The sequence below is a fragment of the Petromyzon marinus genome, chromosome 44 (genome assembly GCF_048934315.1).
Source record: "Petromyzon marinus isolate PM22_M1 ecotype Great Lakes invasive population chromosome 44, UKy_Petmar_22M1.pri1.0, whole genome shotgun sequence".
Taxonomy (NCBI): Eukaryota; Metazoa; Chordata; class Hyperoartia; order Petromyzontiformes; family Petromyzontidae; genus Petromyzon; species Petromyzon marinus.
The window spans coordinates 10970889-11092784 of NC_133710.1; the positions used below are offsets into that span (position 1 = coordinate 10970889).

A 121896-nucleotide genomic window follows, 5' to 3' on the forward strand; every position below is an offset into this window, starting at 1 on the left:
CTCTGATTGATGACAATCTTATTAACATCTAACTTTTTCACTTGTGGGTCTGGTGTCTTTTTTGACAAGAGGTTGAATTTAGCAATCAAGTTAGCTTTGCACCCCCCCCCCCACCTTTACTCTCAACGTGTCCGCAGCGCTCGTCCTCCCTCCCCCCATTCGCCCCATCCCTTTTCCACCCCCCCCCCCTCTCTGAGTTATTTAACTGACCTAACTCTAGCTTCTCTCCCACTTCAGTAAAACATATGTCTTGCTGTGGTTGTCACACCTGATAATGATTGCTTGTGTTGCAATCGAAGCGTCGTGATTTAATATATTTATTATTATTTTTCACCTACGTGACTTTACCGAAAGAACCAAAGAATATGGATCCTTGCAGTCACGAAAATTTCAAATCTAGAAAGGTCTTATTAGTTATTTTGGTAAAGTCACGTAGAAGGGAAATAATAAAATAATAAAAATAAACATAATAAAATTAAATAAAATTCTCACGACGTTTCGGCCACAACACAAGTAGCCTTCCTCAGGTGAAGAAACAGAACTGTCAGAAAGACAGCGCTCCAATGAACACTGCTAAGCTTGGCAGCGTATTTTAAGCTGGGTGGGAGGAGCAGAGCGCCTTGACACAGGGGTTTACATATCAACAGAAGAATTTAGCATTGAAGTAGCTGTGTTAATGTGAGAGATTAGCATGATGTTAAAGTCAGAAATTAGCATGTAACTGGGAGATTAGCATGATGTTAGTGTGAGGAATTAGCATGTAACTGATCACGGAAGTAGCTATGTTAAAGTCAGAGTTTACATATCAACAGAAGCATTTAGTATATTGACGCTAAAGAACTGTAACTACCCAACTATCATACAATAAACCGATGCGAAAGAACTAAATATAAACTACATCAACATAATCAATGTACTCAATATATTCTCCAATAAGCTGAGCTATTAACATAAAGTAATTGGGTATACACTACACTATATAATGAATACCATATAGTAAACTGATAAAAAAAAGCTAAAATATAAACTACATCAATATTATCAATAAACTCAATATACTCTCCAATCAGCTGAGCTACTAAGAATAAGTCATTATACATTACAATTCTATGTCAAAAAAGTGGCGGTTTCTTTTTTCCTTTTTCTCAACGTTAGCACCACGGAAAGCGACGAGCTTTGTTCAGACGGACGAGCCCATCTATGAACGGAACGGAGGAGGGGGGAGAGAGAGAGAAACAGCCACGATGCGCTGCTCTGTCCTGTGTTGCGTTACAACTATGCTATAAACTAGACTACTATACAATACAATATTATACCTTACAATCTAAACTACATTGTATAATATCGTATACACAGCCCAATGTAAGCTCTAACATTATGCATTATATTATATTGAGGCTATCCACATATACGAGCACAGAGACAATTTCAACCGAGAAGATGGATTCTGGCTTAGCAATCATTGGAAGGATTTGATAAACCATTTCAGGTCTTAATTGATTGTTCATGCTTACGGTGGCTTTCAGACAGCATACATTAATTTTTCGTCTCCTCCCTCCTCTTTTCAGAACATAGATGGACTCGTCCTTCTAAACAAACTGCAAAATCGCTGCCCATGGTGCTAACGTTTTAAAAAAAATAAACACAAACACCGTTTAAAAATAAATAAATGCAAACCGCCACTTCTTTCAAATGTTTCATGCCGTTGGTTTTTCACACCTGATGATGACCGTTTGTGTTATGGTCAAAATTTTGTGAGAATTTTTATTGTTTTATATATTTTATTATTTTATTGTTTCCCTTCAACGTGACTTTACCGAAAGAGCTAAGAATATGAATTACTGCAGTTACGAAAGCTTTAAATCAAAATTTATATTGAGTTTATTGATAATATTGATGTAGTTTATATTTTAGTTTTTTATCAGTTTACTATATGGTATTCATTATATAGTGTAGTGTATACCCAATTACTTTATGTTAATAGCTCAGCTTATTGGAGAATATATTGAGTACATTGATTATATTGATGTATATTCTTGCTTCTTTCGGTAAAGACACGTAGAAGGGAAACAATAAAATAATAAAAATATAAAACAATAAAATTCTCACGACGTTTCGACTGCAACACAAGCAATCATCATCAGGTGTGAAAACCACAGCAAGAAAATTTGAAAAAAGTGGCGTTTTTTAACGTTAGCACCACGGAGAGCGATTTGGCAGTTATTCAGATGGACGAGTCCATCTATGTTCGGAAAAGAGGAGGGGGGAGACGAAAATAATGGATGCGGTCTGAAAGCCACCATAAGCGTGAACAATCAATTAAGACCCAAAATGGTTTATCAAATCCTTCCAATGATTGCTAAGCAAGAATCCATCTTCTCGGTTGAAATTGTCTCTGTGTTTGTATATGTGGATAGCCTCATGAACGCATCTCTCATGGTAGCCAGATGGCTTGCAGATAACCTCTGTCTTGGAGAAGTCAATGTCATGTGAGCCTACTGAATTATAACAGTGATCTGCCACGGCCGAGGTGTTGGTCCTACCGTGTTTTAGGTCTTCTTTGTGTTCACGGATGCGGTCCGAGACATGTCGTTTGGTTTCTCCAATGTAACTACTGCCACAGAGGCAACTTAGTTTGTAGACGCCAGGGAACTGTATGTCCGGAATCACATATTTTACAGACGGAACCAGATCACGGATGTTATGTAATGTGTTGAAACGGACCTGGATCTTGTGTTTATTCAAGATTTTGGAGATCTTTTTTGTGATCCCCGCAATGTAGGGTAAAGTGATGCTTTTGAAAGGCTCCTCAAGAGGGTCCTTCTTCATGGTTTGAGTGATAGCTTTGCGGATTGTATAGTCGGAGTAACCATTAGCCTTAAGAGCTTGGTGTACGTGCTTGAGTTCACTGCCTATGTGTTCCTGGTCGGATATGCATTGGGCTCTATGGTAGAAAGTCTTGATGAGATAATTCTTCTGTGATGGATGGTGGTGGGAATCCGGTTTCAGATAAGCATCCGTATGGGTAGCTTTCCTGTAGACAGAGTGGCTCATTGAACCATCAGGTCTCTTTTTTATTAGGACATCCAAAAAAGGTAGCTTGCCATCTTTTTCGACTTCCATGGTAAATCTGATGGCTGGGTGTATGTAATTGATGTGGTCGAAGAATTGGTCTAGAGCAGGCCGGCCATGTGGCCAAATGACAAAAGTGTCATCCACGTACCTTTTCCATAAGGTTGGGCGCAGAGTGGCAGTCTGGATGGCATCTGTCTCAAATTTCTCCATGAAAATTTTAGCTATAACCGGAGATAGGGGGGAGCCCATTGGGGTGCCCTCAGTTTGTTTGTATAAAGTTCCATTCCAAGTGAAGTATGTATTGGTTAAGCAGTGTCTCACCAGGGGGGTACCTCAGTGTTTAGTCCTTGATGAACCAAGTCTTCAATGATTGCAATGGTGTCAGGTACAGGAACTTTGGTGAATAAGGAAACTACATCAAAACTGACAAGCAGGTCGTCTGGGGACAGGGAAATACCCTTGATTGTCGATACCAGGTGAGTAGAATTTTGTACCGTAGAGGTGGTTTTTCCAGTGAAAGGACGCAGGATTTCAGACAAAAAACGAGCCAGTTTTTAGGTGGGGGAGTTGATAGTAGAGACGATGGGATGAAGGGGTGTATCTACTTTATGTATTTTTGGTAAGCTGTATAATCTTCGTGGCCTGGCAGCAGAAGGTTTCAATGAGAACTGTTTGGTTTGATCAATTAATGCGGTTGAATCAGAAATGATTTTGTTGGTTTGTATGACGAGGTTGTTGGTGGGATCTCTTTTTATTTTTGTATAGCTGCCATCGTTGAGTAATTCTTGAATTTTGTTGTTATATTCTATTTTATCCATGATGACAGTGGCATTGCCCTTGTCGGCTGAGAGGATGACAATGTCATCCCTCTTTTTTAATTTATATAATTCAAAATGCTCATCTTTTCTGAAGTTGCTAGCTGGCATCTTAGCGTTTTTGAGGGTTGCAGCGATTTCAGATCTTGCTACGTCTGCAGCGATGTGACCCAGGCCCTTGAGAGCCACGTCTACTTGGGCAATGATATCATTAACTGGTATGTGTTTAGGTGTGACTGCAAAGTTTAACCCTTTAGCTAAAACGGATTTCAGACTATCGGAAATAGAACTGTTCCTGCGATCAATTACGAGTTTGTTAACATCTAGCTTTTTGGTGTTTGGGTCCGGTCTTTTGTTGGAGAGGAGGTTAAATTTGGAAATCAGGTTGTCCTTACATTTGGTCGACATAGTGGCAGCTGAAGAGGCAGTCATATTGTCTACATGTTCCCAATCCGATGTGGACATTGATGCCATCAATGATAAGTGTGATTTGTAGAGTGTCTTGTCTAACTGATCTAGTTCGGTGCGTATAAGTCTGATTTTCTCTGAGATAAGAGCTAAGCTAGTTCTGGAAAGAATTTGTTTCGCATTAGAAGAAGTTACAGCAGCAGAGGTCAGTGTAAATGCGATTGGTATTACCCCAGTCACTTTTTAAAATGTTCTTGCTGTGGTTATCACACCTAATGATTGCTTGTGTTGCAGTCGAAACGTCGTGAGAATTTTATTGTTTTATATTTTTATTATTTTATTGTTTCCCTTCTACGTGACTTTACCGAAAGAACCAAGAATATGAATCCCTGCAGTCACGAAAGCTTTAAATCAAAATTTATATTGATGTAGTTTATATTTAGTTCTTTCACATCGGTTTATTGTATGATATTTGAGTAGTTACAGTTCTTTAGCGTCAAAATACTAAATGCTTCTGTTGATATGTAAACTCTGACTTTAACATAGCTACTTCCGTGACCAGTTACATGCTAATCCCTCACACTAACATCATGCTAATCTCCCAGTTACATGCTAATTTCTGACTTTAACATCCTGCTAATCTCTCACATTAACACAGCTACTTCAATGCTAAATTATTCTGTTGATATGTAAACTCCTTTGTCAAGGCGCTCTGCTCCTCCCACCTAGCTTAAAATACGCTGCCAAGCTTATTAGTCTTCATTGGAGCGCTGTCCGACAGTTCTGTTTCTTCACCTGAGGAAGGCTACTTGTGTTGTGGCTGAAACGTCGTGAGAATTTTATATTATTTTATTATGTTTTATTTTTATTATTTTATTATTTCCCTTCTACGTGACTTTACCGAAAGAACCAATGTTGTATATATAGGCCTTTTTTCCATTTTTTATATTAAGAATGATTTTGCCAATTTTTTTTCATATAATCACTCGCGGGGTCGCTGGGAGCACAAACAAACGGAACTCCCCCCCCCCCCCTTCTCGAGCAGCTGCCTTGTCACTCTCGCAAAGATAATGACACCCTTCCCTCCCACCAACGGAAAGGGGTCAGTCATAAAGAAAAAGAAAACACACGCCCTCCCCCCCCCGTTTGGTTAATTTTCATGTTTCTTCTAACAAACGGTAAAAATTCCAAAACTTAGCGACCAAAGATGAAGCTAACATTATCGATCCTCACACTCACTCCAATTAAAAACCAGGCTACAATCTACATCAGTGGATCATTACTCATTCATTAATTAAATACTAATGTTATTTTCAACTTGAATAATTTTCTACACGACCTGACCGAAGCATCAAGAAGAATTCTGGCAATCAGGGTTATTCCTAAGCCAAAACGAATTCTCTAACCTCGGGATATCAGATAACAACAATAACTCGAGAACAAACAGCACAAACCCAGGATACAGACGGGGGGACGAAATTAATAAACCCTAAGAAATACGTGGTGATGATAATGTTAAATCACAAATCTTGGGAAACATAAACCAAATAATAATTATGCAGTATTAAACCGAGGGTTATCCAGAAGAGATGAGGCGAAATAGGTCAAACTTACACAACCAAGATAAACTGTATCCCATAGGAAAAGAGCCTCTCAACCATCTTTGTCTTCCCGCAGCACGGGATAGCAAAGAATGTAACGCCCAGAGTGAGGGAAATGACTCCCACAGAGAGCTTTTATTGCAGGTGGGGCATCTGTGTTCCACGGATGAAAAGATGGCTTGAGGAGGGCGACAGTAATCAAGCCAGGGAGAGACACAGATGGCTTAATAAATAAGAACACACACACGGACACACGTACAACCCCCCCCCCCCCCCACAACACAGAGCGAGATCAAAGGAAGTTCTGGTCCTTTGTGAGAAGGCGAGCAGAGGAAGCAATTTTGGCATAAAAAGAGAGACACGGCACGGGCCATACATTGCATCACAGCTACCAGCGGCAGAAGACGGCGACCATCAGCTCGGCAAGGGACAGCTCGACAAGAAGACACACAGTAGCTCGGAAGAGGACAGCAAGCCAGCTCCGGGGTATGGCCTCGAGATCAATAATGCGTGTGGTGCATCACAGAGAAGAGGGGCGAGGTGATGCTCTGTGCTGAGTTCAGCATGGACCGACAGAGTATCGCTGAAAGTTATTCCCAGCGTCAAGCAATCAACCTCGAGAAAGGGCGGAGAGGGCCAAGCATCAACCAAGCCAGCATTGCAGAAAACCAGCTGCACGCGCAATCGGCACCGCCAGAGAGACGGAGCAAGAGAGAGTGCGCAGCAGCGCCACCAGCGCCACCAAGCAAGGGTGCCAGTTGCCAGCGGACAAGCGTTGTGCCGACTCGGCTCATCCAGCAGGGGAAAGAGCCTGACCAACTGCCCGTGAGCAAGAGTGTCAGCGCCAGCGAGCGCGCCGTGGGTTCGACCCACACGCACACCGACCAGCACCAGCTGGGAACCAAGACAAGAGTGAGGAACTGCAGCCAGCGGATGAGCTGTGGGCGCTATCTGACGACGGATCATCGCGCACCGACGGCGAGCGTCGTGCCGATTCTTCCACCCAGTGGTGGACAGAACTGTGGCCGCCCGTGTGAAAGAAGGAGTGTCAAGCTGTCCGTATGATACACACACACTCACTCCCTCACCGCTCCGCAGGGAACAAACATTTTTGATACAAGGGATGCCCAACCTCAGCGTCTGCTTTACGCAAAGAATTGAACAAGTGGCAAAGAAGACACACAAACACGCATATCGGGACAAATAAGATTGTTCCAAAAAGTTATCTTTGTGTTTCAAGAAGGGTTGCCATTCCAAGGTGGTGCGTTAAATATCAGCTGATCGTGAAAAGCATTGCTGCCCGTCAAGTTAGATTAATACGATTGTTTAGAAGTATTTTACTCATCCGTTTTTGCTCATTGCATAATCTTGCCAATGAATTAATTGATAAATACTCTTGCCTTCGGGACATGTTTCTTTATTGCCTTCGTATGAATATCGTTGCATGAATTTTTAAGGACTTTTTGTTCCTATCACCGTGTATGCTCGCGTACTCTGAGGAATAATCAATTGTTCTGTTATGCAGTTAACAAACGTGATCATTGCAGGTTAAATGTATGGATCAATGAGGCGAACATCTCCAGGAGTACTGTGTTGACAATTCCAAGCATAAGAGTTCGCATATTAGAGTGTTAAGATTTTGTTTAGAAATTAAAATTGCTTAACACAAGAAGTGTCTGCGTGGTGCCTTCCTAAGTTAATGCATAATAATCTTAATTATAAGAACTGTATCCTGCGGTGAGATTTGAATTTGGAGACCTGACATAAAAACACTAAGACATAATCAGTAAATGTTAAGCGAGAATAATTATATTATACCGATTGATAATACGAACCTAGACAACGAAGCCGAGCTTAATCTAGCATACTTACAGCACACCTGCATAACTTCATACAATTAATTCTATGATCCCGATTGATGATACGACCCTGGGCAACGAAGCTAAGCCTAATGATCATAACTGCCCACATTAGCATAATCACATACATTCGCATCAATGTATACGATTATCTCTCTAATTAGCATAATTTATGTTCATAATCATATCAATTAACATAATTTCGGGTAATTAGACATTTTTACAAAATTTCATTAAATTTTTATTCTTTTCATTAAATTTTCAATACCCGGCATATACAACACCAAGAAGACGAATCCCGGCAGTCACGAAAGCTTTAAATCAAAATCTAGAAAGGTGTTAAGATGTTCAAACATCAAATAAAAATATTTTCCAAGGAATCATGTCTGAATCAACCACACGTACTTGTGGTGAACATACAAACAAAAACGTGCTCTGATAATATAAGCATTGCCTTTGAAACTGATTGGTCTACACCAGAGACGGCCCAGTCTCACCAGTGTCAGACCAGAGAATGCCAAAAAGACAGAAAGGTTAAAACCTATTATTTGATCATACTTTGATTCTAGCAAAAAGGTCCCATTTTGACGTAATATGTTCGCACTCGCCTGTTACTCTTGGAAACCCACATTGTTTATAATCAGTTTGATAGCGTCCTCGGTTACCATATCGATTTAAATTGCACCCTACTTATTTTGTATTGGTAGATCCATGCGCGCTTATTCTCCAATGACTCTCACCGTCTAACCTATGTTATTTTTGTCTATCTGTGTCTCTGTGTGCGGACGAAACTTGCGAAGGATTTTACTCACAAACCGTGGGGTTTACGTTTAAAAAATTAGCCAAGTACCAGGCCATAAGCCCCGTGGTGAGCCAGCGCTATTCCACTAATTTAGTGATATTTTTATTTATTTACTTACTTACGCCGCTCTGCGAGCGCCAAAGCACGCATTCACACATGCGCGACAAAGCTGACCGGGGGTTGCCCCTAGCAACACACACGCGCGATCCGTGGAGGGGGAATTCTCATTTGCGTTAAAAATGCTATAAAAATACACACAACGCTGAGGTTAATTCTTCACAGTGTGCTGTCCTGTTCCCCCCCCCCCCACCCAAATGCTCAATGTGTGCAGTTACTACTATAGACTCGATAGATGCTACTACTATAGGCCGTAGATACTACTGCAGAGCGTGCGGGGGATCATGGGTGGGGGGGGGGGCTAGCAGTCCAGCCCCAGCTTGCCAAGGTGTCACCTCGGCTGGCTGGGCAATCTAGATGAGGCCGGGGACTCTGCACGGGACTAGGCCTCACCACAGCACTGTTAAGTAACCACTATTTTCCTGCTTCTTTCGCTAAGCTCACATAGATATAAAACTTATATTTAGAAATTCAGTTCGGAAATATTAAAATGTGTGTGTAGACAACTAATATTTCAATATTTAGTTAGTAAATCTTAAAATAAAAATGTGTCTAAGTCCATGTGTGCGTGTGAGTCGATGTGCGTGTCTGTGTCAATTGGTGTGTACGTCCGTGTGTGTGTGTATAAGTCGATGTGTGTGTGCAAGTCGGTGTGAGTCGATATGTGTGTGTGCGTCGATGTTTGTGTGTGTGTATGTCCGTGTGTGTGTATAAGTCGATGTGTGTGTTAGTCAATATGTGTGCGTGGTGTGTGTAGACAAGTAATATTAAAAAAATAAGTATTTTTTACAATGTGTGTCTAAGTCCATGTGTGCATGTGAGTCGATGTGTGTGTCTGCGTCGATGTGTGTGTGTAGTCGATGTGTGTTGGTGTGTGAGTCGATGTGTGTGTGTGACTTGATGTGTGTGTGAGAGTCGATGTGTGAGTCGATGTGTGTGTACGTCCATGTGTGTGTGTATAAGTCGATGTGTGTGTGGGTCGATGTGTGTGAGTGGATGTATGTGTGTGTGAGTCGATGTAAGTCCATGTGTGTGCAAGTCGATGTGTGTGTGAGTCCATTAGTGTGTGTGTATCGATGTGTGTGTCGATGTGTGTGGTGGGGAGCGATAGTGTAGCGCAGGGGTCGGGAACCTATGGCTCGCGAGCCAGATGTGGCTCTTTTGATGATTGCATATGGCTCGCAGATAAAACAAAATATTCTCACTTGTTTTAATCCATCCATCGATTTTTCACTGCGCATGTCCTGTTCAGGGCTGCAGGAGCAATTGTCCATTATTTTAATTGGATGATACTGGCCTACGTTTGCCGTTGCTGGGTAAAACAGGTAAACTCCCCCTTTTGAATCAGTCTGAGACTGCGTCTGCTCGGTCATTAGCTCAAAGCTAACCCTTCGACGAAGAAGATGGCAAAAATAAAAAAAGACGACGAGTATCGTACATTTCAGGACGAATGGACCGAAGAATTCGCCTTTGTGGAGAGAGCGGGTTCTGCGGTGTGTCTAATTTGCAATGACAAAATTACATCGTTGAAACGGTCGAATGTAAAGCGGCACTTCGACACGCGCCATGCTACCTTTGCATCAAAATACCCTGCGGGAGACAGCAGAAAGAAAGCGTGCCAAGAGCTTCTGAGCAGGGTGCAAGCTAGCCAGCAGCAACTCCGCGTATGGACCCGGCAAGGTGACTATAATTCGGCTAGCTTTGCTGGTTCTTTAGCAATAGTGAGGAACGGAAAACCATTCACAGATGGCGAGTATGCTAAAACGTTCATGCTGGATGTAGCCAATTAACTTTTTGATGATCTTCCGAACAAAGACAAGATAATCAAACGGATACAAGACATGCCTCTGTCGGCAAGAACTGTTCATGATCGTACCATCGTGATGGCAAACAAAGTGGAGGAAACGCAAGTGAAGGACATAAATGCAGCGCCGTTCTTTTCTCTGGCTTTGGATGAGTCAACAGACGTGAGCCATTTGTCGCAGTTCAGCGTGATTGCAAGATATGCTGTTGGTGACACACTGCGCGAAGAAAGTCTTGCTGTTCTGCCATTAAAAGGGTCCACAAGAGGTGAGGATTTATTCAAGTCTTTCATGGAGTTTGCTCAAGAAAAGAGTCTACCTATGGATAAACTTCTCTCAGTGTGTACTGATGGTGCTCCGTGTATGGTGGGGAAAAACAAAGGATTTGTGGCGCTTCTCCGTGAACATGAAAATAGACCCATCCTAAGTTTCCATTGCATTATACACCAGGAGGCACTTTGTGCTCAGATGTGTGACAGGCAGTTTGGCGAAGTGATGTCGCTGGTCATTCGTGTGATCAACTTTATTGTTGCCCGAGCCTTAAATGATCGCCAGTTTAAAACACTGCTGGATGAAGTTGTAAATAACTATCCTGGTCTGCTTTTGCACAGCAATGTGCGTTGGTTGTCAAGAGGGAAGGTGCTTAGCCGTTTTGCGGCTTGCCTGAACGAAATCCGGACTTTCCTTGAAATGAAAGGCGTCGGGCATCCTGAGCTAGCCGACACCGAGTGGCTCCTCAAGTTTTACTATCTCGTAGATCTGACTGAACATCTGAACCAGCTCAACGTGAAAATGCAAGGCATTGGAAATACAGTGTTATCCCTTCAACAAGCTGTATTTGCTTTTGAAAACAAGCTGGAGCTTTTCATCACGGATCTTGAAACAGGTCGTTTACTACATTTTGAAAAACTGAGCCAATTTAAAGATGCATGCACAGCAAGTGAGACCATTCAAAACCTTGATCTCCACCAGCTAGCTGGCTGCACATCCAGTCTCCTACAGTCCTTCAAAGCACGCTTTGGAGAATTTCGTGAGCACACTCGTCTTTTTAAGTTCATCACCCATCCAAACGAGTGTTCACTGAACACAGCCGACCTGAATTACATCCCTGGTGTCTCCGTCAGAGATTTTGAAGCAGAAGTGGCTGACCTGAAGGCCTCAGACATGTGGGTGAATAAGTTCAAGTCACTGAATGAAGATTTGGAAAGAATCACACGACAGAAAGCGGAGTTGGCGAGCAAGCACATGTGGACAGAAATGAAAAAACTCCAACCCGAAGACCAGCTGATTCTCAAAACTTGGAACGCGCTTCCTGTCACATACCACACACTGCAGCGTGTGAGTATTGCTGTATTGACCATGTTTGGATCTACGTATGCATGTGAGCAGTCATTCTCACATCTTAAAAACATCAAGTCCAACCTACGATCACGTTTAACGGATGAAAGCCTCAACGCTTGCATGAAGCTTAACCTCACCAAGTACCAACCCGACTACAAAGACATCAGCAAATCCATGCAGCACCAGAAGTCGCATTAATGGTGAGTGTTATAACAACATTATTTAAAAGAATAAATTCAGAGGCTTATTATACTGACATTTAGTTGAATTCACTTTTAAAATATATTATATGGCTCTCACTGAAATAAATTTCCAAATTTTTTGCTTTCATGGCTCTCTTAGTCAAAAAGGTTCCCGACCCCTGGTGTAGCGGTTAGCGCGCTGCGCTATGAACCTGGCGACCCGGGTTCGATTCCCGCTCACGGCCAACACCAGTGACGATTATCTGAACCGGTCCCGGGCCTCCCCTAGGTCGACTCAGCCTCAAATGAGTACCTGGTGCGGTGTGTAAACATTGCCACTAGGGAGACAAAGGCGGTCGGGCGTGGTGCTGGCCACCCACCCCCTCGTGTACCGTTCCGGCCTTCATAGGTGCTCGCTAACAGCACTTGCCCCTACAGTCTGTTAAGGCTATATGGGGGATCTATGTCTATGTATATGTAGGTCGATGTGTGTGTCGCTGTGTGTGTGTGCAAATCGATGTTTGTGGGTCGATGTATGTGTAAGTCCATGTGTGTGTAAGTCGATGTGTGTATGTCGATGTGTAAGTCCATGTGTGTAAGTCCATGTGTGTCAGTGTTGTCGATGTGTGTGTGAGTCCATGTGTGTGCGTTAGTTCATGTGTGTGTAAGTCCATATGTGTGTGTTTCTATGTGTGAGTCGATGTATGTGTGTAAGTCCATGTGTGTGTGGGTCCATGTGTGTAAGTCCATGTGTGTGTGTAGGTCGATGTGTGTGTCTATGTGTGTGACTGGTACCAGCGGTGTCAAGATCGGCCTCTGTGGAGGAGGCTCGTGAAGGATGCTACTGGGCAGTTGGAGGCAGTCGCCCTCCAACAACAACGGAGGGCGGAGGAGCGACGCTCAGAACAACGAGCGGAGCGCCGGGTGGCTAAAGCACAGCAGGTTGGCACAGTAGGGGGCACAGGTGGTGCATCAGCCAGTCATCTCAGTCAGTCGACCCGTGGCACCTGGGTCTGCCCCGTGACCTCCTGCCAGCGGGCGTTCGACACTTCACGTGGCCTCAGGGTGCACATAGCCTGGCACAAGCGTCGTGGTGACGTCACCGCCACTTAGTGGCGAATGGCGGTTGTTGTTGAATAGATGTGTGTAAGTCTATGTGTGTGTGTGTGAGTCGACGTGTTTGTATGAGTGTGGGTCGACGTCTGTGTGTGTGTAAGTCGATGTGTGGGTCTCTTTTTCGGGCAATGCCGGATACTTCCCGCGAGTACGATATAATTTCACACATTTATAAATCACCTCACGTACCCCCTGGGGTGCGCGTACTACCGGTTGAGAACCACTTCTGTATTGAATTAAGGCAATTCTATAATGATGATGCAAATTTTTCTATTAATTGCGCACATCGCGTTGCTACTACGGTGGAAATAAACAAAAGCCCGTAAAGCTTTTGCCGCGCGAACCTGTCAACCGCACCAGAACCTTGCCCATCGCGGGTTTTACCCCTCGCGGATTTGACCCTTCGAGGACTTGACCCTTCGAGGACTTGACCCTTCGAGGACTTGACCCTTCGAGGACTTGACCCCAACGCGGACCTGACCCCTCGCGGAATTGACCCCTCGCCGTTTTTATCCCTCGCGGATTTGACCATTCGCGCCAAATGCATTGAGGTTCCACGGAGCTGGCCGACGGCGCCACCCCCCCTCCCACCGTGGTTTCGACCCCTCGCGAGCCGCCGTTGTTGCGGCGGGGGCTTCTGAAAGTGAACGCTTCCCCAGGCAAGATGGCCGCCACGTAGCCACGGTCGCCCCGCGTCGCGTGAGGCGTGAACCCAGAGCCCGGTCCTAACAGCGCCAAAGGTGTCCAACTTACTGCGGCGATTAAATGGCTGATAAAAAAATATACAAGAGTGAGATTTAAAATCACACACGCGCAATACGTATTCAAGGAAATTACGGTATTGAATTTGATGTTTGACGGGGAAGGTGAATTTCTTACATGTCGGTTTTAAAGCCACATTTACAACAACAAAAATGAACGTGTCAATGTTGACGTGGAAATTGTGTGGTGCGTGCGGGGACCCTCCTGGTGCCCCGCGAGGTGCCTGCTGGACTGCGCGCTACAGTCCGCCGCCGCTCTCTATTCACAACTATCGTACTCTTAACTATTGTATTCCCAACTAGAGTGCTCTCTGCGGTAGCTCTTGTCACTCCCTACGATAACTCTTGTACTATCTACTATAAAGCGAGGGTGTTCGCTCCTATAACTCGAGTACTCTTTACTAAAGCCATCGCCTCTACGCGAGCCTCTCCGATACCCGGGACGAGCTCCGGGCTCCGCGTGAAGGAGGCGCCCCGCCCGCTCGCTCCGTCTCTCTGTCGCAGGAAGGGACGCGGCTGGGGGAGATGTCTCTGGACAAGGCGGAGCTGTGCGAAAGTCTCCTGAGCTGGGTGCGTGTTGCGAAACGACGGCCGGGAATTTACGCAGCTTCTACGCGCACTGTACTTGTATGTGTACGTCCTCGGGGGGGGGGGGGGCAGTGGTGGAGCGGTTCAGCGACCCGAGTTCGAATCCCGTCCACGGCCAACACCGGTGACGCTGATCTCAACCGGTCACTGGGCCTCTCCTAGTTCGACTCGGCCTCAAACGAGTACCTGGTGCGATACGTAAACATCGCCACTGGGGAGACAAAGGCAGCCGGGCGTGGTGCTGGTTACCAACCCCCTCGTGTGCCGTGCTGGCCTTTATAGGTGCTCGCTCACAGCACTTTCCCCAACAGTCTGTTAAAGGCTATACGGGAGATCTTTGTCTCCTTGTGTGTCAATGTGTACTCTGTGTGTTTGTGAATCTGCACACTTGTGTGAGTATTGGGGAGCAGCGACCCGAGTTCAATTCCCGTCAACACCTCCCCTAGGTCGACTAAGCCTCAAATAAGTAGAGCACCTGGTGCAGTGTATAAACATGGCCACTATGGAGACAAAGGCGTTCGGGTGGGAATGTGTGCTCTGCTTGAATGTGTACTCGCATGTGTATTTTGTGTGGTTGTGTTCTATGTGTGTATGTGTCCTCTGACTACATTGTGAATGTGTATTATCTCTGTGTGAATGTGTACCAAATTCATGTGTACTTTCTGTGAATGTTTACTCTGTTACTGTGTACACACATTTCTGAAACTCCCTATCCCACGAGATGGCAGGACAGCAAGTGGATTGCATCCATCTGTGGGAGTGTTATCCCTTCGTATGCCTGGGTTGTCTCCGGGTGCTCCAGTTTCCTCTTAACGTGCCAAACACTCTTTAGTGGAATTGGGCATACGTCTGATCGCAGTCTGTGAAGTTTAGACTCGACGTGAGGGCAGAGGTTGGCAAAGTGTATCGAGTCAGCTGTGCAGGTACCGACTGTGCAGTCGTGCCGGGGTTTGGCAGGAGGGGTGCACAGAGAGATGACGTGAAGGAAGGAAGGGCCGTGTCCGTGTGACTCATGGGTCTTCATTTTACAACACAAGCCACACGTCTTGTATGTATGTTGAACTTCTTTCGCACCACACGTAGCCAACTGTTCTAATCGGTGGTGCCTTATTTAAGCCTCACATCAGTGCGGATTGCTTTTCGGAAAACACTCTTTGAATTTAGTGTAAACTGTTGCTCTACGTCAACTTGCGAACATTAAACCAGGGGAGTCCTCTAAAAAAAATCTCATTTATGGTGAAAATGCATGCAGTTGGTTGACATTTTGCCCCTATTCTGGCAAATCGCCCGATGATGCTGGATGTAATTACCAGCGAAATGTCGTGCTCAAATTGCGAATGTTGTGGATTTACTCTCCAACACACCGGTGGGCTGAAGTAGCAACTAATTGGCATTTTGTTTACGTCAAAAATACCTTACTAATTGGCCGTGTCGGGTGGTGGAGGGTTACGACACATTTATAGTTATGCGAACTAACCCAAAAACTTTTATTATGAATAATATTAGTCGCGAAAGCCTACGTGGTAAACTGACAGATAAACCTTATGCTCAAGTGAACCAATCACATTCTGGGCAAGTCAAATTAATTTCAATTTCCATTATGCCTGGTTTTTGTGGACAATGAAAAGCCATTTGACTCAGCAGAAGCTGATGCAGTCACCCATGCTCTCACAAATAAAGGTCTAAATAAAACATCATTGAGACAACAAGGACTATTTACAAAAATGAAAAATCTACACCGAGATTATATAGTGAGGGAAAAAAAGTATTTGATCCCCTGCTGATTTTGTATGTTTGTCCACTTACAAAGAAATAATCAGTCTATAATTTTAATGGTAGGTGTATTTGAACAGCGAGAGACAAAATAACAACAAAAAAATCCAGAAAAACGCATGTCAAAAATGTTATAAATCGATTTGCATTTTAATGAGGGAAATAAGTATTTGACCCCCTCTCAATCAGAAAGATTTCTGGCTCCCAGGTGTCTTTTATACAGGTAACGAGCTGAGATTAGGAGCACACTCTTAAAGGGAGTGCTCCTAATCTCAGCTTGTTACCTGCATAAAAGACACCTGTCCACAGAAGGAATCAATCAATCAGATTCCAAACTCTCCACCATGGCCAAGACCAAAGAGCTCTCAAAGGATGTCAGGGACAAGATTGTAGACCTACACAAGGCTGAAATGGGCTACAAGACCATTGCCAAGCAGCTTGGTGAGAAGGTGACAACAATTGGTGCGATTATTGGCAAATCGAAGAAACACAAAAGGATTGTCAATCTCCCTCGGCCTGGGGCTCCATGCAAGATCTCACCTCGTGGAGTTGCAATGATCATGAGAACGATGAGGAATCAGCCCAGAACTACACGGGAGGATCTTGTCAATGATCTCAAGGCAGCTGGGACCATAGTCACCAATAAAACAATTGGTAACACACTACGCCGTGAAGGACTGAAATCCTGCAGCGCCCGCAAGGTCCCCCTGCTCAAGAAAGCACATATACATGCCCGTCTGAAGTTTGCCAATGAACACATGAATGATTCAGAGGACAACTGGGTGAAAGTGTTGTGGTCAGATGAGACCAAAATGGAGCTCTTTGGCATCAACTCGCTGTGTTTGGAGGAGGAGTAATGCTGCCTATGACCCCAAGAACACCATCCCCACCGTCAAACATGGAGGTGGAAACATTATGCTTTGGGGGTGTTTTTCTGCTAAGGGGACAGGACAACTTCACCGCATCAAAGGGACGATGAACGGGGCCATGTACCGTCAAATCTTGGGTGAGAACCTCCTTCCCTCAGCCAGGGCATTGAAAATGGGTCGTGGATGGGTATTTCAGCATGACAATGGCCCAAAACACATGGCCAAGGCAACAAAGGAGTGGCTCAAGAAGAAGCACATTAAGGTCCTGGAGTGGCCTAGCCAGTCTCCAGACCTTAATCCCATAGACAATCTGTGGAGGGAGCTGAAGGTTCGAGTTACCAAACGTCAGCCTCGAAACCTTAATGACTTGGAGAAGATCTGCAAAGAGGAGTGGAACAAAATCCCTCCTGAGATGTGTGCAAACCTGGCGGCCTACTACAAGAAACGTCTGACCTTTGTGATTGCCAACAAGGGTTTTGCCACCAAGTACTAAGTCATGTTTTGCAGAGGGGTCAAATACTTATTTCCCTCATTAAAATGCAAATCAATTTATAACATTTTTGACATGCGTTTTTCTGGATTTTGTTGTTATTCTGTCTCTCACTGTTCAAATAAACCTACCATTAAAATTATAGACTGATCATTTCTTTGTCAGTGGGCAAACGTACAAAATCAGCAGGGGTCAAATACTTTTTTCCCTCACTATACATTTGGGTGGTGACATTTTCCAGTGGTTGCGTGTTCACCACTATCAGCAGAGGTTTGCGGTGTGAGTGTGCCAGGCACCCTAGTCATTAGTGCTAGTGTATTAATAGTAAAAATACACGCCGTAGGCTTCACAGTGGACATTAAGAATTAAAGCTTTCGTGACTGCATAAATTACTCATTGTTTTTTTTCGGTAAAGTGACGTATGTAGAAATACCATAAAATTATATTAAAATAAATCAATCACGACGTTTCAACTGCAACACAAGCGATCTTCATCAGGTATAAAAAACAAATAGCGAGGGAGCATATAGGGCGACACCAACGCAACACATAGAGAGCGCCAAACTGCACGGAGGTAAATACAAGAAGAAGATGAGAGACGAGAATTCAACAAACCTAAGAAAAAATGACGTGATGCAAAACCAGTCAGGCCAACAACACAGTTATACACTTGCCTGGCGGACCACGAATTTCAGAAGAGTGCTAAATTTCGTGTTCATCCTCTAGGTTGAACATACCAGCATAGACAGTGAACAAATACGAGGTACAAGTCAGCAGAAATACATATATAGGGACACCAATAGGCAATGAGAGGAAAGACGGACTGAGAAGCAAGGAAAAAGAAAAAGGGCCGGAGGGATGAACAGACAGAGGCCTTAAATAAGAAGTAGAGGGGGGGGGGCGAAGAGAGCAAGGGGGCACGGCAGCAGGGGCGGGGGGAGGGGTAGGAGAAAGCAAGGGGTGCAATACGTTTAGGACAGAATTGTAAAGGTAACCTCCCCGTAGAAGTGTGTTAATAAAGAATTAAAGCTTTTGTGACTGCATAAATTACTCATTGTTTTTTCAGTAAAGTCATGTATGTAGAAATACCATAAAATTATATTAAAATAAATCAATCCCGACGTTTCGACCGCAATACAAGCGATCTTCATCAGGTGTAAAAAACATTGCGAGGGACCATATAGGGCGACACCAACGCAACACATAGAGAGCGCCAAACTGTACGGAGGTAAATACAACAAGAAGATGAGAGACGAGAATTCAACCGACCTAAGAAAAAATTGTGATGCAAAACCAGTCAGGCCAACAACACAGTTAGACACTTGCCTGGCGGACCACGAATTTCAGAAGAGTGCTAAATTTCGTGTTCATCCTCTAGGTTGAACATACCAGCATAGACACGTCGTGATTGATTTATTTTAATTTAATTTTATGGTATTTCTACATACGTGACTTTACCGAAAAAAACCAATGAGTAATTTATGCAGTCACGAAAGCTTTAATTCTTTATTAACACACTTATACGGGGAAGTTACCTTTACAATTCTGTCCTAAACGTATTGCACCCCTTGCTTTCTCCTACCCCTCCCCCCGCCTCTGCTGCCGTGCCCGCTTGCTCTCTGCGGCCCCTCCCCATCCTCCCCACCTCTACTTCTTATTTAAGGCCTCTGTCTGTTCATCCCTCCGGCCATTTTTCTTTTTCCTTGCTTCTCTGTCCGTCTTTCCTCTCCTTGCCTCTTGGTGTCCCTGTATATGTATTTCTGCTGACTTGTACCTCGCATTTGTTCACTCTGTCTATGCTGGTATGTTCAACCTAGAGGATGAACACGAAATTTAGCACTATTCTGAAATGTGTGGTCCGCCAGGCAAGTGTCTAACTGTGTTGTTGGCCTGACTGGTTTTGCATCATATAATTTTTTCTTAGGTTTGTTGAATTCTCGTCTCTCATCTTGTTGTATTTACCTCCGTGCAGTTTTGGCGCTCTCTATGTGTTGCGTTGGTGTCACCCTATATGCTCCCTCGCTATTTGTTTTTTACACCTGATGAAGATCGCTTGTGTTGCGGTCGAAACGTCGTGATTGATTTATTTTAATTTAATTTTATGGTATTTCTACATACGTGACTTTACCGAAAAAAAACAATGAGTAATTCACAGTGGACGTTAAAGATCCCGCTGATGTCATTCAAAGCGAGTAGGCCATTGTTTGCTGGCATCACGGTCCGAATTTGAAAATTACCCGCAAATTACCAAATTGGAATTACACACAGCATTATCGCCTCCTACTGGCAGACTAATGTCTGATTGTAGGTCAGGTGCAGAGTCACCTTGTGCTGCACAGGGATGGCTACCACTTGGGGTGCCCTTTTAAATGTGTTGAGATGAGATGTAAGTTGCTTGTAAACCACTCTGAAATACCATGGCGTAAAGGATGCACTATCAAACACAAATGAGTATTATAAATGGACTCTCACCTGGTTCAAACTAAAGTGCATTGTTTGTGGACAGGAAGTGGGTTTTTAATCTATTCTCGTGTGTTTTGCTCTCTTATACCAGGGATTTCTCTGTGCTCTGTGCTGCTTTTCCTTCCATATGCAAAAACTGCTGAAAGAGTCCACGAAATATTCCAAGCAGAACCTTGCGTAAAACGAATGTTGAAATTCACTGACGCATTCCTGGTTAAAATAAATAGTGTAAAGATTTGGGCGAATGGCTGTGCGTGTGTGTGCAGGTACGGGCGTATGGATTCGAGGTTCCATGCGAGGATGTCTCGGACCTCACAGACGGCGTTCTCATGGCCCACGTGTTGCACCGCATGTGAGTCGCTGATGCGCGCTCGCGCAAACCCACATTAGCTCCTGCTGAGTGACAATGACTTCACCGTGACGCTTGTGCCAGGCTAGGTGCATTTTGAGGCTTTGTGAGGAGATGAAGTCTGTATGGTAGGAGGTCATGGAACAGACCCAGGACTTATGGTTAAGAAATAACTGGCAGATGACCCACCTGCTCTAGCCAGGGTTAATTGAGAGTATTATTAAGTCAAAAATATATTTTTTATATCGGCCTGATCGATATAAAAATGAATATATATCGACCTCGTCAATATGAAAATTAAGAGTATTATTGAGTCAATGACTTATCATAAGCCTTGAAATGACATCTCATTCATTGAAACTAGTGGGGTATATTTTTGGTTCTTTCGGTAAAGTCACGTAGAAGGGAAACAATAAAATAATAAAAATATAAAACAATAAAATTATCACGATGTTTCGACTGCAACACAAGCAAGCATCATCAGGTGTGAAAACCACAACAAGAAAATTTGAAAAAAGTGGCGGTTTTTTAACGTTAGCACCACGGATAGCGATTTGACATTTTGTTCAGATGGACAAGTCCATCTATGTTCGGAAAAGAGGAGGGGGAAACGAAAAATAATGGATGCGGTCTGAAAGCCACCTTAAGCGTGATCAATCAATTAAGACCCGAAATGGTTTATCAAATCCTTCCAATAATTGCTAAGCCAGAATCCATCTTCTCAGTTGAAATTGTCTCTGTGTTTGTATATGGGGATAGCCTCATGAACGAATCTCTCATGGTAGCCAGATGGCTTGCAAAGAACCTCTGTCTTGGAGAAGTCAATGTCATGTGAACCTACTGAATTATAACAGTGATCTGCCACGGCCGAGGTGTTGGTCCTACCGTGTTTCAGGCCTGCTTTGTGTTCACGAATGCGGTCCGAGACATTTTATTGTTTCCCTTCTACGTGACTTTACCGAAAGAACCAAGAATATGAATCCCTGCAGTCACGAAAGCTTTAAATCAAAACTAGTGGAGCAGTTGGGGAGCAGTTGTCTAGACACAGATACGTACAAGGATACGCACATGCAGATTAGCCACTTTTTACTTTGATGCTCCTATGAATCTCAAAGCTGATTAGTCGCCAGGTAAGATACATGTTGTTATTATTGCAGATTTCAGACTAAATAAACATACAAAAACATCGTATTAGAATATTTGTGTAAGGGATCCACACAAGCAATTCTCCAGCCACTGCATTTTGAGAAAATGACAGATGCAAGAGATGCCTCATTTGTGTTGCACTGGAGCTACCAAGGTAATCTGTTTGATCAGTCACTCAGTAAGTTAACCTGAATGCAAAGTGTGTTGATGTCTGGCTCTAACATCTCACCATGGTGGCGAGATGTTAACTGCCTCGCCTGATATACAGGACTTAAAGCTTTCGTGACTGCAGGAATTAATATTCTTTGGGTCTTTCAGTAAAGCCACATAGATAGAAGAGATAACAAAAATATTTCCATCGCAACACAAGTAATCATCATCAGGTGAGGCAGGATGTTTTCAGCTCACCTGCTATTTCTTCACCTGATGACGATTGCTTGTGTTGCGATCAAAACGTCGTGATATTTGTATTATTTCTTCTATCTACAGTGAGGGAAAAAATATTTGATCCCCTGCTGATTTTGTACATTTGCCCACTGACAAAGAAATGATCAGTCTATAATTTTAATGGTAGGTTTATTTGAACAGTGAGAGACAGAATAACAACAACAAAAAAATTCAGAAAAACGCATGTCAAAAATGTTATAAATTGATTTGCATTTTAATGAGGGAAATAAGTATTTGACCCCTCTGCAAAACATGACTTAGTACTTGGTGGCAAAACCCTTGTTGGCAATCACAGAGGTCAGACGTTTCTTGTAGTTGGCCACCAGGTTTGCACACATCTCAGGAGGGATTTTGTCCCACTGCTCTTTGCAGATCTTCTCCAAGTCATTAAGGTTTCGAGGCTGACGTTTGGTAACTCGAACCTTCAGCTCCCTCCACAGATTTTATATGGGATTAAGGTCTGGAGACTGGCTAGGCCACTCCAGGACCTTAATGTGCTTCTTCTTGAGCCACTCCTTTGTTGCCTTGGCCGTGTGTTTTGGGTCATTGTCGTGCTGGAATACCCATCCGCGACCCATTTTCAATGCCCTGGCTGAGGGAAGAAGGTTCTCACCCAAGATTTGACGGTGCATGGCCCCGTCCATCGTCCCTTTGATGCGGTGAAGTTGTCCTGTCCCTAGCAGAAAAACACCCCCAAAGCATAATGTTTCCACCTCCATGTTTCACGGTGGGGATGGTGTTCTTGGGGTCATAGGCAGCATTCCTCCTCCTCCAAACACGGCGAGTTGAGTTGATGCCAAAGAGCTCCATTTTGGTCTCATCTGACCACAACACTTTCACCCAGTTGCCCACTGAATCATTCAGATGTTCATTTGCAAACTTCAGACGGGCATGTATATGTGCTTTCTTGAGCAGGGGGACCTTGCGGGCGCTGCAGGATTTCAGTCCTTCATGGCGTAGTGTTTCCAATTGTTTTCTTGGTGACTATGGTCCCAGCTGCCTTGAGATCATGGACAAGATCCTCCCGTGTAGTTCTGGGCAGATTCCTCACCATTCTCATGATCATTGCAACTCCGCCAGGTGAGATCTTGCATGGAGCCCCATGCCGAGAGAGATCGTTTTTCTGGATTTTTTTGTTGTTATTCTGTCTCTCACTGTTCAAGTAAACCTACCATTAAAATTATAGACTGATCATTTCTTTGTCAGTGGGCAAACATACAAAATCAGCAGGGGATCAAATACTTTTTTCCCTCACTGTACGTGGCTTTACAGAAAGACCCAAAGAATATGATATACAGGAGTTTGTGGATTCGATCCTGACCCTGATACCTGTATATTTGGAGTTTTGATGTTCTTCCCTGCTATACATTTCCACATGATAAGCCACTTTGTTGAGCAATCATTTGTGGTCAGGTCGACTCTAAAAAAGAGCTTTTTATCTCAGTGGGCTTTACCTGGTAAAATAAAAAATAGTTTAGTTTTAGTTTGGTTTGCTCACAGGTGCATACACTGCAAGCCAGCCTGTGACTCCACACGCAAAGGGCGGGCCTTCATTGTCTATGCTTGTAAAACGTGGATCCCTCTACAATCACAAAAGATGTGGACCTGACTGAACAGTGTGCTCATGGGGCATTATGCAGTAGTGTAAAACTGCCACATAAGCAGATGGTGGTGCTTGGCCATGGCACTCGACACCGTTAACAATGGGTTTCTAAATCTGGCCTGATCTTCTCCTAGGCTGACATAGTAAAAAATAACTGTTCTAGGAGTGCGGTGAGTCTTGGTGCTGGGAAGACCTCTTGCTGATTCGCCTTAGCGTTGTCCGTCACAGATGTGCTAGACTACTCCTCACTGTACTTAGCCTCCTCGTCCGTATGGTTAAATGGAGTATTTATGCTTTTGTCGGACGTAAACACACACACGATCCGTAGTGGTGGAGGATAATGCAGCGTGTGTGTGCGTGCATTTACGTGTGCAGCGATCCGGGTTGGTTTGACGTGGACTTTGTCGCCCGCATTAAGATCGATGCCAGGGACAACTGGAGACTGAAGGTGAACACTGACTTTGACCACCATTGATTATTTTTATACTTGTGGAAACACGTTACTGCTTGTGTAGTTGTTTATATTGCACTGTACTTTCACACACACACACACGTGTGTAACCTCTGGTTACAATGTAGCAACCGTGAAAATTCCACAACACTTCTACAAGAGCTATAAAACTTCTTAAGAAAGCTCTAAAACTATACATACTGGGGCACTTTTGGAATTCCCTTCCCTTGGAGGTTAGGAACTCACAGGTGCTGGATAATTTTAAGTCCCAGCTGAAGACCCACCTCTCCTTCTCTCTCCAGTTCTCTATCTTGTGTCACCTTCGTAGTTATTTCACTGGTTACTTAATCACGTATTCCTTCTTTTTGTGCACGGCGCTCTGAGATCCACTGTTAAGGAGCGTCTTAACAGTGGATTTTTATCCGGGTCCTCTGGTTTTTCTCACCACGTTTAGAAGCATGCATTTAGAGTATCTGGTTGCTATAAATTTCCATGTGATAAGCCACTTCATTAAGCTATTATTTGTGGCCAGGTCGCTTCTGATAAAGAGCTATATAGCTCAGTGGACCTTACCTGGTAAAATAAAAAGTTTAGTAACAGTTTTAAGAGTGCCTTATGATTTTAAATCATTATTATATCACACCCTGTATAATCAGTTGGGTTTTTAAGATATCGTTCTTTGTGATCCATTGTCAATAATGACGATTATCGCATTCAGTTCCTGTAAGTTTGTTATTGACCGCGAATTTCGGCCAATCGGAGCGCTCATAAGTGGACTCGGCAGATCTCAGCCAATCAGCGACAACCTTTTATGAGTGTTTTGAGAGTAACTGGCTGCTAGCTTTTCAATGTTTGATGTGTTTTTTTTCTTAAAAGTTGAATAAGAGCAATAACACTCACCCCTAAAATGAATGTGAAGAAAGACAAGAAAGTGATGAAAACAGTAGGTTTTTCGGGTGAAAAAGGTCAACTTAAATTAAGCCTTTAGCATGTATTTCCTATATTCGATTAACGATCATTTTAATTAACAATGGTTTTTCAGGGAACCAATTAATATTGTTAACCAAGGGATCACTGTAATAATTTGTTTAATGTTAATTATGTATCATTAAACTCTTTAATAAGTAATGCTTGTGATGTTAATATTATTATTAAGTATTATATTTATACATAATTTGTAAATCCAGGGCTAAACCAATGAAATGATATGTAATTTTATTTGGTAACGCAACCCCCCCTTATAACATGTATGTTTATGGGAAAATAGACTTCGTACAGCGCAATTCAAATTGCTTGCCATTTGTCAGGAATGCTCGTTGCGCATTATTTTAGGGATGCCTGTATTCTAATCATTGCCCCTTTACAATCCGAAACACATTGAACGCACACACTCTCAGTCATACATATTTAAATAATTAAATATACTCTGCAAATGGTGTCGTCCAATTATTCCAATGCCGTGATTTACTCCAAAAAACATGTAGCAAAACGTTAGTTTAAAACATAGGCTTTCGCGGCCAGTATTCATAATAAAGGTTTTTGGGTTAGATCGCGTTATTTATAAATGTGTCGCAACCCTCCACCACCCGACATGGCCAATCAGTAAAAAATGTGTCACGTTAACAAAAGACACATATTTCACTACTTCAGCCCACCGGTGTGTTGAAGAGTGGATTCATAACATTTACAACTAACCCTTTTTAACACGTAGGCTTTCGCGACCAATATTATTCATAATAAAGGTTTTTGGGTTAGATCGCGTTTATTTATAAATGTGTCGTAACCCTCCACCACCCGACACGGCCAATCAGCAAAAAAAGTGTCACGTTGACAAAAGACAAATAATTAACTACTTTAGCCCACCGGTGTGTTGAAGAGTGAATCCACATTTACAGTTTGAGTACGACGTTTCGCTGGTAAATACATCCAGCATCATCGGGCAATTCGCCAGAATGGTAAAGCCCTCGCTTGCTCCCGGTTTTATATAGAGCAGCAGGGTGACATCATCACTTAACTCATATCAGGTGCAGTGATTAGAGGTGGAGGGGGGGGGTATTGTAATTATATAATCGATTAGTAATCAGTTATTGGTTATGATTAGTAATGAGTTGTAGATTAATTCTTTAAATCAAAATTTCATGTGTATTATTTAATAATACGCTTCCAGGCCGCACTAAGCCTGTAGCTGTCAGAGCGATTAAAGTTATTCTTGTTCCTCTCAATTTCAATGGATTCTCTAATTAGTCTTTGCCAGTAATAATTAGTTTTACACACCACTGCAACATTGTCAAAATCAATTGAGTGTCCTTGTTGACAAGCATGTTCTGCCACTGCCGACAGTTGTGTTTGAGATAATTTAATATTTCTCTGATGTTCTTTTAGTCTTACGCTGATGTTACGTCCCGTCTGTCCAATGTAGCAGCTGCCACATAAACAATTAATCCGATATACACCTTCTGTTGATAATTTAGGTAATGCTTCTTTAGTGCAAGATACTAGTTTTTGAATTTTGTGTACTGTACCAAATCTTATTGTAATGTTTTGCTTTTGCAAAACACGGGCTAATTTGTCAGTTACTCCTGAGATATATGGAATTTTTATTGTTTTAACAATCTGGTCGCTTTCAGCAGTATTGCTTTGCGATCGTGATTTGGCATTCAGTGCTCTGTTAATTTGAGCATTATTGTAGCCATTCTGTCGTAGTGCGTCTTTAACGTGTTTAATCTCTCTCACTAGACTCTCACCATCTGACACTGTTTTAGCCCGATGTATGAGCGTCTTGATAAGAGAGGATTTCTGAGCTGGATGATGATGTGATTCTGCATTCAGATAGGCATCAGTGTGCGTTTGCTTTCTGTAATCGCTGTGTGTTATTTTACCGTTTAGGCCATGTCCAAGCAAAATATCTAGGAATGGGAGTGTGTTATTCACCTCCATTTCCATGGTGAACTGGATGGCCGGGTTTTGTGCATTGAGATGATTTAGAAAATCATTAAGTGTATCTTTACCATGTGGCCAGACAACCAAAGTGTCATCCACATATCTAAACCAAAAGGATGGTTTTAATGTGCTCGAGGCAAGTGCTCTTATTTCAAAGTTTTCCACGTACAAATTTGCTATAGCAGGGGATAAAGGAGAACCCATTGCTGCTCCTTCCTTTTGTTTAAAGAAATCCCCTCTCCATAAGAAGTAAGTGTTATTTAAACAATGGCCAGCAAGTTTCGGAATATCTTTTGGTAAACCGGTATTCTTTACTAGTGTATCAAGTAATTTAAGCGATTCGTCCACTGGAACCTTAGTGAATAGAGAAATCACATCAAAACTTACCAGAATATCATCAGGAGTAAGTTTAATATCTTTAATCACATTCACAAGATGTTCTGAATTTTTTATGAATGAAGATGTCCTACCAATGTAGGGCTGTATTTGTTTGGTTATATATTTTGCTAATTGATATGTAGCAGAGCCAATTGTACTGACTATGGGTCGTAATGGGATGCCGATTTTATGAATCTTTGGTACCCCATAGAGTCTAGGTGGTTTTGAGGCCCTTGGCTTAATTTGGTATTGCTCATTTTTAGGGATTAATGAATTTGCAATTATTGCAGTGGTCTTACGTTCTAAAGTATTAGTTGGATCTCGTTTAATTTTAATGTAGGTACTTTCCTCTAGTAAATTTCTAATTTTATTATCATAATCGGCTCGTGACATCACTACAGTAGTGCGGCCTTTATCAGCTGCTAGGATTTGGATATCCTTGTTTACACGCAGCTCTCTTAAGGCTTTTGCCTCGTTAGAGCTAATATTTACTTTTGGAACTTTGCTATTCTCAATTATTTTAGCAACCTCATGTCTAGTCATCTCTGCCTCATTATGTGGAAGGAGTCTAACTGCTGATTCTACCTCAGCAATTATCTCATCCACTGGAATTGTGCGTGGGGTAACGGCAAAGTTAAGGCCTTTAGAAAGGATAGAGACCATGTCACCGGTTAATACAGTGTTAGTCAAGTTCAGTACGGTTTTGTTTTTAAATTTTTGGTTTTCAGTAGGGATTTGTTTATTATGTAGTCTAGAAAATGTATTAATTTGGTTAGTTTTTGTTAGTTTAAACACATTATCAGCCGATTGTTGTGTTATGTTATCGATTATATTTCAATAATGCATAGATACACTATTGCTTATATCTAAGTGTAACTGTTTTAGCGATTCCGAAATGTAAGATAATTCACTCCTATTGTGCTGTATTCTCTCTATTAATAATAATTCGCTAGCTTTGTGTAGTATTTGGTTAGCTTTAGAAGACTTTATGTGATGTGTTATTTTAACTGCGTTTGGTATTACCTTTGAATCTCTGCACCTTTTGAGGAACGCCAGTGAATATATCAATTTCATCCGCTTAATGCAGAGCTTCTCCAATTTTCTGGTTTTAAGAAAAGTATCCTCCCCATAGAGGTTAGTCAGTTTAACATGTAGGCTTTCGCAACCAATGTTATTCATAATAAAGGTTTTTGGGTTAGATCGCGTTTATTTATAAATGTGTCGTAACCCTCCACCACCCGACACGGCCAATCAGCAAAAAAAGTGTCACGTTAACAAAAAGACAAATAATTCACTACTTTAGCCCACCGGTGTGTTGAAGAGTGAATCCACATTTACAGTTTGAGTACGACGTTTCGCTGGTAAATACATCCAGCATCATCGGGCAATTCGCCAGAATGGTAAAGCCTTTGCTTGCTCCCGGTTTTATATAGAGCAGCAGGGTGACGTCATCACTTAACTCATATCAGGTGCAGTGATTAGAGGCGGAGGGGGGGGGTATTGTAATTATATAATCGATTAGTAATCAGTCATTGGTTATCATTAGTAATGAGTTGTAGATTAGTAATTATTTAAATCAAAATGTAATGTGTATTATTTAATAATACGCTTCCAGGCCGCACTAAGCCTGTAGCTGTCAGAGCGATTAAAGTTATTCTTGTTCCTCTCAATTTCAATGGATTCTCTAATTAGTCTTTGCCAGTAATAATTAGTTTTACACACCACTGCAACATTGTCAAAATCAATTGAGTGTCCTTGTTGACAAGCATGTTCTGCCACTGCCGACAGTTGTGTTTGAGATAATTTAATATTTATCTGATGTTCTTTTAGTCTTACGCTGATGTTACTTCCCGTCTGTCCAATGTAGCAGCTGCCACATAAACAATTAATCCGATATACACCTTCTGTTGATAATTTAGGTAATGCTTCTTTAGTGCAAGATACTAGTTTTTGAATTTTGTGTACTGTACCAAATCTTATTGTAATGTTTTGCTTTTGCAAAACACGGGCTAATTTGTCAGTTACTCCTGAGATATATGGAATTTTTATTGTTTTAACAATCTGGTCGCTTTCAGCAGTATTGCTTTGCGATCGTGATTTGGCATTCAGTGCTCTGTTAATTTGAGCATTATTGTAGCCATTCTGTCGTAGTGCGTCTTTAACGTGTTTAATCTCTCTCACTAGACTCTCACCATCTGACACTGTTTTAGCCCGATGTATGAGCGTCTTGATAAGAGAGGATTTCTGAGCTGGATGATGATGTGATTCTGCATTCAGATAGGCATCAGTGTGCGTTTGCTTTCTGTAAACGCTGTGTGTTATAATATAATCGATAACATAACACAACAATCGGCTGATAATGTGTTTCAACTAACAAAAACCAACAAATTAATACATTTTCTAGACTACATAATAAACAAATCAGAATCAGAATCAGAAAGGGTTTTATTCGCCATGTAAGTTCACACCGACACGGAATTTACTTTGGCAGGATGGTGCATACATTCAACATATAGGAATCTAAAATCTTAAATAAGTTTTAAACAAGTCTTACTATAATAAGGGTTAAAAGTCTAACACTAAGGGGCTGAAGTATATAAAATTAAATAAATATCGAATATAAAATAGCTTTAAGATATAATTTAAAAATACAAATAGGGAAACATAGTTAATATCAGCAACGTGTCGTTATGTAGATCAAATGTTAAAAACAGTGTTAGCCCTTGGCCTTGTTTAACAGGCCAGCAGCAGATGGGAAGAAACTGTTTTTATGGCGTGAGGTTTTGGTCCTGATGGACCGAAGCCTTCTGCCGGAGGGGAGTAGCTGAAACAGAGAGTGTCCAGGGTGGGAGAAATCGGCCATAATCTTCCTCGCTCGCCTCATAGACCTTGTCGTGTGCAGGTCCTCGAGGGTCGGTAGATTGCAGGCAATTACCTTCTCAGCAGTGTGGATGATACGCTGCAGTCTGCTCTTGTCCTTGGCAGTGGCAGCAGCGTACCAGACGGTTATGGAGGAGGTGAGGATGGATTCAATGATCGCTGTATAGAATTGCACCATCATTGTCTTTGGCAGGTTGAATTTCTTCAGCTGCCGTAGAAAGTACATCCTCTGTTGAGCTTTCTTGGTGAGGGAGCTGATGTTCAATTCCCACTTGAGGTCCCGGGAGAGAATAGTGCCCAGGAAGCGGAAGGACTCTACAATTTTTACTGGGGAGTCTAACAGGGTGATGGGGGTGAGTGGTGCTGTATTCTTCCTGTATTCTTCCTAAGTGTAATCCCTACTGAAAACCAAAAATTTAAAAACAAAACCGTACTGAACTTGACTAACACTGTATTAACCGGTGACATGGTCTCTATCCTTTCTAAAGGCCTTAACTTTGCCGTTACCCCACGCAAAATTCCAGTGGATGAGATAATTGCTGAGGTAGAATCAGCAGTTAGACATGAGGTTGCTAAAATACTTGAGAATAGCAAAGTTCCAAAAGTAAATATTAGCTCTAACGAGGCAAAAGCCTTAAGAGAGCTGCGTGTAAACAAGGATATCCAAATCCTAGCAGCTGATAAAGGCCACACTACTGTAGTGATGTCACGAGCCGATTATGATAATAAAATTAGAAATTTACTAGAGGAAAGTACCTACATTAAAATTAAACGAGATCCAACTAGTACTTTAGAACGTAAGACCACTGCAATAATTGCAAATTCATTAATCCCTAAAAATGAGCAATACCAAATTAAGCCAAGGGCCTCAAAACCACCTCGACTGTATGGGCTACCAAAGATTCATAAAATCGGCATCCCATTACGACCCATAGTCAGTACAATTAGCTCTGCCACATATCAATTAGCAAAATATATAACCAAACAAATTCAGCCCTACATCGGTAGGACATCTTCATTCATAAAAAATTCAGAACATCTTGTGAATGTGATTAAAGATATTAAACTTACTCCTGATGATATTCTGGTAAGTTTTGATGTGATTTCTCTATTCACTAAGGTTCCAGTGGACGAATTGCTTAAATTACTTGATACACTAGTAAAGAATACCGGTTTACCAAAAGATATTCCGAAACTTGCTGGCCATTGTTTAAATAACACTTACTTCTTATGGAGAGGGGATTTCTTTAAACAAAAGGAAGGAGCAGCAATGGGTTCTCCTTTATCCCCTGCTATAGCAAATTTGTACATGGAAAACTTTGAAATAAGAGCACTTGCCTCGAGCACATTAAAACCATCCTTTTGGCTTAGATATGTGGATGACACTTTGGTTGTCTGGCCACATGGTAAAGATACACTTAATGATTTTCTAAATCATCTCAATGCACAAAACCCGGCCATCCAGTTCACCATGGAAATGGAGGTGAATAACACACTCCCATTCCTAGATATTTTGCTTGGACATGGCCTAAACGGTAAAATAACACACAGCGTTTACAGAAAGCAAACGCACACTGATGCCTATCTGAATGCAGAATCACATCATCATCCAGCTCAGAAATCCTCTCTTATCAAGACGCTCATACATCGCGCTAAAACAGTGTCAGATGGTGAGAGTCTAGTGAGAGAGATTAAACACGTTAAAGACGCACTACGACAGAATGGCTACAATAATGCTCAAATTAACAGAGCACTGAATGCCAAATCACGATCGCAAAGCAATACTGCTGAAAGCGACCAGATTGTTAAAACAATTAAAATTCCATATATCTCAGGAGTAACTGACAAATTAGCCCGTGTTTTGCAAAAGCAAAACATTACAGTAAGATTTGGTACAGTACACAAAATTCAAAAACTAGTATCTTGCACTAAAGAAGCATTACCTAAATTATCAACAGAAGGTGTATATCGGATTAATTGTTTATGTGGCAGCTGCTACATTGGACAGACGGGATGTAACATCAGCGTACGACTAAAAGAACATCAGAGAAATATTAAATTATCTCAAACACAACTGTCGGCAGTGGCAGAACATGCTTGTCAACAAGGACACTCAATTGATTTTGACAATGTTGCAGTGGCGTGTAAAACTAATTATTACTGGCAAAGACTAATTAGAGAATCCATTGAAATTGAGAGGAACAAGAATAACTTTAATCGCTCTGACAGCTACAGGCTTAGTGCGGCCTGGTAGCGTATTATTAAATAATACACATTACATTTTGATTTAAAGAATTACTAATCTACAACTCATTACTAATCATAACCAATGACTGATTACTAATCGATTATATAATTACAATACCCCCCCCTCCGCCTCTAATCACTGCACCTGATATGAGTTAAGTGATGACGTCACCCTGCTGCTCTATATAAAACCGGGAGCAAGCGAGGGCTTTACCATTCTGGCGAATTGCCCGATGATGCTGGATGTATTTACCAGCGAAACGTCGTACTCAAACTGTAAATGTGGATTTACTCTTCAACACACCGGTGGGCTAAAGTAGTGAATTATTTGTCTTTTTGTTAACGTGACACTTTTTTTGCTGATTGGCCGTGTAGGGTGGTGGAGAGTTACGACACATTTATAAATAAACGCGATCTAACCCAAACACCTTTATTATGAACTAACCCTTTGTCTGTCGTAGGACAAAAGCTGTAATATTTACGATAAAATGGAGCACAGTATAATTTAATGGCAGTGAATCTTGCACGAAAGATTGTCATCAAACACTACACTGCATTTCACTGTAGTACTGTATTAATGGCAGTGATGCTTGCACAAACTATGTTATAAAACACCTCACTTCATGTGACTGTAGCACTGCATTTAACTCATCTTCAATTAGCCTTTTTCCTGTCCTAAGACGGAAGCTGTAATATTAAAGATGTACATTTACGTTTACTTGTGTGATTGTAATTTTTTTGGAATTGTTGCACCTAAATATATTTTTCTTAACTTAAAAAATGAAACCTTGGTATCTGATATTTTGCGTGAATCTCTTGTACTTTATTAATGGCAGTGATTCTTGCACAAAAGTGTAATAAAACACCTCACTTTATAATCTTAGTTTTTTCGGTAAAGTCACGTTGAACGTGACAACGTGATTTTACCGAAAAAACTAAGAATATGAATTACTGCAGTCACGAAAGCTTTAAATCAAAAACCTCACTTCATGTCACTGTAGCACTGCATTTAACTCACCTTCAATTAGTTCAAAATCACTGCTCTGATACTCTTTTTTGTTCTGCTTTCACTCGCTGGGGTTGTAATTAATTTGAAATCGATACAATGTCTGGAAAATGACGAGAAATTGATATATTTTATCATACTTTAGAAGCAAAAATTTGATTTACCTTTTGTTTCAAGTGCTGAAGAAATAAATAAAGACACCAAATGCACTGTTGCTGCGTAGAACTATTTATTTGATTAAGTTCCAATAAAGAAACATCAAATTTAAAGCGAATTTGCGTAAAAAAAATGTTTTCGCTCGACCTGTGGGAATGTAAAAATGTTTCCGTCCATGATTATTAATGAGGTGGGGGGACCTGTAGCAGTGACGTCACGTACGGATGTAGCGCTGTGCTGCGTATATTTATTTTTGGCCGTCACTTTCTGTAAAGAAACGGCTGTTTAGAATTATTCATTTGATTAATTTTCAATAAAGAAACGTCAAATTTAAAGCGAATTTGCGTTAATTTTTTTTATTTCCGCTCGACCTGCGGGAGTGTAAAAATCCACCCGCTCATTATTAATGAGGGGGGCTCTTTTGCAGTGACGTCACGTACGGATGTAGCACTGTGCTGCGTATATTTATTTTTGGCCGCCACTTTCTGTAAAGAAACGTCATATTTGAAGCGACTGTGCGAAAAAAAATATCTTTCCGCTCGACCTTCCACATGAGTGTGAAAATCCACCTGCTCATTATGTTATTATTAATGAAGGGGGTGCGCGGCATGTGGAGTGACGTCACGCACGTTACGGCCATTTCTGGGCTATTATAGTATAATATTTGCAATTTGAGTACGACGTTTCGTTGAAAATTACATCCAGCATCTTCGGGTGATTTGCCAGAATAGTGAAGCCATCCACCTGCTTCTGGCCTTAAATAGTGCAGAATGACTTCAGCATTGTGGAACCTCATCAGGATTCGAGATCAGAGGCGGAGGTGGGGGTGTATGCAATTGTGTAATCGATCAGTAATCAGCCACTTATTATGTGACTCACCTGTAAGGAATTGCAATATGTGTTGTGTATTACTTAATACACTTCTGCATAACACTTCACCGGTGGGCTAAAGTCGTGAAATATTTGTGTTTTGTCAACGTGACACATTTTTTACTGATTGGCTGTGTCAGGTGGTGAAGGATTGCGACACATAATTAACGCGATCTAATCCAAAAACCTTTATTATGAGCAAAGCTTTAATGTAATCTTCTTTGGTTCTTTCGGTAAAGTCACGTAGAATGAGAATAAAATAATAAATTGATAAAATAAAATAACACAATAATATTCTCACGACGTTTCGGCCACAACACAAGCGGCCTTCATCAGGTGAAGGGAGCGAGACTGTCTGGTAGGACAGCGCTGGAGTGTAATGTAAACGAATGTAATGTATACGATTGATTTATGTTTAACTGTAATGATAGAGTTTGTAATTTAATACATTTTTCATGATAAAATAAAACATTTAAGAAAAATAGCAATAATCGCGATGTAATGATATTTTTCTAAATGAACTATACGACGATTGTGGACGTTACATTGCGTAGTGGGTCGTAGTATCATCCCGGCAACTCTGATATTTAGTCTCTATCAACATTATTCCTTCATAAATTTACTTATTTACAATTCTCAAGTGAATAACTTCATGATGAGGGAAACTTGTATCTATGCTCGTGCAAGAATCTAGTGTGGCTTATCTGCATTGGTGGTGCGGAGCAAGTGGTGGGAATGTTCTGGTGACCCTTATTATTCACAAATCCTGTTTTCCGTGGGAGTTGTAGAGTTCGTGAAAACGGATATTATCCACAGCCCTATTATTCCTAAAAGTAATTTTGGGTTAGATCGCGTAAATACAAATGTGTCGTTAACCAACCATCCGACACAGCCAATCGGTAAGGTTTGACACAAGCAAAACGTGCCCATTGGTTACTACTTATTTGCCATCTTCCACGACTTTTCCAATGAGGGAACGTGAGGCAGTGTTTTATTATCCGCACTTCTTTTCCAGATAAGAGGGGTAGCACGGAAAATTAGTGTGCTGCCAAAGTAAGGCATTTGCATTGATCACACGAGGACACAAATAGATTTACAAATCCACAGGGACACGTACAATGTGTGTTGTCAGCATTCCCATCCAGAATTTATCCCCCATCCTAGCATCTTGAGTCTGGGCTGAAGATGATTTACCATTGCTACCACACCTGATCATGTGAATTGTTTTGTTTTACAGTTGAGTAACCTCAAGAAGATTTTGAATGCCCTTCTCAGCTACTACAGCGAGGTCAGATCTGTCACCAAAAAACTCCCCTCTTCCCTCGCTCCGCGCATCCCCTTGCTGAGTTCCTGCTTTGTACTCGGCACGCTCACTCACGATGCATCGCAAAGTCCCTTCAGTGCATTGGCCCAAATATAAATTGCATATATTAAAAATATATTTTTACACACGAGATTTTATGCATTTATCGTGAGTCTTAAAATGTGATGTTAATTGTTGTCCCGTTACACTCCTGATAAGCAGTCCAGTGTGTACCTGCTCACTAACAGTACTTACAGTGAGGGAAAAAAAGTATTTGATCCCCTGCTGATTTTGTATGTTTGTCCACTGACAAAGAAATGATCAGTTTATAATTTTAATGGTAGGTGTATTTGAACAGTAAGAGACAGAATAACAACAACAAAAATCCAGAAAAACGCATGTCAAAAATGTTATAAATTGATTTGCATTTTAATGAGGGAAATAAGTATTTGACCCCCTCTCAATCAGAAAGATTTCTGGCTCCCAGGTGTCTTATATACAGGTAACGAGCTGAGATTAGGAGCACACTCTTAAAATGAGTGCTCCTAATCTCAGCTTGTTACCTGTATAAAAGACACCTGTCCACAGAAGCAATCCATCAGATTACAAACTCTCCACCATGGCCAAGACCAAAGAGCTCTCCAAGGATGTCAGGGACAAGATTGTAGACCTACACAAGGCTGGAATGGGCTACAAGACCATTGCCAAGCAGCTTGGTGAGAAGGTGACAACACTTGGTGCGATTATTCGCAAATGGAAGAAACACAAAATAACTGTCAATCTCCCTAGGCCTGGGGCTCCATGCAAGATCTCACCTCGTGGAGTTGCAATGATCATGAGAACGGTGAGAAATCAGCCCAGAACTACACGGGAGGATCTTGTCAATGATCTCAAGGCAGCTGGGACCATAGTCACCAAGAAAACAATTGGTAACACACTACGCCGTGAAGGACTGAAATTCTGCAGCGCCTGCAAGGTCCCCCTGCTCAAGAAAGCACATATACATGCCCGTCTGAAGTTTGCCAATGAACATCTGAATGATTCAGAGGACAACTGGGTGAAAGTGTTGTGGTCAGATGAGACCAAAATGGAGCTCTTTGGCATCAACTCAACTCGCTGTGTTTGGAGGAGGAATGCTGCCTATGACCCCAAGAACACCATCCCCACCGTCAAACTTGGAGGTGGAAACATTATGCTTTGGGGGTGTTTTTCTGCTAAGGGGACAGGACAACTTAACCGCATCAAAGGGACGATGGACGGGGCCTTGTACCGTCAAATCTTGGGTGAGAACCTCCTTCCCTCAGCCAGGGCATTGAAAATGCGTCGTGGATGGGTTTTCCAGCATGACAATGACCTAAAACACATGGCCAAGGCAACAAAGGAGTGGCTCAAGAAGAAGCACATTAAGGTCCTGGAGTGGCCTAGCCAGTCTCCAGACCTTAATCCCATAGAAAATATGTGGAGGGAGCTGAAGGTTCGAGTTGCCAAACGTCAGCCTCGAAACCTTAATGACTTGGAGAAGATCTTCAAAGCGGAGTGGGACAAAATCCCTCCTGAGATGTGTGCAAACTTGGTGGCCAACTACAAGAAACGTCTGGCCTCTGATTGCCAACAAGGGTTTTGCCACCAAGTACTAAGTCATGTTTTGCAGAGGGGTCAAATACTTATTTCCCTCATTAAAATGCAAATCAATTTATAACATTTTTGACATGCGTTTTTCTGGATTTTGTTGTTATTCTGTCTCTCACTGTTCAAATAAACCTACCATTAAAATTATAGACTGATCATTTTTTTGTCAGTGGGCAAACGTACAAAATCAGCAGGGGATCAAATGCTTTTTTCCCTCACTGTATAATCGGTGTGTGGGCCTGTACCGATGGCATATTATGTTTATTTGTGCCAGTGACATAATGTGTGCTCACCGATGTTGATGTATTTGTGCGTGTGCTGCAGGCTGCTCACTGATGTCCGTGTACACGTTTGAGCATGTGCTGCCACTACACTCAACGTGTCCTCAAAGTGTACCTAGCCTGGCACAAGCACTGCCACTGAGTAGTGAATGGTGCCTGTTGTGTGCTGCTTGACTTAGGTCCGTGCGTGTGTGCGTACGTGTGCATTGCAGGTCGTGGGCCAGCCAGTGGCACAAGATGCTGTGCCAGATGTGTGCCTGATGGCAGAGCATGGACACCGGGGAGAGACTGGCAAGGCCCTTCAGCTCATCCTTGGCTGTGCTGTCAACTGTGACAAGAAGGAAGGTGAGTCTGAATAGTCTTTCAAAACGATATTCATTTGCTATCCTGGCAATCTCTAGACTAGTTGTTCTCGGTATTTTTTGAACTGCAGATTTGTGATGGACTGGACTCGTAAGAGTGCGGTGGTAACATGTTCTGGAGTTCTGTGAATCACTTTTAACCCTAAAATGTTTTTTGCGGACTACTGTCCAGTAAAAACTGACGTGCTTACATCCATAGATGGAGTTCTTTTCCAGCTCAGACCCCGCTTGCTTGCCCATCACCACATATATAACCTCCTGTTGTAACTGCTCTCCCGCTGGTTCAGCAGTTCCACTGCTGGATTATATTTTTTCCGCCTGAGGACGACCGCTTGTGTTGCGATCGAAACGTCGTGATTTATTTTATTTTATACCTACGTGACTTTACCGAAAGAACCAAAGAGTATGAATTATGTCAACACGTAGATGTTCTGCTGCTTATCAGATTTGTAATTAATGTTTGGGTTATGCCACATGATCTGGCCAAATTTATGTCATGAGACCCTCCACCACATAGCATTTTGTATGGGGTAGGTATCTTAAAACACCGATATGTCCTAAACATCGCTTTCTTAACACTGCACGGGCAAGTAACCCCCGCCTCTGGGACCCCCACTCCCAGTGTTTTTTTTATACCTATGAGGTCATCCACCGCAAGGCTTCTGTTGTGGCTGTAGTTGGCGTTGTCCTCCTGTGTGTTGCTGCACCTGCTATGAGGGTTCTCCAGTGTCTTCACTGAAACGGTTTCTCGCAGGCCTTGCTGCCTGATGGTCCAGAGGCCCGAACCCATTAGGTAACGCTTTGGTAGGTAGGCTGCCTCATCAGCACGTGTGCGCTTGATATTGAGTTGTGACTGGAGGGGGCTTCCTGCAGATAAGTTTTGGGGGCACTGATGACACATTTGGGGAAGAGAGTCACCTTTGGCTATGGGTATACTGGTGGCTGTACTAGAGCAGTTAATTCTGGTGCAAAGTACTTTGCCTGAACATTTTTCTGTACTCTAACAATTAAAATATATGCTATGTTGAAAAATAATTGTAATTATTTAACATTAAATAATTAACATCATTAGACGCTCTAATACGGGTAACAGGAAGGCTCACACATCATTTGTTAATATAGTATGAGCAGTCCTCGACTTATGAACATAATTGACGCCACGGTGGTGAGATGTTAACTACTTCACCTGGTATACAGGAGGTCGTGGGTTCTATCCCGACCCTCACGCCTTTACATTTGGAGTTTGCATGTTCTCCTCGTGGCCGCATGGATATTTTTCCGGGTCCTCCGGATTTTCCCTCCACATTTAGAATCAACATCATGCATTTGGAGTATTTGGCTGTTATAAATTCCCACGTAATAAGCCATTTCGTTGAGCTATCATTTGTGGCCAGGTCGCTTCTGAAAAGAGCTAGATAGCTCAGTGGGCCTTACCTGGTGAAATACAAATTTGTAATAATTCGTTCCTGAGACCCGTTCTTAAGTCGAATGGTTCGTAATTCCGATCACAACAATGTACTTTATTTTAATGCCCATAAGTTCAGTGTTTAGGAATGTGTTATGGTTCAGCAAAAAATAAAATCATTTTTAAACTCATAAATAAGAAGAAATATTGTACATTGGAATCTAACACTGACAACATATTGTATAGTGAATGAAACATAAAATAAAGTAACAAAGAGAAAAACATCCGGTTTTTTTCACTTACCTTGAGTCTTGATGCTGGCTTGATTGTCGCAAAAGGGGCATAATGATTCACCACAATGGCACACGCAGACACATACGGGGAAAGTGTACACGCAAAGTGACAGACACACAAATACAAAGATCCCCCATACAGACAGTTCCCAGGCTTCGGAAGAGTTAGGTTCCCGAGAACAATCCATTAACCCGAATTTTCCGTATCTCGGAAACTGAACAGTTTCCCCCCAAAATCAAGATAAAATCCAATGCCGGAGATAGTTGTGCCAACCGTACCCGATTACTAGTTCGTTTTCTCTCAGTACTAATTACTAGTTCGTTTTCGCTCGGTACTAATTACTAGTTCGTTTTCTCTCAGTACTAATTACTAGTTTGTTTTCTCTCAGTACTAATTACTAGTTCGTTTTCTCTCAGTACTAATTACTAGTTCGTTTTCTCTCAGTACTAATTACTAGCTTGTTTTCTCTCAGTACTAATTACTAGTTCGTTTTCTCTCAGTACTAATTACTAGTTCGTTTTCTCTCAGTAATAATTACTAGTTCGTTTTCTCTCAGTACTAATTACTAGTTCGTTTTCTCTCAGTAATAATTACTAGTTTGTTTTCTCTCAGTACTAATTACTAGTTCGTTTTCTCTCAGTACTAATTACTAGTTCGTTTTCTCTCAGTACTAATTACTAGTTCGTTTTCTCTCAGTACTAATTACTAGTTCGTTTTCTCTCAGTACTAATTACTAGTTCGTTTTCTCTCAGTACTAATTACTAGTTTGTTTTCTCTCAGTACTAATTACTAGTTCGTTTTCTCTCAGTAATAATTACTAGTTCGTTTTCTCTCAGTAATAATTACTAGTTCGTTTTCGCTCGGTACTAATTACTAGTTCGTTTTCTCTCAGTAATAATTACTAGTTTGTTTTCTCTCAGTACTAATTACTAGTTCGTTTTCTCTCAGTACTAATTACTAGTTCGTTTTCTCTCAGTACTAATTACTAGTTCGTTTTCTCTCAGTACTAATTACTAGTTCGTTTTCTCTCAGTACTAATTACTAGTTCGTTTTCTCTCAGTAATAATTACTAGTTCGTTTTCGCTCGGTACTAATTACTAGTTCGTTTTCTCTCAGTAATAATTACTAGTTTGTTTTCTCTCAGTACTAATTACTAGTTCGTTTTCTCTCAGTACTAATTACTAGTTCGTTTTCTCTCAGTACTAATTACTAGTTCGTTTTCTCTCAGTACTAATTACTAGTTCGTTTTCTCTCAGTACTAATTACTAGTTCGTTTTCTCTCAGTACTAATTACTAGTTTGTTTTCTCTCAGTACTAATTACTAGTTCGTTTTCTCTCAGTACTAATTACTAGTTCGTTTTCTCTCAGTACTAATTACTAGTTTGTTTTCTCTCAGTACTAATTACTAGTTCGTTTTCTCTCAGTACTTATTACTAGTTTGTTTTCTCTCAGTACTAATTACTAGTTCGTTTTCTCTCAGTACTAATTACTAGTTCGTTTTCTCTCAGTACTAATTACTAGTTCGTTTTCTCTCAGTACTAATTACTAGTTTGTTTTCTCTCAGTACTAATTACTAGTTCGTTTTCTCTCAGTACTAATTACTAGTTCGTTTTCTCTCAGTACTAATTACTAGTTTGTTTTCTCTCAGTACTAATTACTAGTTCGTTTTCTCTCAGTACTAATTACTAGTTCGTTTTCTCTCAGTACTAATTACTAGTTCGTTTTCTCTCAGTACTAATAACTAGTTCGTTTTCTCTCAGTACTAATTACTAGTTTGTTTTCTCTCAGTACTAATTACTAGTTCGTTTTCTCTCAGTACTAATTACTAGTTCGTTTTCTCTCAGTACTAATTACTAGTTCGTTTTCTCTCAGTACTAATTACTAGTTTGTTTTCTCTCAGTACTATTACTAGTTCGTTTTCTCTCAGTACTAATTACTAGTTCGTTTTCTCTCAGTACTAATTACTAGTTTGTTTTCTATCAGTACTAATTACTAGTTCGTTTTCTCTCAGTACTAATTACTAGTTTGTTTTCTCTCAGTACTAATTACTAGTTCGTTTTCTCTCAGTACTAATTACTAGTTCGTTTTCTCTCAGTACTAATTACTAGTTCGTTTTCTCTCAGTACTAATTACTAGTTTGTTTTCTCTCAGTACTAATTACTAGTTCGTTTTCTGTCAGTACTAATTACTAGTTCGTTTTCTCTCAGTACTAATTACTAGTTCGTTTTCTCTCAGTACTAATTACTAGTTCGTTTTCTCTCAGTACTAATTACTAGTTTGTTTTCTCTCAGTACTAATTACTAGTTTGTTTTCTCTCAGTACTAATTACTAGTTTGTTTTCTCTCAGTAATAATTACTAGTTCGTTTTCTCTCAGTACTAATTACTAGTTTGTTTTCTCTCAGTACTAATTACTAGTTCGTTTTCTCTCAGTACTAATTACTAGTTCGTTTTCTCTCAGTACTAATTACTAGTTTGTTTTCTCTCAGTACTAATTACTAGTTCGTTTTCTCTCAGTACTAGTTACTAGTTTGTTTTCTCTCAGTACTAATTACTAGTTCGTTTTCTCTCAGTACTAATTACTAGTTTGTTTTCTCTCAGTACTAATTACTAGTTCGTTTTCTCTCAGTACTAATTACTAGTTCGTTTTCTCTCAGTACTAATTACTAGTTCGTTTTCTCTCAGTACTAATTACTAGTTCGTTTTCTCTCAGTACTAATTACTAGTTTGTTTTCTCTCAGTACTAATTACTAGTTCGTTTTCTCTCAGTACTAATTACTAGTTTGTTTTCTCTTAGTACTAATTACTAGTTTGTTTTCTCTCAGTACTAATTACTAGTTCGTTTTCTCTCAGTACTAATTACTAGTTCGTTTTCTCTCAGTACTAATTGCTATCATATTCTTAGTTTTTTCGGTAAAGTCACGTTGAAGAGAAACAACAAAATAACAAAATATATATAAAACAATAAAAAATTCTCACGACGTTTCGACCATAACTCAAACGATCATCATCAGGTGTGTCGGTTTGCATACATTTATTTTTAAAACGGCACATTTATTTATTTATAAAAAACGTTGGCGTCACGCGCAGCGATTGGCAGTTTGCCCAGGACTAGTCCATCTATTTTTTTTTTGAAAAGAGGAGGGGGGAGACGAAATTTTTTATAATGTATGCTGTCTGAAAGCCACTGTAAGCGTGAACAATCAATCAAGAACTGAAATGATTTATCAAATCTTTCCAATGATTGCTAAGATAGAATCCATCTTCTCGGTTGAAATTGTCTCTGTGCTTGTATATGTGGATAGCCTCATGAACTAATTACTAGTTCGTTTTCTCTCAGTACTAATTACTAGTTCGTTTTCTCTCAGTACTAATTACTAGTTCGTTTTCTCTCAGTACTAATTACTAGTTTGTTTTCTCTCAGTACTAATTACTAGTTCGTTTTCTCTCAGTACTAATTACTAGTTCGTTTTCTCTCAGTACTAATTACTAGTTTGTTTTCTCTCAGTACTAATTACTAGTTTGTTTTCTCTCAGTACTAATTACTAGTTCGTTTTCTCTCAGTACTAATTACTAGTTTGTTTTCTCTCAGTACTAATTACTAGTTCGTTTTCTCTCAGTACTAATTACTAGTTTGTTTTCTCTCAGTACTAATTACTAGTTTGTTTTCTCTCAGTACTAATTACTAGTTCGTTTTCTCTCAGTACTAATTACTAGTTCGTTTTCTCTCAGTACTCTATCGCGCTGTCGTCCGTTTTCTATCGCTACCCCCGTATCGTATCGCTGTACATACGCTCTGCACTTCCTACGATTCTTTCATTTCATAGAATATCTACCCTAACCCTACCCATAATTAAACTAAATGGAACATATTTTTGGTTCTTTCGGTAAAGTCACGTAAAAGCAAAAGAATAAAATAATAAAAATATAAAACAATAACATTCTCATGACGTTTCGACTGCAACACAAGCAATCATCATCAGGTCTGAAAACCACGGCAAGAAAATTTGGAAAAAGTGGCTGTTTTTTACGTTAGCACCACGGAGAGGGATTTGGCAGTTATTCAGATGGACGAGTCCATCTATGTTCGGAAAAGAGGAGGGGGGAGACGAAAATAATGGATGCGGTGTGAAAGCCACCGTAAGCAATTAAGACCCGAAATGGTTTATCAAATCATTCCAATGATTGCTAAGCCAGAATCCATCTTCTCGGTTGAAATTGTCTCTGTGTTCGTATATGTGGATAGCCTCATGAACGAATCTCTCATGGTAGCCAGATGGCTTGCAAAGAACCTCTGTCTTGGATAAGTCAATGTCATGTGAGCCTACTGAATTATAACAGTGATCTGCCACGGCCGAGGTGTTGGTCCTACCGTGTTTTAGGTCTTCTTTGTGTTCATGAATGCAGTCCGAGACATGTAGTTTGGTTTCTCCAATGTAACTACTACCACAGAGGCAACTTAGTTTGTAGACGCCAGGGTACTGTATGTCCGGAATCACATCTTTTACAGACGGAACCAGATCACGGATTTTATGTAATGTGTTGAATCGGACCTGGATCTTGTGTTTATTCAAGATTTTGGAGACCTTTTTTGTGATCCCCGCAATGTAGGGTAAAGTGATGGTTTTGAAAGGCTCCTCAAGAGGGTTCTTCTTCATGGTTGGAGTGATAGCTTTGCGGATTGTATAGTCGGAGTAACCATTAGCCTTAAGAGCTTGGTGTACGTGCTTGAGTTCACTGCCTATGTGTTCCTGGTCGGATATGCATTGGGCTCTATGGTGCAGAGTCTTGATGAGGGAATTCTTCTGGGATGGATGGTGGTGGGAATCTGGTTTCAGATAAGCATTTGTATGGGTAGCTTTCCTGTAGACAGAGTGGCTCATTGAACCATCAGGTCTCTTTTTTATTAGGACATCCAAAAAGGTAGCTTGCCATCTTTTTCGACTTCCATGGTAAATCTGATGGCTGGGTGTATGGAATTGATGTGGTCGAAGAATTGGTCTAGAGCAGGCCGGCCATGTGGCCAGATGACAAAAGTGTCATCCACGTACCTTTTACATAAGGTTGGGCGCAGAGTGGCAGTCTGGATGGCGTCAGTCTCAAATTTCTCCATGAAAATGTTGGCTACAACCGGAGATAGGGGGGAGCCCATTGGGGTGCCCTCAGTTTGTTTGTAGAAAGTTCCATTCCAAGTGAAGTATGTATTGGTTAAGCAGTGTCTCACCAGGGGGGTACCTCAGTGTTTAGTCCTTGATGAACCAAGTCTTCAATGTTTGCGATGGTGTCAGGTACAGGAACTTTGGTGAATAAGGAAACTACATCAAAACTCCATTGGAAACCTCATTTGCCAGTAAAAAAATATGATAATTGTTTTTTTACCCTTTTATCTGGCAACAAAACTGACACCTTTTTTTACGAGGAGTCATGTTTACATTGACCACAATACCTGCGGTCGGAACGCAAAAAAAAACAACAACTCTGATAATGTATGCACTGTCCTTGAAATTGATTGGTCCACACCCGAGACAGCTTTCTTTAGAGCCTCGTCTCACATGGTGTTGGACCAGAAGACGCCAAAAGGCGCACAACTCAAAGACAATGCACCATCAGAGGATGAGAGCTCGGGGTAAGCATACTCTGATTGTGCATTGTCTTTGAGTTATGCGCCTTTTGGTGTCTTCTGGTCCAACACCATGTGAGACGAGGCTCTAAAGAAAGCTGTCTCGGGTGTGGACCAATCAATTTCAAGGACAGTGCATACATTATCAGAGTTGTTGTTTTTTGTTTGCGTTCCGACCGCAGGTATTGTGGTCAATGTAAACATGACTCCTTGTAAAAAAAGGTGTCAGTTTTGTTGCCAGATAAAGGGGAAAAAAACAATTATCATATTTTGTTACTGGCAAATGAGGTTTCCAATGGTGTAAATGCTTACCCCGAGCTCTCATCCTCTGATGGTGCATTGTCTTTGAGTTATGCGCCTTTTGGTGTCTTCTGGTCCAACACCATGTGAGACAAGGCTCTAAAGAAAGCTGTCTCGGGTGTGGACTAATCAATTTCAAGGACAGTGCATACATTATCAGAGTTGTTTTTTGTTTGCGTTCCGACCACAGGTATTGTGGTCAAGGTAAACATGACTCCTTGTAAAAAAAGGTGTCAGTTTTGTTGCCAGATAAAAGTGTAAAAAACCAATTATCATATTTTGTTACTGGCAAATGAGGTTTCCAATGGTGGTAATGCTTACCCCGAGCCCTCATACTATGATGGTGCATTGTCTTTGAGTTGTGCACCTTTTGGCGTCTTCTGGTCCAACACCATGTGAGACGAGGCTCTAAAGAAAGCTGTCTCGGGTGTGGACCAATCAATTTCAAGGACAGTGCATACATTATCAGAGTTGTTTTTTGTTTGCGTTCCGACCGCAGGTATTGCGGTCAATATAAACATGACTCCTTGTAAAAAAAAGGTGTCAGTTTTGTTGCCAGATAAAATGGTAAAAAAACAATTATCATACATCAAAACTGACAAGCAGGTCGTCTGGGGACTGGGAAATACCCGTGATTGTCGATACCAGGTGCTGTGGTTTTCACACCTGATGATTGCTTGTGTTGCAGTCGAAACGTCGTGAGAATCGTATTGTTTTATATTTTTATTATTTTATTGTTTCCCTTCTACGTGACATTTACCGAAAGAACCAAGAATATCAATCCCTGCAGTCACGAAAGCTTTAAATTAAAATTTAAATGGAACATATACTGTATCCAATTGTTTATGAATACCACGAAACATTTTTTTTATATTTATTGTTAACAGAAAGCAGTCACATCCGCATGTTCGTTTACCGTGCATTAGGCTAGGCCTAGACTTCTCCAATCACTGTTGGCTGAGACTATAAGTAATTGAAGTTTAATTGTGTTAAATATAGTACATACAGTCAATAACTCATGAAATACACTTAAAATGAATAAAATTAACAATAGAAACATGGGGAAAAAGATAGTTCTAAGCATAGAAAACAAATAATTACATAATGCTACCAAAGGAGCGAGGCGTAAGGCTGCCCACCGTCGGATTTCCTTATATCGGGTCTTCCGCAACCCAGGGACTGTCTGTATAGCCTAACAGACTTTTGGGGCAAGTGCTGTGAGCAAGCACCGTTGAAGGCCGGCATGGCACACAAGGGGGTAGGTGGCCAGAACCACGCCTGGCTGCCTTTGTCTCCCTAGTGATGATATTTTACACACCGCACCAGGTACTCATTTGAGGCTGAGTCGACCTAGAGGAGACCGGTTTTAAAAATCGTCATTGGTGGTGGCCGTTAGTGGGAATTGAACTCGGGTTGCCAGGTTGGTAGCACAGCGCAACATATATTGCACTACCGCTCCACACACACACGGGGGCATTTTTATTCATTCATGAATACATTTCTCATTCACACATTGAACTTTAAAAGGACTTTCACTGGTATGGGAGAATACATTTAAAAGAAGAGTGAAGTCTTGAGATTCAGACAGAATGACGGCCCCGATGCCGATTTATAAGCGACGAAGTGAGGGAGGAGGCAGTGAATTCCAGATGATGGGAGCTGTGAGAGAGAAGCGATGTTCATGTTTTTTCAGAGTGGTTGTATACGATAAAATCAAACTTGTCAATAGAGATTTGTGTGTCCATATTGTCCCCAACCTCCCAATCCATGTGTCTTCTGCAGAGCACATTCAAACCATCATGACCCTGCAAGAGTCTGTTCAGCACGTGGTGATGGCTGCGATCCAGGAGGTACTGTGTGCATTTCACGTCCCAATGGTCAGTTGCCTAAAAGGCTGAGACATGATGGCAAACGTGGTGGGAATTTTACAAATTAATAATATTTTCTCTATTGCGTTGAACTCTGTTATTGAATTGAGAAGGTGAGTTGCCACGTGGTGTAGTGGTTATCAAGTATAGTGAGTCCAACTGAGTCACACACGTTGTTCCTTTTAGAGGCAACACATTTATTTTTAAGGGGTAGCTGCCCCTTCACTAGATACAGTCTAGGGTGGTGACCACCCAGCTATCTACTCTATACAGAGGAGTTACTGCTACGAAGGGTTGGGTCCCTACTCGGTTCCACGACCACGTGTTTGCCTTGTAAACGTAGAGCTTCCAGCTTGAGATGTAGGGCTTCAGTTGGTGGACGTGGAGCTTCAGCTTGTAGAATGCAGCGACCTCGGTCCCTCTCAGGGACACCGCCTTATGTCCCCCTACGGTCGAGGCTGCTCCACCCTTGGCCCTGCCCCTTTCTGGAGCCTTCCAGCTCCCTCTCGATCCCTCTCGAGAGCTCTCCCTGGACACGTGATCACCCCCTAGTCCCCCCACCTGGGGGCCTTTCTATGGACACTCTAGATCACGTGTCTGCAGGGTCAACCAGAGTGCCATGGCCTGGGGCAACCCTGCCCTTGGGCTGACACTCTCCCGCTCCCCCTCGTAAGAGCCCCCACCACACGCTATGCGTGGTGCCCACGCTATCCAGTGCTCACCAAGCCCCGCTAGGGCTGGTTCTACAGCCGCCCACATGGTGTATGCGATGACAGTGCATCGCGTGCCCTGGCCCTCTCAGGCCGACACCATACAGTGACATCGCCGATGTCATTACACAAGTATGGGCGTACCTCGATAAACGTTTTGAGTTGCGTTTTTGAAAACCTAAACGTTAAGTGAATAATCCTACCGTGTAGCAACGTATTCTCCCATATGGTTCCATTATATAACCAAGATGCATTCCTAATAACATATTTTTTTACCCAGAACCTACTAAAGTCACACTTTTAAACATAACTTAGATATTTTTATGAATAAATATGGAGAATAATAACTAGACAGGTGATTAAAAACAAATACTGTACATTGTAATTTACTCACCAGTAACTGTGGTGAGTGTCGTGTGAGGTGGAGACGGCTGGAGGGTTGACTGAGAGGGTGAGGGAGGGCCAGGAGGAGCGAACGAACCGTGGTGGAACGTACAGCAGCAGGAGTAGTGTGAACGACGACACAGCCTATAAACAAAGAGTGGGCGATGTTACAAAATGTGGCGGCCAGCCAAACGGCCTGGAACCGTTTAAAGTGCATGCACGGACAAGCGACATGGCGTGCATTTACTATCAGTATTTATATTGTGTACACCAAAAAATATATAATTTAGAAAACATATTTACTTATGACGAATGTAATAACGAATCATCGTAAATCGAATTAACATATATCAGGGTTCTACCTGTATGTCTGGCTTCACCACTAAAGTCCACCGCTTGCTACAGGAACATTTTGTGATGTAATTGACATTCAGAACACAGTGGCCACAGTCCCTATTAACTCCAGGTGGATGGGACTTGCGGCGACGTTTGGGCAGCCCAGAGGTGCTCGGATGTCCACCTCCTCTAACCCCCCTCCCATCTGAGTGTTCCCTGTCCATGATCGGACGTTCTGGCAACGCAAAACCGAAGTCCCACCAAAATGTCTGGACACTGGGGCTTTTGAGCCAGGGGTGAACTTTTGGATCACATTGTGAAATTGTTGCTGTTTTTGTCATTCACAGCTGATGAATAAAGAGACGCAGGACTCCGCCGCAGGGCACGGATTGCCAGATATGGAGCGGCAGGTGAGTTCCTTGTGATAATTCGAAACCCAGTTTAGTGAGCAAAAACTAGGCTGGAATCTGACCCAAGCTGTAACTTTGTTAATAATTGCCTATAACTTGAGCAATTTGCCTGAGCCTTACTTTCTTCCCATATCCTGCAATCCTTTTTTTACTTACTGCAGCCTAGTTACTGGCACACACCATACCCTGTGCAGGAATCTATGCAAAGTGGGAAGAAAGTTTGTGTTGCTTGACAATAGCCGGGCTGCTCAGAGGTCAGAGTGCTGAGCCAGAACCACTGAGATCCAGTGTTTGAATTTGGCTTTGAACTGCTCATAATTTAATCGGGTTCTCAAGTGGGCTAAGTTGACGGTCTGGTCACCAATGACGACACAAAAAACCCCATCACATTTAAATTGGCTACCTCCGGCTCTGAGAATTAAATAAATATTTGTTTTGACTGCCATGCAATGAACATTCCTCTATCGGAGAATGTGTGGGAAAGTGGGCGTCCTCGTGGGTGGATCGGATTAATGTTTGAACAATGATGGTTGCTTTTATTTATCTTCCCAGCTGCGCCGAGCAGCTGAGGATCTATCTGAGGTGGAGAAGATGAAAGAACAACTTGAAAATCGATGTCACGCGCTCACGCTGCAGGTGGGAAGTGGCAAGGGGAAAGAGGGAGACGGTGCCATCTGTGTGCTTCAGGGCGGGTCTCTGTTGTGAGTTTTTTTATGGGGTGGTCGTAGATCTTTGCTTTTTAAGTTCGACCTCGTCGTTCACGTCAACCTCCACGGGGCAGTGACCCAGGACCCGGTGGTGGCGCGTTCGCTGCTTATGCAGACGGCTCCCTCTTCGAATCCGGCTGGCCACCTTGGGTGATAGTGTGGGCCCATCAACCATAATATATGCGCCGTCTCCTCAAAGTGAACTTTTACCAGGCTATTGTTCAATTAAAAAAATAATAAAACAATAAAGATCCTGTGGCATCATTCAAAGAAGAGTAGGTCGTTGTGTGCTGGTACCATGCTCAACGGGAAAATGACTGGCAATTTACTGTACAGTAAGTCCTCATTTAGCACGGTTGATGCATTCCTGAAAAGTGCCACATTAAGTGACAAACACGTTAAGCGAAAACAATTTCCCCATAAATAATGTAGCGATAAAGTTTGGCGAGATACGATGTACATAGATGCAGTGAGATGGTGGTATAAACAACTGAAGGTACGCTGCCGTGTTACTGTATTATTCCATGCACTGTATTCTCAGCCACGCAGCTCAAGTGCGTTGCACATTATAGCGGTGCGCGGTCCTCGTTATAGCGGTGCGTGTTCCGCGTTATAACAGTGCGTGTTCAACAGAATGGTGCGTCTTCCACGTTATAGCGATGCGCATTCCACGTGATAACGGTGCATGTTCCACCTTATAACGATGCGCGTTTCACGTTACAACACTGCCCGTTTCGCGTTACAACACTGCGTGTTCCGTATTATGTGAAAAACATTCCCTAATGGAAGTACGTTACAGAGAAAACGTGTTATTGTGTGAACACTGCATGCACAGTGAGGTCTCAGCGTGATGGGAAACACAGCATTTGTCGCCACTTTTAGCAAATATTGAGACGCATTTAGGCTTTCTTGCGTGAAGTTTAACTATAGTAAAATATAACTGACAGCAAGGTGAGAAACAAATTCTCTGTTGTAAGCAAAACTGTTGATAATACGGACGCAGAGATACAGGTACAAGAGTGAGTACAATACTCATGAAGGCGCAATTGTACAAAATGTTGAAAATATAGATTGCTCAATATAAGCAACCAGAGTCTATCCATTGCTGAATGAAGGCCTCCCCACACCACCGCCACCTCTCACGATCCTGCGATGTAACAATCCACATAGCATCCGTCCATAAACTGATTTCATCGCTTCCATCTCCTGGTCGATGCCCTCTTGTTCCATGCCTTGGCTGCTGCTCCACTATTACTCTTGGCCATTGTCCCATCATCCCCACTCACGACGTGTCCCGGCCAAGCCCACTTAACAGGTTGAATTATGTCATGAAGAATAACATCGGTTTAGATATCTGTCACGTTGGCTTTCACGACCAATATGATTGGTAATTGATTTTTGGGTTAGATTATGTAAGTAATATTTACTCTTTATCATGCACCCCTCCTCCACCTGACACAGCCAATTCATAAAGACACGAGAACAAACGTGGCAGTGTATTAGTGCTACAGCACATTGGTGTATTGGAGAGCAATCCACAACATTTAACAATTCACGATTGTGAAATGTCGATTGGCTATGTCGGGTGTAGGAGGGTGTATGGCATGTATTTCACTCATGGGATCTGACTCAAAAAAATATGTATTATCTTTGGTACTCTCGATGCTGCCGCACTCGGACGTCGCTTCCTTCTGTGAGAACCCTCAGCTGTAGCACAGTCTGCATCCCATCCCTGCCCTCGTAGTGTCATCCCAGCTCATGTCAGCTCTTAAGCTCCCACGCAGACTGCAGAGTGTCACTGCGAGTTTGTCTCGATGGCCCGACCTCAGTCCTGCGTACGAGCAGCACCATCTCATCTGCCTCGGCTTGAATCCTGGAATTTAAATGTTGCTTTCTTGCAACATTAAAATTCCAGAAATTTTCACTTTCCTATAACTTGTACCTCTCAGTTACTAGTCCATATCTTCTGGTAATATGGCCTGCTCATAGCCACTTCACGTAACGGTGAAGGAAATGGTCATTGTAAGATGTCGGATTTGCATTTGTTCCTCAATCTGTCACTTCGTGTAATTCCAAGCTTGCATTTACCCACGTTTTGTGCACTTTTAAGATTTTGTTCCATTTTCTTTGCCAGTGTTTCTGATTCATGTCAGAGCTGGCAAGATCCAGTGAGTGATACCTCTCTCTGTGAGACACATTTGTATGCTTCTTGTTCCTGCATTTGTAATTGAAGTTTCATATCCAAGTCACTCAACTACTTGATCTTCACTACGTCACTGAGATCAGTCGGCCTTCTTACCCCACCGTCTGTCCGCCATAAGGGACAGTCCTCAACTGTATGGCGGAATGGCTGTCCGCTGCGCAGCCACACGTAGCCACGGTGCCACTTCTTTAGAATTGTGTTTTGTGTTTAGTTTGTTCTTCCCTCACACCTCCGATTAGCATGGTTGGCTACATATGGTGCGAAAGAAGGGCAACATACATAGTGTACCAAGATGCCCATAGCCACACACCGGTCTGTGTAGCCTGTTTCCAGACAGTCTGCATAGTTAGTGGCCATGTGCACATACCTATTACCAAAATGTCATGCAGCTGTGTCGCCAATTGTATAAGAACTTCAGCTCTTCTAACGGTGTTACATTCAGATTGTTTACCGCCTCATTGTTTTGATCCCAATCCTCCTTTAATAATTTCCCTAGGTATAAAATGTGGACCAATCAGTTTCAAGGACAATGCATATATCAGAGTCTGTTTTTTGTTTGCATTCTGACCACAAGTATTGTGGTTAATGCAGAGATGATTTATCGTAAAAAGGTTTTAGTTTTGTTGCCAGAAAAAAGGGGAAAAACCTATTCTTATATTTTGGTACTGGCAAAGGAGGTCCCATGATGTAGATCAGAGGTGGGGAACCTTTTTTCTGCCAAGGGCCATTTGGATATTTATAACATCATTCGCGGTCCATACAAAATTATCAACTTAAAAATTAGCCTGTTATATTTGGTCAAACATTTAATTCACTCACCCCTAATGTGATGGCAGGATCTGCTTCTCTTTGGTGAGGCGTGTGATGTTAGCTGGTATTGATGATGTTGCTACTCACAACTGCTTTTCCAGGTTTGCTCCTAGATTTATTGAATTTCGAGTCCCACCTGCGATTGCTTTGGCAGGGCCAGACCAAATTATTTCGCGGGCCTTATACGGCCCGTGGGCCGGACGTTCCCCACCCCTGATGTAGATGCTTGCCCCGAGCTCTCATTACTCTGATAGTGCATTGTCTTTGAGCTGTACGCATTTTGGCGTCCTCTGGTCTAACACCGTTTGAGACGAGGCTCAAAAGAAAGCTGTTTCTGGTGTGGACCAATCAGTTTCAAGGACAATGCATATATTATCAGAGTCAATATTTTTTTGCATTCTGACCACAAGTATTGTGGTTAATGCAGATATGATTAATTGTAAAAAGGTTTCAGTTTTGTTGCCAGAAAAAAGGGGAAAACCCTATTAAATTTTGGTACTGGCAAAGGAGGTCCCATGATGTATTGGGCCCATGTTTGTCATTCTGCTCTGCTTTCGAGCTTTTACCACTGCCACTCTCCCCCCCCCCCGCGTTTTAGCTGGAGAGCCTTCAGGATGACCGGGGGAAGGTCCTGGCCGAGAACAAGCTGCTCCGCGAGCAGAGCGGCCAATGGGGAACCCTGGAGGAGGAGGCGGTGCGGTCTCCCGTGGTGCGGAGCCAGCAGCTGGAGGCCTTGCACGAAGAGCTGTTCCGGTGAGACTTACTTGTGCCAAACACAAACCTGATCGAAGTCTGCACCTTAGCGTGACTCGCGAGTTGTATCTGCTATTTACAGTCAGGGTCATCTCTTGCTCAAATAAACATTGAGCTGCTTCTCATCTCTCATTTTTTCAGCCCTGAGCCGGTGGTGGAATTTCTGCATTGCCATGATGGGGGCGAGTCTCCGTAGGATGACCGCTGTTGACTTCCCCGCAAAATGGTGCACATTTTTGTTGACCTCCAGAGGGACGACGGGCAGAGTTAACTCCCAGCCAGGATTTTAACTCTTTCTAACGCTGAGCCACCTGGCCTCGTGCGCTGTCGCAGCCTCGGTCAGCTTTCGCTGGCCATGCCCGTTGCTTTCACCATCCCGAGTGCTGCCTGGGAGATGGTGGGCCACACTTTGCCCGCCCGCCTGCGGAGCGTGACCCCCGCTGCATGCCGGGCCTCTCGTTGGTCTAGGCTGGAGGGCAGCCGAGACGAGTTCCGCCTGCGCTGCGAGGAGCTGGAGCGCAACGTGTCGGTGCTGGAGCAGAAGAACCAGCAGCTGACGAGCCTGGCTGAGGAGGCGCAGGCGCTCAAGGATGAGATGGATGTGCTCAGGTCTTGCACCGTCGTATTATTTCAAACAAGTTTGAAAAACGCTGCAGCGTTCATAATGCACTGATCATAGAATGTGGAGATCACCTGTCTGCCTGAGTGTCCCACTGTGTGTGTATATCTGTCCACCTACAGTGAGGGAAAAAAGTATTTGATCCCCTGCTGATTTTGTATGTTTGCCCACTGACAAAGAAATGATCAGTCTATAATTTTAATGGTAGGTTTATTTGAACAATGAGAGACAGAATAACAACAAAAAAATCCAGAAAAACGCATGTCAAAAATGTTATGAATTTATTTGCATTTTAATGAGGGAAATACGTATTTGACCCCTCTGCAAAACATGACTTAGTACTTGGTGGCAAAACCCTTGTTGGCAATCACAGAGGTCAGACGTTTCTTGTAGTTGGCCACCAGGTTTGCACACATCTCAGGAGGGATTTTGTCCCACTCCTCTTTGCAGATCTTCAAGTCATTAAGGTTTCGAGGCTGACGTTTGGCAACTCGAACCTTCAGCTCCATCCACATTTTCTCTGGGATTAAGGTCTGGAGACTGGCTAGGCCACTCCAGTACCTTAATGTGCTTCTTCTTGAGCCACTCCTTTGTTGCCTTGGCCGTGTGTTTTGGGTCATTGTCATGCTGGAATACCCATCCACGACCCATTTTCAATGCCCTGGCTGAGGGAAGGAGGTTCTCACCCAAGATTTGACGGTACATGGGCCCCGTCCATCATCCCTTTGATGCGGTGAAGTTGTCCTGTCCCCTTAGCATTAAAACACCCCCAAAGCATAATGTTTCCACCTCCATATTTGACGGTGGGGATGGTGTTCTTGGGGTCATAGGCAGCATTCCTCCTCCTCCAAACACGGCGAGTTGAGTTGATGCCAAAGAGCTCCATTTTGGTCTCATCTGACCACAACACTTTCACCCAGTTGCCCACTGAATCATTCAGATGTTCATTGGCAAACTTCAGACGGGCATGTATATATGCTTTCTTGCACAGGGGGACCTTGCGGGCGCTGCAGCATTTCAGTCCTTCACGGCGTAGTGTGTTACCAATTGTTTTCTTGGTGACTATGGTCCCAGCTGCCTTGAGATCATTGACAAGATCCTCCCGTGTAGTTCTGGACTGATTCCTCACCGTTCTCATGATCATTGCAACTCTACGAGGTGAGATCTTGCATGGAGCCCCCGGCCGAGGGAGATTGACAGTTCTTTTGTGTTTCTTCCATTTGCGAATAATCGTACCAACTGTTGTCACCTCACCAAGCTGTTTGGCAATGGTCTTGTAGCCCATTCCAGCCTTATGTAGGTCTACAATCTTGTCCCTGACATACTTGGAGAGCTCTTTGGTCTTGGCCATGGTGGAGAGTTTGGAATCTGATTGATTGATTGCTTCTGTGGACAGGTGTCTTTTATACAGGTAACAAGCTGAGATTAGGAGCACTCCTTTTAAGAGTGTGCTCCTAATCTCAGCTCATTACCTGTATAAAAGACACCTTGAAGCCAGACATCTTTCTGATTGAGAGGGGGTCAAATACTTATTTCCCTCATGAAAATGCAAATCAAATTTATAACATTTTTGACATGCATTTTTCTGGATTTTGTTGTTATCCTGTCTCTCACTGTTCAAATAAACCTACCATTAAAATTATAGACTGATCATTTCTTTGTCAGTGGGTAAGCGTACAAAATCAGCAGGGGATCAAATACTTTTTTCCCTCACTGTACCAGTCTACCCACCTGCATGCATTTCTCCCTGGCTACTTTCCTATCTGCATCTGCTTACTCACATACTCACCCACCCATCAGTGAATCCCACCTGTTACCGGATACATCTCCTCCATCGTCCAGATTATCCGTTCTGGCCCCCGGTTGGTTTTACTGAAAACACAGTCAAAAGTTATTTGCTGCTCAATTCGACAATGAGGCAGTGCTCATATATGGCAGTGGCAAGTGTTGACTTTCCTAAAATTCATAATAGAGGTTTTTGTTAGGTTAGATCCCGTAAATATATAAATGTGTCGTTAAAATCCGCCACCACCCGATACAGCCAACCGGTGTGTTGGCTCTCCAACACACCGGTGTGCTGTACTAGAGACGAATTGGCACGTTCTGTTTACGTGACAACCCTTACTAGTTGGCTGTGTCGGGTGGTGGTGGGTTTTAACGACATTTACGCGATCTAACCAAATTAACCCTCTTATGGTTGATATTGGTCGTGAAAGCCTACGTGTTAACCTACAATTATTGTATTTTCTCATCATCTCTCCCACCAACCTCAAAAGTGCACTTAAATCTTAAGAACCTGCCACGTTAACATGACCATAAAGTTGCGCACGTGACTGCTGTGTGGCGGGTGTGCTTGTGCGTGAGCGCATGTGTGTGCGCACGTGTGTGTAGTGGGCAAAAACAACCCCCTACCTCCTTGTGGTGCCGGACGGCAACGCTGTGGTGGGCAGTGCCGTGGGTTGGAGGGCCAATTTAGAATGGCCTTTCCCCTCATGGCGTTTGTAACCACCACAGCGGCCAATTGGGGGCTCTGGACGGGTGCGAGGGGCTGGTAACCCCTCCACCTTAAATTAATTACCACTAAACCACGACTGAATTTTTTAATTAATAAGCTTGTGCCGGAGGCCCCAGGGGGACAGGCGTCTATGACGTCTCCTGGCCAAACCACATTTGGCGGAGCCAGTAGACTGAATCCTTACCCTCGGGGCTCCTCCAGAAACAACAAAAAACCACTACGTGTGGCCCCGTGGAATGTTCGAACGCTCACTGCGGAGGAGAGGCTGCCCCTCTGTCGGAAGCTGGACCAATACCGCCTGGATCTCTCTGGTATTCAGGAGGTCCGGTGGACCGGCTCCGGCTCCTGCTACCATGAGGGGTGGACAGTCCTCTTCTCGGGACAGGAGACTGCCAAACAACAGGGAGTGGCTCTTCTAAACAAAATAATGAAGCGGGCGTGGGAGCGTGGCGGTGAGATGTGGGAAGCTGTAAGCCCCAGGCTACTTTGGACTCGCCTTCCCATTAACCAGAGGTGAGGAGTGGTGGTCGTGGTTACTTATGCCCCCACCGAAGACGAACATCCGTGGAGGGATGCAGGCAGATGCCTTCTATGACCTGTCACAGATGCGAGCTAAAGTGGCCCCTCGGGATAGAGTCCTCTTGTTGGGTGACTTCAATGCCCGAGTTGGTCATGATGCTGGTACCTGGTCTGGAGTGATTGGAGGGCATGGGCCAGATCAGCTCAATAACAATGGCAGGAGGCTGCTAGTTTTTTGTGCAGCCCATGAGCTTGTAATTACCAACACGCTGTTCCGGCATCGGCACATCCACACAACATCATGGATGCATGCCGGGTCCAAACAAGAACATCTGCTGGACTACGTAGTGATGGAACAGCGGATGCGGGCCCATGCGCTTGACACCAGGACCGACCGTGGAGCTGATCTGCCCACTGACCATCGACTTGTCATCTGTAAGATGCGCCTTCCATTCTTCCACTCCACTGGTGGGTGTACTCCCAGGACCCCATTCAAACCCTTAGTGGCATGGTCTCAGCTAGCTGATGAAAGTTTCAAGCGAGAATTTCATCATCGCTTGCAGCTGGGGTTGGCATCGTCCCCCACTCCAGATGTCGAGGGTTAATGGGCGAGGTTTACGACTGTGACTCATGCAGCTGCAATGGCTGCTTTGGGTACACGGTCCAGACCTCCCCAGAGACCCTGCCTGACAGAGGAAGTGTTCAGGATGGCTGAGAAAATCAACAGGCCCACCCTCATCGGCTACAGCATCCCACATCGGAGAATGAGGCTTACCGCAGCCTTCGCTCGGAGGTTCGGAGAGCCGTGAGGCGCTGCAAGCATGGGTGGTGGTCGCAGGTTGTTGAGGACAGGGAGTCTGCCTCAATGACCCGCGATCACAAATCGCTCTTTAATTCCATCAAAGTAACCTGCAGCGCCACACCTATTACCATCATTAGGGGAAAGAACGGTGATCCAATCTCTGACCCCAGGAACAGGTTTGCAGAATTGCTGAGCATTTCTGTGAGGTCCTGGGGGAGGGGAAATCCCTCAGCCTGGAAAATAATGTGGGACAAAGTGGGGATGACCCTGCCGAGGCTGCGGTGCCTCAAATATTGGAAGAAGTCACCCCCTGTGAGTGGCTGGCTGAGGTGCCATCTGTTGAGGAAGTATTGAAGGCAATCCAGTGTCTGAGACCAGGAAAGGCATCGGGCAGAGATGATCTCCCAAGCGAAATGCTGAGGGAGGGTGGCGTTTGTGCACAGACTGCCCTACATGACATAACAACAGTCTGGACCACTGGACAGGTTCCGCAGGATTGGAAGGATGCCCTGGTGTTCTCCCTCTTTAAGAAGGGGGACCGCACAGACTGTAACAACTACAGGGGCATCTCATTCCTCAGTATGCCGGGAAAGTTCCTGGCAAGGATTATTCAACATCACCTTGCTAGGCATGCTGAGGAGAGGCTTGCGGAACCCCATTGCGGTTTCAGGAAAGGGCGGTCCTGCACAGATGCCATATTTTCTGTCCATCTGCTACAGCAGAGGTGTAGGGAATACCAACAAGACCTACAGCTCTGATTTATTGACCTGGCCAAGGCCTATGATGCCATCAGTAGGCCTGGGCTCTGGGTTGTTCTTCGTGCTTTCGGAGTCCCTGACTCTCTGCTCATGATCATTAAGGACCTTCATGATGGTGAGCGGGCCTGGGTAAAACTACATGGCCGGGAGTCGGAGCCATTCCCTGTACACCTTGGGGTGCGACAGGGATGTCCTCTGGCTCCCACATTATTTAACATCTATTTCGACCACGTTATTCGTGAAGCCTTCAATAGCTGTACCGGAGGAATTTCCATCTGGTACAGATACAGTGAGGGAAAAAAGTATTTGATCCCCTGCTGATTTTGTACGTTTGCCCACTGACAAAGAAATGATCAGTCTATAATTTTACTGGTAGGTTAATTTGAACAGTGAGAGACAGAATAACAACAACAAAAATCCATAAAAACGCATGTCAAAATGTTATAAATTGATTTGCATTTTAATGAGGGAAATAAGTATTTGACCCCCTCTGAATCAGAAAGATTTCTGGCCCCCAGGTGTCTTTTATACAGGTAACGAGCTGAGATTAGGAGCACACTCTTAAAGGGAGTGCTCCTAATCTCAGCTTGTTACCTGTTTAAAAGACACCTGTCCACAGAAGCAATCAATCAATCAAATTCCAAACTCTCCACCATGGCCAAGACCAAAGAGCTCTCCAAGGATGTCAGGGACAAGATTGTAGACCTACACAATGGGCTACAAGACCATTGCCAAGAAGCTTGGTGATAAGGTGACAACAGTTGGTGCGATTATTCGCAAATGAAAGAAACACAAAATAACTGTCAATCTCCCTAGGCCTGGGGCTCCATGCAAAATCTTACCTCGTGGAGTTGCAATGATCATGAGAACGGTGAGGAATCAGCCCAGAACTACACGGGAGGATCTTGTAAATGATCTCAAGGCAGCTGGGACCATAGTCACCAAGAAAACAATTGGTAACACACTACGCCGTGAAGGACTGAAATCCTGCAGCACCTGCAAGGTCCCCCTGCTCAAGAAAGCACATGTACATGCCCGTCTGAAGTTTGCCAATGAACATCTGAATGATTCAGAGGACAACTGGGTGAAAGTGTTGTGGTCAGATGAGACCAAAATGGAGCTCTTTGGCATCAACTCAACTCGCCGTGTTTGGAGGAGGAGGAATGCTGCCTATGACCCCAAGAACACTATCCCCACCGTCGAACATGGAGGTGGAAACATTATGCTTTGGGGGTGTTTTTCTGCTAAGGGGACAGGACAACTTCACCGCATAAAAGGGACGATGGACGGGGCCATGTACCGTCAAATCTTGGGTGAGAAACTCCTTCCCTCAGCCAGGGCATTGAAAATGGGTCGTGGATGGGTATTCCAGCATGACAATGACCCAAAACACACGGCCAAGGCAACAAAGGAGTGGCTCAAGAAGAAGCACATTAAGGTCCTGGAGTGGCCTAGCCAGTCTCCAGACCTTAATCCCATAGAAAATCTGTGGAGGGAGCTGAAGGTTCGAGTTGCCAAACATCAGCCTCGAAACCTTAATTACTTGGAGAAGATCTGCAAAGAGGAGTGGGACAAAATCCCTCCTGAGATGTGTGCAAACCTGGTGGCCAACTACATGAAACGTCTGACCTCTGTGATTGCCAACAAGGGTTTTGCCACCAAGTACTAAGTCATGTTTTGCAGAGGGGTCAAATACTTATTTCCCTCATTAAAATGCAAATCAATTTTTAACATTTTTGACATGCGTTTTTCTAGATTTTGTTGTTGTTATTCTGTCTCTCACTGTTCAAATAAACCTACTATTAGAATTATAGACTGATCATTTCTTTGTCAGTGGGCAAACGTACAAAATCAGCAGGGGATCAAATACTTTTTTCCCTCACTGTCCAATGGGAGGCTGATCGATGCCTGGGTGCGGTCAAGGGATGGCTCCCTATTGCTCAACCATGTAATGTATGCCGATTATCTGGTAATTGCTGTTCACTCAGAGGAGTGGAGGCACTGCTGCTGAACTTGGAGCTTTCCACTAAGAGGTGGGGCCTTACCATCATCCCCACCAAAATGAAGCATCTGCCTGGGTATTTTGTACCATAGGACACTCCACCCCCACAACTCCCAATTGGTGATAGGGCAGTGGTGGAGAGTTTCCCATATCTGGGCAGTGCGCTCATGACCGGCTCCGGTTTAACAGCAGCAAAGGTCTCACTCAAAATCAATTGAGCAGCATTATCTTTTCATTGGTTGCGTAACGCTGTGTGGAAGCTACCTGGTCTGTCGCTCCGCACGAAGCTTCAGGTCTTCTCGGCCACAGTCATTCCCTCCCTTCTCTATGCTTGCGAAACGTGGACCCCCCTCATGAAACATCTTCACCGGTTAGAAACATTTAGACTGGCCTGCCTACGATCCATCCTGGGTTTAACCAGGCTGGATTGTGTGAGGAGCTTACAAAGATCTGGACAACGTCCCATTGGTGAGCTCCTTCGGCAGGCATGGTTGCATTGTCTGGGTCATGTAACCCGTATGCCCAGCCACCGCATGCTTAAACAGCTTTTGTTCGGCCGGATCGAGTGGGTTAAATGGGCGCGGCACGGGCTAGAGAAGAAATGGCGTGATATACGGGAGGATGTGGAGCTGAGTGGACTTGCCGATGACTGGTACCAGCGGTGTCAAGATCGGCCTCTGTGGAGGAGGCTCGTGAAGGATGCTACTGGGCAGTTGGAGGTAGTCGCCCTCCAACAACAACGGAGGGCGGAGGAGCGACGCTCAGAACAACGAGCGGAACGCCGGGTGGCTAAAGCACAGCAGGTTGGCACAGTAGGGGGCACAGGTGGTGCATCAGCCAGTGATCTCAGTTAGTCGACCCGTGGCACCTGGGTCTGCCCCGTGACCTGCCAGCGGGCGTTCGCCACTTCACGTGGCCTCAGGGTGCACATAGCTTGGCACAAGCGTCGTGGTGATGTCACCGCCACTTAGTGGCGGATGGCGGTTGTTATTAATGTACGTGTATGTGTGTTTGACAGGCACTCTTCGGACCGCGCGGCGAGGCTCGAGGCGGCTGTTGAGTCATACCGGCGCAAGCTTGACGACCTGGGCGATGTGCGGCGCCAGGTGCGGCTGCTGGAGGAGCGCAGCTCGCAGCAGCTGCACAACACGCTGGCGCTCGAGGAGGAGCTGCGCAGGGCCAACGCGGCGCGTGCGCAGCTGCACGCCTACAAGCAGCAGGTGACCGCAACGTCATCTCGGACCACGATGCCTACACGCAGTCGTCTCCTCTTCTACAAATGTCGTCATGGCATCGTTAATGTCCACTGTGAAGCGGACGGCACAAGATCATCAGCGGTATTAATCGGGGGGGTGGGGGGGGGAGGCAGACCGCTCAACTCTCCAACAAGCGGCGAACGTGCCACCGCTGGGCCGCATCACTGGACCAGTCATGACAGTCATAACTTAGAGGTTGAATCAGTGTTGATAATATGATGGTAGTGGTGATATCGATAATGGTGGTGATGTTGATGGCGATGGTTTGGGAGAGCACTGTGCTACGAAGCCAGTGATCCTAGTCCGTTCCCACTTACAGCCTCCACAAGTGATGATTATCTGAATTGGTCCTGGGCCTCTCGTAGGCCGATTCGGCCTCAAATGAGTGCCTGGTGCAGTGTGTAAACATCACCACTGGAGACGCCAAGGCAGTCGGGCGGGGTGCTGGCCACCCACCCCACCATGTGCCGTGCCGCCCTTCATAGGTACTCACTAACAACACTTGTCCCAAAAGCCTGTCAAGGCTATACGTGAGATATTTGTATTTGATGACGTCCGTGGTGGTGGTGGTGGTGGTGATGATGGTGATGTTGTTGCCGGGTGTAGGTACAGGAGCTGCATGCGCGGCTTTCCGAGGAGAGCCGCCGCGCCGATCGACTCGAGTTTGAACACAAGCGGCTACAGGAGCGAAGCGACGCGCTCACCAAGGAGAAAGAGGTGACACCATCGCACCACCACCACCACTGCCCATCAACAACGTCACTCACGAGATAGTCTAGATGTCATTGGGTGCCAGACATTTAAGGGCAAGCCTTGCGGAAGCTCGCCAAAGTACAAGCCATCTGTCTGTGTGGGCTCTGGGGGGATTGAAATGGCAGATTCTGCAAACACGGTGGCAGTTGTTGGGTCTGCGAGTAAGTACAAACAACTGGAGGCCCCTCCATGCCTTAAGGGTGTTTGAGCATACTTCCCTAAGCTGTCCAGCAGTGGATTCACAAACAGCAGCCAATAATTTTTTTATTAACTTGCACAACTGTGTTGTATTAACACTGCACACTTCAAGGTGGGTGTTTTTTTAATCTACTCTGCCTTATTTATTTTCCACCGCACACACTGTGTGCCCTTTTGGAGGAATCAGATATTCCAGCCTCTCAATGCAGTTACATGGAGTAGACCTCTAGTTTGACATAATCTGCTCTAGCCCTCTTCCATTATGAGCGCTGACAATCTATTGGATAACGTTTTGCTCTCCATTGACTCTTAAGCATCTCACCCTTCCCACGTGCTTGCACGAGGTGAGTGACATTCACATTCAGCAGGGTCTCATGGTACTAGCAGGCACTTGCCCCTGCTGGGAATGCTGTCTGCTGTAATGGTTAGAACACTTGGCCTGCATCCCGGACTTAAAGAGGGGTAGGGAGTCCACTTGGTGAATCACCCTGGGGATGGGGCGGGGAGTTCCATCGGTGCGGGCAGCAGAGAAGAGTACCACTGATTGGGACCGGTTTTACTGAGTCCTTAGCACGGGGGCCTTGGTTGGTGTAGTAGCAGTGGGTAGGAGTATGAGAGTATGGCAATAGAGAGAGAGGAAAGAAAGCAAGCTGTGTTAAAAAGGAATGATGGAGGTAAAACTGAATATAATCTTAAAATCACAGAGCAGTGGTGGCGAGATGTAATGACCTCGTCTGGTATACAAGAGGTCATAGGTTCCATTCCGACCCTGACTCCTGTATGATTGGAGTTTGCGTGTTCTCTCCTTGGTCGTGTGGATTTTTCTCCAAATCCTGTTTTTTACCTCCACATTTAGAAACATGCATTTAGAGTATTTGGCTGCTATACATTTCCACTTCATTGGGTTATCATTTATGATGTAAAACTCAATTTTGATTTAAAGCTTTCGTGACTGCAGGGATTCATATTCTTGGTTCTTTCGGTAAAGTCACGTAGAAGGGAAACAATAAAATAATAATTTTACTGTTTTATATTTTTATTATTTTATAGTTTCCCTTCTACATGACTTTACCAAAAGGACCAAGAATATAAAGATGTAAAACTAGTTTTAGTTTAGTTTAGTTTCATTATATTCAGATACAGTGGAGGTATTGTGGTGATTGGGGTGACACAAATTCAATTGCGGGTACAATTTAAGAGCCAAGTGACATTCTAATTACTTGGGAATTTTCTGGAGAGGGATCCTGGGAGGCCACAGAGGAGTTTGCGTAATCGAGGTGAGTTGCGATGGAGTTGTAGAGTAGTGTCGCGCCAGCGGAGGCGGATGTGGGAGATGTTGCCGCGCAGAGTCTGGAGGCCCTGCAGAGTTGGGAGTTGGGAGGAGAGATGGAGGTTATCCGGATAAACAATGGCACAAAGGTGGCAGATGCTGCCTTATGAAGGGCACCATCAAAGATTGAACAATGGACAATTTAGAGGTCAACTGACCTCGTGCGCAACACCCTGGGTTTAGAAGCAGTTTTACGTCCAGTGATTACTCACATTAGACTCCCTATTAGACTCCAGACTAGACACATCAACACCAAACGCTGTCACGCCGGGCCGTTGCAGATGTGAGAGCGTAGAAGTGCAGTACGGCAATGGATTTTGCTGCATTTCCCTCTGCTGACGCAGTGCAGCCCCGCTGACGTCTGTGACAACCTAGCACGCACGGCGGTAGCGGTCATCCGTCTGAGCACCTTCGGAGCTCAAGCTCGCTTCATTTGTGCGATCAGACGAGATCGGTGGCAGTGCAGTGGGCAAGTCGGTCATTGGGGGGATCGGCAGTAATTGCGTGAGGTGTTTCAATCAATTGGCCAGGCGAGAGCCCACGGAGACAATGCTAACACCAACTGCACGGCTGCTCCGCTGTGGGTTTTGGTGAGGGCAGTGAAAGCGAGGGAATCGGTGTAGGAATATCTGCAGCCTGGCGTTTGTAATTGAGGTGTACCGGGTGTTTATAATGGCTATTACTACTTGTTTACCCAGGGAAGCCTCACTGAGTGAAAACTTTGTCAGGAGGGTCCAGCCAGGTTTTCGCAAAAGGGGGCGATGTTGCTGCTTTGCATAATCTAAATTGAGTAATTTGCTGGTAATTCTTCACCATTGATTGACCAATACCAGTTATATTGTGTGTGAGCTTAGCAACGGGAAAAAAATGGAAATCCCAGAGAATACCCATGAACAACAAGGAGGAGAACATACTGCATGCAAAAAGGCACCCGAGTCGGGAATTGAGCCCAGGCTCTTATTGCTGTGAGGCACGAGTGTTAACGCTACGCTGCCACCAATGTTACCGCACTCTGTGATATATGTGCCTCTGTAAGGTGGTAACAGAAGGCCGGAGCTTTGTTTCTGCGATGTTCTCCCTTCGGTATTCCCACCGGTGTGGTTGTGTTACCCCCCCCCCATCACAGAGAGCGGTGGCCGAAAGGGATGCACTGAGGGAGACCAACGAGGAGCTACGCTGCACACAGATCCAGCAGAGTCAGCTGGGTGAGGTCACAGTGCACAGCACGGTACCATGTTCAGGCAAATCTAGCCCCCACTCGTTCTCCGAGCAGGACTCCTGTGTGAACACTACATCATCACGATCCATGGGCAAATAGCCTGTAGGAGTCCACTGCATATTTTGTCTTTTTTTACACTTTCCTCTGTCTTGTGTCAATATTCTCAAGTAGTGCCACATCTTTCTGGCATCAATCTCTGATGTTCTCATCAAGCCGTTCTCTGTTAGATCGTCCTCTCTTTCCGGTTCCTTCCATTTTTCTGAACAACACAATTGAAATGTTTCTGTTGCCCATCCTCCGTGTGTGTCCAAATAGTGCTGCCAGTTTCCTTCTCATCACTGCCTGCATCATCAGGTCTTCTTCTGTGTGCAACCTTTTTCTTACGTATACGCTGGTCACTCTTTGGGTCCAGTTTAGATGCCGTATCCTTCTTAGAGCCAATATGTTATCTCTGTCAGTCTTTTTCAATGTCCAAGTCTTGCAGGCATACAAAGCTGTTTTGAACACGCATATTCTCAAGATGTTCAGTTTAGTCTTGTAGCTGATTTTCTTGCTTCTCCAGAAGCAATCCTTGGTCTTATGTCTTTCGTGGAGTAGTTATCCCATGTCTTTCGACTTCCCAAGTATTCAAATTCCTTTACATTCACAATCTTGCAATTTTATATTATTACTTCTTTCTCAATGTCCTGCCTTCCAAACACCATAGTTTTTGTATTTTCCACATTAATCCTCAGTCCTGCATCCTTTTCTGACTTATTCAGCGCATGAACACTTTCCTGAAGTACTACGCAGCTATCTTCCATCAGATTTATATCGTACGCGAATCTCGGCTTTTTTATTCTTTCTCCTTGCACAGATATTACTGTGCCGTTGTCCTGAATAGCATTCATCACTCTTTCCAAGTATGTGACGATGTTGTTTGGTGATAGTGGATCTCCCTGTCCAAACTTTTCTGCCGAATTTGACCTTTCACATACCCTGCAGAATCTGTGTCAGTCTTGATGAACACTTACCGTAGCATGGGGGACAGCACTTAACAGGAAGGGAGGAGCGTGGTGGAACACTAGGGGGGGGGAGGTGGTGGAGTCGGACACTCGGCGAGAGGTGAGACAAATATTTGCCCCCTTCACTTACCCCCACTGACAATCTTGGTGAAGTATGGTCAAACAACAGCTGCCCCCCTCCCCAGCATGACTGATGCACCCAAACCATGGCCACCCGGTCCCCATTAGCTCTTGAAACTGAGTAGGAAAAGGAATCACTGGGTGCAAACAGGGATCACTGAATACAAACAACAATCACTTAGTAGGAACAGGAATCAATGGCCTGGAACAGGGATCACTGGATGGTAATGGGGATCACTGGGTGGGAACAGGAAGCACCGGCCTGGAACAGGAATCACTGAGTATAAACAGGTATCACAGGGATCACTAAATACAAACAACAATCACTTAGTAGGGACAGGAATCAATGGCCTGGAACAGGAATCACTGGATGGTAATGGGGATCACTGGGTGGGAACAGGAAGCACTGGCCTGGAAGAGGAATCACTGCGTATAAACAGGTATCACAGGGATTACTGAATACAAACAACAATCACTTAGTAGGGACAGGAATCAATGGCCAGGAACAGGGATCACTGAATGGTAATGGGGACCACTTGGTGGGAAAAGGAATCACTGTGTATAAACAGGAATCACTGTGTATAAAGAGGTATCACAGGGATCACTGGGTAGGAACTGGACACCTTCTAGATTGACCTTTGCTAGGTGCAACACACGCACTCTGGCGAATCAGTCCTTGCTGAACTGGAGACAATAATGGGAGGAGTAAATTACGACAGAGTTTGACTCAGTGAGGTGATCAGAACAAGAGAGAACTTGATGCAATTACCTCATGGCAACATGTTCTATCACGGAGACAAGGAGGATGGAAGTGGCAGAGCAGTGGCATTCGTAATGTGTGCAGGAATCAGGAGGTCACAAAGTTAACGTAGCTGAGGGGGTTGGAGAGGGTTGGGTGTGGGGGGATGGGGTAGAAAGGTAGAGCGAATGGAGGTAGTGGCTGCCCGCAGCATCGTGGGCTTCCTGCTACCGTGTTTCAACAGAGCTCCGTTGCAGTCGACTGATTTGCAATTCCTCTGCTCTTTTGACAGAGGGCAGTGGAATTCTCCATGGGAGCCAAGTCTCACTGGAGGCTCTGGAGGCAGAGATGGTCCCTGCAGAGTTCAGGTTTGTGTGTGTGTTTCTGTGGTTGTGCTAAACAATATGGTCATCTCCTCCCGCCAGCCCAATCAACAACACACAGGAATTCATCTTCTTTGGTTCTTTCGGTAAAGTCACGTAGAATGAGAATAAAATAATAAATTGATAAAATAAAATGACACAATAAAATTCTCACGACGTTTCGGCCACAACACAAGCGGCCTTCATCAGGTGAAGGGACGAGACTGTCTGGAGGACAGCGCTGGAGCGAACACAGCCAAGCTCAGACCGCGACCTTTAAGCTGTGCGAGAAGAAACAGAGTGCCTTGACAAAGGAATTAGCATAGAATTTAGCATTGAAATAGCTGAGTGATTAGCTTGTGACTGGTCACAGAAATGGCTATGTTAAAGTCAAAGCATCCACATCCATAGAGGCACCCCTTGACAAAGGAATTAGCATAGAATTTAGCATTGAAATAGCTGAGTGATTAGCTTGTGACTGGTCACAGAAATGGCTATGTTAAAGTCAAAGCATACACATCCACAGAATACTTGTACTCAATATATTCTTCAATAAGCTGAGCTATTAAAAGTAACTGGGTATACACTACACTATATAATGAATACTATATAGTAAACCAATAAAAAACTAAAATATAAATTACCTCAATGTTATCAATAAACTCTATATATTCTCCAATTAAGCTAAGCTACTAACAATAAGTCGTTATATATCACAATGCTATAGAGAAGCAGACGTAGCAAGATCTGAAATTGCTGCAACCCTCAAAAACGCTAAGTTGCCACCTAGCAACATCAGCAAAGATGAACGCTTTGAATTATCTCAATTAAAAAAGAGGGATGATATTGTCGTCCTCTCAGCCGACAAAGGCAATGCCACTGTCATCATGGACAAACAGAATATAACAACAAAATTCAAGAACTACTCAACGATGGCAGCTATACAAAAATAAAAGAGATCCCACCAACAGCCTGGTTACCAAAACGAACAAAATCATCTCTGATTCAACAGCATTAATTGATCAGACCAAACAGTTCTCGTTGAAACCCTCTGCTGCCAGACCACCAAGATTATATGGCCTTCCAAAGATACACAAAGAAGATACACCCCTTCATCCCATCGTCTCTACTATCAACTTCCCCACCTATAAACTGGCACGTTTTCTTGCTTATATACTGCGACCTTTCACTGGAAAAACCACCTCTGCGGTACTAAATTCTACTCACCTGGTATCGACAATCAAAGGCATTTCCCTGTCCCCAGACGACCTGCTTGTCAGTTTTGATGTGGTGTCCTTGTTCACCAAAGTCCCGGTACCTGACACCATCGCTATCATTGAAGACCTGGTTCATCAAGGACTGCATACTGATGTACCCCTCCTGGTGAGACATTGCTTAACCAACACATACTTCACCTGGAATGGAACTTTCTACAAACAAACTGAGGGCACCCCAATGGGCTCCCCCCTATCTCTGGTTGTAGCCAACGTATTCATGGAAAAATTAGAAACTGACGCCATCCAGACTGCCACTCTACGCCCGACCTTATGGAAGAGGTACGTGGATGACACTTTTGTCATCTGGCCACATGGTCAGCCTGCTCTAGACCAATTCCGCGACCACATCAATTCCATACACCCAGCCATCAGATTTACCATGGAGGTCGAAAAAGATGGCAAACTACCCTTTTTGGATGTCTTAATTAAAAGGAGACATGATGGTTCAATGAGCCACTCTGTCTACAGGAAAGCTACCCATACAGATGCTTACTTGAAACCGGATTCCCACCACCATCCATCCCAGAAGACCTCCCTCATCAAGACTCTATTCCATAGAGCCCAATGCATTTCCGACCAGGAACACATTACCAGTGAACTCAAGCACGTACACCAGGCTCTTAAGGCTAATGGTTACTCCGACTACACAATCCGCAAAGCCATCACTCCAGTCATGAAGAAGGATCCTGCAATGATTCATCTTCTTTGGTTCTTTCGGTAAAGTCACGTAGAATGAGAATAAAATAATAAATTGATAAAATAAAATAACACAATAATATTCTCACGACGTTTCGGCCACAACACAAGCGGCCTTCATCAGGTGAAGGGGCGAGACTGTCTGGTAGGACAGCGCTGGAGTGAAAGAGCCACGTTCAGATCACGGCCTTTAAGCTGTGTGAGAGGAACAAAGCGCCTTGACAAAGGAATTAGCATATAATTTAGCATTGAAATGGCTGAATGATTAGCTTGTGACTGGTCACAGAAATAGCTATGTTAAAAGTTAAAGCATACACATCCGCAGAGGCACCCATTGTTAAAGGAATTAGCATAGAATTTAGCATTGAAATAGCTAAGTTAAGGCATACACATCCGCAGAGGCACCCCTTGACAATGGAATTAGCATAGAATTTAGCATTGAAATAGCTGAGTGATTAGCTTGTAACTGCTACAGAAATAGCTACGTTAAAGTCAGAGCATACACATTCACCGAGGCACTTAGTACAAATCAAACAGGAGAATTTAGCATTGAAATAACTAGGCGAATTTAGCATTTAAATAACTGAGTGATTAGCTAGTGACTGGTCACAGAAATGACTACACATCTGAGCTATTCACAGTACTATATAGTGAACCAATAAAAACTAAAATATAAATTACCTTCATGTTATCAATAAACTCTATATTCTCCAATCAGCTAAGCTACCAACAATAAGTCGTTATATATCACAATGCTATATGGCGAAAAACACGGTAGGACGAACTCCTCTGCTGTGGCAGATCACAGTTATAATTCAGTGGGCTCACATGACATTGACTTCTCCAAGACGGAGGTTCTTTGCAAACCAACCGGCTATCATGAGAGATTCGTTCATGAGGCCATTCACATATACAAGCACAGAGACAATTTCAACCGAGAAGATGGATTCTGGCTTAGTAAGCATTGCAAAGATGTTTTAAACCATTTCCGTTCTTAATTAATTGTATTTTACGATGACCTTCAGACCGCAGCTCTTTCGCTGGCATTGACTCTTAATACCTCTTACACCACGGTTAATGGTATGGTTTACAACATGGAGTATAACAGCGCCTCGCAGTTGTCTCTCTCCCCCTCCTCCGTTCCGACCATGGATGAACTCGTCCGTCTGAACGGGGCTCGTAGCTATCCGTGGTGCTAAAAGTTGAGGGTAAGAATCCACCCATTTTTTTGCCATATAGCATTGTGATATATAACGATTTATTGTTATCTTCTTTGGTTCTTTCGGTAAAGTCATGTAGAATGAGAATAAAATAATAAATTGATAAAATAAAATAACAATAATATTCTCACGACGTTTCGGCCACAACACAAGCGGCCTTCATCAGGACGAGACTGTCTGGAGGCCAGCGCTGTCCTCCAGACAGTCTCGTCCCCTTCACCTGATGAAGGCCGCTTGTGTTGTCGCCGAAACGTCGTGAGAATATTATTGTGTTATTTTATTTTATCAATTTATTATTTTATTCTCATTCTACGTGACTTTACCGAAAGAACCAAAGAAGATTAATCCTTGCAGTCACGAAAGCTTTAAACCGAAATTTCACACACAGGAATTAAACGTTGACATCGCCCCCCAACGTTGTCGCGCTTTACGCCACGAACTGCAACCACTAGCTTGGCAGTGACAGTGCGAGCGGCTCACAATCCAAATGGTGCGAGTTTAAATTCTGGTTTGGGGGTTGACTCAACCGATCCTCACTTCGGGGGGGGGGAGGTAAAACGATGACCATTTGGTGGGGTAGTCAACGGCGGTTGTTCACAGAAGAGACTCACCCCTACCATAGGATTATGTAATTTTTCCCAGTGGCTCAGGGCTGTAAATAGAAGATGATCCCTGCTTCAATGCTCATTTGAGCAGGAAATCGCTTTGACTTTGACGAGTGTGGAGGTGTCAAAAACAAGTTGACAGCCCTTGACAGTTCTGCTTTGACTACATTTTTCCAAAGCTTGCAGCTGTTGCACAGTTCCAACCTGACTCCCAAGGCCTGCTCTTACAGTCTTATATCATGTGTGTGCGCGGTGTATCTGTTTTGTAGTGTGATGCATGATGTGCGGTGTGTCGTGTGATGCATGGTGTCTGGTGTGATGCTTGTGATGTGATACTTGTCGTGTGATATGTCCGGTTTAAATCGCGTGGTGTGATGCACATGATGTTATGTGCCTAGTGTGATGTGCGTGATATGCTCATGGGGTGATCCTCGTCGTGTGATGTGCCTGATAATGCATTTAGTGTTGAATTGTGTGATGTTTGTGGTGTGATTTGTGGTGTGTGTGATGCGTGTGGTGTGTCGTGTGGTGCTTGAGTGATGCGCGTGGTGTGGTGTGTGGTGTGATTCACTTGGTGTGTAGCGTGGGATGTGATTCGTGGGGTGTGTGATACATGTGATGCTCGCAGTATGATGTATGGTGTAATGCGTGAGGTGTGATTCATGTGTTGTGATACGTGTCTAGTTATTCACGTTTGTTTGGCCGGATAGAGGGGGCTTAATAGGCGCGACACTGATAGGGAAGAGATGGAGTGATGTGGTACAAGAGGATGTGGAGCTAAGTGGACTTGCCGATGACTGGTACCAGCGGTGTCAAGATCGGCCTCTGTGGAGAATGCTCGTGAAGGATTCTACTGGACAGTTGGAGGCAGTCGCCCTCCAGCAACAATGGAGGGTAGAGGAGCTACACTCACAACAACGAGTGAAACGCCGGGCGCTAAAATACAGCAAGTTGACACAGTAGGGAGCACCTGGGTCTCAAGGTGCACCTAGCCTGGCACAAGCGTCGTGACGATGTCACCACCACTTAGTGGCGTATGGCGGTTGTTGTGATTCTCATGGCGTGATGCGTGTGCTGTGATGCTCGTGGTGTGTGTGTGGGATGCGTGGTTTGTGTGCGTGTGTGATTCGTGCGGTGCAGGGAGCGCTTGATCCGACTGAGCCACGAGAACCGCGTGCTGCGCTTGCAGAGCGAAGGTGCGGACAGCGAGCGTGTGCTCACGCTGCGCGTCGAGCTGGACGAGAGCTCGCGCGCCCAGAGCGTGCTGCAGACCGATAACCGGTGAGCCGCAGCAGCAACAACAAACAACAACAACAACGGGATCGACAACAGCTTCGCAAACAACATCAAAACGACAATTCCTACATTACAAACATCGAAGATACCAATATTGACAACATAACCAACATAATTAACAACATCAATAACATCAAAACAACATCAACAAAATCAATGGCATCAACATAAAAACAATATCAATATCACGAACAACATGGACACCAACATCTATAACATCAATTAAAACATACACAAAACCAAACACGACATCAACAACATGAATAACATCAATAACAACATCAATGTCATTGAAAACATTAACAATAATCACTATTGATGTCAATCACATCAATAGCATCGTGCTTGGAAGGATACAATCTGATGTTTAGAGAAAAGAACGGTGTTATCTGCAACAGTTGGATGGCCCACTTTCCACAGAAGATCTGCCTGACGGGCTCTCTTGTAAACCTGGAAATGTTAAGCCGCTTGGGAGCCCATTTTCCCTGAGAGCGTCTCTTGGGCTAAATGTGGGAGTTGAGCATTGAGACAATCAGTCTGTGGGCGATCCAGCAGTCTGCATCACACATGGCCTTAGTCACTCGAACATCCTGCCCGTCCTTTTTCCTTGTAATCACGTAGGCAATTAGGCACCACTGCTTGGAGCAGGGGTGCATCCAGGATTTATTATAGCAATTTGGCAGGTGGAAGACCGTGTTGGTGATGAGGTCATGCTCAGCAGTTTTCAATCCATCAGTTAATCTTTATTTAATGTGCCAATATTGCCCTCAATAAAGTAGGCATCAGTGCACATTACAACAGAACGGGAACTGTTGTCTTTTATAGGAGATGGCCATTTCTATGCATTTGCCAATTCCGTTTATTCCGATGACTCCCAACCATGTCTGATCAGTGGCAACTCAAGCATTTAATGTCACCAAGCATGATCCGTTTGTCTGTCTTTGACACAGCAGTAATCGCTAATTCCAGCTCTTCATAAAATGTGTCATTGAACTCTAAATGTGCATAAGCACTGACAATGGTGGTTTTCCGATTCCCCTAAAATGGGAGTTTCAAGGTCAAGAGTCGATCATTGGCCGACTCACAAGTTTGTTGATGAGATCGAACTTGATTGCAAACCAAACTCCTGAGTGTCGCTGCCACGACCACTGCAATAAAAGTTGCTGCTGGCTCCAAGCTCAGAAAGCTGACCCTCCCCTGCTGGTTAAGTCTCACATAGAGCTGCCATGTGGATGTTTTATCTGACAAGCTGTCGACCAAGGCTGTTCTTCTCTCTGGTCTGTTTGACCTGGTGTTGTCCAAGAGTATTTGCACATTCCATGTACCAATGGTGAGCGGTGTCACCTATATTTTTTTCTTGAGGGGTCGACGGCAGAAGTGAAGTGGGATCCCCTCCAGCCACACAGTATTCTGGCCAGGGTGGATGAAGCAGACAATGTTTAGCGCACCTTTTCCAGCCCCTTCGTCATGCTCGGGAGGTGAGCAGCGTGATCCTGAACAGAGCTGCTCAATCTCTCAGGGGGTTGCCTAGTCCCCACCGCTGCTTCTGTCCAGTGATAGATGACTCTGTAGCCTGAGCCGCCTGTGCACAAGTCTCTGGCCACAGCTCCCAGTGTATCCACACCTGCTTCGTCACAATCCCATCACCAGAGCACGTGAAGAATGATTTGTATAGTTGGTGGGTGATGTTATGAATTGCTCGTGAATTGCATTAGAGTGAGGGAGAGTTGCCCAACGTCAGCCTCACTCTCTTCTCTCGTCTTGGCCCATCAAAGTCCATTGGCAAGACGAAGTCAAGATGACTGGAGACGAGGCCAGTTGCAGTGGATGACCAGAGGGTTCTTCAGTGTCTTGCCATCGCTCTGAGGGCCCCATAACACTCTGCTCTAGCTGCCTCCATGGACATTGAAACAGTATGGTGATCTCTTCCACCCACTCCACTGAGAAAAGTCTTCGCATTTCCTCTTCTCAAATTTTGACTTCAAGCTTTCGTGACTGCAGGAATTCATATCCTTTGGGTCTTTCGGTAAAGCCACGTAGATAGAAAAAATAATAAAAATATCACGACGTTTTGATCGAAACACAAGCAATCATCACCTCATGATGATTGCTATGTGGCTTTCCCGAAAGACCCAAATAATATTTCCTTGTCTCACCAAGGGTTCCAAACTCGTTGGCTACCCTCGCCTGGTGTTGCCACTGGCGCTTGCGGGCAACTCCTGGGAGCCACAGCTGAGACTGCGTATGAGTGGGCACTAGAGATTGTGAACCACTCGGAGTGTGACTGTTCCCGCTTAAGAGGTGTTACCTCTACCGTTCACACCCCATATACCCCAGGATATAAATAGTTTAGTTCTGAAGATGAAATCCAGTATATATATACATGTTAATGTTGCCTGCATACAAATTTACACGGATATCAATAAAACCAGTATCACCATTTTACTAACACCAGCATCATCAGCCGCATTCAGCACCAGAATCAGTGCCACCACCGCAAATACAAACATCAAAAACACCATCAACCTTATTGTAATGGGTTCCAGAGACACTTTGCACAGGCAACTTCTTTATTACAATACAGATACACTGTTACAGCCTAGGGATACAGCCTACTCTTAGCGTGCCGTGACACTGGCTACTCTGTCGGGTCCTCCGCTATAATTACCCTAGGGGAGGCTACCCTGACCCGACCCAGCCAAGGTGCAGGTCTAGACTCTGGCTTGCTCGGACCTCGCCCTTAAAAGGGCATGGGGCCGGGAGTCCCAGAGTCCCACCACTGGCCCGCACAGTGTCCCGGCCCTTACAAGGACAGTGGGGCAAGGGGGTCCAGGGTCCTATCTAGCTGCTGGTCTTCGTTCTTCCGCTGCGACTGGTCCGGATCGGCTGGGGAGGTCCCCTTTTATGCCCCTTGCCCATTGAGGGGTGGGGCTGCGAGGGATCCTAGAACCCCCGCAGCCCCCCCGCCATTGGGGGTGCCGAGGGGCTTAGCTGTCTGGGGATCCTGAGCCCCCAGCAGCCCCTCCCCTCTTGGGCTGGCACTGCAGCCCCTCCCCTGACGGTACGAGGTACCGTTCCATCTATGGCGCTACATTATCACAGAGCAGCGTACATGGAGGCAAACATGATCAAACACCATCAACACCATCATCAGCGCTAACACTGCTACCATCAGCACCAATGTCAACACTGCTAACGTGGACATGACTAACATCGTCGTCACCATCGCCACCATCAGTCACACCTACAAGCACACAGATACCCATTATGAACGAGCCATCAATAGTAACATCGCCACCAACCCCATCATCCCAATCGTCATCACCACCATTGTACCATTGACGCCGTCGTGGTGGTGGTGCGTGTGCCGGTGCAGGCTGCTGAACCAGCGCGTCCTGGAGCTCCAGGCTCAGCTGGAAGAGCTACAGAAGACTCTGCAGGAGCAGGGAGCACGCGCCACAGACGTATGCACACCGGCTCGCTCGCTCTCGCACACGCACGCACGCGTGCCTACACACGGTGCGTGCACCGTGTACAGGCATAATGTGAGCAAGCCAGCTCAGCTCAAAGGCCGCATTTGAACCCCTTTCATTGACACCAGTGTTATTTAGGTTTACATTTATTTACCCTTTAGTTATAATTTCTGTTTTACGTTGCCTATTTAATTGTGTATTATTTGTTTACGTTTTCTCAGTTCCAATTGTGTGGGATTACTTTTCTGGTTTTAATCTGTAAAGGTAGTGTTAGGTCAGTTACGGGTAACACGGTAGAAGCGTTGGCTCTGTCACCACTTAAAAGAGGGCCGAGTTAAAGCCTCCTCCTCCCCTTCGTGAATGTGTCCTGAAATGAGTGCCTGTCGCCTACCAATGCTGCAAAACATTTAACAACGTCTATCATTGGCTTTCCTCGTCAAGACCTCGTTTGTTAGTGACATGGCTTTGGCAAAAATGAATAAATACCTTCTAATGCTTAGTGCCATGCATAACAGCTCAGTTTTAATTGCCTCCCCACGACTTTGTAAAGATAACTAATGATCGCATATTAAGTCTCTTGAGCTTTATTTACTCCACTGTCACGTGTAGCATGTTGCCACCTGTTCTATTTTAAGCCCGTAACAAGCGCAGGATGAATGTTTGCCAAATCTTTCTATTAACAATGCTTTTTGTTTTTATATTTTTTTATATTTTGTCTCTGTTTTTCTCTGCTTATGTCTCTCTGCCTCTTTCTTGTGCATGGACCGGCAGCCTATTGTGAGTATGAACGGACGCGTGCCCTATTCCCAGAGCCACCGTCACCCACTCGGGACACAACAGCTGCAACAACAGCAACCACCACAACAGTGTTATTTAAGTTTCAGTCAGGGTCCAGTTTCTTACTATAATTTTCCTTTCCAAGTTCACAGTGATTTTTTTTATTTTTTAAGTATTTTTTGATCAAAATGTTTTGGTTTATTAATATTCGAGTTTTTATTGATTAATTTAAAGTTAGTTGAAATTATTTATTCTTAACTTAAATAACACTGCTTCATATGCCTTGGCCTTAACACATCAATTATGAAAGAGCTTTAAAACGAATGGTTTGTTGCAGTGGCAACTTCTTGGCTCTAGTCTATTGTCCCTGCTGGAGATGGTGCTGGTGGATCATGCAGAGATGAGAATCTCACGTGTCCCAGACATACGGCCTCACAGCCTCCCTCAGCCCCCCTCTCTCCTAGCCCCTACTCTCCCATCCCCTCCCTCTCTCTCCTAGTCCCCCATTCCCCCATCCCCTCCCTCTCTCTCCTAGTCCCCCATTCCCCCATCCCCCCATCCCCCCTCTCTCTCTCCTAGCCCCCACTCTCCCATCCCCTCCCTCTCTCTTATAGCCCCCCACTCTCCCATCCCCTCCCTCTCTCTCCTAGTCCCCCACCTCTCCCATCCCCTCCCTCTCTCGCCTATTCCCCCATCCCCTCCCTCTCTCTCCTAGTCCCCCATCCCCTCCCTCTCTCTCCTAGTCCCCCATTCCCCCATCCCCCCTCTCTCTCTCCTAACCCCACTCTCCCATCCCCTCCCTCTCTCTTATAGCCCCCCACTCTCCCATCCCCTCCCTCTCTCTCCTAGTCCCCCACCTCTCCCATCCCCTCCCTCTCTCGCCTATTCCCCCATCCCCTCCCTCTCTCTCCTAGTCCCCCATCCCCTCCCTAGCTAGGAGAGGGGGGTCTGGGTGAGCCCCTCGCTCACCCAGACCCCCCTCTCCTAGCCCCCCCCAATCCCCCAGCCCCCCTCTCTCTCCTAGCCGCCCCCCACTCCCCCCACTCCCCCTACTCCCCCATCCCCTCCCCCTCTCTCCGAGTTCCCCACCAACTCCTCCAGCTTCCCCTTCTATCCCCCCCCACTTCCCCAGCCCCTCCCTCTCTTAGCCCTCCCCCAACCTCCCCCCTCTCCTAGCCACCCCTTCCGACTTCTCCAGAACCTCTCCCTTGCCCCTCCCACCACTTCCCCTGCCCCCTTCTTTCTCCTAGCCCCCCCCACCCCCTCTCTCTTAGCCCCCCCCCCCCCACCTTCTCCAGTCCCTCTTCCTTGCCCCCCAACTCCTCCACCCCTCTCTCTCGTAGATGCCCCCCACTCCTCCAGCTCGTCCTCCTCTCCCCTAGCCCCCCAACCCAAATCCTCCAGTGCTTCCCAGCCCTTTTTAATTGAATCTCTTTTTGGAGAATGATCACTTCTGTAGCCACGGTGAGGAGGCTGCGTTTGGGAATAAGGTTTATGCAGTGATTGCTCATGCTGTCACATTTTGTGGCCTGCTTGCTGCTTTGATTTTCCTTTGACAAAATAATATTTGATTTGTTTGGCTTATTTAACTCTCTCTTTGCTTCTCACCACAGTCTATCGTCCTGACCAAGAAAGTTGAAGAACACTTGTGAGTCCTCTAATTTTTATCTCACCACTGTCACTGTTGTGATCCCTGTTTTTTTATTTTTTATTAAATACATTTTAACGAGAGCCCCCCATGTAGCGTATGGCATTAAAGGGCATGACTTTGCCAAATTCCATGTGACAGATAATTATTATTTTTTTAAGTTTATATTGCCTATGTGCACTTCATCTCCTACCACCAGAATAGTGTCTCATAGGAGGTCGTATTTTATTTTATTTGTTTCCAGTAGCCTTCCACCTGGCTTACTCTGAATTCCGGTTACTTGAGTCCGGGTTTGAGAGATGTTACTTGAATTGAATTGTTCTTAATATTTAGTGATAGGCCTAACAGTTACAGAATAACATTTTCACTGTTATATTTGGCCTTTTTTTGATATGTATTCTCCCTGCGCTGTCGGTGTCATGCTGCGAGACAAAGAATGCATTGGGAAATCTCACCAAGCAGTGCAGCCCAGTGTGTCAGAGAAAAGCTGCGTTCTTTATACGACAGGGGACGCACTCTCCTCTACACACGCTGCCCATGTGAGTTCAGTATTCCAAGTTTGTACGATGGATATTTTAATTACACTATGTAACACAATTTTTGTTCCTGGGTAGGAAGTGTTATTTCGTAATTTATTATGCCTAAAAAGTATAGAAAATGGGTATTATTACCCACAAACTTTGCTTTTGTGACCAGGACAGTGATATATTTAAATTGACCTATTTTCAGTGAGAAAACGGGTAAATTTGTGTATTTTCGTTCACATAAAGTCAGAAAAAACCAACATGTGAATACAAATGTACATGTATTTATACTAAAGTAATACAAAAATGACTACAAAAGATTTGGAAGTGAGTAGTTTTTCGAGATTTCCGATTATACTGTAAGTCACTTTTACGAATCAACCCCCAAATGTAGTCTTCCCATCATGTTCGCGTTATACTGTCCTTGGTAGCGGCGTTCAAAGTCCAGTATATCCTGGTGGAAGCGCTCACCTTGCTCCTACGAGTACGCGCCCATGTTCTTGAATTTATCAAGATGAGCATCAAGGATATGGAGTTTGAGGGATATCCTACAGCCCATTGTGCCATAGTTCTTCACCAGTCTCAACCAGCTCCACATAGTTTTCGACCATGTGATTGCCCTGGAAGCCACGAGCCACTGCGACAAAGCTGCTCCAAGCCGCTTTCTCCTTACTAGTGAGCTTCTTGGGGAATTCATTGCACTCCAGGATCTTCTTTATCTGTGGTCCGGCGAAGACACCGGCTTTGATCTTTGCCTCAGACAGCTTAGGGAAGAAGTATTGAAGGTACTTGAAGGCTGCTGACTCCTTATCTACAGCTCTGACAAATTGTTTCATCAGGCCCAATTTCATGTGTAGTGGTGGCATCAGCACCTTCCGGGAGTCCACCAGTGGCTCCCACTTGACGTTGTTCCTCCCCATAGAGAACTCGGTCCGTTATGGCCAGTCCCGCTTGTGGCAGTGCGCCTTGGTGTCCCTGCTGTCCCACAGGCAAAGACAGCAGGGAAACTTGGTAAAACCGCCTTGGAGACCCATCAGGAATGCCACCATTTTGAAGTCTTCGATGACCTCCCAGCCATACTAATCGTACTTCAAGGCATCCAGCAAGGTCTTGATGCTGGTGTAATCCTCTTTGAAGTGCACCGAGTAAGCCAGGGAAAGAGACGGGTACTTGTTACCATTGTAAAGGAGTTCCCGACGACTCACTCGGAGGCTAAGGTAAGGTAAGGGCTTCCGCCAAGGTTTTATTACAAATCTTTAACAATACACAGGGGTGAACAACTCCCTAGGGGTTAGGGGTCCCGGGCTAGGTCCCGACACAGCCGGCTGCCCTGTGCTGTCTCCTCTGTCCCGGCCGTGGGATCAGCCAGCACGGCCGACCGAGGAGCACAGCCACGTCTAGCCTGGCACTGTGCTCTCCCCTCTCCCTACCCTCTTGCCCCTGGCTCCCCGTTCCACCCTTCTTTGACCCTACTCTCCAGCTACGACCCCGCTTACGTCACGGGGTCCCCCTTTTATCCTTGAGGAGCCGTGACGTCACTCTGCTGCCCCGAGCGCATGACGTCACGTCATCGCCCTGGACAGCACAAGTGACGCCACTTCCCCATTCTACTCCTCTACATTACCCCCCCTGTGAAAAAAAAAACAGCCGACCCGGCTGCAAGAAAACCCCAACCTTAGGGCAGCACGGCATCCCAGGCATCACAATAACAACAACAACCAAATGAACGGGAAAAAGTAAGACGGCTTCTTCCGGCCGGCAGTGCCGAGCTGGCGCCGGGGCTGGGTCCTACGAACGGCCGCCCAGGCCATCACCGGAGCCGCATCCCCCTTGAACGGGTATGCGCTGCCGGCCCGCTTCCCCGTGCAGGTGGGCTGTCCGCAGGCAACAGGCCCACCGCCGTAGCCTCCGGTGGCCGGGGGGTCCTCGCCGGCGCTACTTGGAAGGGCCCTGGGGGCACACAAACAGGGCGAACTCCGCCCCCGTCAACAGGACCCGGACGGACAGGCACGACGGACGCATCACCCGCCGGCCGCCCCGGAGTTGGGGGTGGATCCCCCAGGGTAGATGGAATATAGCGTTTGAGCCGGGACGGGTGCACTATCCACCGCCGGTGTCCGAACCGAATCTGGACGCACTGCGGCCGGGGAACTTCCACGACCTCAACGGGACCCTGCCACGGGCGGTGCAATTTGGCAGATGTGCCAACCGGGACCTGGGGACAATGCAGCCACGCTTTCTGGCCCGCTACCCACGAGAGGCCCCGCTGCCTGGTGTTTGGGCAGCCGCTCATTAGCCGCCTGCCGGCCGGCGGAATTCTCAGCAGCGGCCTGCCGTGCCTCGCGCAGCCGGTCAAGCGCGACTTTCAAAGGGACCCGCACAGCCGACCCCTTCCTGGAGGACCTCACGTCCAGTTGGACGTGCACCGGGGGCTCCGGCTCCCTCCCGTACATTAAATAAAAAGGCGAAAATCCCGTTGAGGCGTGATTAGCCAACCGATACGCTGCCAAGACCCCCGGGACGAACAGGTCCCAGTCTGATTTAGACGTGTTCACATGGTGGCACAGCATGGAAGTGAGGGTGCGGTTCAAGCGCTCTACCATCCCGTCCGATTGGGCGTGGTAGGGCGAGGTGCGGATTTTCTTGGTGCCAAGGAGGTCACACACCTCCTTGAGCAGTTTAGATGAGAAATTCCGCCCCTGATCCGTCAACAATTGTTCCGGCGAAACCCTTATCCAACACGTACCCCTGGACGAACGCCTCGGTGATAGAAGAGGCCGACTGATCGACCAAAGGCCACGCCACAGGCCAACGTGTGAAGTACTCAACGCCCACCAAGAGGTATTTATGGCCCCGTTGGAATGCAGGGAATGGGCCCAAGATGTCGAGCGCCACGAGTTCATTAACGCGAGAAACCCGGATGGACTGCAGCGGGACCCGGTCCTGGACAACTGGGGCCTTCCTCCGCGCGCAGTCGTGGCAACCCTTCAAAATCAGTGCCACGTCACCCTCCACACCTGGCCAGTAATAGTCCCGCTTAAGGGTCAATAGGGTCTTGTGGTAGCCAAGGTGCATAAGCTTCTCGTGAATGGCTCGGGTTAATTTACCACGCAGGCTAGTGGGCACAACCACGCAATAGCGTTCCAATTGGGCATCCCAACGCATGAGGAGTCCGTCATGCACGGCGATCGCTGGGGCCGCCGACGAAGCTGATCCCCGGGCCGTACGTCCGACGCATCGCCGTAGCTTCAGCAGGGAGGAATCTTCCATCTGCAAGCTGGACCATACCTCCCGGGGGAGTCCCAGGCCGAAATCCGCGGATGTTGCCACACCCGGGGGGTGGCCGTCGCGGCCGACGCGACCAACTGGGCCGCGACGGCCCCTGGGGACTTGCAACGGCTAGAGCCCAGGGCGCAAGCACACCCGCCGCCTGCCGGCAATCTGGACAAGCTGTCCGCATTTCCATGCAGTGCCCCCTTTCTGTAGATTACGTCAAAGGGGTAATCCTGGAGCACCTCGAGCCAGCGGGACAGCTGACCCGAGGGCTGACCAATCCTCAGCGAATATTGCAGGGCCGCGTGGTCGGTTCGGACTGTAAACCGCCTACCGTACAAGTAGGGCCTATACAATTGAACAAAAAATCTATGGCCAAAAGCTCCCTCCGAGTCACGCAGTATCGCTGTTCCGTCGGGGACAGAACCCGACTGCCGTAGGCTACCACCCTCTCCACCCCGTCGACCACCTGGGCCAGGACTGCCCCAATGCCCATGTCGCTGGCATTGGTGTCAAGCAGAAAGGGCTTCGAGAAATCGGGGTACCCCAAGGGCGGCGCATCCGCCAAGTCCGTGCGAAGCGTCGCAAAAGCAGCCTCCTCCTCCGCTCCCCAGTAAAACCTTTGGCCTTTGGCGGAGAGGGCGTGCAGCGGCTTCGCAATCGTCGCAAAATCGCGGGCAAACCGGCGATTGTACGATGCGAAGCCGACGAAGCTACGCACCTCCGCGACAGATGTGAGAGTCGGCCACGTCCGGACACAAGCCGTTTTCTCCGGGTCCGTGGCGACACCTGACGCACTAATGATGTGTCCCAAATACTTCACCGATGGTTGTAGCAAATGGCATTTCTGGTCAAACGTACGCCCAAAAACAATAACGTCGTCCAAGTAGATTAAACAAGACTCCCACTGCAGCCCCACCAAAACCAACTCCATGAGACGCTGGAAGGTGGCTGGGGCTGAATGAAGACCCATAGGAAGCCGATTGAACTCGAACAGCCCCTGGGGCGTGCGGAACGCTGTCTTGGGTCTAGAGGCTTCGTCCAGCGGCAATTGCGAGAAGCCGGAGAGCAAATCTAGAGTCGAAAAGAACCGCGTGCCCGGGAGGGCGTCCAGGGAATCATCCAATGCTAGGCAATGGATATGCGTCAGCCACCGAGATCTTGTTCAATTTACGGAAATCGACGCAGAACCGGAGACTCCCGTCCCGTTTCTTGACTAGCACAATGGGGGCACCCCAAGGGCTAGTGAAAGGGGAGACGATGTCCGCCGCCAATATTTCGTCAACAGCCGAGCGGACATGCTCCTTTTCGGCAGGGCTAAAGCGGTGGGAATTAAGCCGAATAGGGGCTGAGTCGCCCGTATCTATGTGGTGTTCCAAAAGAGTAGTGCGACCCAGATCAAACTTACTTTGGCTAAACACATCGGTGAACCTCTCGATGAGTTCGCGGAGTTGCTGACGCTCCCCGGTGGACAACGAGGCATTCTCGTCGCACAACGTGGCGATGCACGATGCGTCGGAGTCCCCCGCGCGCATCACGCCCGCCACGACTCCTCCATCCGGGGCAGCGCTCTCGGGTGGGGGAGCCGGGGTCGCGTGCACCAGGACGGCACCGGCCGGGATTACGATCGGCGTAGGCCCCGAATTGAGGACCTGTAGAAAAAGGTCCTGGCCCCCCGACACGGCCGTCAAGGCGCCCACCAATCCCATCGTCCTTGAAAAGTAACTCGACGGGGACAGGAGCCCCCTTCGAGCGGTCTGCGCAACCTAAGGGGTAGCAAGATTTGTGACGCCGGCGGCACGGTCACCACCGCCCTATTCAAGGCCCGCACACTGGCAACCAAGGGAGACAGGATGGTAGGCGATTGTAGGAATTGCAGCCGCCTCCCTGACGGCAATTCCACACAGCCCTGGTCAACGAGAATTCGAATGGGCATTCTAGACAAAAAGTCGGTCCCCATGAGGCATGGAACTGCCAAGGTCTTGGAGACCAAAATAGGCCCGGCCAACTCAATCTCGTCAACCCGAACCGACGCTATAACTTGGCCCCATATGCCCAAACTGCTGCCGTTTGCGGCGACACAAGCCCCACTAACCGGCCCTAACGGACCGACGCTGCGGGGTAGGAGCTTGAAAATGGCCTCTGAAATAATGGTGGCAGACACCCCCGTATCCACCAAGAGGCGAACTCGCACCCCCTGCACACAACCCGCCAACGCTGAGGAGCCAGCAGCTGCTGCCACCATCCGATGCGCCAGCGCGTTCCAGTGGCGGGTCAGCCTGGGCCATCCAGTGGGTGACAATGATGGTGCACCCGACCCCTCGAGGACAACCCCCTGACGATGGGCCCTAGCCCCGCTAGATGCATGAGGTGAGGTGGGCGGCCGCGCGGGTGATGCGTCGCGACTCGCCTGGGGCCCTGGGCTCGATGCCGATGAGGGTCCAGGAGGAGTTGGAGCCCCCTTGCTGAAGGCCCCTGGGGCATTCCTACACCCCTGCTCAATGTGGCCCTGCTGACCACAGCGGAAGCAGGTCACCGTGGCAGTGTCCTGCGGGCGGGAAGGTCCCGGCTGCCCCCGCTGCTCCGGACGGCGACCACCCGCCCCCCTCCCGCGACGACCGGGCATCGCCAGTGCCGCGAGGGTGTCCACACCCTGAGAGGCGGCCTCCTCTTCTGACGCCGGGATCTCCGCGCACGCCGCCATCCGGGGCTGTTGGCGGAGGGAGAGGTGCGCCTGGATGTTTTCGGCCACCGCCAACGACGTGATCTGGCGATCGCTATTTATGGACAAAGCGATCCCCAGCTCACGTGCCAGGTCGAGTAGCCGTTTCAGGGCCATCGAGTCCAGCGCCCTGCCCTGTATATCAGGGTATGCGGCCTGTGCCAAGGCCAGGAGCGAGCAGCGGAAAACCAATGGAGATTCCCCCTCCTCCCGCCGCCGTAGCGAAAACTTCTGGCGTGCCCTGGACGGCGGCTCGAGTACATCGGCCATCCGGAGGTACACCGTCGGAAGCGTAGCCTTATCGGCCGGGGGAATGGACTTGAAGACCTGCATCGCCTTCTCATCCAGGTAGGTCGGAAGGGCCCCCAACGCCTCCTCCATGGACCAGCCGACCGACATATACGCCGCGTTGAACCGGTCCTGGAAGGCCAACCAGTCGCCCACTTTCGTGACAAACGGCGCGATGTGGGGTAACCGGCGCAGCCCCTAGCCGCGCGGTGCGGCGAGGTATGGAAGCCCCCCGACTCCCGCGGGCCACCCTGCAACCACGGCGTGGTGCGGCAGCGTTGCGGCCCCCATAGGCCACGCCGAAGACGTGGCAAGGTGCGGTGGCGCTGCGGCCCCCGTAGGCCACGCCGGAGACGTGGTGGGTGGCGGCAGAGTCGCGGCCCCCATAGGCCACGCCGGAGACGTGATGGGTGGCGGCAGAGTTGCGGCCCCCATAGGCCACGCCGAAGACGTGGCAAGGTGCGGTGGTGCTGCGGCCCCTGTAGGCCACGCCGGAGGCGCGGTGGGTGGCGGCAGAGTTGCGGCCCCCATAGGCCACGCCGGAGACGCGGTGGGTGGCGGCGGAGTTGCGGCCCCCATAGGCCACGCCGAAGATGTGGCAAGGTGCGGTGGCGCTGCGGACCCCGTAGGCCACGCCGGAGACGCGGTGGGTGGTGGCGGAGTTGCGGCCCCCGTAGGCCACGCCGGACACGCGGCGGTATAACACGGCCTCGCGGTGGCCCCTGTGGGCCACCCCGCAGGCGCGGCGACGGATCGATCTGCAGCCGCAGCCACAGCAACCTCCCGCGATGTGGCGAGGGGCGGCGGCGTTGCGGCCTCCCCGGGCAACGCCGTAGACGCGGTGAGGTGTGGAGGCGCCACAGCACCTGCAACCCACTTGTCCGCGGCGCCGTACGGAGCCGTGGTGCCGGCGTGCGTTCCTGCGGCGGCCTCCGCAGCCGCGGCATCCTCCCGCGACGCGGCGTGGTGCGGCAGCGTTGCGGCCCCTGTGGGCCACGCCGGAGACGTGGCGAGCAGCGGCCGCGTTGCAGCCCCCCCGGGCCACGCCGTAGACGCGGCGAGGTGCGGAGGTGCAGCAGCGGCCGCCGCCCACCCCGCCGGCGCGGCGGGATGCGGAGGCGCACTAGCGCCCGTGACCCACCTTGAAGGCGCAACGAGGTGCGGGCCCGCGGCATCACCAACGGTCAGCCCCGCGGCCCCACCCGCGTGCTGAGCCGCGGCAGCCCCCGCGGTCCCTCCCACAGACGCGACGAGGGCCGGCGGCGTTGCGGCCTCCGTGGGCCACGCCGCAGACATGGCAAGGTGAGGAGGCGCAGCAGCGCCTGCGAGCCACCTCGCAAATGCGGCGGCATATGGATCCGCGGCGCCCGCGACCCACCTTGCAATAGTGTCAGCGTGGGGGGGCGCCGCGGCGTCCGCAGCCCATCCCGTCAGCGTGGCGAGGTGCGGCGGCGTTGCGGTCCCGGCAGGCCACGCCACAGACGCGGTGAGATGAGGAGCCGCAGCGGCGCCCGCGAGCCACCCCGCAATTGCGGCGGAATCTGCGGCCCGGCTCGCCGGTACGGCGAGGTGCGGAGTTGCGGCAGCGACATCCGCGGGAGCCTCCGCGGCCAAGCTCGCAGCCACGGCGAGGTGCGAAGCCGCGGCAGCGACATCCGCGGCAGCCTCCGCGGCCAAGCTCGCAGCCACGGCGAGGCGCGGAGCCGCGGCGGCGACATCCGCGGCAGCGACATCTGCGGCGGCGACATCCGCGGCAGCGACATCTGCGGCAGCGACATCCGCAGCCAAGCTCGCAGCCACGGCGAGGCGCGGAGCCGCGGCGGCATCCGCAGCCGCATCCGCGGCAGCCACGGCCGCAACAATGGCTGCCGCTTCCGGCGTCGCAGCGGAAATTACGTCCGCTTGCGGCTCCCCCACCAACATGGCCGCCACTTCCGGCGGCGCATGAAAAATGGCGCCAACTTCCAAATTGGCGGGCGGCAAAACGGCGGGAATCCGCCGGTGCCACGCGGAGTGTGGGCCGGGTGGGTGCGTCCGCGCTCCCACCTCTGTAAGGGCGGCGGTGAGCTGCTCGATCGCCCGCAGCAGCAGCTGCGACCGCTTCTCGGCATCGCCCCCCGCCACCGGCGGTGGTGCGCTGGGACCCCCAGCCGCCGACACCACCTGCCCCGCCGAGTCCATCTCCACGGCGACGGACTGCCCCCGGGTCGCAGCCGGAGCCTCCCCGACGTCGTCAGCACTCTCCCGGCATCCCGCCGGTGGATTCTTACGCCGCCCGCCCGATTTAGGCATAGCGACGGCAGCGTAACCACTCCTAACACCAGTTGTAAAGGAGTTCCCGACGACTCACTCGGAGGCTAAGGTAAGGTAAGGGCTTCCGCCAAGGTTTTATTACAAATCTTTAACAATACACAGGGGTGAACAACTCCCCAGGGGTTAGGGGTCCCGGGCTAGGTCCCGACACAGCCGGCTGCCCTGTGCTGTCTCCTCTGCCCCGGCCGTGGGATCAGCCAACACGGCCGACCGAGGAGCACAGCCACGTCTAGCCTGGCACTTTGCTCTCCCCTATCCCTACCCTCTTGCCCCTGGCTCCCCGTTCCACCCTTCTTCGACCCTACTCTCCAGCTACGACCCCGCTTACGTCATGGGGTCCCCCTTTTATCCTTGAGGAGCCGTGACGTCACTCTGCTGCCCTGAGCGCATGACGTCACGTCATCGCCCTGGACAGCACAAGTGACGCCACTTCCCCATTCTACTCCTCTACACCATTATGGAGCAGCACAGCTTTGAGGTGCCTAGATGAGCTGTCATTGAAGAGGCGCCACGCATTCTGGTTATAGGCGATTCCGATTGCCTCGAACAGACTGGTCACATTGTGGCAGAAGCAGAGCCCATCTTGACAGGTGACGAAGCTGCAAACAGGTTGGTCTGCGACTTGCACAATTTTATCCAACAAGTTCCACTGCTTGAGCCTAGACATCAACAGCTCGGCATTGGACTTGGTGAGACCAAGATCTCTGATCAAGTCGTTGAGGTCTTTTTGGTTGGGGTAGTATGGGTTTCTCTCCTCAGCTCCACCTCTGAAATTGTAATCTGGATCTACAATGTCTTCCTCGCTCTCTGAATTGCTGCTTTCTTCTAAAGACGGCTGCTCTCTCTCCGGAGGAGTGGGTATTGGGGAGCTCATGGCAGTGTGGCACCAGGGCGATAGATGAAGGAAGGTCTGGATATGTGATGGCAGGTACATTCTTGCCAGTCCGACGTTTGCAGAAGTAGCAGTTGCTTGAGTGGTCAGTGGGTTCCCGCCAAATTCTTGGGATAGCGAACTTCATGGCTCTCTTTTCCCCTCTGTACCATCCTACAAAAATACATTTATTTCACATATGACTACATGTGCAAGAAATTCTCGCAAAAATTTGCATGTATATATACATTTATATATATATTAATGTGTATATATATGAATGTGCTTTCTTGAGCAGGGGGACCTTGCAGGCGCTGCAGGATTTCAGTCCTTCACGGCGTAGTGTGTTACTAATTGTTTTCTTGGTGACTATGGTCCCAGCTGCCTTGAGATCATTGACAAGATCCTCCCATATATATATGAATGTATATATACAGTGAGGGAAACAAGTATTTCATCCCCTGCTGATTTTGTATGTTTGCCCATTGACAAAAAAATGATCAGTCTATAATTTTAATGGTAGGTTTATTTGAACAGTGAGAGACAGAATAACAACAACAAAATCCAGAAAAACGCATGTGAAAAATGTTATAAATTGATTTGCATTTACTGAGGGAAATAAGTATTTGACCCCTCTGCAAAACATGACTTAGTGCTTGGTGGCAAAACCCTTGTTGGCAATCACAGAGGTCAGACGTTTCTTGTAGTTGGCCACCAGGTTTGCACACATCTCAGGAGGGATTTTGTCCCACTCCTCTTTGCAGATCTTCAAGTCATTAAGGTTTCGAGGCTGACGTTTGGCAACTCAAACCTTCAGCTCCATCCACACATTTTCTCTGGGATTAAGGTCTGGAGACTGGCTAGGCCACTCCAGGACCTTAATGTGCTTCTTCTTGAGCCACTCCTTTGTTGCCTTGGCCGTGTGTTTTGGGTCATTGTCATGCTGGAATACCCATCCACGACCCATTTTCAATGCCCTGGCTGAGGGAAGGAGGTTCTCACCCAAGATTTGACGGTACATGGCCCCGTCCATCGTCCCTTTGATGCCGTGAAGTTGTTCTGTCCCCTTAGCAGAAAAACACCCCCAAAGCATAATGTTTCCACCTCCATGTTTGGCGGTGGGGATGGTGTTCTTGGGGTCATAGGCAGCATTCCTCCTCCTCCAAACACGGCGATTTGAGTTGATGCCAAAGAGCTCCATTTTGGTCTCATCTGACCACAACACTTTTACCCAGTTGTTCTCTGAATCATTCAGATGTTCATTGGCAAACTTCAGACGGGCATGTATATGTGCTTTCTTGAGCAGGGGGACCTTGTGGGCGCTGCGGGATTTCAGTCCTTCACGGCGTAGTACGTTACCAATTGTTTTCTTGGTGACTATGGTCCCAGCTGCCTTGAGATCATTGACAAGATCCTCCCGTGTAGTTCTGTGCTGATTCCTCACCGTTCTCATGATCATTGAAACTCCACGAGGTGAGATCTTGCATGGAGCCCCAGGCCGAGGGAGATTGACATTTATTTTGTGTTTCTTCCATTTGCGAATAATCGCACCAACTGTTGTCACCTTCTCACCAAGCTGCTTGGCAATGGTCTTGTAGCCCATTCCAGCCTTGTGTAGGTCTACAATCTTGTCCCTGACATCCTTGGAGAGCTCTTTGGTCTTGGCCATGGTGGAGAGTTTGGAATTTGATTGATTGATTGCTTTGGTGGACAGGTACCCTTTATACAGGTAACAAGGTGAAATTCGGACCATTCCCTTTAAGAGTGCACTTAATCTCAGCTCGTTACCTGTATAAAAGACACCTGGGAGCCAGAAATCTTTCTGATTGAGAGGGGGTCAAATACTTATTTCCCTCATTAAAATGCAAATCAATTTATAACATTTTCGACATGCGTTTTTCTGGATTTTGTTGTTGTTATTCTGTCTCTCACTTTTCAAATAAACCTACCATTAAAATTATAGACTGATCATTTCTTTGTCAGTGGGCAAACGTACAAAATGTGCGGGGGATCAAAAACTTTTTTCCCTCACTGTATGAATGTATATATATACATTTTTAAATTTAAAAACTTTTACAACTTGAAAAATTGTAACAAATTTTATAACATAAAATTCCGAGCATCTATTGTCCATCTTACCTTCCAGAGTTGTTTTGCATTGCTCGCAGGTGAAATTAGGTACCCAGGGTTTGTCTTAATCTCCGACAAACCCTGGGCACTTTTTGTCTTGATAAATTGGCTGCAGACATAGCAAAATGCGTCTGCTCGATACTTGCAGCCTCTTGATGCCATCTCAGAAAAATGCAGATATGTATCCACTTAGGCAGCTGGAACTAAACTGAACTGGTGGGTTTAAGGCCCCTGTATATATAGTACTATTTATATTACTGGAAAGTTTTAGAATGTTTTAGAAGTTACTCCAAGTTTACTCAGCACTGCATCTATCTGGAATGTTCTGGAAAATAGGTAAATTTCAAAATATCACTCTTGTGGTCACAAAAGCAAAGTTTGTGGGGAATAATAGCCGTTTTATGTACTGTTGAGGCATAAGCAATTAGGAAATAACACTTACTACCCAGGAACAAAAAAAAAATTGTTACACAGTGTTATCAGAGCTGGAATTTTGCATTTGTTGGTGTCACCAGGCTGAGACCACAAGTGACTGGACCGGAGGACCCGGCCTAACCAAGGCTAGTTCAACCCCACGTTACAGCTCGGATCCTCGGTGGAATACGCTCAGCGCTCTGATCTCTGAGGCACCCAGCCACCTCAGAAATTGGTTTAAATTTCTACATTCCATGTAATCGCTATAAAGCTTACCAAGATACTGATAATAAATAATTCAGCATGCTTCGTGAACATGAGAATCTATTTTGATTGATGAATCGGAGAATCGTTGCAAGCCTGTGGTACATCGCAATGAATCGTTGCAAGCCTATGGAATGCTATTGCCAATAAACTGCAACTTGGATCACTACCTGTGAGATCTTCACTCAAAACTGCTCTTGAGAAGTTGTACACCCGTAGCTGCCACTGCTATTCAGAATGGCCTTAAATCAAATGTATCGTTCCGGATGACCGCTGCAAAGTATGATCTTGAGTTTTTATTATAGTGTGCTGATCTTTAAAGGTGTATTGAAAATTTGTGATACTGCTTCTCCTGCTGTTATGGAGTGACTCATGCAGCCAGCTATGGCTGCAAAGTTTGGTCATACATGTTATGTATATCGTTTATTGTTAAATTTGAATCACAGTTCCTATGATCACTGTTACATTGTTTTTATAGCTTTATTTTGGCAAATTTGAAAAGTTTTGGTTTAGCCATGTTTGGTTGTTGTTGTAGTACAGAGTTAGCCTGATAACTTTAATCTAAATTTTCTTATGGTTGTTATTGTTTGACATGTTTCCCACTGGAATTTTTGCACACAGCGTTGAAATACGGTGTTTTTTCTGGAAGACTTTTGCTGTTTTTTCCTGGATTTTTCTGTTGCGTGTAGTCACTTTAAGATGTTTCTTGTTCATGTTTTTGTTTGTTGCGGTTGCACCCGAGTCAAGAGCCGCATGGCTCACGGGGTTATACCTAATAAATGATACTGACAACTGAAAAACATGAACTGCAAGGGCAAGATGGCATGAATTTACAAAGCAAGGTTTGACCGTGAGTAATGACGATTGAATGCGGAGGTTGAGAATCGATACCTTCCGACAAAGGATGGACCGATGTGTGGACATGTCCTGTCATCTCCTCTCGAGTTAGTGTCATGTCTGGTCTTGCTTGTCCCAGGGAGAAACTGGCAGAGGAGAGCTCGGAGCTCAAGATGCAGCGAGCGTTCATCGAGGGACTGCAGCCACAGGCGAACCCTGCGTGTAGGAGTCTCCCTCGCACGCCACACAGCGGAGTCTTGCAGTGGTAACACAGGCCGGTGTGCCAGCCCTTTAAAGGGGTGTGCCCGTTGCGCGCACAACATCATCGTGCCTGAGACACCCATCCGCAGGGGTCAAAGAATTCGGCCTGTGTTTTTGTAATTTAAAGTTCTTGATGTGAACCTACTTCTCAGGAATGCAGATCCGAGAGTGGTAAGTGGTTGACATTAAACCGATATATTGCAATGAGGTGGGGAGAGGTGGGTCATGAGTAGTAGACTTTAGCAGTGTAGGGTATAAAAGGCAATGCTTGTGTGACCAGTAGGGAAGGAACTTGATTCGCATAGCGGGAATGGTGAGAGGTGTGTGATGAGAGGTAATTAATTACATGGCCAAACCCAAACGTCGATTATCAATTAGGTTTTGATTGCATTCGGAACCACTCCCGATGTGAAAACATTACTCAATATTATATGGCCCCTTGCTCTTCTCTGTCATGGGGGTTGTTTTTCCATACTTTATTGACATGGTCTTTGCGGGAGTACGAAAGGGGGGCCCCAGAACTGATGTCAGCTGTGGCCAGTAATCAAACCATTACTCAATATTATATGGCCCCTTGCTCTTCTCTGTCATGGGGGTTGTTTTTCCATACTTTATTGACATGGTCTTTGCGGGAGTACGAAAGGGGGGCCCCAGAACTGATGTCAGCTGTGGCCAGTAATCAAACCTGGGTTGGCGGGTTCATAGAATGGTGCCACCATTCCCCACTGCGGCATACATAAGTGACGTGGGCCGAGTAGCCTGGCGGTCAGTCGTATGGGTCTCTCCCCGTCGTCATTTCTCCCATCCTCGGTGTGCCCCTCGTCGTCTGCTTGCGTCCATTGCCCCCTGTAGCCCCGAGCGTGGAGGAGCTGCAGGCCGCACTAGAGCAGAAGGAAAGGGACATGCGTGCAATGGAGGAGCGCTACAAGCGATACCTGGACAAGGCCAAGAGTGTGAGCCTCGTCCTGGCACCGTCTCACATCACAACTCAACCCTGGACACTTTGTGACTCCTTCCACTGTCTGACAGTGAACCACAAAGCCTTTTTCCATCCTTTGGCCTGTACTGTACGTCACAGTTGCAGAGAAATTATCCTATACTTTTCTGAAATATCCATTTTAGCTGAGAAGAGATGATTATTTGCCTTGATAAAATAATATTTTAATAAGTTTTGGACAATTTTTTATATTTTCAATATTTTTATCCAGTTTCAAGATTTTGCATGGGATTTTCCCACTTTTTTGTATCGCTATGAGACTCGCGTTTTTCTTGTGTTGCGTTAACTTTTTACGTGTTTTTCAATGGCATTTTGAAATATCACTCCACACATTCAACGCATATATCCTATACATCTGCACACGTGTTATAAATCAGACATTGCAGATGAAGCGGTGACCGTGTGATGTGCATGAGTGGTGGTCGGCTGCATTGGCTTGCTTATTTGTGTCCTTGGTAAATGCCTGTGACTGACCCCTTGACGCCTGTCCTTCAGGTCATCAAGACCCTTGACCCTAAGCAGAGCCCGATGACAACCACTGAATTACAAGCCCTTCGCAGCCAACTCCGCCAGAAGGACAACCTGGTTCACTCCCTGGAGGTACGACCGCCGCGAGCTAGGACAAGGTTTTGATTTAAAGCTTTCGTGACTGCAGGGATTCATATTCTTGGTTCTTTCGGTAAAGTCACGTAAAACGGAAACAATAAAATAATCAAAATATAAAACAATAAAATGATCACGACGTTTCGAATGCAACACAAGCAATCATCATCAGGTAGATTTCTGACGAGATATCTGTAAAGAAAAGTGGGCATTTCCTCCCTGTGTATGCCATGAGCCTTCTCAGGGGGTCTGGATGTTTCCCACAGGAGAAAGTTCTTCACAATGGATGTTCCAATCAGGCCTCCCCTAGAGGAGAGTCCGACGATTTGGCAAGGCTTTCCTGCATAGACATTATAAATACACTTCACTGGGTTTTTCACACCTTTTGCCATTTTGAAATGGTAATTGATCATGACAAATTTACTCAATAAACTTGAAAATAAAACATGAAAATACGAACATGATGGACGTGAAATGCCGCAATTCCGACTCGACTGAATAAATCTCCCATCTGCAATTTTCCCACTGCCGTGTTGTCACAATTTTTTCACATCTTCAGGACTCTAAACAAGACAGAGAAAATTTACTTCTGGTTGTTACGTACCATCCAAAGAGTAAGGGGACGGTAGGTTGATAAGAATGCCAGAGTCCGCCAAGCACCTGCTTGGGTGAACGTCTTGCTTCGCAATGAGGGGGTGTGACTGCCTCTTGATTGGGTGGCGTGAAGCTTAAGGGGTCCCTTACACCGCCCCATGCACGAATGATTTGATCAACTGGGAATAATTGTGATTTCTCGATCACTTTGTTTGCTGATCAGACGTTAATTTTGAAATTAATGCATTTGATTGGAATACATCTATTAATCTGGACGGCACAATTGTATAATGGGAATCAATAATGACTAATGCAATTTAGCATTGTTTTGGCTTTGATTTTTCAAAGCCGAAACAAGTCGAGTCCATTAAGGTCAACACGTTTTTTTTCGTGACATAACATCTATAAGCCTCACGTGTTTTGCTTGTAGCGTGAATAAATGTATACTTTTGCTCAAATGAACATAGGTGGTGCTTGTTTGCTGTCCTGGAGGGATGGTGGTCATGATTAGGCAGAGCCAATGTTGACCAGGATTTTAATTCACAACCTCACGACTTAGCCTTGCCACTCTACCTTGGCTGGCTATGAACCATGGGGGCAATGAAATAAAACGTTAAAATTGTTGCGTGGCGTACGAGTCTGCACAAATACGTTGAATCAAAGGTGGAAGAATAACAAGGGGTGGATGAGGACCAATGTGGATTGATTGTTTAGAGGAGTGCGGTAGTCTAAAGGTAGACAAATGCTTGAGAAGGGCGGTGGACAGGAAGGATGGGGAACCATAGCTGCCAACCTTCTACTAAGAGTTGGTGTCATTGATTAAAGGACTTTAATCAATGACAACGAGGAGGGAGTTTCGGCAGTAGGGACAGCAGAGGAGGAGTGGCAACCAACTGAGTCTGAGTGGGGAGTAACTGGGATGGCTTCACCGGCCGCGGCCTCTGGAGTTGAGGGGATGGGGAGAAGACTAGAGCAAAATTAGGGTAGAGGCAGGTGATCTCGTCTCCATGAACGAGTCTCGTGATGAATGCGTTCTTGTAATTAATCCACAATTGGAAAGAGGGTCAGTGAAGGGAACCTAGGATTGGAGTGATGTGGTCACATTTGTGGGTACTGGTGAAACCTTTGGTGGCAGGAGTTTTGATAATCTGCCATTTTGTGATGAGGAATTTGATTAGGAAGTAAGAGTTGAGTAGTATATTGTCAAAAACAAATGCATTGAGGTCTTTGCAGTAGGACTCGCACAGTTCAGGAGATGTGCCACAGGTGGTAGGACAGTGGTTCTCAACCCATTGGGGCATTTCATGAGGGCGCACCGGCATGGATACCTTGCAGAATAAAATGATACAGCACTCCGTTGCCTTCTGTAGGCTAATGATGTGTTAATACATCCTCCACTCAATCAAGATTGAGCCGAAAATTGAGTATATCATAGGGACATCCCAACACATGTACTTCTGTGTACCGCTAGTGTCGCTATTGAGTGTGATATTGTTTTCGACGCGTGAATAATTCCCGCAGCAGCTGCCACCACATTAAGATTTAGGCTAAAATAGTTTTTGGCTCTTGGCCAAAACTGCCACCAGGCAATTATTAGCACAGAGAGAGGTGCCTCTTTACAAGAGTTAACAACTATTTTGCAAATTAGTTTTGCTATTTTATTTTAAGATAGGAAAAGGGGCATTCAGGGATGTTTAACATTGCACGATAATGAAAGTAATAAATGGGCTTGGGGAGAACACGTCGAGAAAAGGGATGGTGGCTCGTGGTCGAGACAGAGTGGCAGCCAAATGAGGGAACTCACCAGAGTGGACGTCCACAGATGTTGATCGATGTGTTTGAGCAACTTGTACAACACAGTAGAGATGTGCGAGTGCCATGGGTGGATTAGAGAGGGAGGGGCATGGAGACCAGTGGCCTTGATTTGGGGACTGACAATTAAAATGCCGGAGAAGCACTGGGTGGAGGTCCTGCAGAGTTGAGAGGTACAAGAGAGGTCAGAATCAATGATAGCACCAACGTTAAGCACTTTGTTGATTTTAAATATTTTTTTGCTGAGGTTAGAGGTTCGAAACTGGAAGGCCACACAAGTAAATACTGCGGATGTATTAACCCTAAAATAGTGGACGTTAAAGATCCTGTGAGGTTCATTCTTCTCTTTTTGTCAGTCCACTAAAGTCGAATGTCCTGCGTGACGAGGACATTTTGGCACTCGCAGATCGCCTGCTGCGAGACCTTGCATACTGCAGGGGCCTTCGTCGAGCAGTGGGCAGAGCAGGAGGCATCGCGCAGGCTGCTTCTCGCCGCCATAAGTCGCAGCAGCAGCTGCAGCGCTGGTTATGTGGAGCACCGCCACGTGGCCAGGGTTGGGCCTTGAGCTGTCGACTTGGATACCAAGTCGGTTCAGAGCTCTCCATATGGTTCACCCCGCGATTGTTCCTGTGGGGAGTTGTTCACTCGCCTTGATGCCTCATGCTGATCTCAGCACCAAGGCATTCAAGTCGTTCCCACCACAACTCCTTGTGTGTGGTCGCGGGTGTGTAAACTGAACTGGTCTTGGGCCTCCCCGGCCTCAAATGAGTACCTGTTGTGGTGTGTAAACATCGCCACTGGGGAGATGAAGGCGGTCGGGCGTGGTACTGGCCACCTACCCCTTTGTGTACTGTGATGGCCTTCATTGGTGCTCCCTAACAGCACTTGCCCCAAAAGTCTGTTAAGGCTATTGGGGGGACATTTGGCTTTGTTGTTGAGTGCCTGTGCTGTTATAGGACGGTGTCTGATGTCTCCAGTTGCCTCCTCTCCGCTTGACTCAGCCACGACTCTCCGCATGTCCGGTGGCACTAGTACAGCGAGGATGTATTACAGTGAGGGAAAAAAGTATTTGATCCCCTGCTAATTTTGTACGTTTGCCCACTGACAAAGAAATGATCAGTCTATATTTTTTATGGTAGGTTTATTTGAACAGTGAGAGACAGAATAACAACACAAAAATCCAGAAAAACGCATGTCAAAAATGTTATAAATTGATTTGCATTTTAATGAGGGAAATAAGTATTTGACCCCTCTGCAAAACATGACTTAGTACTTGGTGGCAAAACCCTTGTTGGCAATCACAGAGGTCAGACGTTTCTTGTAGTTGGCCACCAGGTTTGCACACATCTCAGGAGGGATTTTGTCCCACTCCTCTTTGCAGATCTTCTCCAAGTCATTAAGGTTTCGAGGCTGACGTTTGGCAACTCGAACCTTCAGCTACCTCCACAATTTTTTTATGGGATTAAGGTCTGGAGACTGGCAAGACCACTCCAGGACCTTAATGTGCTTCTTCTTGAGCCACTCCTTTGTTGCCTTGGCCATGTGTGTTGGGTCATTGTCATGCTGGAATACCCATCCACGACCCATTTTCAATGCCCTGGCTGAGGGAAGGAGGTTCTCACCCAAGATTTGACGGTATATGGCCCTGTCCATCGTCCCTTTGATGTGGTGAAGTTGTCCTGTCCCCTTAGCAGAAAAACACCCCCAAAGCATAATGTTTCCACCTCCATGTTTGACGGTGGGGATGGTGTTCTTGGGGTCATATTCAGCATTCCTCCTCCTCCAAACACGGCGAGTTGAGTTGATGCCAAAGAGCTCCATTTTGGTCTCATCTGACCACAACACTTTCACCCTGTTGTCCTCTGAATCATTCATATGTTCATTGGCAAACTTCAGACGGGCATGTGTATGTGCTTTCTTGAGCAGGGGGACCTTGCGGGCGCTGCAGGATTTTAGTCTTTCACGGCGTAGTGTGTTACCAATTGTTTTCTTGGTGACTATGGTCCCAGCTGCCTTGAGATCATTGACAAGATCCTCCCGTGCAGTTCTGGGCTGATTCCTCACCGTTCTCATGATCATTGCAACTCCACGAGGTGAGACCTTGCATGGAGCCCCAGGTTGAGGGAGATTGACAGTTCTTTTGTGTTTCTTCCATTTGCGAATAATCGCACCAACTGTTGTCACCTTTTCACCAAGCTGCTTGGCAATGGTCTTGTAGCCCATTCCAGCCTTGTGTAGGTCTACAATCTTGTCCCTGACATCCTTGGAGAGCTATTTGGTCTTGGCCATGGTGGAGAGTTTGGAATCTGATTGATTGATTGCTTCTGTGGACAGGTGCTCCTAATCTCAGCTTGTTACCTGTATAAAAGACACCTGGGAGCCATAAATCTTTCTGATTGAGAGGGGGTCAAATACTTATTTCCCTCATTAAAATGCAAATCAATTTATAACATTTTTGACATGCGTTTTTTGTTGTTATTCTGTCTCTCACTGTTCAAATAAACCTACCATTACAATTATAGACTGATAATTTCTTTGTCAGTGGGAAAACGTACAAAATCAGCAGGGGATCAAATACTTTTTTCCCTCACTGTAGTTGTTGAAGTTTGTGGGTTTGAGGCAGCGTGTAATGATGCAGCAGGTGTCGGTGACCGCAAGGTATCAGAATCGGAATATTTATTTATACTGGAGGAATCCGAAGCGTTATAAAGCTCTATTTCACAGGTGTCCGGTAGGGGCAGGTCAGAATGTTTGTTTTCTTTGCGTGGACCGATAGTTCCCAGATGTGGCAGGCGCACTCTATGTTGGAGCAGCTTAGGGCGAATGCTGAGGTCTTGGTTGTGGCTGTGCGTGGTCCACATGTTGAGTTTACAAACTTGCGGATCATGTTGTTTCGGGAGCTGACTTTTCCTTTAGTCTTCTCGATGTGGCTCTTGAAGGAGAGCGTGCGGTCCAAGGGTCACTCCAACGTAGACTGTGCTGGTGAAGTGAGTCATGGGAGCACCAGTCCAGGTGATCTTGAATATTTTGTTGGCATCACCGTTGCGTAGATGAAAGAGACCTGCTTGGGTTTGGGCCGAGCTGGTTGGATGCTTAGTTTCCAGTGAGTGGCAAGTGCATCTGTGCTTAATTTAGATAAAGTCTGAAGTTGAGCACAACCTGACAGCTGCATTTGCGAGGATGACTGGATACTAAGATGTTAATGGCTGAAGAGTATGCCATTGTGTGCTGGTGTCACAGTTCAAATTTGAAATACTTCTCGCAAATGAATAAAAAAATATGTTACAACCATCGGCCCCCGACTACAAAATTTAACAGTACCCTCCTAAAGAAGGTTTAGATTTGGTGAGGCTTTACTGGGTAAACTATTGTACTAATCAGAGTGTACTAATGTCAGACTAGAGCAGGGGTTAGCAACCAAAACAACAAGAAGATACATTTTTTTTCTAATTTGGTAATAAAAAACCTCAATCTTTCAGGAGCCGCAATGCATGTGAATACAAGACGGTGGTCCTTAATAAATAATGTCACAAAACAAACCTTAATGAGCCGCATGCAGCTCCAGAGCTGTAGGTTGCCGACCCCTGCCCATAGTGAACTGGACTCCCATGGTAAACTGGACGTTCATGGTGAACTGGACTTCCATGGTAAACTGGACTTTCATGGTAAACTGGATTTCCATGGTCAGGGATCGGCAACCAAAATAGCGAAAAGAGACATTTTTTGCGAATTTCAAGAGCCACACTGCAGTCCTGAAAGAGCCGCATGTGGCTCCGGAGCCTCAGGTTACTGACCCTTGGACTAGAGCATGGTAGTGCTGGAATGTGGATTATCATCATCATCGTTAAGTGTGTGTGATTGGATGTTCTTGCAGCGCGAGTGCGAAAAAACACGGCAGCTGCGGGAGCAGGAGGAGAAGCTCATTGTCAGCGCTTGGTACAATATGGTGAGTGATTATTACTCCCCCACTCACTCACAGCACACACGACGTTCTATTGCCTGTGATCCGTGTTGTGTGAAATCGGTTCATGTAAACCCTGTAGCCACTAGAGAGCCACATTTGCCACTTTTAAAAGAAGTAAATACCGGGTTTTTCAGATTACGCGAGGGTACACCTCGCACATGCGTGCGGTGTCGGTGGCATATGGTGTCTAAACCTGTTCTTGGCCTGTTTTAGGCCACTTTGGCTTGAGATCAGTAGCTGTGCTCCTAGCCATAGCAATGGTCCATGGTAGTGGTCCTGGCCTATGCTCCGTGGACACGGGTGTCTGATCTTGGCCTGTGCTCCGTGGACACGGGTGTCTGGTCTTGGCCTGTGCTGTGTGGACACGGGTGTCTGGTGTTGGCTGTGCTCCGTGGACACGGGTGTCTGGTCTGGCCTGTGCTGTGTGGACACGGGTGTCTGGTCTTGGCCTGTGCTTCGTGGACACGGGTGTCTGGTCTTGGCCTGTGCTTCGTGGACACGGGTGTCTGGTCTTGGCCTGTACTTTGTGGACACGGGTGTCTGGTGTTGGCCTGTGCTCCGTGGACACGGGTGTCTGGTCTTGGCCTGTGCTGTGTGGACACGGGTGTCTGGTCTTGGCCTGTGCTCCGTGGACACGGGTGTCTGGTCCTGGCCTGTGCTGTGTGGACACGGGTGTCTGGTCTTGGCCTGTGCTTCATGGACACGGGTGTCTGGTCCTGGCCTGTGCTACGTGGACACGGGTGTCTGGTCTTGGCCTGTGCTGTGTGGACACGGGTGTCTGGTCCTGGCCTGTGCTGTGTGAACACGGGTGTCTGCGAAGGCATGAAAACACTTTTATTTTCACCGAACACCCTGTCTTTCTGCCCATTTGACTACCGTTGATATTTTAAGTGAGCCAGTAAGAAACAAGACAAACTTTTTATGGATTTGTAGTTAATATTTTACATCCCTATTAGGGAATTTTTAATATTGACAAATGCGTCTGTGCTGTGGCAATCTGTGGGTCCAGCAAGGTTGGGAACCACAGAGTAGAGCATTGCCTGACCCTACAATGGGGACCTTTTTTGCGTGTGTGTGTGTAGGGGATCGGTCTGCCAAAGGGGAGTCGGGCTGGGGGTGCGAGCGGTGGTGCTGGCCCCACGCAGTCGTTCCTCGCATGCCAGCGTCAGAGCACGAGCGCGCGCCGAGCCAAACAGTCGCACGCGCAGGCGGGGCCAAGCGCAGCACGGCACTCGCACGCTTGAGGGCACGTGCTCGCTCGCACGCACACGCACGCACTCTCACGCGCACTCACTAGACAAAGATCTCCCATATAGCCTTAACAGACTGTAGGAACGAGTGCTATTAGCGGGCACCTTTGGAGGCCGGCACGGCACACAAGGGGGAGGGTGACCAACACCACGCCCGGTCGCCTCTGTCTCCCCAGTGGCAATGTTTAAACCCCACACCCGATACTCACTTGATGGTGAGTCAACCTATGGGAGGCTCAGGACCGGTTCGAATAATCGTCACTGTTGTTTGCCATTAGCGGGAATCAAACTCGGGTGGCCAGGTTCGTCACACAGCGCGCTAACTGCTACACTACCGCTCCCCACATTCACACTGTTACACACATTCTCACACACAAAATACACTCACGAACACATACCCATGCATTTCACGCTCACACATACTCAAACGCACTCACATATTAATCACATGTACCCACTCATTACACGCACAAAGACAAATGTCCCACACATAGCTTACATAGACTGTTGAGGTAACTACTATTAGCAAGCACCTATTGGGGAGTGATAGTGTATTGGTTAGCAACTAGCACTACTTACCTGGTGACCCAAGTTGGATTCCGACTGACAGGTAAAATCGGTGACAGAGAATATCTGAACCGGTCCTGGGCCTTGCCTCAGTCAACTCAGTTTTACACAAGTATCTAGTGTGGGTACGTGAACATCAGAGCTTGGGAAACAAAGGTGGTCAGGTGTAGTGCTGGCCATTTCACCTTTTTGTGCGCCGTGCCCGCGTTAATAAGTGCTCACACACACACACACACGCATGAAATGTTTGCACACACAAGCACACCCACCCGCTCACACACGTTCCCATGCATTACGTTCTCATACACACATCAACAGCTACCTTTTTCCACTAGTGACAGTAACACCACTACAGAGCTTGTACTAAGTTAGGTGACTTAGATGAGCTTTGAGGCAATGTGAGAGTCAAATAGGTTCTTTAGCACACCACAAAACAGACACAGGTTATTTAGCGAGCTGGGTGACTGGCAGAGGAATTACCTGTTCCCCATACTTTTCCAGTCTGCTGTCTTGAGGCCACCTGATGATGCTTTGTGAATAATTGTCATGGGTGTCCTCTTTCCTCGATGCCGCATTGCTGCTAGAGGGTGGCATTAAAGAGCCTCAGAGACAGCTCCGCGTGGCTCGGCGGAGCTCGTATCCGGTTAGTTGTAACACTCACTTCTTGCCCAGCACATACACACACACATGCACGTAAAACTGCAAATCATTGCCATGCGGTGGCTGGATTGCTCAATAAGCTCGTGAGCCCAGTTGAGAATGTGAGATCCTCGATTCAAATCCCCAGCTGGGATTTAACCATACTGCCCGGTATTGTGAGTTTCATAGTCAACCCGGCCCATTCACCAGTAACTGCACGAAATTATTTTATTTCATTTGGTGTTGAACTAAATTGAGTATAAACTCAACTGCGGGCTGATTTTCCGGTTAAGAAGCAGAACAAACAACTTACCAAACTTCACAACTAGTAAGCTGTGTACATCTTGTGGTAAGATAGAACCTTCGGGGTGTCGAGTGAATGAGATTTCACTTCCAGGGTTGTCTTTTCTGTAGGAAGATCCCGAAACTACTCTCAATGGCAATAGTACAAATAAAACATACAGTTGTGTATAATCACAGCAGCATAATGTACTCCTGGCAGTAGCAAATTATATCTGTTGAGTTCGTACTTAACATTGTTGAACAAATGCATGGAACGGTGGGGGGGGGGGTATCTTCACTATATTTTCTTATTCTAGTGAACCAGGCACGTAATGTCACGTGCTCAGCAAGTGAGTAGTGTTGTACCAACAAGACTCGCCAATCACAAATGCACAAGTTGCACATATTGTCACTGTGTATGGCCAGGTGTGGGTGGGGATGCACACCTGCACACCTGTCATCCGGTGATTTTGAGGTTAGATTCAGTGCATAGTTCTGAGGTGGTGTGCACGATATCCACGCCCGTGAGAAGCATGGTGGTGCAGTAAATAAATTCGAGGTCGCTGATCGTGCACAGATTGACTGGGGTTTTTTCCCTCAACATTGAGGATTACTCTTACAAGAGGTGGCTAGGGGGGTAGCTTAGGATCAGGGCACTAAGCTGGCACTCCTAAGATCTGGCTCTGAATGTGTTTTTTTTCAGCCGCCTGTGTTTAAACCGGATTTTAAAGTGTTGTAATAAGTTAATGGTATCACCACGGCGACCAATGACTGCACAAAAGCCCATCCATCCTATTTGTGTTTTCATGGAATTTGGCTACAATCCAGTGATGAGGATTCAAAATATATTTTTCTGCCTGCCATGCAACAAAAATCTCTATAGCAGGGAGTGCAGGGAAGTGCAGCGAGGATAGGTCATAAAGGCATCTCAGATATCACCTTCCTCGGGCCTATTCCTAAAATACTGTGCTCCACGAGAGTTGCAAATGAAGCTTTGTCTCATGATATTGATATCAATTGGATAAAAATAATAGAGGAATTTATTATAAATGAAGAAATACTCATGCGCAAACCATTTCTGAAAATGTCTTGAGCCCAAGGCTCTCCTGGCTACACATCATGCTATGCTTTTGCTCAGTGTGTAAAACATAAACAATATTTTATTATATTTTATTACAGTCAATTCACGAAAAAGTGAGCTAATTGATGCCAATATTTGACCACTACATTCTTGAGTTTAAATAATGAAGTGAGTTTTATGGTCTATATTTGTTTTAACGTTGTGGTGTTTTGCCACTATCGGTGGCATTATTGGGATTGGTGTGTGACGCACGAGATGCGAAACATGGCGATGCGTGCCACTACGTGAACGCGTAAACACCACCGCCAATACTTGTAGCACAAATCAAAGCTCTCAGTTAAATTCCTAACTTGGATATTAGCATTTTGAATAAGCTGACATTTTTTTGATATTTTAGATTTTTTTACAAACATATATTGACCTGTGTAAGACCCCCACCCACAGGGCTATGATGTTGGTGCCTTATTAAGCAGGACTACAAGTAGGTTTCAGCCTGCCTCGGTGTGATGGAGCTTCAGTGTTATTCATTGAAATGCCTGGAATTTCTCCTTGAGAGCTCGGGTTTCCCCCCATGTACTAAAATAATCGTCACGAAAAGAATTGGCTAAACATCCCTAAGGAGGACATTTGAAACTGAGTCTTGGGACTGAGGCTTTCGTGACAAAAGTACTACGCTCATAATAGCTACGTGAGCACAGGAGTCTGATGCTCATGTTGTACTATTGGCAATGCTGTGGTTTCTGGATTTAAATCCTGTGTCACAACACTCCATTAATGTTCCTAAGTACGGCGAGTTTTATAGTGTCAGCCCAGTCATTGACGCTTACATAGTTCAACCATACTGGCTACAATTTTAAAAGGGTGTTTGCCACAGAACAATGGAGTGTGTTAGATATGCATATGAAGCTTATTGGGAAAGTGGAATAATTCGCGACGGTTAAATTGTGTCTTGCAAGGTGCAGGCAGCTCATGGTGGGAAGATTAAAATGAATGGTTGGTTATGCGTTGTCTTTGATTACCGAATTGCAATCCGTATGTGATGAGGATGCTGGAATGTCGTTTACATGAGACCGGTTGCGTGCATGCAGGGTAATGTGGTGGTAGGGCCTTGAAAGGATGCCCGCTGTATGCAGTGGGATTTTCATCCGAATCTTCACCTCCCCTATCTTGTTTCCCACATAGACTTTGCCAATCATGGCATTCGTAACCCTCGCAAATTATTTGAATTTAGTTTTTTGGGTAAATATAAATAGTTAAAATTAAGTTATTAGTAGCGGTTAAATGTTTTACTATATAGGAGCACTATAACACCCTCATATGATTTGACTTTCCTGCAATACCACGAGTTCAAATGCCATATAGATGGTATTTGTCCATTAAACATGGACTGCAATACCGGAGAAATAGCATTGTGTGGATTTTTGCAACGAACCACTTTGTCGAGATTCATGTTGAAACCTCTTGCGGCCGTGCGGATGAGGTCACGCATCGTTCACCAGCCTCGTGGTGAAATGTCAACATGGGTTTGTGCAGAGACGTCAATCAAACTGGGTAAATTAATCTTCATGATGTAATTAATGTACACCCCTTAGTTTACATGCATACTTGTTTTTTTATCTTATTTTTTGACATAGGCTGAGCAGGAAACGTGTGCCTGGTTCAATTGAGCTCTTTGGCAAGGCCAGGAGTCGGGAACCAAAATAACAGGAAGAGTAAATTTTTCGAATTCAGTAAAAAAAAACCTCAATATTTCAAGAGCCGCAAAGCATTGTGATCCTTAATAAATAACGTCATGAAGCAGTCCTTAAAGGGCCGCGTGTTGCTCCAGAGCCGCAGGTTGCCGAAACCTGGGCCAGGCCGTCCAAGAAAGAGTGTAGAGCAGGGATCAGGTTTGATGCATTTCTTCCCTGCTGTGTGAATTGGCCATAATGGCTCGGAAATGTACAGCTTTGTTGAAAATAGTTAATCAACAACGTTGCAGTGTTTGAACGTAAGATGGTTTATGCGATGTGAACATTTAAAGTCCAGAGGTTTTGCCGTGTAACTTTACCATCCACTGAGCAGGGCTGCTTAGGGGTCACACAAGAATGAGAAGTCCATTTGAAGGCACTTCAGCTCTTAATTCGCGCAGTGCACCATTACAGCGATGTTAACATTTATCATCAGATTCGAAGCTACATGTAAATTTGAGTTACTTGTTATTCCTACATTTTGTTGTTAACTTATTTCCGATGTCTTAATGAGAGGCCATAAGATTGTCTTAAAGAGAATCCGAGGCCGAGGTGAATGTTTGACCTCGAATTGAGCTGACAGCAGGAGGCTGCAGTGGTTTCAGCTCATCCCATCGGAGGCTCGCGGCGTGTTCCGACTCGGCGCACTGCGATATTCACACCCGGCCAGCTTCAGCCAACTTGGTCCCACTGCAACACACCCCGAATTCTGCCATCACATGGTCGACAAACTCCAGGAATTGTCCCAAATTCCTGAAGTACAAGTGTTTCCTGTGTCGTGTCCATGCATAATTCTACAATGTGTAACATAGCTTTACCTAATGAGTCTCATGACATTTTAAGACTATACATTAGTTTACGGGCTGCCTGTTTTTTTGTGCTAAGGAATGGCAGACATAGTTGAATAAAATTGGTTTCTAAACATAACTCTTGGTGTGACAATTTTCTACATAGCGTATATGTAAACTGTATAGGAGGAAAGGAAATAATGAAAGGTGTCTCTTGGCCTTGTGTTGGCACGAAGATCCAAGCTGGGCTGGGTTAAATTCAAATTGATGCTCCTAGGGGTGCCCGCTCTGAATTTGTTAAAGATATTAGTGGCCCGAGGCCATTTTACTTTTGAAATGCTCAGATTCATATTCATTTTGTATCTGCGAATAAGAATGTGTGAAGAAGTCAACTTCACCGTCGGATGATCTCCAAGTCACGTGGTCCCTAAACACGCTGTCATTTCCAGGACTTTCTCGTCAAATTGCACTCCATTGCTGTACTTGTTCAATGTCCCTTCTCAGAAATAATGATATCAGTACATCTGTTAACAATAGAGAGCAATGTGTTGCTGATCTTTAACATATTCTTGATGCTCGGCGTTGTCCCCCATCGGGGCAGTGCTCGCTAATCAGCCAGGTCCAATGCAGGAACAGCTTTGCTTTTCTCCACTTCCGTCACGCCTCGCCCACATCCTATAAAATACGAATCACATTCCTGCACCAACCAAAACATTTACACTCATACAGGTAATATAAGTCCTCATTGCATAAGGCACTTTGGGAGTAAATTATACGTTGCATAGCTGGTGCCTTGCCTACACCATGCACAGAATTCTCTCCGGCGCCTTCCGACGCGGTCGGCAACCAACCGTGTCACAATGCATTGCTCCACGTGGTTGTGAATAAGATGAGTGTCGCTGCAGAGAAATATGTCACAAACCGTCAAGTCCAGTAGACATTTTAAAGTTGTCTTTTTATTGAGTGCTTGCATGTGCTCGGTGGGTGGGAGTGACGTTACACAGAAAGACAGTTGCCATTCATTGTGTTATGACAATTGGCAGACAAGAGGAGGGAAGCCTGAGACTGCATTTGTTTGCATTCTCACCACGGTAACCGACACTTGAAACGCGCAATGCATCATGCGGTCTCAGAGCCGCAACGGAAATAGGCATGGACTCTCATTGAGCAAAGACACTCATCAATCACGACACTTAAAACTCATTTCCGGATTCACGTGTTTTTCTCTCACTTCAATAGTTTACACAGTGGCATGTTGCTACAGAAAAAAAGCAGGGAGCGCGACACAGCGTGGCTCTCCGCGATCTCTCGGGGAGCTAGGTACTGCCTAAGCGCCAGTGGCTGACAGCTGACACCCCCCCCCCCTTCACTCGAGCCAACCACCCTCTCAGCCCCTCGTCCCACAAGATAGAACACTGCCTCTGGTCACAGGACGTAACCCTTAAGAGACAGGGAACGGGGCCCCTGGTGACCACGGGGGGCTCTCAACATAAGGTGCTGATGTCCGACTTTGAGCAGCCCCAGTGGCAGCAGATAGACGCGAGGCCTGCTTTGGTGGCCCTGTCTCCGCGCTGCAGGCCCTGGGGCCCAGGAAGGTGAAGCCAGGGAGCCCCAGGCTCGGGGTCCCCGGAGGGAGAGGCGGCCGCCTCGGGGCCCTCTGCTTGCAGGGAGCTGGACTCGCCCCACAGGGACCAGGGATCAAACTCGTCCGAGGTGTCTCCCCGAGTGGAGGTGTCTGCAAAAACAACAAGGACATATCCCCCGTGTGGTCTCAACATACTGTTGGGGCAAGTGTTGTTTAGCAAGCACATTCAGACCTGAACGGCACATGAGGGGGTGGATCACCAGCACCACGCCTGGCCACCTTTGTCTCCCCAGTGCTGATCACACTATATACTTATATGAGGCTGAGCCAATCTAGGGGTAGGCTCAGGACCAGTTCAGATCGTTGCCACTGGTGTTAGCCGTGAGCGGAAATCAAACTGTGATCATCGGGTTCGTAGCGCAGTGCGCTAACCACTTCACTACCACTACGCTTGTGCTCTCACACATACGTACGTACAGTGTACGAGTGCAAATGTCTCAGAATAACTGCACAGCCTTTTATGAATCCACTGCTGAATGAAAGCCTCCCCATGCTGTGTCGGTCGTGGGTATTTTTGGCCATACTTCACCACACTGGTCAGTGTGGGTTGGTTGGAGGGTGGAGAGCAGGTGCAGTCTAGATGTCACACGAGCTGGGTTCAAAGGGATAGAACCCAGCTCGCCAGGCCCATGGCACAGTGTACTAACCACTGTCATAGGAATGTGTAATTTGTTGCTATGCTGTGTTGTCAGCACCCTCGCAGAGATGAGGAGCAGCCCTGCTCACAGGAGCAGCCCTGCTCCTGTGTGGACACGTGGTCTCTGGTATGCGGCCCCTTGAACATGCCGTGGAGAAGACTCACCTTGGTGTGCTGTGTGCAGACCACCACTCCCGACTGTGAAATCACAGGAATAAGTCTTGGCTTAAGGAAAACATTGATCTTGGCATTAAAAAGAAAATGTAATAAGAATCACAGACTGAATTCATCTCGTTTACATTCAGAGAAGTGTCGTTTATCTTCGGGTTTTTTTTGTCAGAATGCTTCAGGGAATTTAAATTGCGCTGTGCTTTCTTGAAATGCCGCACATTGCATTTCAAAATATATATTAATAGGGTTTTCCCCTTTTTTCTGGCAACAAAACAGGTGTTAAGATGTTAAAACATCAAACTGAAACCTTTTACAAGGAATCATGTCTGCATTAACCACAATGCTTGTGGTCATAATGCAAACAAAAAACATACTCTGATAATATATGCATTCTCTTTGGTTCTATTGGGTAAAGTCACGTAGGTGAAAATAAAATAACAAAAAATCACGACGTTTCGGCCACAACACAAGCGGCCTTCATCAGGTGAAGGGATGAGACTGTCTGGAGGACAGCGCTGGAGTGGGAGAAGCCACGCTTAGATCACGACCTTTAAGTTGCGTGAGAAGAAAAAACACCAAGCGCCTTGACAAAGGAATTAGCATATAATTTAGCATTGAAATGGCTCATTGAAATAGCTAAGTTAAAGTATACAATCCGCAGAGGTACCCCTTGACAAAGGAATTAGCATAGAATTTAGCATTGAAATAGCTGAGTGATTAGCTTGTAACTGGTCACAGAAATAGCTATGTTAAAGTCAGAGCATATACATTCACCGAGGTACCTAGTACTCATCAAACAGGAGAATTTAGCGAAACACAACCACGCTCAGACAGCGGACCTTTAAATTGTGTGCGAGCAAACAAGGTGTTCTGACAAAGAAATTAGCATAAAAATTAGCATTTGATTGGCGGATTTTAGGAAAGAGGTGGTGTACGTGCCGTTTGGCGAGGGGGGGGGAAGGGGGGGAGGGGGAGTTTACCTATTGATGGTGTGAAAAGGGAATTTATAAGAGCTGCGAAAGTTTGGGGTACCACTACTTGAAAAATATACTGTACCATTGAAATTAGTTTAATGTTTAGTTCGATTTAGAACATCTTTCCAATGGTTGCTTAATTTGAAACCATCCTCTCGGTTGAAATTGTGTCTGTGTTTGTAGATCTGAATTGCTTCATGAACAAATCTCTGATAAAAGCCCGTGGGTTTGCAAAGAACCTTGGTATCGGAGAAAATTATATCGTGATCCCCCACAGCGTTGTAACAGTGATCAGCCACGGCAGAAGAATTCGTTTTGCCGTGTTTCAAATCTGATTTGTGCTCGCGAATTCGGTCAGAGACATGTCGCTTTGTCTCACCGATATAGCAATCACCGCAGGTACAACTCAATTTGTAAACCCCGGGGTACTGTAAATCAGGAATGACATCCTTCACGGATGGGATCAGATCACGAATTTTGTGTACCGTATTGAACCGGACCTGGATCCTGTGTTTGTTTAGAATTTTGGAAATCTTTTTAGTAACGCCTGCTATATATGGAAGTGTGATGGTTTTGACCGGAGTATCAAGTGGTTGTTTCTGTATGGAGGGAGAGACAGCTTGGCGGATGGTACGGTCAGAGTAACCATTCCTTATGAGGGCCAGGTGTACATGTTTTAATTCACTGGTCAGGTGGTGTTGGTGCGAAATGCAATGAGCCCTATGGTATAAAGTTTTGACGAGAGAATTATTTGGGGCTGTGGGTGGTGGTGGGAATCAGGTTTCAAGTAGGAATCTGTGTGGGTGGGTTTCCTGTAGACAGAATGCCCCAATGAGCCATCAGGTCTCCTCTCAAACAGAACATCTAAGAATGGTAGCTTGCCATCTTTCTCCACTTCCATGGTGAATTTGATGGCGGGATGTCTGGAATTGACCATCAATTGGTAAACTCCCCCTCCCCCCCTTCCCCCCCTCGCCAAACGGCACGTACACCACCTCTTTCCTAAAATCCGCCAATCAAATGCTAATTTTTATGCTAATTTCTTTGTCAGAACACCTTGTTTGCTCACACACAGTTTAAAGGTCCGCTGTCTGAGCGTGGTTGTGTTTCGCTAAATTCTCCTGTTTGATTAGTACTAGGTGCCTCGGTGAATGTATATGCTCTGACTTTAACATAGCTATTTCGGTGACCAGTTACAAGCTAATCACTCAGCTATTTCAATTCTATGCTAATTCCTTTGTCAAGGGGTACCTCTGCGGATGTGTATACTTTAACTTAGCTATTTCAATGAGCCATTTCAATGCTAAATTATATGCTAATTCCTTTGTCAAGGCGCTTGGTCTTCTTTATCCTCTCACACAGCTTAAAGGTCGTGATCTAAGCGTGGCTTCTTCCACTCCAGCGCTGTCCTCCAGACAGGCTCGTCCCTTCAACTGATGAAGGCCGCTTGTGTTGTGGCCGAAACGTCGTGATTTTTTGTTATTTTATTTTCACCTACGTGACTTTACCCAATAGAACCAAAGAGTATGGATCCTAGCAGTCACGAAAGCTTTAAATCTAGAATATATGCATTGTCCTTGATTGGTCCACACCAGAGACAGCTTTCTTTTGAGCCTCGTCTCAAACGGTGTTAGACCAGAGGACACTAAAAGGCGAACAGCCCAAAGACAATGCACTATCAGAGTAATGAGAGCTCGGGGTGAGCATTTACATCATGGGACCTCCTTTGCCAGTACCATAATATGATAATAGGGTTTTCCACTTTTTTCTGGCAACAAAACAGGTGTCCAGAAAAAAGGGGAAAACCCTATCATATTTTGGTTCTGGCAAAGGAGGTCCCATGATATAAAAATATATCTATATATCTTTTTATATATATTTTTTACCTTCAATTTATTTTATTTAAGCTACTGGCAACATCCGCTGGACATCTCTCAACAACGTGCCCATGCAGAGATGTACGCACACGCAAGGGATGTTTTCTCTTGCGCCCTGTGTTGCCTTCACATCGCAGAGGGTGCATTATCCCACCCCATCTATGATATTGTCGCGTGCCAATGAAATCGATATTTGTATTTATTACATCTGGTATTCATGCAAATCAAGTGGAAAACGAATATATTGTGATTGTTTTTTTAAAGTAATTGATAGCTGAGTTCAGACCATCAAGTCACTATGCCAGAGAACCCGGGTTTACTCACTGCTGGCTGAAGCCCAGGTTATGAATCACGTCATAGCAGTGCAGTGCGCACCGATCGGGAACGTTCCTCTCTATGCACGTTGCTATGTTGCTTGCCATAATTAAGTTCAGCTTTTTCAAACTTGCTTCTTGTCCGCCTTTTTATTGTATCTTAAAAATGTTGGTCTGCCTTCAATCGCTGTCCTTGGTGCACGTAATATTTTTGTATTTTCCAATTTTATCCATCATAGATTGTACACGACCTTTGTTTTGCTCAATCTGCATTTATCCTGCGCCATACTTTGAGCATTGTTTATTTGATTATTTAAGGATATCCTGCAGTTCATTTCCATTGGACATAACGACCATTTCTTCAGAAAATTGGAAACGTTCAGTGTTATTTTCCAGTCTCATTATTAGCTTCTGTCACTGGGAATACATTTGGTGAAAGCGTATAATTGCTTGTGCGTCTTTTGGTACTTTTTCCATGCAATCTTCGTGCTGCTCATCTACTTTTGTAAATTGTTTATATTACTTTAAAACGTTTTTATAGACCTGGGTTTGTGACTGCGTTGAAGACTGCACTGGCACATAGGGAGCACGGATGATATCTGCCTTACAAATCTAAATTATTATTGCATCTATTTGATCAAAGTAGAATGCTTTTTCATAGTCTACAAGGCCAGGCAGGCACAATGGTAATTCAAACTTTACCATAATGTGATTTGTAGTATGTAGCCGAAAGCTTAGAAAACCTTACCTTAACCATGATTGCAATTGGGGATTAGTGGCCTCCAATTTGATTGTTATTCTGTTCCAGATGACCTTCATGAGAAATTTACTGTATATATACACACAATAATAGGCCAATAGGTATGTAGTTCAAACTAGATTTGGTGCTTTCGTGACTGCAGGAATTAATCTTAGTTTTTTTCGGTAAAGTCACGTAGAAATAAGAAAAAATAAAATTACATAACATACGACGTTTCGATTGCAACACAAGCAATCATCATCAGGTAGAGGAAACATAACCGCAGATATATATACAGACCTTAAGTAGAGGGAATTAACACAGATAAACCAGGGGATACAGAGAGACGGAGCATCACACTAAATAAAACAGGGTTTAGCAAAATTTGGAAACTATATAAATCAACACAGACGGTCGGTTAAAACACAATTAACGCATGGTCTGGTTGAATACGCTATTTCAAAGATTGTTAAATTGTAAGTTAAGTGTGAAATTTAAGATAGTGATAGAATACATACCGTAGAGAGACCTATGGGGGGAGACACGCATACAGTTAAGAGGTAAAGCAGCTCTGTACCGAGGCCTTAAATAGCTAGAGATGGAGGGGCTGGGACTCAGAGACAATGGGACACAAATTAGCATGATATAAGTTGTCAGGCACACAGAGAGGGCGCCGCAGCGCACACTTAGAGACACCCAGGTACACAACTATAGGTAGAGACAACACAGCGACATAAACCCAATTCAAGACACAAAGGCAGATACACCAACAGAGAACACAAAGACACAGATTTCATACCTCCCCGAAGAGGTGGTTCAAATCTAGTTTGAAGAGGTGGTTCAAACCTCTTAACTGTGTGCGTGTCTCCCCCCATAGGTCTCTCTACGGTATGTATTCTATCACTATCTTAAATTTCACACTTAACTTACAATTTAACAATCTTTGAAATAGCGTATTCAACTAGACCATGCGTTAATTGTGTTTTAACCGACCGTCTGTGTTGCTTTATATAGTTTCCAAATTTTGCTAAACCCTGTTTGATTTAGTGTGATGCTCCATCTCTCTGTAACCCCTGGTATATCTCTGTTAATTCCCTCTACTTAAGGTCTGTGTATATATCTGCGGTTATGTGTTTCCTCTAGCTGATGATGATTGCTTGTGTTGCAATCGAAACGTCGTATATTATGTAATTTTATTTTTTCTTATTTCTACGTGACTTGACCGAAAAAAACAAAGATTAGGTATGTAGTTCTTGAAGTCAGTTTTTACCTATTATGATAAAATAATGAATTGGGTATATCAAACATGACATATTGTGTCATATTTGTGTTGTGTTCTCTGATTTGTTTTATCCATTTCCTAATTACCCTGCAGAGTTCTAGGCTATTCAATCTCAGTTTCACATCTCCGTCTCTTCTCACATTGCGTCTCAACCTCAGCATGCGTTTTATGGTCATCTCCCAATTAACTATGAATGCCCTCATACTGTACATTGTTTCCGATGTATGTATGTTGAACTTCTTTCGCACCGTACGTAGCCAACCGCGCTAATCGGAGGTGCAGGGAAAGACAGCAAACTAAACACATGAAGCAGTTCTAAAGAAATTAGTTTTAAATCTACATTTAAAAGTGCATGAAGCTCCAGTGGCTTCCTCTGCCCTCTGTAGTCCTCACCTGTGTTTCACACCCTCCTCCACTCCTTCCAAACCCATTAAATCACCATAACCAGATGTCGGCAAACCAAAATAACAAGAAGAGCGATTTTTTTTCGTAATCGGTAAAAAAACCCTCAATATTTCAAGAGCCACAATGCACGTGAATACGAGACGGTAGTCCTATATAAATAACGGTCACGAAGCGGTCCTTAAAGAGCCGCATGTGGCTCTGGAGCCAGAGGTTGCCGACCTCTGGCCATTACCGGCCACTTGTACCCCCCACCCCCGCTACCAGCCACCCCTGTAGAGCATCTACAGATGTGATCGGATTTAGTCGTTATATCATTTCTGTTATTTCACAGCCCTTTGTCATTAAATTGCTGGAAGGCATCCCCACGCTTAGTTGGTCTTGGGAGATTTGACTATACTTCACGCTGGTCAGTGCGGGTTGAAAGAAGGGACCCAAGACTGGTTCAGCTGTCACATGCCACTGATGTTAGCAATGGCTGGGAATCCAGCTCAGGTCGCTGGGAATGTATTGCAGTTAACTAACCACACGTCCCACTGCTCTGCCCATTTGCATGCTCTATGAATGAATGACAGTAATCGCTGCAATGAATACAAGCACAAACAACACCAAGGGGCTTGAACCCAGCCGTTGGTTCCTTTTCACTTCTGATACTCAAAGGGCCACTAGTTGGTTTTACCGCATAGATGTTGTCTGTTACCCCTTTGAATTGAATTATTGGAGATTTTGCTGCTGATGATGTTAGCATTTTGTCGGTGTAGCTGTATGGCAATGTTGATGGCATTGCTGATGATGTTGAACGTATTCATAATAGTGCTGCAGATGTTGATGGTAATAGTGTAAATGGTGATGGTATCAATGTTACAGTAAATAATATTTTCAATATTATTATGCTTGTTTACCCAGCTAAGCCTCAATGAGTCTCACGAATTTTTCAAGAGAGTCTTGCCAACATTGACCCCATTATTAGGGGTGTAACAACAAATATAGTCAAGTTCACAATGGACGTATTTAATTTCGTTTGCAGCAACACGTTTCGATTGTACAATGTGTTTTACTTGCTTCACATAACCCAGCCACTACTTTCACCACAATGGAAAACAATAGATTCGCCAATCAAAACGCAACTGAGAATTGTGACGATTGGTGAATTGCGAGGGGGGCAAATCATCACTCCCACGCTACTCATGGAGTGGTCGATGATGACAAAAACATAAACAATAAGAGAGAACGATTAGAGGAGCGAAAGGTAGCAACACTGTTGGAGAAGGCCCAAGAGATGGCTCTGGTGGTTTGGAAGTGTGTCTCGATTGGATCCAGAGAGAATACCAGACATGGCATTGCAACAGAATCACACAGAACAAGATCGTGAGGAAGAGCTACAGATGCACTAGATCGACAAAGTGAAAAATGATCTCGAACAAAAAGGGCAACAAGAAAGCCGTGAAACTGATGCATGCAAAAGAGGTGGAAATATCTAATTCGGCCTCGTCGTCTCTTAACACAAGACAGAAGCCAACTAATGAAGAAGATGATGACTATGAATGACATTGCGGTGCTATTGCCGATGAAGTTGTGCATGGGCCAAACCTCTCCTCCATCTGGAGCCCCCGCAGGTGAAGATCACCGCGCGGATGAACTCGCGCCCGCACAGCTTCACCCCAAGGCGACCGCCCTCGGCACCACCGTCCAGTCCAGCCAACACCACGATGCACGCCGCAGCCAGGATGGCAAGTAGCTTCATGTTTGTGTCTAAACAGTTTTAATCTAATAATAACAACCTCCTAATCTCTTATTCTGAAATTCTTACAATTGTTAAATGCTAGATATTTGAGGCTGACCCAAAAAAAAACTATATTTAATTTCAGGGGTTTTATTTCAAAAATAAAAACTAATAACGTAAGAGTAAAACTGCAAGATTACAACTGGGGTGGCCGGAGTGTGAAGCCTCTTTCAAGCTACCTATGGCTGTGATCTCTGAGTACCTGTATTTATACACCTAACTCGCTCGACCAACACTATCAGACGTAAAGGCTTTATTTTTTAAGTGACATTTTGCAAATAATTAAATAATGCAAGTTGACAACCGCTCTGCAAGGCGCTTTACTTGAAACGCCCATACGGTTCTTCACTTGACATGGCCGTGCTTGTATCAGGAAAGCTATGGGCTTCACAACCATGACCTTTATGCCTTGGTGATAGACGCAATCCCTTTGTGTTGTATGCAAGGATTTTTCTCATCAACTCTTTTGGAGATGGAAGGAATTAAAATATAAAATAAATTTACTAACGATTGCAGTTAAGTTTGCATTGTTCAGCATGATTGATGCATTTATTTGCATAGATAAGTGTGGCCTTCATTAACGCTGCACCATTTAACCTTTCTGCCAGCCACCCAGCTAGAGGTCACTGTGATGGGCGATTATGTCACGTCAATGAGTCTTTGTTCCACATCTGCGCTAAAATTGTAAATTAAGTTTTCAAATTAAACACTGATTTTATTGTCTCTTTATTTATTATATTGCCTAATTTATTTAGCTTTACTTTTGTATAAGACATTCAGACTTAAAGTTCAGATTGACCTGCGACTACATTGTGTCACACACGTAGATGTGCGTCATGCCAGTAAAGAGTGTTGGGGCAAATTCTGATAACAAGCACTTGTTAAGGTTGGCATGAGTGGCAATGCAGCCAGCAGCACATTATAGGAAATATTGAAGATAATAAAATGTATAAAGCATCTAAATACTACAAACATCTCTAAGACACTTTACATGTAAAAATATGAATATAAACAGTGCAATAAGACAAAACCTAGCCACGGCTGACGACAGTGTCGCTCCCTCAAATTCAACTCATCAATGGCCCCACCATCAGTCTCTCAAATCTCTTGAAAATCCTCATTATCACCTCGGACTCCACTCACTCGACAAGCACGTCAACGCAATAAAGACACCCTATGTTTACTACAGCCACCACAAACAATAGCTTTCCACGTGGTCAGCACTCGCGTTGATTGTTGCAGCATCATCCTTCCTTGGACATCAGTGGCTTCAAAACCAATGGGTCACGTGCTGCCCTGGGCATTCGGTGCAGCCATATGGCTCCTTGGCTTCGCTCCGAACCTTGCACTGGCTCCCCATCAAATCAAACAGTACAATATCACTATCCTGTGCCACCAATCTCTCTCTCAACGTTTCACCACCAATATCTCTCTACCTTTCTCATTCCACTGACCACAGCAAACCGCTGTGTCCTACGGAGCACATCTACAAATTCTGCTCATTGTACACAGAACCAGGACTGACCTGGGTGAGCAGCGTCTCTCCGTAGCTGCACTAGCAGCCGTCTTGAACTCTCTCCCACTCTGCACCCGCAGCAGCATCCAGGCACCATTGTCCACCTCCAAGCAGCAGCTCAAGACTCGCCTGTTCAGGTGCTCGCCTGTCCAAAGTCAAAATGGTTTCTTACTCAAATGAGCATTGAAAGGAGGTGCTCCTCTGTTTACAGCCCGAAGCTGATGGTTGATCTTTCACATTCATATGGCGGGGGTGAGCCTATCCATAGGTGACCATTGTTGACTCCGGATTACAGCTCGAATTTAGAGTCAGAGGAATTTGGAGCAATGACATCCACTCTTGTGCGGGTGCTAAATAAATTGTTCCCTCACAAATCTATGAGATTGCATAGGAAGGCCATCTTGTCACATGGATCATGGCGGATTCTGGTTTTGACAGAAATTGATGTTCATGCTTATCAGTGGAATCAGGCTTCATTTCTTCAAATTGGATGCTACCGGTCATAACTGAGCACAAGAGCCAACTCATTAATCAGCCAAGAGACCCTCCCCCCCCCCCCAAATTATGTGCCCCAGTTAATTTAATTTAGAATATGTGTACAGTACTGTATACTGTACCATGAATTAGAAAACTGCCAATACATGCAAATTTCAACAATGCGACTGAACATTTAATTTTAGAGGCAACTTTCTATAAGTATGCTCCTTTAAGAATGAATTCCAACATTTCTTCTCTGATCCTGGCATACTTTGAAGAAATAAAGATAATTTTAAGGAACTAGCTGATTACTAAAGCATTTAAAGAATGACATCTAATTGCTTCAGGGATCAAATAAACAAAGCTATTCATGAACATTAGAGCTGCTGCCAAACCTGGAGGCTACTAAAATGTCTGAACACAAACTACTCCCAGTCCTATTTATGATCATGTCTCCCTTTCTTATCTGTCCCTACGTATAAAATGTTTTAATTTTTTTCTCACATCTGATTTATTTTGTTACATAAATTCGCCACGACACTCATCATCATTGTATTTAAAGAAATGCATGGCGACAACGCTACAATTGATGTTGAGTTACATTTGGACAGCATTAATGCTTCCAGTATTATGTTATGCCAGCTCAACAACCGAGCTGAGAGGAGCGAGGTTCATGGCTGCTGTTGATGTTGGCGCCATTAACCATGATTCCTCGGTACCATGAATGAACATAATCCCAAAAAGTGTTTTCATGGATGGGAGGGTGCAGTGAGTCACAGGCGGTGTTATAAAATTGTATGTGTACCCTGCCAGTTCCGAGAGGATCAAGCACGGGGCTTGGGCCCTGGGCCACAGCAAAAGTTTGTGAACTGCACCCACTGATAGAGCAGGAGATAAAAGCTGGGCTATTTGTGTGGACCAGTCATTGATGTTATCTGTGTACACAAATCGATGGGACTTCATGGCAGGCAAATCATTAATGTGTGGAAAATAGTTTTGGGTGAGCACTGAGTCCTGTAGCAAAACATGTTTTTCCATTCACAATAAGCTGATCTTGGTGTTCATGCATGCAGAGACACAGCAACCATCAAGAAGAAGCGCATTGATGCCCACTTGTGAACTGTGGTAGGACCTTAGCAGTAGGCCAGTGTACCAGGTCATGTCACTTGCCGTTATGACAGATATACAGACGATAACCTATTCATCCCAAGCAATCTGGCTTTTGATAACAATACAGCACAGCCTCTGCAGTAGCCGATACCTTTGACTTGATCTTCACCAGTCTTGTATCTCGTCGCCATTGTGAAATCTTGTTCCTCGACCTGTCCAAACCACTTGCTACTGTGGACGATAATGTTACAAAGACTAAAATGCCCAAAAAAAATCAAAGTGTACAATCAACTGGGTTCACAGCTACTTGTCTAACCGGTTCCAACTGGGCTCCATGATGTTTTCGTTAAAGACCCCCATTACTAAGGGTGTTGCGCAAGCCTCCATACTGTTCTCCCTGTACTTGAATAATCAACGTATCTCCAAGGTGCACTCTAGCATTCATCTCACTGTTGATGACACAGCCGTGATTACCTCTGGGAAGTGAATGAATTAATGATTTACAACTACAGCTACAACAGGCCTGTGATGATCTGCAACACCAGCTAAATGCATTAAATTTAGTCCTCACTGCTAAAAAGACCAAAGTCATGTTGTTCTCCTGCTTGTTCCCTGTCATCTTGTTCTCTCGCTAACTCACTCACCTAGTGGACAGGAGATCGTGCGTTCAATCCCGACCCTTGACGCCTGTATATGTTGAGTTTGCATGTCTACCCCGTGGTCGTGTGGCTTTTTCTCCGGGTCCACTTGCTGGGTCTTTCTCTCCCCCTGCCGTCGCGGGGTGGATTTCCACACAGCTCTCATTGATATGCTCATGTCTCTGCTCCTGCAGACCCACCTCTCTCTCTGCCCCCCCTCTCTTTTTATTTAAGGCCACGACACAGAGGCATTGGGCTCTGTGTGTCTACGTTGTGTCTCTTTCTGTCACTGTGTTGTCTATCTCTGCTTGTGTCTGTCTGTGTTTTGTTTCTCAAATTGAGTTCTACCTGATGATTGCTTGTGTTGCAATCGAAACGTCGTATTATATTATTTAATTTTTCTTTCTACGTGACTTTACCGAAAGAACCAAATAGTAATTCCTGCAGTCACGAAAGCTTCAAATCAAGTTTGAAGCATATAGGCGTTATCTCGGATTAAAACTGTCCTTCAAGGTTTACATCAATCATATGGCCACAAGAAAACACTAATTGGATTACTCTACAGAAAGAAACAGTATCTCACCTCAGCTCCGTCTTGAAATAGTCAAAGCCGCCATCTATGACTATTGCGACATCATCTACCACCTAGCCTCTGAAACCGCTCTAAATGTCTCGTTCTCTTGCACCACTCGGCGCTCCGCTTTCGCATCGACACCCCCTATAGAATGCACCATTGCAATCTCGGAATCACCCCCAAATTGTCCTCCCAAGACATGTGAAGAGACCACCACTGGGCTGTCTTCAGTCAAAATTTATTTTTAACAAATCGTCCAAAGAGCTAAGTGCCACAACCTCAGCAGTGCCTCCCTGCTGTTCTTACTAAAAATAGCGGCTAAAAGGAAGTTTGGCGACGCGTAACGTGCGGCTGCTGCTGCCCACGTTGCTGGAAGCCTTCGCCTCTCAGCTCAGGCTCGGCTCCCTCCCCCGTTCCCAATCGCTCCTCGCACAGAACGCGGAGAGCGGCTGCGGCT

At 45.5% G+C, this 121896-nt stretch overlaps 2 protein-coding genes across 3 annotated transcripts; one reads left to right on the forward strand and one right to left on the reverse strand.

The window, feature by feature from the left end:
• Window positions 1-13829: 13829 nt before the first annotated feature.
• On the forward strand, window positions 13830-107439 carry LOC116951826 (protein Hook homolog 3-like). The gene is made up of 22 exons (XM_032970586.2): window positions 13830-14449; window positions 20329-20414; window positions 23983-24055; window positions 35773-35823; window positions 37961-38093; window positions 47510-47577; window positions 49373-49435; window positions 49988-50071; window positions 53754-53908; window positions 54377-54517; window positions 62142-62343; window positions 62986-63096; window positions 65787-65865; window positions 68035-68110; window positions 73043-73183; window positions 76575-76662; window positions 79062-79096; window positions 92872-92954; window positions 93846-93946; window positions 94486-94590; window positions 100874-100945; window positions 102046-107439. Exons 1-22 carry the CDS (start codon window positions 14405-14407, stop codon window positions 102205-102207), a joined length of 2154 nt encoding a protein of 717 aa, XP_032826477.1. The 5' UTR covers window positions 13830-14404; the 3' UTR covers window positions 102208-107439.
• A 797-nt stretch (window positions 107440-108236) lies between these two features.
• LOC116951828 (relaxin-3-like) lies at window positions 108237-118622 on the reverse strand. 2 transcript variants are annotated; one of them, XM_032970593.2, is made up of 3 exons: window positions 116932-118622; window positions 109748-109780; window positions 108237-109035 (listed from the first exon to the last, which is right to left on the reverse strand). In XM_032970593.2, exons 1-3 carry the CDS (start codon window positions 117083-117085, stop codon window positions 108785-108787), a joined length of 438 nt encoding a protein of 145 aa, XP_032826484.2. In that variant the 5' UTR covers window positions 117086-118622; the 3' UTR covers window positions 108237-108784. The 2 variants fall into 2 exon arrangements, with proteins under 2 accessions (XP_032826484.2, XP_032826485.2); XM_032970594.2 differs by lacking the exon at window positions 109748-109780 and having other exon boundaries at window positions 116932-118615.
• Window positions 118623-121896: the final 3274 nt, after the last annotated feature.

Coding starts and splice junctions, on each gene's coding strand:
- LOC116951828 (XM_032970593.2), bottom strand. CDS start 117,085: ATGAAGCTACTTGCCATCCTGGCTGCGGCGTGCATCGTGGTGTTGGCT. Junction 109,781..116,931: donor GGGCTCCAGATGGAGGAGAG/GTTTGGCCCATG, acceptor GTGATTTCACAG/TCGGGAGTGGTGGTCTGCAC. Junction 109,036..109,747: donor TCTGCACACAGCACACCAAG/GTGAGTCTTCTC, acceptor TTGTTTTTGCAG/ACACCTCCACTCGGGGAGAC.
- LOC116951826 (XM_032970586.2), top strand. CDS start 14,405: ATGTCTCTGGACAAGGCGGAGCTGTGCGAAAGTCTCCTGAGCTGG. Junction 47,578..49,372: donor TGATGGCTGCGATCCAGGAG/GTACTGTGTGCA, acceptor TGTCATTCACAG/CTGATGAATAAAGAGACGCA. Junction 68,111..73,042: donor ATGGTCCCTGCAGAGTTCAG/GTTTGTGTGTGT, acceptor CGTGCGGTGCAG/GGAGCGCTTGATCCGACTGA.